This window comes from Panthera pardus, unplaced genomic scaffold (assembly GCF_024362965.1).
Source record: "Panthera pardus isolate Hobbes unplaced genomic scaffold, ASM2436296v1 HiC_scaffold_20, whole genome shotgun sequence".
NCBI classification, from domain to species: Eukaryota; Metazoa; Chordata; class Mammalia; order Carnivora; family Felidae; genus Panthera; species Panthera pardus.
The window spans coordinates 79,377,360-79,501,377 of NW_026526766.1; the positions used below are offsets into that span (position 1 = coordinate 79,377,360).

At 40.9% G+C, this 124,018-nt stretch overlaps 1 protein-coding gene across 1 annotated transcript; it reads right to left on the reverse strand.

Annotated features, from left to right (window-relative positions):
* Positions 1–3,452: 3,452 nt before the first annotated feature.
* MEGF9 (multiple EGF like domains 9) lies at positions 3,453–92,754 on the reverse strand. The gene is made up of 6 exons (XM_019454017.2): positions 92,045–92,754; positions 47,165–47,366; positions 20,377–20,516; positions 10,782–10,925; positions 10,022–10,291; positions 3,453–8,223 (listed from the first exon to the last, which is right to left on the reverse strand). The coding sequence occupies exons 1-6, from the start codon at positions 92,634–92,636 to the stop codon at positions 7,772–7,774; spliced, it is 1,800 nt and encodes a 599-aa protein (XP_019309562.2). The 5' UTR covers positions 92,637–92,754; the 3' UTR covers positions 3,453–7,771.
* Between the last annotated feature and the right edge of the window lie 31,264 nt (positions 92,755–124,018).

Genomic DNA, 124,018 nt, shown 5'->3' on the forward strand with positions numbered 1-124,018 from the left:
CTATGGCTTGCTTTTTTGCTTGACATTATGTTTTGGAGATTCATCCATATTGATATATATAGCTATAACTCATTCATTTTTGACTACTGCATAAAATTCTGTTCAAAGTATTTGGATATACCACAATCCCACTTCACAATCCAAATCCAATCAATTCTTCTACTGCCAGACAATTGGGGTATTTCCAATTATTTTGCGATAACAAATGATGCTGCGGTGAAGAATTTGATGTGTGGGTTGTGGTGCACACACGTAACAGCTTTTCTAAACTGTATATCAGAGGTGGAATTGCACACACATCTGCAAAATACCCTGTTTTTCTTCACTAAACCTTAATTCTGTCTTTAATCATTCTTCCCTTCATTTTAATGATTGTATTTTATCTCCACAAGTGCATGCACTAAGCCATATCTCTACTGTTGAACATCTAGGGTTTGTCCTCATTTTTTTAACTTTATACACAACCCCGGAGAAAAAAAACATTTTTGCACAGAACTCTCTGCTTTTTAGGTCATTTTCTTAGGAGGAATTCCCAGAAGTGGATTTCTTGAATCAAGGCTGTACTGATTTCCATTCAGTGGAAAGGTTTTTACTGCTGAAATACACAAAATAATTGCCATCCATATAGTCGCTAATCCTTTTGGGATCATAGATCCTTTGGAGACTATGATTAAGGGTATGGACCTTTCCTCCAGAAAACACACGCACACACACACACACCCACAAGCACACACATACACACAAATTATTTATATTCACAAAGCAGAATGCAATTTCAAGAGTTTCTCAGGCTCTCTGAAGCCCCTATGCTGATACCTCTATTAAATAAGATATACTGTTGGGGCACGTGGGTGGTTCAGTCCGTTAAGCGTCCGACTTCGGCTCAGGTCATGATCTCACAGTCCGTGAGTTCGAGCCCCGCGTCGGGCTCTGTGCTGACAGCTTAGAGCCTGGAGCCTGCTTCAGATTCTGTGTCTCCCCCTCTCTCTGCCCCTCCTTTGCTCATGCTGTCTCTCTCTGTTTCAAAAATAAATACAAACATTAAAAAAAAAGATATACTGTGTTACCTACTGCATATTTCTAATAATACTTCACCAAATAAGTTCACACACCACATTTCTTATAATACTTCACCAAGTAAGTTCACATATTTCAGTATCTGTCAAGTACCTTTTGTTTTAAACCACAACTTACTGAGCACCCACAATGTGTCAGCGCTTATGCCAGATTCCAGAGATAGGAGAATAAATGCTCCTGACTTCAAGGATTATAGAGTCTAATGGGGAAGACATAAAATAACAAGTATTCAAAAAAAAAAATATGTGCAATAAGAGAGATATTCATTAGGCAAAACAGAGATACAAATTAAGGATTGATCAACTGTCGTTTACCAAGGGGTTGCAAAGAATGAATAAACAGTCTCAAGGATGTTAGAAAACATAGTACCAGCAAAGGGAGAAAGGCATCATATAACCTGGCATCTATAGGAAGTTATATATGAGTCAAATATAGTTGGGTTAGAATGGTTAATGAATGTAAGGAAGGGTTAAGACTCTTCGTTATTTGAGAGCAAGATTAAGAAAACAGTATTAACAGAGGTGCCTGGGTGGCTTGGTTAAGAGTCTGACTTTGGTTCAGGTCATGATCTCACGGTTCATGGGTTCAAGCCCTGTGCCGGGCTCTGTGCTGACAGCATGGAGCCTGGATCCTGCTTCAGATTCTGTCTCCCTCTCTCTCTGCCCCTCCCCCACTCATGCCCTGTCTGTCTCTCAAAAATAAATAAACTTAAAAAAAAAAAAAAACAGTATTGACATATAAGACTGTAGCAGTTGGTCTGACAACAGAAAGGAAACCACAAAAGATTTCCTCCCAAACACTTCCTTTATTACCCCAAACCTGCTCTTACTAAATACAAAGGAAAACATTTTGCCGGTGTTTTGTGCAACTGTCTGAAAGTTCAGTGCTTGACATACAAGGTTTAAAACCTACGTTTTAATACAAATAACACATTTAACGTTGTGTGATGGCTTTCATTTTGTAAGTGGAAGTATTAGAAAGCCTGCACAAGAAGTACTACAATAATCTTTTCATAAAATTGCCTTGAAAGGCTAATTTATATGTAAAGAGGATGTCTTTTTAGCATTCACTTAAAATATCACTTTTAAGCCTGTCAGTTAACACTTCTAATATAATCACCTCCTGAAAAACATTTTGTTTTTTTGAATTTAGCTTAACTTTATAAATGTAACTAAACACAATTGTTACTTGGAAGTTACTGGTTTAACTATAATGGAGCATGTGGAATTTTTGTAAAACATATGCAACTTATACTCCCATGGAAAACGAATACACCCAGTTTTGCTAAACTAGTAAATATCTTTGATGCACTTTCATCCAAGGTATGAATACAGTACTATAAAAGTAATCTTTTTGGCATTGTACACATATTTCTTTTGAAAATTTACTTAGATTTCTGCCATGCTTATTCTGGTCCCTTAAAATAATACCCAAATTGTATACATTATAGAACTACATGTATAGAATCACATATAGAAACATATAAGGTAGGATTAAAGAGCAATACAACTTATTTTCTTGGATGACTAGAAAAGAAAGGAAAAACAGGGTTTTAAAGTTTAAATAGCAACCACCTGAAGGTGAATAAACCAACTGAAGTTTATAAACCTCTCAGCACAGGGGTGCCTGGATGGCTCAGTCCTTTAAGCTTCTAACTCTTGATTTCAGCTCAGGTCATGATCTCTGGGTTTGTGAGTTCAAGCCCTGCATCAGGGATTCTCTGTGGGATCCTCTGTCTCCCTTTTTCCCTCTCTCTCTCAAAAATAAATAAACTTAAAAAAATTGAAAACATAATAAAGCTCTCAGCACAAAGAAAGGCCTGACCTACTTTTTCTTTTTTCAAAGTGCCCCTAGGATCTCTAGATGGCATCCCATTAAATACCATTGAGCTTTGTCAAAATACAGGATCTTCATGGGTTCCTCAAAATCATAAAAAGATGTACTCTCATTGCAGGCTGTCTAATAAACATATAGAACATGGTTCCATTCAGATTTATATGAAGAAAGGAAAAATTTTATATGTATGAAAACAAAATTTAAAAGGAGCACGTTTTTTCTTTAAAATTTTCATGGAAAGCCTAATGAATCTCATAGGGTAGAGGCAAAAGTACAAATAAGAATATCTGTTAATATATGCTTTCCCCCCCCTCAGGTTGTTTTGTTTTGTTCCAAGAGGGGGAATCTCGTGGCATGTTTGTTCCTAAGTGGAAAACATGATTTAAAGGAACTTAAAACAAAAAGCATAGTAAATCAACAAAGGGTTCAAAGATTTTCATGAAGTGGTTTGAAAATAGATGCTCTGTGACATATATTAAAAGACTTCCAACAACACTGACCACACACACAAAAAAGGAAAACAACAAATCTACAATAGGTACAAATTATATACATTTATTTTTTTAATAATTTTAAATAACACTCTTGTATAAATTCTTTCATATATTCAAATCATACACAAATTTAGAAATGCATCATGAAGCCTAGTACAGCATCTGTAGGAGACACGTTTTTAGAATTTGTGTTAGAATTTTAGTGACATACATAGGAGTTTAATGTTTTAGGAACATCCCCTAATAGCCCGGGCTAAGATGTAACCTATGGCAGAGTGCAAGTGCCTAGCATTAAAACTCAGCTGTGAATCACTGGGCTTTGGGCTAAGTTGGCTCAGAAGCCCTGGGCTCATGTGCTCACCACCGTCACAACTCTTGCCTGTGTGTAAGTTACGAGTAACAGGGGTTCCCAACTGCCTTTGAAAAAGCATCATTCAACCACTGCCATTTTAACGATCCATAACCTTCAGTCCATTTGACGTGATCTGATGTCTTCGGATGAATCGGTGTGTTCTTCCTGCTTTTTCCCTCGGCATGGTCACTGGCTCAGGGTTAAAGAGGAAAATTGTGCTAACCTTTCATCACTCCCCCACACACGCCAAACTCATGTTAGTTCCCAAGCCCCATGCCGTCAAGATCATAACGGACCAAAAGTCTTTGTGGATGAGGCCAGAAATGCTTTCCTTGCTCTAACAGGTTACGCTGGGTTGCTCTGTACTTCTCTCAACTTTTTATCAGAGAGCTTTCTTTCCTTGAGATGTGCAGATTCAACTCCTACCCACACACTTCAAAGCATAAGAACCAGGGAATGTTCATTACAAGTGGTGTTATGTTTACCATAAGTCCTACAGAAAATATAGGACCATGGTGAATGATCTGATAACCCCGTCCCGACTGAAGCTCTTAGGAAGACATTCTATTGCTTTAGTTCTCTGCCTCCAAAACAGCACGAGAAGGGCTAAACGTCCGGAAGGCACTCTCTGACCAAAATGAACTAGTGGGGTCATGAGTATTGCTTTAATGATCCATTTTCTGGGGAATGTTAGGGCTAGAGAGTAGCCATATAATTTGACACCTCTACAAATCCTCTCCCCCAAAATCTCTCTCCTCCCACGTCACATCTGCTCTGTTCTCTCTTAAAATGCAGGTTATCCCGAAGAGTGGTAACACATTAAATCCATAGGACCTTAGTATAAATGAGCATTCGTTTCTGTCACCATTTTTCTCTATCACTGGAGAAATTCCATTCATAAGAGATATCTAGGAGCTAGCCAGTGCAGGGAGGGAGGGGACAATAAGGGAGGACAGACATATTTTACAACACTACCTAGGATTTCTGTCAGAAATACGTCGGGCTTATGAACATGAATGAATGAAGACAAAATGATCACTTAATAGCAGTATCTGTCATTTACCAGTAAGGGTCACATTAGTCTTAATCAAAAATAAACACATTTCTAACACTTATTCAAAAGGTCTTCCAATATGATCTTTCTAGAAGACCGACGGGATCCTGGTGTGAAACGTCATAGCTCAGGGAGACCCTGCCTTCAGAGGAACGAACGTGTGCAATGCATTCCATAGTAGTTTCCTAGTCTGATTTTGCCGGTAGATCACTTCATGATTGATTTATATTCTAGAGCAAAATTATTTCCGCCAGCAAAAAGCAGGGGACGCTAAAGAATATTACTTAAAACCAGTTTTAAGACCTCAATTTTTTTTTCCACTCGGAAAAATTGAGAACCTGACGTAGGAGCTGTCAGTAATTCCTTAGCGATTAATGTTCCTTGTAATTCAATGTTTGCAATGCCTTTCAGGCTCTCTTTCAAGCAACCTCTCTATGGCCACAATCTGGACTATTTGGCTTTGGCTCTCAGACCCCGACCAACACTCACGCTTCCTCTACTGGGGTAACTTCTGTGTAACCAGTGCTTATTTCCCACCACGCTCAACCCCTCACCTTGAGGGGTGCAGTCTGGGAGACAGGCCCCCTTCCTTGGAACTGTGCAGTGCTCAGTCTGCCCGTGCGTTAGTGGGGGCTGCTGGGGAAAACACATTTCCCTCCCTGCTCACGAGGGTCAGTTCTCTTTGAGGAAGCACAAAAACCGGTAGTTTTGTTTTCTTGTCGCCAACACTGGCCGCAGGCAGTCATTCTCCAGGGTCCTTTCCACAAAACCCTTCCCAGCTGTATGGCCCTGGACTGTACCTTGTACTCACGAAGTTGGAAACATTCACAGACGGGACGGTCCCTCCCAGCCTCTCTGTCCATGGCTAGCAGTTTCTACATTGGCCTAGATTTGGAAGAATATATATGTGCTTCAGAGTCAGGAGGCCCGATTCCAAGCCTGATAATGACATATTGTGCAGCCTTGAGTGAGACATTTAACCTCATCTGTAAAATGGGGACAACAACTACTTCCTCAAGGGGCTAGGGTGAGGAACGGAGGACATACGTGTGGAAATGGGCTTTGCGAACTGCAAAGGCCTATAGGAATATCCACTGATTTTTAAAATACAATGCAATGTAATGTATCCTCTCCTCTCATGAGCAATGGCCAAATATTCAGAGCACCTCAGGTTACAGAACTGGACTATCTATCTGTCCATCCTCCAGAACGTCATCTCTAAAACCTGAGAAAGCTTAGGGGTCTTCTACAGAGGGATGAACAAATTCCAGGTGTTTCTCCCGGGAAGGCAGGCAAGGTTGTCAACTTGGATGTTCTAGGTCTAATCTAACAAACCTTTGCTTCTTTTCTCGCCACCTGACAGTTTGCGGTTCCTCCTAATAAATATCTATATTTGACTTCTGGCTGCTTTTCCTGGCTTGCTGCACCCACAACCTGTCGATATCATAACAGACGAGGGCGACAGTAGGTGGCCTCGAGGGAACAACCGGGTCCAAAAGCAAGGACTAACTGTACCCACAGAACCACAGAGCTACCTCTAACGGCAAAACTGTAGCCCTGCAGGAAGATAGCAGACACCTCGCGGCCTACGGGTGACAAACTATGTTCAAATGTGGAAGGTATTTTTTCGAGTGGGGAGGAAGAATATAATAAATATTTCACAGGCATGAAAAACAGGGGATCCCAAGTGATATGATGGCTTTTCTTTTGGAACTAAAATATTTCTAATTCCTCTGGAAGACTGTCTTTTACACTTAAAAACATTTTTTTTTTTCATGAGGATGTGTTCTACATTGATCTATGTAAAATATATAGACTGGCTAATGTCTAATCAGGTGAGTACTTTAGAGAGTGCAGCCTGCATCCCAGCTTAACAATCACGGCCTTAAAAATCTATTGCTTGAATGTCTAGTAAGTCAAAGAACATGTAACTCTACTTTGAGACCGAGAAAGGGAAAGAAAGGTTGGAAACATTCAACCTCTTACAAATTTCAACAGTGTCCAAAGAGGGACCAAAAATGACTGACGTTCACCAGAGTCCCAGCTCCAGCAATATTGCCACCTATGTCATATTTTAACCAATCCCCATATGTTCTTTTTACAACGCCATTAACTGCTGTACAAATAGTTTCTAGATGATAAAATATGACATGATTTTTTTTTTTTACAAATAGATACAAATAACAATGTTGACCAGATATGCTACATTCACTATATACACCTTACTTCTCTAGAGGCAGGAGCAGTCCTTATTTTTAGACAATTCATCATCTACACTGAGACCCTAAGGAGGACCATCAGCTTCCTGCTACCAGATGTCACCTTCCTGTTTCCTGTTTCTACCATTAGAAGCTTATCCCGTGCTTGGATCCTATCATTGAGCAAGAATTTGGGAAGGAAAAATCAAGCTTTTCTAAAGATCCTCTTGAGACTTTTCTGCCCCTATTCTGGAAACAATCGGGATTGTTTATTGTGAGACCGCCCAGACATTAAGCTTTTCTGCAGTGATGTCTTTTAGCACAGTTAAAGGAGTATCATCCCTGACCTTCCTTTAAAAAAAGGTGTTTCAGGAATGGAGATGAGGTCTTCCTGGAGTCCTCCCCCTCCACTTCCATCACCGTGTTTCCGCTGGTTTGGTGAGCACTTCCCCAGGAGTCTATTCGGAGGTCAAAGTAGATGTGGGCTGCACTGTGGGGTTCGGCCTTTCTATACTCCCATGTCGTTGGGTACAAAAATATACTTTACTACAAGTCCTTATTGACAGTGACTGCTTCGGAGCTTCATGGGGAAACTAAGAGTAATAGGCCAGTGCATTACACATTTGTACCTGAAACTTCCAGATGCACTATACGCCTCTGCTTTCTCAGCAAACTCTGCCCAGGCCTCATGTGGCCCAGGAGCCGATGCTGTCTTAGTAAGCCCTGTGCTCTACCGATCCAGGGTGACAGTTCTAGCTCCTCAGGCTTTGTAGTTATGTATGGGTGTCGTCAGGGTCAGCTGCCCGTTGGGAGCCACTTCATTGCCATCATCTTCCAACAGTCCTGACACATCTGCATTGGGAATGCTGTCGTGGTAGCTGCTGAAACTGATATTGTCTTCTTTGAGCTCGATGGTCCAAAAGGGGGCATTGAGTTTCCGGTTCTGGTACTCCCGGTACATATAGACGGCCCCCACAAATCCCATCAGCAGCACCACCACAATGATGATGACTGTCAAAATGATGATGTTAAACTGGGTCCATGAAACATCAGCTAAAGCTGACGTGCTGTTTTCAGCAGAGCTTACGGAAAAGATAGTCTGCAGGGTTGTGGGGGTAAATGTACTATTTATAACAGGGGTGGGCACTGATGTGGTCAAAGAGGCATTGGAAACCAAAATGGTAGAACCTTCAGGTGTTGGAACAATAACTTCTGAAAATAAAAACAGAGAATGAAATGTAAAAGACAAAATTATCTAGTTTTGAGAAACAATAAAAGAAATACACATGGGAGTGGAAGTTGATGTGGGATGTGGACATGAGAGTCTGCTTTAAGGTAATGCAAGTTAAAAATAATTTTTAAAGAAATATAGTGAAAAGAATCAAGGTCTAGAAAGCTAGATTATGACACCCATGGCTGTTCTCCAAAATGTATAATATTAAAATCTTGGGGAAAATCCTAATGTTGGAGCTTCCTATCCTTCTTGACTCTTGGATAGATTCATACAAATTCCTGCAAAGGCAGTAAATATCTCACTGCTGAGTCCTAAATCACTTGGTTAAAAGTGACAGGAATAAAAAGACAATCATTTGAACTAAAATAAGTACAACAAATCTGGTGGCATTTCATAAGGGCAAAATTCTCCTCAAAAGAGGCAAAAACAGAGTAAGAAAAATTGTATTTCTGGCTACTTCTGAAAAACACAATTTAAGTGTCCAAAGTTGATGTCAGGCAAGATAAAAAAAAAACAAAAAACAAAAAACAGCCTTCTTTTAATTGTATGTGTAGTAATTCTCCCGTCATGGAGATCGTGGCTATCTTATAATTAAAGTGCTAACGTGGCACAGCTCAGTAGAAATACCGCAGGCTTTGGAATCAAGTAGAACTGTGTGGCTACAGATAAGTAAGTGAATCTTTTTAACACTGAGGCTCCTCATCTGTAAAATGGGAATGATCATATCTACTTTGCGGAGTCCCTGGGGAAGGTTACGTGAGCTAGAGTTACCGCACGTAATGTTCCCAGAGCTTGGCACGTCATAGGCGCTCGGTAAAATGACTGCTATTGTCATTATAATTCGTCGCCACAGCCAGACACATTAATCTACCCCGAGAAGAGGCATGTTTTATATTACCCAGTGAATAATAAGAAAAATCATCACAGTCCTGTCAGCTAAGTATGGACAAAGCATGCCTGCAAATGGGAAGGAGAACCGAGTGACAGGATCTCCAGGCTAGTGACAGGGTTCGGTCTCGGTCTTTGAGCCTTGATCACAACAGAATAAGGATATTAAGAAAATGGCAGAGGTGACGACACTTGCCACAGACCAACTGTCCATCAGCCTAGGATTCAGTATCTGCCAGATTATCAGAGCGTGGTTTCTAGGAGGGTGTGGTCTAGTCACTCTGTGACCCAATGAAGCCAGAATATCCGTAACTCATCCTAAATTTCTAGTCATTAATTTTTATCTAAATCTTTACTGACTTTTCCTGCAAGAAACATTTTTTGCCATACGAACGACTTCTTCTTTTAAAAATCAAAAAGAATATAATTACTATTTCCTCCATCACACATGGGAAAACTCAGGCCCAAAGTTAGGACAGATGCTACCGTGGACTCCGGTTTCTCAGCCAGAACTTCGAACCAGATTACAGGTCCCTGCTTCCAAAGACCTTTGATGGTCACTGGAAGTGATGAGAATATAGAAGCAAAGGATAAAAGACATGAGAGGACTTTTAAATTATCAACATAAAAATGAAAATAGATGAAGAGAAAATGTGGGAACCCTGCAATGCCTTTGTTGCGGGCCTCAGATTTCTGGAGTTGACTTTGGAGCATCAGGAGAGTAGCAGGAATAGAAGGAGATCCCTTTAGGCAAATACCTATCAAAATCTATTTCCAGAAAATTCCTCTCGTGGGATTGGAAGGTTTTTTTAAAGCTAAAGGTAGCTGTCCTGAAATTTTCACTGCTAGGCTTAGACACTACATTTACAACCTTAGGTGAGGTTTTACCTTTCTTGACGCAATTTCCCTCGAGGTCTCTGACATAGCCTTCCAGACAGTTCTCACACCAAAACCCAGTGGTGTTATGGAGGCAGCTGATGCATTCACCACTCTCGGGCTTGCAAACCTTTGGAGTTTTAATTGGGTCCACGTGGCCATGACATTGGCACTTGGTACAGATGCTGTCAGAATTGTAATAGCCGTTTTCACAGGTGTTGCAGTTCCGGCCTGTGTAACCGTCTTTGCACTGGACACACGTAGGCTCCAAGTCATCCAGTTCTGAGAGAGAGAGGGCAGGAACGTAACTTAGTACGGTCTTGAGCTACAGTTACAAATGCAAGACAACTGCTGTCCCCTCCCTACTATCTGCTCTCAAGCGTAAAGAGACTAAAGATCTACACCTTATTTCTTAACCCTTAATTGTCCAGCTTATTGTAAAAACGATGGGGGCCCTCCAGAGAATCTATTCAGGTAGAGGACAAAAGAAAGATGCTTACATAGGAATATGAATAATTGTAATAGCTAGGCGCTCTTACAACTTTCACATTCCTTCTTCTTTAGTCCCGACAGACAAGATAAAATAAGATTTTAACAAAAATTTCCTCCCCTCTCCCTCAAGTCTCATTTCATATTAGGTATTTGGACTTGGTTGCAAAACCCTTCCCCTACAGCACCCTACAGAACTTCATTTATCAGCACACTTCATATCAATTGATAACTGACTGCCTGATTTTTCCTCTCGAGATGAAGATTTAGAGAAAGGCCTTACTTATGATACAGCTGCCTGTAGATGTCACTGCTGAACAAGGGCAGCGAAGACATTCTTTTGTGGCGTCAGGACTCTGATAAAATCCTTCTCTGCATTCTTCACAGTGATCCCCTTTGCTATTTTCCTGGCAGTTTAAACAAGCACCTAAAAGAAGCAAATTATTTGAAGATTTATCCTGAAAGCGCAACAACTTTAAATAAATCACATCTGCAACCAAGAGACCTTAAGACTTAGCCAGAAGAACTTATCCGACAGGAATTAACAGGGTTCGGTTTCCATCCCGTCTTTTCCTACACTGGCCAGGTCTGTAAATTCTGTGTCCCCTGCTTGACTGGAAACTCTAGGGAAAGGCTGGTACATGAGTCGAGTAGCAATAAGGCCATGTTGATTGCTGACTACATACAGAAAGCAGGTCAACTATTTTTTCAAAGAAAAAATAAAATCAATCTAAAGACCTCTTTAAAAAAGAATGACTTTTCATAGTTGGGATACTGTAATTAGAAAAGTGAACTAAAACTATATGTATGAACATGCATGACACCTTAAAAATAATGTTGGTTGAAAAAAGCAATCTGCAGAATGATAGAGAACAGGTGGAGAGTACTTACCTATCTTGTAAAATTTTAAAAACTGTACTAAGCAGTTGGATACATACATAATATTGGTAGTAAAAATTGAACGTGGACTAAGAGAGCACAGTCAAATTTTATGCTCTGTTTGTCTTTATGGAGTGAAGGAGGAAAACGAGTCTAGGGGAAAAAAACCAGAGAGGGCTCCCAACCTTATTTGTAATTTCTATTTCAAATATATAACTATATATATATATTACGCAAAATACCAAAATGTTAATATTTATTAATTTTAGGTGTAGGTACATGGGTATTTGCCATATTATTTTCCATACATTTTTATATTTTAAAAATTCAAGATCAAAGGAAAGACAATGAATTAATAGGGGCATCTGACTGGCTCAGTTGGTAGAGCATGTGATTCTTGATCTTAGGGTCATGAGTTTGAGCCTCATGTTGGGTGTAGAAATCACTATAAATAAATAAATAAGAATGAATGAATGAGTGAATGAATGAATGAATGAATAAATAAATACTTTTAAAAGCTGAGCTGACAGCACAGAGCCCGAGACGAGGCTCAAACCCACAAACCGTGAGATCATGACCTGAGCCAAAGTCAGACGCCTAACCGATTGAGCCACTTAGGTTCCCCATAAATAAATACTTTAAAAAATACACAGTTGGTTAGCAGAAAAAATCAAAAGGAAAGAGGAAAGCCAAGTTACGTGTTTTGTAATACTATTCCTTTGGTACCCTATTAGAGAAGATGTTCTATAGACACTGAAGCAGCATAATGTCCGAAAACAGAAAATGGAAAAGTGTGATGCAATTTACATCTCCTTTTTTTTTTCCAGTTTATTTATTTATTTATTTGGAGAGAAAGAGTGTGAGAGAGTGGGGGAAGGGGAGAGAGAAGGAGGGAGAGAGACTCCCAAGCAGGCTCCACACTGTCCACACAGAGCCCAACGTGAGACTCCAACTCATGCACCATGAGATCATGATGAAACCCAGAGTCAGCCACTTAACCAATGGAGCCACTCAGGCACCCCCACATCCCTTCTTCAGGAGGCCACATATACGCACAGGACCTCTTCGAACTGCTATTACAGGAGTGACAACATGTGACAGAAACCTAGGAAGACAATGAAGTTTTACCTGATAAGCTAAACACAATTAAATGCTCAAGCTATTCATAAACAGTTACATTGATTTCTTTTCGTTACAAGTGAAATATTTATGAAAAAGGGGAGAGAGACTGAGGTTGCGAAATAAAATAATCTGACAACTGGGGCAAGATTTGGAAAACCAAAATAATGACAAAGGTATTAACCCACATGGCACATCTCAATTCTTAAGTGATTATGGGACAATTCCCCCAAACTTCATGAACTGACGGGGAAAGACAGCTTCAAAAATTTATTATCTGAACACTGAACTTTGAACTAAATCAAATTTGCATGGAAATGTCACTTTTAATCATATAATTTTTTTTAATATTTTATTTTTAAGCGATCTACTAACTCATCACAGGGCTTGAACCCACAGCCTCATGGTCAAAAGTCACATGCTCTACCGACTGAGCCAGCCAGATGTCCCTAATCATATAATTTTTTTAAGGCCCATTAGTGTTAATGATGCTTATCACACATATAACAAAGTAGGAGTATATCCTCATACAGTGATAAACATGTTGGGTACTGATTTCTTTCCAGATCTTATATCCTGATCCCTCTTTAGCTATGTATCTTTGTGACAATAAAAATAGCTGAAAAAAATACATATGAAGAAACTGCAGATTTTGGCCCTACAAATAAGATCATCTTAAATGTCAAAGTGTTCTGCAAGTTGGAAAAGTCAAAACCTGCATCATGTGTAATATCTGGCCATATGCTCTCCCCCTATTAAAAATGTGCAATGGAAATACTTTTTAAGAAAGCAAGTTCTGATAAAGTCCTGAACTTTAAAAATGCCTCAAAAAAGTTAATAATTCTGTAACAGAATATGGATGTTTGGGGCAAGATGTGTTCCAATAACATGCCATTTGCACATGACTAATGTGGCAAGAAAAGGTCACAGTGCTATTCTTTTTTCTTTCTTTTTTTTTTTTTTTTTAACATTTATTTATTTTTGAGAGACAGAGTGTGAATGGGGGAGGGGCAGAGAGAGAGGGAGACACAGAATCCAAAGCAGGCTTCAGGCTTTGAGCTGTCAGCACAGAGCCCGACACAGGGCTCAAACCCACGGACCGTGAGATCATGACCTGAGCTGAAGTTGGATGTTTAAATTACTGTGCCACCCAGGTGCCCCCACAGTGCTACTCTTATTAAAAAATGGTAAATATATACACTATTAATACTTTGCTTCTACAATGCTACTGGACCTACATGCTTAGTGTTTTGGGGCCTTTGACCATTTTAGATAAGGTCTCAAGCCTTTGTGTTTATCACAATATAATTGCATTCTCTTACACCCTTTATATTAGAATACAAATTTATTTAATCATACAATTCATAACAATTAAAATTTTTTTCTGGAAAAATTTATTTCTATTTGTTTTATGCCATACCCTGCAATAAGTCAATGAGGAAAAAAATAACCTTATGTGGCAAATATGTTGTCTCAAAAGGAAAGATGAAAATAAGTATAATAACAAGACTCATTACACTGCTTCAAAAATAGCATGTACCTGGAACAGTGCTACAGAGAAAGAAAATTAATAAATTAAGTACAGACAGACATAGACACAACAGAATGCTAACAAGAGCTATGGGGGCAAGGGCAATAGTCCTTTTGGGTCTTTCTCCTTTGATTTTCATGTGTCTCTGGTATGCATGTATCCCTTTTATTTTTACTGTCTTGATGTTTTTCTTTAAAAAAAAAAAAGTTTGTGTATTTATTTTGAGAGAGAGAGAGAGAACACACATGTGCACGAGCCAGGAAGGAGCAGAAAGATAGAGAGGGAGAGAGAGAATCCCAAGCAGGCTCCACGCTATCAGCACAGAGCCGTATGTGAGGCTCAATCCCATGAACCATGAGATCATGACCTGAGCTGAAATCAAGAGTCGGATGCTTAACGGAGCCACCCGGGAGCCCCTTGTCTTTATTTTTTCCTGACTACAAAATTAACACGTTATAAACTATATCACATGTGTATTATAAAAATATTTCAAGAACTCAAGCAAGTTTAAAACATTCCACGAGAAGCTTGGAAGAAATTCTTTTATCATAAATAACCATAAATATCATAACCTTCCAAATCCATATCCAGGAGGTACTGATAGTATGAATTTGCTTTTCTAACAGCTTATAACTCCTCTCTGGGAGGCAACAGAGCATAAGAAAACTGGAGCAGTATTTAGTGTCAGACCTGAGTTCCACTCCCAGCTGAACCTCTTCCCAGTTGTGTAACCCTCCATAAAGAGCTTCTCTGAACATCACTTTTCTAAGCTGTAAAATGGGATAATTCTTGAGCTAATGATTTCATGTAATGTGAATATTACAAAGGGCAAAAAACCATTCCATAAGACAAACGTTTTCTCTTTATGCTTCAGTTTCCTCATCTATAAATTAAGAAAGCTGCACTAGATGAAATCTAAATTCCCTTTAAAATCTAAAAGCTGAGGATCTTTCTTTTAGGATAAATGATATATGAAAAATAAGCTGAAGTTTAACTTTGCTTATTATACTCTGCCTGGAACCTCCCAAAATACAACAATTCTGCCTTAAAATTCACATTCTCTTTGCTGAAAGATGGCCAAAGGAGTGGATTACCATTGAAAAAAAAAGAAAAGAAAAGAAAAAAGAAAAGGGAATGAGAGTTTCCTGAAGATGATCTCATGCTCGCTGGCTAGGCAGCAAACAAATCTGGTAAGGGTAACCAAGAAAACAACCAGTCAAAGAAAAGAATGTGGGGCTCCTTTCCAACGAAATTCAGTGACAATGCTTTGAAAACATAAATCGCCACCTGTAAAAAGCTTTGTCCTTATTTATTTTACCATTTCGTAGTTTATATACAAACGTGTCAGAAGTACGGTAATGTGCTTTGTTGTGGGAAGAAATGCCTGATCCTCTCTATAGACAGAAGGTCCACTTCCAACCTGTCCAGAAGAAAGAAGGCCAAGCCCAAGTGAACAAGGGAGACTGACAGAAGATAAGGTCAGAGAGAAAGGCAGAGGTCCAAAAATGTACAGTCATGTCAGCCCTAGAAAGAAGTTTGAATTTTATTCCAAGAGGGAGGGGAAGCCATTCGAGGATTCAAGCACGGGGATGGCATGGATCTGGTCTTACATTTTAAAAAGATCACTCTGGTTGTTACGTGGTGGGGTGAGATCTGGGGTGAGAGGGCAAGAGAGAAGGCAGAGAGATAAGATGAGATCAGAGAATGTCACGGTAGTTCAGAGAGATGACGGGGCCTTGCACAAGGATGACAATAACAAAGGTCAGAAACAGTTGTCAGGTCCATGGTGTATTCTGAATGCTGGGCTGATAGACCTTGCTGACGGATTTGATGTTTGCTGCAAGGAAAAGAAAGGAACCAAATATGACCCCCGGGCTTTTGGAGTGAGCAACTGGCTGAATGGTGTCAGTCACCAGAATGAAGCACACTAGGGGTAAGGCAGGCTTGGCTTCCAGGGTAGAGGAAAGAGTTGTTTCGGATGTCTTAGGGTTCTGATGCCAATTAAGGCATCCCAGTGAAGATGACGAGTGTACTTTTGGATCTTTGAGTGTGAAGATCGGGGGAGAAATGTAAATCTGGTCTGCTTAAATTAAGTCTAGGGGACTGAATGAGACCAGTCAAGGAGAGTACAAATGGAGGAGGCAAACAAGGCAAGGACTGAGCCCTGAGGCACTCCAGTGCTTTTCCTGAACAAAGGAAGATCCAGCAGAGCTGACTGAGAAAGAAAAGAAAAGAAAAGAAAAGAAAAGAAAAGAAAAGAAAAGAGAAGAGAAGAGAAGAGAAGGGAGAGAAGAGAAGAGAAGAGAAGAGAAGAGAAGAGAAGGAAGAGAAGAGAAGGAAGAGAAGAGAAGAGAAGAGAAAAGAAAAGAAAAGAAAAGAAAAGAAAAGAAAAGAAAAGAAAGGAAAAGAAGGAACCTGTGATACCCTAAAGAGAGGACAGTTATCAAGGAGTGATGGAGTGGTCAACTCAGCCAGGCTGAGGCAAGTTGCTCACGATGAGACACTATGAATCCATGAAAGCGCCTTGAAGTCTTAAAAAGTGCACCACATGGACATAAAGTTCTAATTTAAAAAATAATAGTCCTTCCACCTCCATTTCAATGTAAATATATGCTCAATAAAGAAAATCCAGAAAATACAGGAGAGTACAAAGAAGAAAAAAAGTCATAAGAAATCTGTCATTAAGATTTTGAATACTTTTCCTTAAAATCTTTTTTTATGTATAGGAGTTTAACTTTTGCTCTTTAAATAGTCTAAATATGTGGCTATGTCATTCATGCCCCGCTTTCTTCAGTCTCTCATGTTGTTATACACAGTTCTTTTTCTTTTTTTTTTAATGTCTATTTATTTTTGAAGGGGTGGGGGGAGGGGCAGGGAGAGAGGGAGACACAGAATCTGAAGCAGGCTCCAGACTCCAAGCTGTCAGCACACAGCCCGACGCGGGGCTCGAACCCACAAACTGCAAGATCATGACCCGAGCCGAAGTCGGACCCTTAACCACTGAGCCACCCAGGTGCCCCTGTACCATTCTTTAAAACGTTTTAATGACAACTTCATAGTTGCCTTTTATTGATTGCTTATAATGGGGCAGACACTGTATTAAAGGCTCTATAAATATATTGCACCAAATCACCACAACAACCCATTAGACTGTTACTGTTATTATCCTGCACTTCTAGGAGAAAAAACAGGCTAAGTAATTTGGCCAAGGTAAAGTCAAGATTGCACTTGCTGTGCTCTTAACCACGTATTGCCAAGACAACATAATCTGCTTCATTCCTTGTTGATAGAAATGGGGTTGTCTGATTTTTTTTGGAACATAACTACCACTTTGGTAAGCATCTTTGAACACAACATCTTTTTATTAATTTAGAATTATTTCTTCAGAATAGACTTCTGGAAACAGAATTTCTGGATCAAGGAGGTATTTTTAAGACTCTTAAACACATTGTGAAACTGTTTTCCAAAATGTTTTTCCCCAGTATATTTTATCACAAAAAGGTTACCTTAAAATCTGCTTCATCTAAATCACAAGGTATAGAAAAAGACTACAAAGGGGGAAAGTAAGGACAGTGAAAACATAGTAAGTGGCCACCAGAGGGCAGCCGTATCCCAGCGCTGTTGAAAAAAATCTTTGAGACAAAAGGAAAGACTGTATGTTAAGCTTGCAGTTTTAAACCAAGTATTTGCATCCCTTCACGTTGAATTCCACTTTTATTATATTTATAAACAGAGAAGCCATTTATTTCTCTTATTACTAACTGATTTTGGAAATCGCAATCATGGGAAGGATTTCTTTTGCCTTCAATTATCTCTAGCAAGGACAGGTTGGGATTTACTTGCCATTAAAGACAGGTATCTCATTGCTGCAAAGAAAACCAGACATGAGATCAGCAGTGTAGACTGCTTCCTTACTGTACAAGACCTGAGGAGAAATTTACATCAACTCAGTAGGATGGAGCATTCCTGTCATTAACCAGGACTGAAATGTATCTTTCCTCTGCGTTTTTCCATTCATTTCTTCATTTACCCAACAAACACTTAGTACGTATACGTGCCAAGCTCCATGCTAGAGACTGTGTACAATGATGAACAAAACTAGGGTCGCCCCTACCATCAGAGAACTTACAGTGGAGTAAGTAAGCCATGCATGACTCATAATCACAAATAAACACATAATTATAGACTATAAATACTATGACAAAAAATATGACAAAAAATATGGCATATGACAGTGCATAACTGGGAGCCATCATTCAGCCTGGAGTGTCAGGAACCACTTTCTAATGTGGTAAACTACATGGAAGTTGGAAGGCCTGAAGGAACAATATGGCTTAATAAGGCAAAGGGCTAGCAGTGGGGTAGAGGTGTATTAGAAAGACCATTCTAGGCAGAGGTAAGATCACAAATGAGAACCTTGGAGAAAGGGAACACGGCTTGTTTTAGGAACAGAAGCCGGTATGACTGGATCACAGACAGTAGAGAAAAAGAAAAGCACGAGAGAGAACCAGTATGTAGCCAGGGACCAGATCACGTAACAGAAAAAAAAAAATAATAATAATAATGATAACACTATTTCTGCTAAATCAGTTTGTTTCACCATGGACAGAGGACTAAAATGAAGAATAAACTTTCAAGGCGCCTGGGTGGCTCAGTCAGTTAAGTGTGACCTTCGGCTCAGGTCATGATCTCACGGTCTGTGAGTTCAAGCCCTGTGTCGGACTCTGTGCTGACAGCTCACAGCCTGGAGCTTGCTTCGGATTCTGTGTCTCCCTCTCTCTCTGACCCTCCCCCATTCATGCTCTGCCTCTCTCTGTCTCAAAAATAAATAAACATTAAGAAAAAAAATTTTTTTAAAGAATAAACTTTCAATACAGGTTTTTCCAGAGTACTTTCAATTTCAAATATTCTGCAACCTTACTTTCATAAAAACACTTGTACTTGTCTGGCTGGTTTGTCCTGATTTTTCTGTTGGGGAAAAAAAGGTTTCCAAGGAAGCATTTCTAGTCCTTACATTTAGGAAAACTGACCATCGGAAGAGTTCGTTGTCTTTAGTTTTTAATAGTTTGCCTCAATGTGGTTTTCTTTGCTTTATACCACCTGGGGTTTGCAGAGCTTTCTGAATCTGTGGGCTGATGTCTTGTACCGGTTTGGAAAATTCTTGGCCATTATCTCTTCAAATCTTGCTTCTGCCCCAATCTCTTTCTCCTTTCTTTCTGAATCTCCAACTACATTTATGCCAGTCTTTTTAGCTGTGTCTCACATGTCTTCCTGCTCTGTTCTTTCCATTGTATTTTTTTCCTCTGGGCTTCAGTTGGATATTTTTAGCTGAGCTGTATTCAAGTCTACAAACCTTGTCTTCACCGTGAACAAACGTTTGTTAAACCCATGCTATGAGTTGTTCATTTCAGATGTTGTATTTTTCAGTTCTAGTTCAGTTTTGTTTTTTTTAAATAGATTCCAATTCTCTTAAATTTGCCTCTTTTTACCTATTTTCTGGGTTTCCCCTTATTTTCTTAAAACATTAACTTTAGTTATTTTAAAGGCATTCTCTGCTAACTCTAACATCTGGATTATCTGTGGGTCTGCTTCCATTGTTTATTTTTTCTCTTTATTTTTGGTCACATTTTCCCTCCTCAGCATTGTCAAGTATTTTTTATTATATGCCAGATACAGCATATAGAAGAGCCATAGATGACCTGTTTTCTCTGTGAGGCAGATATAACGAGGGAATCATCTCGACCCAATTAGAAATTGAGATACGTTGAAGATGGGCTGCAATCTCAGTACGAGTCAGTTCACTTATGGTTCATCACTATATCTTGGTCATAGAGTGGGTGGGTCCTCGGTGGGTACAGCCCAGGTCTCACTCCACGCACTTCAGAATCTGCCAGTGTCTTGAGAGACAGAGGTTTGTGTATGGTAATAGGGCCTCTCTTTCTAAAGGGATTTTGTCTCCACAGCACAGTAAGACTTAGAGACTTCTTAATACTTTTTGGGCCAGCCTCTTGTCTCTTGAACAATCAGCTAACGTCCTGGGAGGAAACTGGCCCAGTCTTTAGGGCTCCTCTAGTTTCCAATCCATCACACAAGTCCCAAACAACTGCCAAAAACTCTTCTTCTGTCTCTTTCCTCAAGAAGAATTTCTGCTCCTTCGCCTATGACCAGAATCAGCAAATGTCCCCTGGGAATAAAGTGGCTGGTGATCATCCCCTTACTTAGGACGAGGTCTACCCCTTCTGGAATTGTAGTTCATATTGTCTTCTTTGCTTCCCAACCAACATGATTCATGAAATTTATGAAAAGAACAATGGACTAATTACACAACCAACTTAAGGAAAGCACGTACCTGTGAGGGCATCACAAGTGGCAGACCGATTATTACATTGGCAGGGCAAGCAGCCACTCTTACTAAAGTCATAATATCCATCTTGGCATCGATCACATGTAGAGCCGGTGACGCCCGCTTTGCACTGGCATTTCCCAGAACTGCAAATAAAAGCAAAGACAACGAGCAAAAGTAAAGTAAATCAATTTGAAAGTTTTGTTGCCCAACATCCCAGCATAGATGATCTTAACGTAGAAATATTTCAACTGGATTCTAATTACTAGAATTATTGTTTTCGTCTTTGTTTTGAATTGGAAGTTGAGCGACTTCATGGCTATAGAAATTCAGTTAACATAGTAACACTAGTCATTTGTGACAATTTAATCCTCTGCACTTAGGCAGGTTAGAATAATGATAAAGGAGTCATGGGAACATGCATCCCTAATGCTTAGAAATCTTTGCTTGGCAAGCACTGGGGCATAAAACTGGTACCACAGCTACATCTCATTCCTGGATCATTCCACAGTTCCATCGGCCTCTACCCTACCCAATATGGAGAAGAGAAGAACCACCACCTGGTCTTCATCCAGCCTAGCCTCTGGCTGAAAAACATGGAGACTACAATCTTAATGAAAGCATCAGTCAATATCCATTGAGATGCTAGAAATAATATAATTTTCTACTTTAGGTCTAGGCTATCTTAAAATCATATTTCTGATAACTAAACCGGAATTCACAATTAAGTAAACAGGATTATAATGGGGACCCCCATTGCTTTCTGGATTAAATCCATATAAAAATTCTAGATTGTCAACCCCAAAAAGAAAACTAAAATCTAAAGTAAGAAACATAGGGGTGCCTGGCTGGCTCAATTGGTAGAGCACGTGACTCTTGATCTCGGGTTTGTAGGTTTGAGCCCCACATTGGGTACAGAGGTTACTTAAAAATAAAATCTTTAAAAATAAATACGTAAAGTAAGAAAAATACCTTATTTAACAACGTGACTCTTCTTTATATGCTTATTCTGAACCTGAAACTTTTAGACTTTACGTGAGTATATTTTGGCACCAGTCACAATGGATGGGAGACAATTGAAGATAAAACTGCTTTTCAATATAATATTTTTAGAGATTCAGCTCCCGACAGTGAGCCCCCATGGGGTTATTACTTTTAGTTCAAGAGCCCAGGCTAAAATTGTTAGTACTTACACGGCTCTTACACATATCAGTTGAAGTAATCCCCTGATAATTCCCATATTCCTATTGCTATAATAAAAATAGAACTTCCAAATTTGAGAGTTCCTGGAATTCTCAGCTGAACTTTGCAGAATGGAGCTGAAGCGACTTCCAACCATGTGTATTCTACTTGTAGTATACAAACCTAAGGTTTTGTGTTTTTTTGTTTGTTTGTTTTTGAGATATGCCTCTCTTTTTTGTCAGCATCCCCTGGGCTAAATAATGAGGCTTTCACCCTCCATCCCTAAAAAATTCTCTTGAGCAGCTAGAGTCAAAGTTTACTTCTCTCTCCTACTTACAGTTCTCTGCACTGTCCCAGGCTATGCCAAAAAGGAGTAGAAAAGCAGAAAAACAGTTCTACATGGAATATTTTTAGGGCTTTACTCAAACAAAATCAGTCCAGAAGGGAAAGGAAGCCAGGCTTATGTAAATAATATACATTTTACATATTTCAAAGTCTTGTATCCTGAAAAGTTACCCACTGAACTCTGTATTCCTCTCCCAAAGCTGTCTAGTATATAGGTTATGCAATTGCTTGACTAACAAGTAGTTTTACAAAAAACGTAAAATGGAGGCATCTGAAAGCAGGAGTCATGCTGCTGCTGAAGATGATGATAAAAATAATGAGCCATCATTTGTTGATGGCCTATGTCAATAAACATACATATGTTCTCTAATCCTGAAAATAACCCTACTAGGTAGAAGTCATAATCCTCGTCTTACTACTGAGGGAAATCGGGGTGGGGGAGGGACTGAAGTATTGTCCACACCTAGTAAGTCAGGCTGATTTATACAAAGCTAGACTTTTCTTACTATACCATGCTACCTGCCACTCCCTAAGCCTGAATCTAAATTTGTCCAAGAAATTTGCCTGCCAAATAACTTGATACCTACTTGGGTATCAAGCTTCATTCTGCAGATTCCAGTCACCACAATTTACCATTTATTTAGGTTCTCACCCCAGTGAGCTGTTTCTGCCTTGCCCAGAATAAACTGTGGTCTTTTTCCTTACTTCCAGTAAATTTCAGGTCTTCCTCAACAGAAGCTAAGAGTTCCCACTGCTTGAAGAGAAATGGCAGCCTAGCAAAGTCCAAGGTTCCCAGAGATGCAAGCCCAAATATGTTGATGCTTAAATAAAATTTATACTGTTCATAGTGCAGAAGACCAGGCTTGATTTTAGACAAGCAACAGAAATGTACATTACCAAGCAACGTCTCTTAAGTAACTTCACAAAAAAAGAAAACAAGAGGAAAAACCCCACCGCATACACTTACACAGTCTTACCCAAGAATATCCCAAGGTACTTAAAGATCTAAAAAGTAAATCTGTATTCATCAAATATGAAGTGCAGGAATATCTTATTACTCAACAAGAAGGAACTAGTCGATTTAAGTCTCGCTCGACTGTCAGAAAATTATAAAGGAAATAATGTGCTTTCCAAAGAATTGCTAACAACAATTTATTAGCCAATTTCCAAGGCTTTTAGAAAGTTAATCAAAATATGTTTGTTCCTCATTTCTCTACATGATTAGATTATTCGGCATACGGAAGAATAAACAGTTACTCTTAATGACAGTGCTTGCCGAACTCACCAACCTACAAGAAAATGATATTATGTTGGAATACCTAATCACTTCATGATATCTCATAATCATAACATAGCCAGTGCTCTCAAAGTGGTTGCTATTCCTGTAAGTGGATTTTCCCGTCATAATTCTGCTCTGCGCACTCAAAAGACCGATTTAAGCAGTCATCTTTCTCCCTGGAGACGGTGCTCCTTAGTTGCTGATGTTAAAACAAACAAACAAAAATCCATGAGTGGCTTTATGGATCCTGATAAAGTGGTTGGCTAGTCTAGATACCATGCTTCACTTTTCCTGGGTAGATTTTAAAACAATGGGAAAGGAGCTGCTTTCTCTCTCTCTTTTTAAATATAGAAGGGAGTGGGAAAGTTTGGTTGTGAGACTGCACTAGGTGGTGCTTTCCATGTTACTCATGGCCCATCGCCAATTTCTGCATGTATAAGAATTAAATCACTCAGCAAATATAAAGCTTTCCCTGTGTGTGACTTCTTTTACAGAATAAAGCCTTTACAACACCCCCTTTCATGGTCTCCCTCTGTTAGAGGCTGTTGAATGCTTTTTGAAGCAAAGGTCAATGATATAAATGCAATGAAATCAAAGACAGGGGGAAAAAAAGTCCTGTTAACAGACCACTTATGTGTATCCATAGATTTGAAATGAAAGGACCAAAGACTCATAGCTTCATATCTGGCAAATAAGGACACAGAACTAGATTTCGAACAGAAGTCAGAAATCTATACTTCTGAGATCAACTAACAAAGAATTTAAGATAGAATTTGCTCATCTGGTGTCGCTTTTACAGACATGAGTTAGTTACTAGTTAAGTACTAATAGAGTATGGAGAATTACATCAGAAAGACGAATATAGAATTATTTACAAAGAAAGCACAAGCATTGTGGAACTATGCTGTACAACGTATAACTAAGTATATTCTATACATTTCTTAAATTATCCCAAACAGAATTCTCAGATTTTCTTATGGTTGTTAAGTACTTAGTTATAAAATTTATCACATTCGTAAGTGTGAACAACTATTACAAGGCTTGAACACTGAGAAATGATCTCTTGCGGGGTGCTTGGCTGGCTCAGCCAGAAGAGCACACCATTCTTGATCTTGGGGTCATGACTTCTAGCTCCACGTTGGGTGTAGATTACTTAATTAAGTCAAACTTTAAAAAATTATCTAGATGAGTAAATGGAAAGTCTCCAGGATTTCCATTATTTTATAACACCATTGACTAGCACGGGAAGGGTGGACCATAAGAGGGGAAGTATCCGGGCCTATGGAAAATTCATCGCCTGAGGAGACCGAGAGCTTGGTTCATGTTCTAGCTGTGCTGGTCACTAGCTGGGACCAAGTGCATCTTCTTCCTTAGACGCAGGATTCTCATTTGCAAAATAAAGACGAGTATACCAAACTTTGTAGGGTTACCGTGGGAATGAAAGACAGCATGCCCAGGGCACTCAGCACAGTATCTGGCATATAATCGGTACTCTGGCATGAAAGCACTAGGAAGGTGATGACAGGAATTGTGGGTCTTGATTTTTTCCTGAGAATTCTAAGGAAAATGGGCTGGAGTCTCTAGACAAGGCTAAGTTATTTACTTTTAAAATTCCATTAACACGGGGCGCCTGGGTGGCTCAGTCGGTTGGGCGTCCGACTTCAGCTCAGGTCACGATCTCACGGTCCGTGAGTTCGAGCCCCGCGTAGGGCTCTGGGCTGATGGCTCGGAACCTGGAGCCTGCTTCCGATTCTGTGTCTCCCTCTCTCTCTGCCCCTCCCCTGTTCATGCTCTGTCTCTCTCTGTCTCAAAAATAAATAAATGTTAAAAAAAATTTTTTTAATTCCATTAACAAACCTGGAAAAACTGCAAGAATATAGGGTAATCGTTAGTATGGAGCAAAAAGGTGGCTATAGGAAAAGAGAGCACATTGTGAAAACCTGGGAGAAATGGTTTGGGGAAAGAAAATTTTTTTAATTGAGAAGGGAAAGGATCTGCAAAATCCTACATAAGGTGGGGCCAAAACCAGTGAGACCGGAGGAGTTTTTGTACACACTAGCTAATTGGTTTAATGTTTTTCTAAATTGTTAAATGTCTTGGCACCTTTTGTGCTGTTTATGTTCTTCCTGAGAGTTATAAAATATCAATTATATGTGCGTGGCGTATCTTTAGATAACATGTGATCAATTTGGACTCAAGCAGTCACAAAATAACTAAAAAGATAACAGTTCTAATTGGGGGAAATTAATTTATTTGTGGTTTTCCACAAGCCTCGCTTTTCCTCCTTCCTTCCCCCTCAGCTCTCATGTTGGCACTCTGACATGGAAAGAACGAGAAACAGAAAAAAAATAGATGATCAGAGGTATCAATTTTCCTCTATCTTTTCTTTAATAGCTCAAAACAATTTAGTACACATAGAAGGAGACTGAAACTACTACTTAAAACATAGTATGAAAGGAACAGAAAATTGCTGATTATAAAGTCTCTCAATGTATTAAAGATATTAAAAGGAAGCTGGAGAAAGTTTTACTAACTAGAAAGTCTTTACATGGGAAAACACAGAAAATGAAAAGTTATTAGCAATTCTGAACTTCATGTTTGTGTCATGGTTTTGTAAAGGTAATAAAAAATTAGTTTCTCCTTTTGGTTATGAAAGAAACCCAGTAATTGGGCATTTTGGCAAAAAACCATATGCATTTTGTGTTCCTCTGTCTTTCTACAATCATGGAAAAGACCATTATGCAATGAGCAAAGCTCCTTTGCTGGAGAAAAAAAAAAAGATAGCTTTATTGTTGAAAACATTGGGCCATTATACGAGACATTCCTTGTATTTTTGAGGGCAAATAGTCTAAAATATTCTTAGAGGAAATCCATATTCAGACAGAAATTCTTAACACTCAAAAAGGGTATTGCTTAAGTGCAAAAATATTTTCTGATAGCTGATCTTACCAGAATCAAATTTAAAAGCTTATTTGAAAAGTCAGAAATAAACCTTAATGGCAAAAAAATAGAAAGTGTAATATTTCCAGAGCCATAACTTGGAAGCCTTAACTTAATTCAACTAGTAAAGTTCTTTCTCATTGCCTTCACTTTGTTTAATGGAATAAATACAGCCATAAAATACTCAAGCCCACACAATTACTCCATTATTTGAAAGAGATTTCTGCATTTTAAAAGTCATTTTGAAAAGAGAAAAAGCATGAGGTTTCAGTATCATCTCAGTATCATCTCCTAGAAAAGAAGATGGTTCTCAAATATGTCAACATTGTATTCTTTTGTAACCATTGTAAAAGCTTTGCTCAATGAAAGGGTAATTTTTTTTGAAAAAAATTTTTTTTTGATTTCAATTCATCAGTTAACATACAGTGTAATATTAGTTTCAAGTACACAATATAGTGATTCAACACTTCCATACATCACCCTGTGCTCGTCACAACAAGTGCACTCCTTAAACCCCATCACCTATATAACTCATCTTCCCCACCCACCTCCCCTCTGGTAACCATCTCTATAGTTAAGACTCTGTTTCTTGGTTTACTGCCTCTCTCTCTCTCTCTCTCTCTCTCTCTCTCTCTCTCTCCCCCTCCCTCTCTCCCCCACCCCCTTTGTTGATTTGTTTTGTTTCTTAAATTCCTCATATGAGCAAAATTGTATGGTATTTGTCTTTCTCTGACTGACTTATTTCACTTAGCATGATACTCTCTAGCTCCATCCATGTCATTGCAAATGGCAAGATTTCATTCTTTTTTATGGCTGAGTAATATTCCATGGTGTGCCTACACCACGTCTTCCTTATCCATTAATCAATCAGTGGACACAAGGGCTCTTTCCATAATTTGGCTATTGTAGATAACACTGCTATAAATATCAGGGGGCATGTATCTCTTTGAGTTGGTATTTTTGTATTGTTTGGGTAAATACCTAAGCAATTATTGGATCATTGGGTAGTTCTATTTTTAACTTTTGTAGGGAACTCCGTATTTTTTTCTAGAGTGGCTGCACCAGTTTGCATTCCCACCAACAGTATAAGAGGTTCTCCTTTGTCCTTATCCTTGCCAACACCTACTGTTTCTTGTGTTGTTGATTTCAGCCATTCTGACAGGTGTGAGGTGATAGCTTATTGTAGTTTTGATTTGTGTTTCCCTGATGATGACTGATGTTTGAGCATCTTTTCATGTGTCTGCTGGCCATCTGTATGTCTTTGAAAAAAATGTCTAGCCATGTCTTCTGCCCATTTTTAATTGGATTATTTGTTTTTTGGGTGTTGTGTTTTAGAAGTTCTTTATATACCTTGGATACTAACCTGAAAGGGTAATTATTAATACTTGATTTGTGTACATGCTGTGTTCCAAAAATTAACTTGTAGTGCCTAGAATTTAGAACTCACGGAAATGACAGCATAAGTGGTGGCTTAGTTTCCAGACAAGCAAACAAAAACCTCTTTAACTCAAAAATACTGAGATTGACAGTGCTAAGGACCAAGTCCTTTAAACCCACGTCCTAAACTTTTGAGTTCTAAACCTGTTGGGGATGAGGTAGTCAGAGGAAATATTAACACTTACAATATTAACACACTGTGGGATCATAAATGAAGTGCATAGCACAATACTTACATATGCATTAGTTATTTTAGTTCTTACAATAATTCTATGGCATTCATAAGTCTCAATTTTGCCACTTTCTAGCTACTTGATTATTGAGCAAGTTTTTACGTCTGAAAAATAAGAATAATAATCCCTGTTCCAAAAGATTGTGGAAATTAGTTAAAATTACATATTGAAGTGCCTTCCAAATATGAGTAGCTCTATACATGGCCAAATATTAATACTCAACATCCCTAATCAATAGAGTTTCAATGACATGAACTGACTCAATTTTCAAGGTCACACATCCAGAGGGCAATCAGAATTAGAACCCAGGTCTTCTGCCTTCTAATACCTGGCTTTTTTCTCTCTCCTTTATTTTATAGATTACCTCTGTGTATTTAATGAAAGCAAGACAGAAGGATTTAACGTGCTCATATTAATAGACTTGCAACGCTCCTGGAAAAGGTTTCTTATGTTAATCTTCTCCTGGCTCAACTGTCAGTTGTTTAAATAACTCCTCTGACGAATGGGATTTTAAAGTGATTGCCAAGGAAATGAGACATTGCTTCTGATCTGTGTCAATCCAATTCTCTGACTTGGGAGCACTATTTTCCTACCTGCAGCTGGCACTGTTTTGCAAATGCCCCAATGCTGGCCAGTTTCCTTGCAAAGCTCCTCACCCCTAACAGCTTTATTGATAGAACCTTGCAATGCTTTTTTTTTTTTTTTAATTTTAATTTTTTAAAATTTACATCCAAATTAGCATATAGTGAAACAATGATTTCAGGAGTAGATTCCTTAATGCCCCTTCCCCATTTAGCCCATCCCCCCCTCCCACAACCCCTCCAGGAACCCTCAGTTTTTCTCCATATTTATGAGTCACTTAATGTTTTGTCCCCCTCCCTGTTTTTATACTATTTTTGTTTCTCTTTCCTTATGTTCATCTGTTTTGTCTCTTAAAGTCCTCATATGAGTGAAGTCAAATGATTTTTGTCTTTCTCTGACTGACGAATTTCACTTAGCATAATACCCTCCAGTTCCATCCATGTAGTTGCAAATGGCAAGATTTCATTCTTTTTGATTGCCGAGTAATACTCCATTGTATATATATACCACATCTTCTTTATCCATTCATCCATCGATGGACATTTGGGCGCTTTCCATACTTTGGCTATTGTTGATGGTGCTGTTATAAACATGGGGGTGTGTGTGCCCCTTCGAAACAGCACACCTGTATCCCGTGGAGAAATGCCTAGTAGTGCAGTTGGGGTAGTTCTATTTTTAGTTTTTTGAGGAACCTCCATACTGTTTTCCAGAGTGGCTGCACCAGCTTGCATTGCCACCAACAATGCAAAAGAGATCCTCTTTCTCCGCATCCTTGCCAACATCTGTTGTTTGCAATGCTTTTTTAATCTTTATTTTTTAATTGTGAAATATATCATTCATTCAGAGGCAGATAAGTTTAAAGACAATAGAATGTAAGAAAGAACACCAAACTTAACAATTTCATATCCACTAGACAAGACATTTGAAGCTCCTCCTTCAACTTCATTCCCTTCTCTTGCCCCAGAAGCAGCTAAGTGTTTTAGTCAGTTCAGCTCTGTTAGAGGCTTATCATTTCTATATGTATTATTAAATAATGTATCAAATAGTTTTGCCTGCTCTTAAACCTTATATTAATAAACATCATGTATTCTTTGATTTACTTTGTCCCATACAGTATTATGGTTTATCGATTTATCGATATACATTTGTACAGCTGTAGTCACTCTTTTTTCACTGCTGTATTGTATTTCATCATATGAATATAACCCTATTGTATTCATTCTTATAGACATTTGGGTTGTTTTCATTAGGTAGTATAGATAACACCTGTATATCTTCTGGTACATATGAGCATGCTGTACTCTAGAGTATATACCAAGGAATAAAATTCCTAGGTAGTAGCTTGTACAGCACCAACATACAAGGCAATGCCTGTTTTCCAAAGTGGCGGTCACAATTTGCACCCCTATTAACAATGGAATCATGGTCCCATTGCTCTGTATCCTCACCAACACTTGATATCATCAGCGTTAAAAATTTTGCCAATCTGGCAGCTCGAAATGGTATCATACTGTGGTTTTTAAATACATTCTCCAGATTAATGAGATGGAACATGTTTTCAAGTTTATTGGCCATTTGCGTTTCCTCTTCTATGAAAAGTCTGCCCAAGTATTCTTTTTTTTTTTTTTATAACAGGATAATTGACACATAACATATTAGTTTCGGGTATACAACATAATGATTTGATATTTGTATACATTGAGAAACAATCACCATCATGAGTCTAGCTACCGTCTGTCACCACACAGAGTTACAAATTTTTTCCCACCTATTTCTGACGTTAATTTGTAGATGTTCTTTATATATTCTTGACAAATCTATCCCTTGTCAGTTTAATGTGCTACAATTATCTTCTCTCAGTTTGAGGCTTGTCTAGAAGTTGTATATTTTAACAAAGTAGTTAACATATAAACACTGGAGTTAGACTACCTGGGTTCAAATCCTGGCTTTATCACTTACTAGCCATATGACCGCAAATAAATTACTTAAACTCTTTGTGCTTTAGTTTCCTCACTTGTAAAATGGAGAAAATAATAGTCTCTCTCTCACAGGTTTGTGAAGATTAATTTAGTTAGGACGTGTTGAGCAGGCAGAACAGTGTCTGCCACATAGTAAAAACCATGCAAGTATTGCCACTACACGCCTAGTGTTGTTGAGGTGCATCACTAAACTTCAGTACCTACTCAGCCACATGTGAAATATCTTTATACACATGGGGCGTTTCTGGGCTTTCATTTCTGTTCTGTTTATCTGTTTGTCTCTGAACCAACTTTTCCCCTCAAGTTTTTCATATAAATGTTTTTAAAAACAGACATGTTGGAAGGACTGTATTCTCAGCATCCGCGTATAGATTTTGCTTTTACCTAGCGCTCCCCTAATCCCTTCTCCCATCTTCCAACGCTTCAGCTATGCTCACCTTGCTGTTGTTCAGACGCGTTGTGGATGTTTCTGTATCAGACACCCTGCACCCACTGTCCGTTCTGTTAGCAATAGCCTTCACCCAGGGGACCCATGAGGCATGCTCCCTTACTTCTTTTCATTATTGATTCAAATGTTATATTCTCAACAAGGCCTTGGCCAGCCACAACATCTAAAATTACAAGATCTCTTACTATTTAATATAATACATATTTCATTTCCATTGTTTATTAAATCTCTCCCCATCTAGAATGTCAGCTCTATGAAATCAGGGGGTTTTATCTGGTTTTCTTTTTTCTCCACCGTTATATAGCCAGGGCCTAGCACAGTGCCTGGCACATGATAGACACTCAAAATTTTTCCATTTAATGATCAGGTAATCTGGCTCCAAAATCTATGTATGCTTCCCTCATTAATTCATGATGCCTTCTGAGTACAATATTTGTCTTCAATTTAGTCCATTTAATATTTTCCAAGTACCTAATCTTGATACTTTATGTTCCATTGATTGATTGGTTAATTGATTGACTGAGAGTGCGAGTGGGGGAGAGGGGCAGAAGGAGAGAGAGAGAATCCCAAGCAGGCTCCATGCTAGCACAGAGCCTGGTGTGGAGCTTGACTGCACAACCCTGAGGTCATGACCTGAGCCAAAAATCAAGAGTCAGACTCAAATGACTGAGCCACTCAGGTGCCCCACTTTATGTTACATTTAAGTAAACCTCTAAGAATCCTTGAAATAGGATATTTATTTCAGGTGAGCAAAATGAGACATTTAATGAGTGGTACGTGATGGGCCAGTCAACATTGTAAGACATTGATCCTGATCCCTTGGATTTGTCCTTTGAAGGACAAAAAAGAGCAGAAAGGAAAGAAATAATTTACTAGCCCTCAAAGAAAAGTCTATTTTGCTTAAGCCCAAGCCTCTTTAGCTTGTATGGTCCTCATACAAACAAAGAACAGAGACTGGAATGCCTCAAACAGCCTCCTCGTTATTAGTCCTGGTTTTCTTCTGGGTAGAAGTTGACCTTAGGTTTTTGTGGGCAACATATTGTCCACTAGATCAGTGGTTCTGATTGCTAGGCCCTATCTCAGAATTTCTGATTCAATAGGTCTGGGGTTGGACCCAAGAATTTGCACTTCTAACCAATTCCCGGGTTATGCTGATATTGGCCTGAGGACCATACCTGAAGAAGCACTGCAGTAGATTAACTGGAAAAATGTCATTATACTTGTCTCACTCTACTTTTTACATTCCTAGCCCCTGACTGGTAAAGCTGCTTGATTTCCATCTCTGAGCTTACTGCTTAACTCTTAATTCGGTGTTAGTTCTGACGTAAGAAGAGGGTACTTAAGGCAATCAACCTCAGTGAATTGTCATTAAGTCCCATTCGCTACTGGTTCCTTTGACCTTAGTTCTCTATAGTTTAGATGGCTGAATTATAACTACTGTCCCTAATTTCTCAATGCTTGGCTCCTGGTCCCAGTGGTCCTATCTTCCCACTTCCCACCCCGATGACTAGGTTCACAACACTTACTTCCAGATCTCCCACATGTCAAATGCCTGTCATTTAAGCCATTTAAGCGCCAGCAAGTCAAGTGGACTCAACTTTGATATTTATAATATCCTAATTCCTGACTTTCAAATGATTCTCTATGGATGCTCTCGATACTCATGTTGCCTTCTTCTATACAATATTTAATTTCATTGTAGCCCAGCTCTGATTTACAGATTTATGTCTCTATTGGCCACTCCTTAGGTTGATGAATCACGTTCACCCATACCTACACCTACACTTACACTGAGACTCACAATGCCATATCTAATCTTGCCCATTCCATTTTAGGGTACAGTGGGGAGAGTCTTGGAGTCAGATAGACATGGGCTCAAATCTAAGCTCTACCATTTATTAATTATGCCATATTGCTTAGTAACTCAGTTTCTAAGAGCAAGACATCTAAGTTGTTCTACGAAGTCAGAGAGGTTATATGTGTAAAGCATCAAAAACAGAGGTTTAACAGATTTATCAAATGTTAGTTTCCTTCTGTTCCTCCTGCTGCCTCTCCTGGATTATGCAGCTTCCTTGGGTGAACAGTTTAGTTGAAAAAACTAATATATTTTTCTGTAAAAACTTTTCTTTCAAATATCTATAATATCTTTTACTGGGCATTTTATTCAATCATAGAACTCTTTTAAAAAACCAATTCAGGATCAGCAAATTTAATTTTTTTTTAAATTTTTTGTGTGTTTATTCATTTTTGAAAGACAGAGAGAGACAGACCACAAGCAGGGGTGGGGCAGAGAGAGAGGGGGACACAGAATCCAAAGCAGGCTCCAGGCTCCAAGCTGTCAGTGCAGAGCCCAACACGGGGCTCGAACTCACGAACGGTGAGATCATGACCTGAGCCAAAGTCGGACGCTCAACCGACTCAGCCACCCAGGCGCCCCAGGATCAGCAAATTTAAAACTTAATTAAGGAAATGGTCATAGTGTATGTGTTAGGAATTGGCAGATGAGGAGGAAGTGATTCTGTTATTGACAATATAAGCCATATTTTCATTACTGCTTCTGGCAGTGTGAGAAGAATGTCTATGTCCTTCCTGATAGTATTTAGGATAAAGCTTCTTAAACTTGATGGCATCTCAGATCTCTTTGAGAATCTATTAAATCTTATAGACCTTTTCCACAGAAAAACGTACATATCCACCATTACGTTTCATGTGCTTTTCTCCTTGTAGGTTAAGAACTTGTGACCTTGAGCATAGGGGCATATACTAGCCCAGAACTGCATGCCATGGGAGTTTAAGGTAACAGAAAGAACATGGGATAGGTGTCAGAAGATCTGGAGTTAACTGCTCTTGCTCTGGAATTTAATAGACTCCAAGCTTGGGCTTATCATGTAACCTTTCGATTATTACTTCTCATCTGTAATTTGGTAGGAAATCATCCTTAACTACTTCAACCTCACCTTACCTACAGGGTTGTTGTTAGAATCAAATGATTAAATGTACAGGCTAAGAAAATACTATTAATTGTAACTGACTTTACAGACGTTAGTTATTAACATTACCTGGAAACCTACTGAATTTATAACCACAGGAGCAAGCCCGAAATACCCAAATTGTTGAAACACACTGAATATATCATACCAGAGAATTCATCTAATATATAAAGGATGATAATAATGGAATTGATAATTTTCTAAACTAGTCCTATACACTTCAAATATTAAAATAATCACAGCTAAAGTACTTGTGTCCCTTTTCATAGGAACTTTGGAGAAACTTCAAATCAAGATCTCTCTCTGGGATTGACAAATTTAGATATTTTGAGTGGAGATCAAATCCAAGGAGAAAAAAGATGAACAGTCCCGTATTTCCCTCTACCCTCTAGGAAACATATTTCTTGCTATAAAAAAAAAACCATCTGAGATGGAACAAGTCATGCTGATTTAATTTTCTTTCAGGGGACACAGGGGAAGACAAAGCCTTCTGTGTGGGAACAAGAGTCCTATTGTAGCCTAAGTCTACTAATACAAGGTTTAGACGCTCTTTTAAAACTTTAGAGAAAAAAGAGATATTAAAACCAGTAAAGTAGGCTATGAATTTGATTGTATATTCTAACCACAATGTCATACATCTAAAGTGGCAGCTCTTCATGCCAGCAAAGTTAATTTCCTTATCCTGATTCCTCTTCCAGACCCAAGGCTGAGAATTATCAGTAGAACCAACTACACTGTCATCAGAAAACACTAATACCATCCATATTCCCTTGACTGACTGCCCTAACAATCATGTTAATTTTTTATTTCTAAATAATATTGGATTTAAAGAAAAGTGTAAAGATAGTACAGACAGTTCTTGTATATTCGTCGCCCAAATTCCCCTAAGGTTAACTTCTTATACAACTACGGTATATTCATCAAAATTGACAATTAACGTTGCTATAGTACTATTAAATATAGACCTTATCATATTTCCCTAATTTTTACACTAATGTCCTTTTTCTGTTCCAGGATCCAATCCACGATAACACCTTACGTTTACTGGTCATGACTCTTTGGCCTCCTCCAATCTGACAGTTTCTTGGTCTTTCCTTGCCTTTTAGAACCTTGAAGCTTTTGAAGAGTACTAGTTATTTTAAAAAATGTTCCTCAATTTGGGTTTGTCTGGTGTCTTGTCATAATTAGACCGAGAGTATGGGTTTTAGTGAAGACAATCGCAGAGGTAACATGACGTTCTCATTGCCTCATATTAGGGGGTACATGATACTACCACATGACTTATTACTGATGATGTTATCTTGATCACTCAAATGATGAGTTTTCATGCTGGGGATCTGTCTGTATGGTAGCTTAACTTAGGATGGTTATTAGGTTTATTTAGAAAATAAGCAGAGGTTCAGCCACTCAATTAAGAAACACTGGGGCCTACTAAAGGCAGGATAGTCAGACAGGTATTAGTTTGAGCCTGTTTCTGGCACTGACTGTTTTGGAGCAAATCACTCAAGTCTCAGTTTCCCCACCTGTGAAATGAGACAAATACCACTTCAGTCAGTTGTTGTTTTATCCTTACAAGTTAGTACATATAAAGCATTTAGCCTGGCACATGGCAAACATTCAATAAATGTTAATGTTGTTCCTTCTGGGGTTGATGGTGAGAGTAATAATCTAATGTTATTCGCCAGCTTGTGTGGTGTTTTCATCTGAGAGAGAAGTCAAACTTCATGTCAGAGAACCACTATATGTTTATAAGATTTTTAACCTTTTTAAGTGTAGTAAAATGTCCTATCCAAGAGATGCTTAACTAGAGATTAAATCTGTGGTTTCTTTCTTCTTTAGCAAGAGAAGTTTACAAACGCTTTGCCATTTGGGCAGGCACCGAAAGTAGTTGCGAAGCAAATTCTCTTGACCGGGTGAAGAATCACTTGTTCCAGTTTCTCTTAGCTGTGTGGTACAGAGCGAGTAGGCACCGCTGTCCTGGGGGAAAGGTTTGGCAAGACCTGTTTTATCTGGGAGGGAGGGAGATTTGGGGTTGTTAGGTGAAAGATTCTACAAAATGTCCTCCACTGGTACTCTTGGAGCTGGCTTGCGCGCTGGAATAGGGCTGCATGGATAGACTGAAGGGGCTGATTGTTGAGATCTATGACTCTGGAGCCCTAGTTTAGAGCGTCCTGAAAGAACTTGGCACTGACGTGTGGGCTCATCCTCCTCAAAGACTTGTTGCTGCCTCTGCAAGGATCTGGGCCAGTAAAAGCATCACTACAGTAGTGAGCAAGCACAATCTGTCAGGCTGTTCAGGGCCAGGCTTCAACCCAGCCTTTCTACATAGGAGTGAAAAACAGTAATGTCAGTGACCTGTTTAGAATCGCATTCCCTTGATACTCAACATCAGAGGAGGGCTGAACCCTAGAGATATTGGAAAATGAGTAATTAATTGTTGGAGAACGGGTTGCCTCAAAAGGAAATTGGGCTGCTACTGAGGCAATATGAGTGTCAGAGTAATTAATTGGCAAAATAACAGAGGTATGACTATATTTGCACCTTGTTTGTGGAAAAGTTTGTCAATTATATAACCACTCAACTTACCCATATCTTTTATATTCGCTACCCCTACAAACCTCTCTACAACGATTAATCATTTTTTAGAACTCTCGAAAGGTAAAGGGCCCTTGGATTTATTTTTAGCAACACAGAAAGAACATGCATGTGGGGACCCTGCTGACACTCAGCAGCAAGGCTGCATTGGGAATAAAAATCCCCTGGGACACAGTGGGCGGCCGCAACGGCTGAAGCATATAGGAAAGCAGATTCGATCCCTGCGGCCATCTACAAAGGAAGAATAGGAACTCGGGGAGAGAGTATGGGCCTGAGAAGGAAACCTGAGACTGAGCAATTCCTTAAATTCAACTTAGAAATACAAACTAACTTTAGATTTGTGTGTATGTAGTAATGCAAGAATCACAAACTTGACAGAGTATTAGGCACAGAACTCTTGCTATCATGGGGCATATCGCCATTTTTGCTATTGTCCACAATTTATTCTGTTTGATTTATTCTCTCTGATTTATTTATTCTCTCTGTTCTTACTATTATTATCCTAATTTGGGCCCTCACTAGTTTTCATTCTGCCTCTAATCTCCTCTTACTTATATCCATCCATCCTACTACTGCAAGGACACAGTGCTGATCTTTCTTCCGCTTAAAGACTACTTCATGAATAAAATCCAAATCATTTGTCTGGCCCTTGAGGCCCTCCATGACCTGACCCCAGCAGGACTTGACAGATTTATCTCCTCTGCCCCCACTTCCCTTCCACCTTACATCCTATATAGGCACATCTCTGAGTCATTAATCTTGATCTTTCCTGTTCTATAATAACATCCTTTTCCACCTTGTCCACTTCTATATGCCTAATCCTTTCCTATCTTCAAAACTGAAGTCAAAAGCTATCTCTTCAATGAAATCATCTCTGATTTTTTTCAGCTATAAGTGAGATCTCCCAGATTCTTAATCCCCTTAACATTTTATCTTTTTAGTTTATGATGTCAATTTTTACTTTGTATTATAATTATTTATATACATTTTTTCTTTTTTTGGTGTCCTTACTAAGCTGGAAGCTCCTTTGGAGTAAGACCCACTGTCTTATTAATCTTTTATTTCCCACAGGATCTATTAAAGTATCTTGCACATAATTTGTTAAATAAATAAACACCTTGATGCCAAATACTGCATTTGTACAAACTTGATTATTTGTAGTGTTAGCACATATACATTTACATATTTGTGGAAGTCTTTCAGAAGAAGCAAAATAAATTACCATTTAATATTATCAATAACAAAACTTTAACTTTAAAATATTTCTTTAAAAAAATCCCAGGGGTACCTGGATGGCTCAGTTGGTTAAGCGTCCGACTTCAGCTCACGTCACAATCTCACAGTTCATGGGTTTGAGCCCTATGTCGGGCTCTGTGCTGACAGCTCAGAGCCAGGATCCTGCTTCGGATTCTGTGTCCCCCTCTCTCTTTGCCCCTCCCCCGCTCACACTCTGTCTCTCTTTCCTTCAAAAATCAATAAACATTAAAAAAAAATTTTTTTTTAATCCCATACTGGCCTAAAAGTAGGCTAATAAAATAAACAAGTAGAAGAGTCTGCAGCAGGGGTTAGGAAAGTACCATGTTTGGTCAGCAGCAACTATATCAATTCACTGTGACATGTTATGTTAATGTTCTCAAAGGTCATCAGTAGCTGGAAGAAAGATGTGTTGGGTTTTTTTTTAATTATTTGACTACAGCTGTTCTTCTAGTTAATAATTAGAAGACCAGGAGGGCAGAGCATGCACTGTACTGAATGGAGGACGTAAGCTAGAAGTGTGCTGAAAAACATACAGAGCTATCTAAACCGTAACAGACACACATTATTTACACTTAAACTCAATGCACTCGGTGCCTTTTTCCGAATAAGCCTCTGTCTGGCCATTTATTAACATTCAAATTTTAGTCTAATTTGTTTTACCATGAACTTACCATGATACTTGGTGTAATATGCTTAAAATATCTTCTAAGACATAAACCATTGGCACTGTGCAAACATCTACTGGAACAAATTAATTACAATAGGAAACAGGCTGAGGTCAGTTACCTGCTTTTGACTAAGATGGCTGCCTTTTAAAATTCTACCTTCAAGGAAAAAATACAGAAGTGAATTTTAAAAAGATAATTTAAACTAGAGATTGGTACAATTGCAAGAAGAATAATTAGGGTATAAAATAAAATTATTTTTAAATAAAATTAAAGCTATGAGGCATTGTTCTGTTTTCCTAAGGAATAGCATAAGAATATGCTATAAGATTTCTTGAGTTTGGTACACAATATATATGCAAGTCTCTACCAGACATCTCTATCTGAATATACCACCATCACTTCAAAATGAACATGTTTAAAACCTAACATCATCATCTCCGTCTATCTTGCTTATATACCTGTATTCTTTATCTAATTAATGGAATATCTCTTCACTCATGCACCCAACCCAGAAAGAAACATGGGAGATTCATCTCTCTCTTTCCCTTTACTCTGTACATATGAACAACCACCTAGCCCTGTATATTTTACTGTCCAAATACCTCTTACATGGGTTCCCACCTCTCCAGCACCATTGCCAATGCCAGTGCCAATGTCTTACATCAGGTCTTTAGCTCTCTTGCTTGGATTGTTACAATATTCTCCTTACTGGTCTCCTTGCCCCAGCTCACTCTCTCTATCCACCAGACTTCTGATAGAGTGATTTTTCTTTTTTTTCTCTTTGAAAGTTAATTGTTGTTAAAAAAAAAAAAAAAAACACATACTTTTTACATTTTACACTCACCTCTCAGAACACTTAATGGTACCAGCTAATGACGATATATAAAAAGCCCACCAGTTGCTTGAAATGGCTGCAAATTTTTACCATGTTCTGGTGTTAAAGTGGTTTGAACTCTTTGGAAAAATTGGGGTAACATTAAGTACCAAGATTTCAAATTCCCAGATTAGAAACAAGATTTTTAAGTCAGGAGGAAATTTAGTAAAAATTCAAGGCTAAAAGGAAATGTTAATAGAAAAACAAAAACAAAAATATTGTAAAAAAAAAAAAAAAAAAAAGGATGTTCCCACTCCCCCAATGGCAGAGTGATTTTTCTTAAAAGCAAATCCAATATCCCCCCTTACGGTATTCTTCAATGGATAAAGTTTGCATATTAGGCCTTTTATGGTCTGGCCCTGTTTATTTTATTCTTCATTCATTCATTCTATTCATTCATCAGCATTTACGAATCTACCTTGTGCCAGGCACTGTTCTAGGTGTTAGAGATACAACAGTAAACAGACAGACAAAAGTCTCGTCTCTTATCATTTCCTACTCTCCTGCAACCCTTCCTCTCCACTGCTAACAAGTGTTCTTGCCTTCAAGAAATAGTAAGCCACCTGCACTCTACTAAAGATCCCTTGTTCTTTCATACAAATTGCTACTCATTTTTCAAGTCGCAACCTAAACACAGCTTCGTCTCTTAAGACTTCCCTGAATCTCCTGTGCACTTTATGAATACTCATAGCTTGTTTGCATTTCTATCTTTCCACTGAGAGTAAGCTCTGTGAGCACAGGGATAATGTCTTTGGACACGTAATTGCCAGACGCAATGCCTTTATTAAATGAAGTGAGTGAAGAAAATGATACAGCTTTCCTCAATTGTTAATTTTTTCTACTAATAAATCACTTTTTCTTGATCTCCCAGAACTATAGGCAAAGTAATAAAGAGTTTACACAAGTAGCTGTTACTCCCAATTATTACACAAGAGATGATTTTCAGAGCCCCATGTGAATATGAGCCTCTGAGGTTTGCCATCTTTTTTTTTTTTTTTAATTTTTCTTAATGTTTATTTATTTCTGAGACAGAGAGAGACAGCGTGAGCAGGGGAGGGACACAGAGAGAAGGAGACACAGAATCCAAAGCAGGCTCCAGGCTCTGAGCTGTCAGCACAGAGCCGACACAGGGCTTGAACCCACGGACTGTGAGGTCATGACCTGAGCCAAAGTCGGACGCTCAACCGACTGAGCCACCCAGGCGCCCCTGAGGCTCGTCATCTTTTTATTTGACATTTATCTCAGCATAAGTCTACTTCATGAATAAAATTCTGCCTTCTGTCCCGGGGCATATTCCCATGATTAAAATTCAAAATAGTAAACATTTCAAAATATACTCACTGTACAGAAGCAACCACAGATTTTACGTAAAAGGATATTACACCACTACAGAACTTCTCTGTTGTCTTACAGAGACAGTCTAAAATCATGCACCTTGTATACTCGCCCGCTATGAATGCATTAAAAAAAATCTCAAATAAGTATATAACTGTCTACATATAAAGCCAGCCCTAACAATATTTTAAGGGCCATATTAAGAGACCCAGGCTCTCACTAGGCAAGAGGCGTGAGACAAAAATGCTATCTGATTTCTCCATTCACTTATTAGACATAGGTCCAAATATAAATCAGGAAAACATTAGAAATGCATTGCAAAAGCAAAAATGGAAAGTTGAGATATTGTAGACCAACTCCTTCCCAATTAAACAGGTTGGAACACCAATGGTGCTGTGAGGGGGCGGCCATCTGTCAGTATATAAAGGACTCTGTGTTTGCACATAAAGACGTTGCTCAACCCACATCTGGCTCCTGTGGCCAAGTTCTACCCTCACTGGGGCAACTCCCGCTGAAAGTACAGGGGCATAAGGCACAGGGAGATGAATTTTTTGAAAGCCAGCCGTTTGTTCCATGGGCGTTAGATGTATGAGAGAATCAGGATGGAAATTGTGTCCACTTTTCTACTTCTATTTATTTTTAAAAAGAGAACAGGGAGGTGGAAACAGATAAGAATTTAAGTAGGTGTTAGGAGATCAGATTTCTCATTCCATTGTATAATCTCAGGAAATTCACTTAAATTTGCACAGGTGTTTTTTTTTTTTTTTCTCTCCTGATAGGTCTCCTTTTTTTTTTTATTTTTTAATTTTTTATTTTTACCATTTATTCATTTATGAGAGACAGCACAAGCAGGGTAGGGGCAGAGAGAGAGGGAGACACAGAATCCGAAGCAGGCTCCAGGCTCTGAGCCGTCAGCACAGAGCCCAACGCGGGACTTGAACTCACAAGCTGTGAGATCATGACCTGAGCTGAAGTTGGACGCTTAACCAAGTGAGCCACCCAGGCGCCCCTGACAGGTCTCCTTCTCAGTCCTCTGCCTTCCCAAATCATAACTTGGAAGCATATCTCAGTTCCCACCTCCTCTGGAAAGCCTGTGTCCTTATTACTTCAGTTTATACCTTTCCTACTGTATTCTACTTAGAAATTCAGCATATATTTATAAGCTGTTTTATACTGGATTCTAGTTTTGTACACTTCAGTCTAGCATAGATTATAGGCTTCTAGACAAGAGCAAAAGCAATAGTTTTACTCCAAAATTTTTGCCCCTCTTTGTGAGTCACCAATTCTATAATCTAATATACAATTTTTGTAATTATATAATATATCCCAAACTCCAGATCCAAGTTGCAAATATTTCAACCCCAACACTTTTACTTATTGGCTATTACCTAGTAAGTTAGGCAAAGTACCTAACTTCTGATTGTTTTTTTCCTGTGCAAGTGAGAATTATAATAATAGTGCCTGCTGTGGCAATTAAATCAACTGTTACATGCAAAGGGCTTCGGACAGTGCCTAGCATGTGTTCAATTAACTTTAACTATTATTATTGTTCTAGAATATAGATTGTCCGATTTTAAGAGGCTTAATATGTTTATGAAAATGGGAGAAAATAATTTAAACTTTTTTTCTGTTAGAATGAACAATTGCTTCCTTAGCCTACCAACAAAAACAAATATTCCAACACAGGTTGGATCCTCCTCTTTTGTGACTCACCAATTCTATTCCTCATGTTTCAAAAAGAAAAAATAGATTCAATTCCTGGGAGTTACTGAGCTGAATCTATGTGCCAGTCACAATGTAAGTGGACAAACACACACACAAGTTAAGTTTCACAAAAATCCTCATGTCACATACACTAATCCTATTTTACAGATGGAAACATTGAGGCTCAGAGAGATCAGATATCTTCATCAAGGTCATACAGTAAGAGGCTAAACCAAGAATAGAATCAAAGTCACAATTTTCAGATTCCACTTCCTTTTCACTACACACACACACACATACTACTTGCCTACAATTTGCTATTTCCTTAACTCATATATAATTTATAACAGAGCAGAATACAGAGGTTTTTCCTCATAGTTCACCCATATGCTCTTGCCAAAGTACACAGTCTTGTGACTTCCCATTTCTGTTCCTCTGGTCTTATGTCAATTTAACTTCCTTTCTGGTAGTAAGAAATGTCATGTATGGCTGGATTTAGAGCCCCTGGGCCTTCCTTCTAAAGACTTCCTCTAAGTACAGGTTTTTGAATGACTTTAGTGATACACCGCTTGTTCTGACAAGTTGCCTGAAATAACACTGTTAAAAATTTTTTAAATTAAATATTGCTCTGCAGTAACCCATAGAAAAGGATTACAGATTTACCACAAAAAAACGTAATACATCTATCATTGGGGCCATGGGCAATCAAGAGATAGGGCAAGTAAAACAAATAAAGATCGGTGGGAGCACAGAGGAAGGCTTGTTGGAAAAGAGGTCAAGAAGCTGAAAGGCCAAAGCATTGTTGGGATCATCTATAGATACTGAAATCGTCCAGAATTTTGACAGATGGAGCGATAGAGACAACAGTGGGCCATGTATGAGAAATAAGGGGTAGGACCTGGTAGAGGGAACTGCAACAAGGAGGTAGAACAGCATGCCATGTTGCTATGAGCTTCGGAGGTGGGGTTTTTAGGGAAAAGAAAGGACAAAAGGAGAGCATAAGGAAGAAAGGAGAGGACTCTGGAAGTGGCAAAGGGAAGCAAGGAAGATATCTATTCGAACTCCGGGTCCAGAGATAATAGTGAGAGAGAGAAACACATCACATTTAAGGGCTATGGGGGAAGCAAGGTCCTTCCAGATGCCAATTAGAAGATGACAGTAAAGGATATGAGAAATCAGCATACTTTGTATGCAGATAATATAAAATCGCACATTACTCATTAAAAAAAAGACCTACTAAGGATAATAGAACCCATTGGTTATATATGGAAAATAGTCCATGCAGATCAAGTAATAATAATAATAAAATACGGATATCTTCCACCTCCTGTTTAGCATCAATCATCCATCACCGAAAATCATATATTCTACATGAAATGCTAACAAAGAACCTATTTTCCAATATTTCAAATGAAAATAATTATAATTCGTTACATATCAACCCCAAAACTACTAACAAACTTCCTAAAGTGTAACTAAAACACAGTAAAGCACCTACATATAAGTAACAGACTCCCTTGTTAGGATGTAAAATGCTCAAAACATCACTTCCTGACCAAAAGGAACTGGTTGCTAACAGTTGTCTTATACACAGTAACATACTGCGCGTCTCTTTGTTGACCTGAGATGCACTTTACAAACCATCTACATGTGATACTGACATTCTAGCAATTATGCTTGGAATTTTTTTTTTCTTTAATTTTTATTTATTTTTGAGAGACAGAGCACAAGTGGGGGAGGGGCAGAGAGCGAGAGACACACAGAAGCCAAAGCAGGCTCCAGGCTCTGCGCTGTCAGCACGGAGCCTGACACGGGTCTCGAAACCACTAGCTGTGAGATCATGACCTGAGCCGAACTCAGACGCTTAACCGACCGAGCCACCCAGGCACCCCTATGCTTGGAATTTAACACAAGACTTGCCACGTGTCACTTTGTTTAAAATGCTGTATATGGCATTATTGAGTTTCTGGGATACAAATACAAATTTTTCTTCTATAACCAGCAGCCAAAACACATTGAATCAAGAGAAAAGAACATGCTAGGATATTTGAGTGTTAAATACCAAGACGTTTTCTACTAAGAAAAACAATTGTGTAATTGTGGAGTCATTCTGCCTCACAGAATAAGCACTTGCTTATTACATTTGTTCAACTGGATTGAATGGTAGCTGTCGTATACAAACTTACGCAAGTTAACAATCCCCCTAAACATCAAAATTTTCATATTCAAAGTGGGAGAATAATAGTGCTCTCCTCAAGGGAGTTTTTTGAAAATTAAATGAGATAATGCACATAAAGCAGGTAGCACAGTGCCCTAGCTCACAGTACATGCTCAATAAATGGCTTCTAGTACTATTTTTATTGTCTGTCCAGAATGTGTAGATTGTAAAAATTTACACATGCATTTTCTTGTTTGATCCTTAAGACAAAACAACTATATTCAGGAGAGAAATAGGACATAGATTATTACCACTGCTTCACAAATGAAAAGACAAATGCTTTTAAAAAAGTAGTGATTTTCCCAAAGCTCCATGGTTACCCAGAAATATCTACGAGGATTGGAACCCTAAACCAGGGCTTGGCAAACTTTTTCTTAAAGAGCCAGACAGTAAATATTTTAGGCTTGTAGCCCACATGGTCTCTTTTGTAACTAGTCACTGGAGCACAAAAGCAGTCGTGGATAATGTGTAGACAAATGAAGGCACCTGTGTTCCAATGACACTTTATTTACGAAAACAGGCAGCCGACTGGATTTGGTTCATGGCTGCAGTTTACAGACCCCCTGCCCTGGATCCTGGAGTTACCAGGCCAAAGCATTTTTCCACTACTCTCTAGTTACGACCTATTTTCAGAATAGCGTTTAGCCGATGTAAGCTAATGACCTGAACTGTCAGGGGAAAATAAAACAGAAAAAATTTATAAAAGATCAATGAAAAGAGTAAGATATTACATGAATTTTAGAATTTAGAATTTTAGAATTTTCCCCTCCTCTCCAGCTTTTAAAACTCTCTCTCAATCCTCCCCTTACTTCTTTCTCCTCTAAGACAGCAGTTTGGCCTAGAAGTAAACACGGTTTTCTCTCTCCAAAGTACTCAAGAAAAAATGTATTTGCAGAATCTTATTCTAAAGGAAGCAGCAGACATGCCATTGGATATCAGAATGAACTAACTTCTCCAAATCTCATCTTTTAAAATGGTAAGAAAGGTGAGCCTTCTGAATGTGATGCGCAGGCATGCTTTTAGCGGACCGAAGGGAACAATGATAAGCGACTGCTGTATTCTCAGCTTCAAATAACAGAATGATTACCAGCTTTCTCATTATGGAAGCAGTATGGCATGGTGATAAGAACACTCACTGGGTTTGGAATCCTAACTGGGAATGCGTCCTCTGCCACTTAGTATCCTTATGATTTAATAACCTATGTAAAGAGTTGTGAAGATTAAAACAAACAACTATTTTAAAATACTAATGGTCATAAGCATCGATTATTGTTGCATTTGAAGTTATAAACTTCTTAATCAAGTTCACGTATTTTTTTAAAAATATTTTTTATGTTTGCGTATTTTTGACAGAGTGTGTGAGGGGGAAGGAGCAGGGAGGGAGACACAGAATCCGAAGCAGGCCCCAGGCTCTGAGCTGGCAGCACAGAGCCCGACGCGGGGCTCGAACCCACAGACCGCAAGATCATGACCTGAGCCGAAGTCGGACACTCAACCAAGTGAGCCACCCAGGCGCCCCCCCCCCCTTTTTTTTTTTAAGTAGGCTCCATGCCACGTGTGGAGCCCAACATGGAGCCTGAACTCACAACCCTGAGATCAAGACCTGAGCTAAGGTCAAGAGTCAGACACCTAACCAACTGAGCCACCGAGGTGCCCCACATCTATATTTTTAGTAGAAGTACACTATGATACAATATTGCATAATAGTACAATATGATTTATAAAGCAAGATAGCTACTCCTAGTATAAAGAAACTTTTCTGCCAAGGAGATAAAAGTTCTATAAAAATACTCTCTCATTTAAGCCAACAATATTCCCTTGAAATTAAAACAAAACAGAATGCATTGTGTGATGTGTGCTAGGCATTTTACATACATCTATTTATTTAACCTTCACAACAACCCTGAAAAGAAACTGAGGCTCAGAGAAATGAAATAACTTGCTGAAAGCACAAAGCTCCTAAGTGGCAACAGATCCTGGATCTACACCCAAGTCAGATTGATTTTAAAGATTGTGTTCTTTTCATTACATAACACTGTCTCTTCAGTGTTCTGACTTGGGGTCCACAAAAAGCTAGGTGCCTCATACTAGGTCAAAGAATAATTACATTCAGTGTCAGAGAAGGCAAATCCTCAGATTATGGGACACTGTTCTACTGTATTAAGTCACTTCCAAATAACATACTATTTTAAAGGCAATTTCCAGACAATTCTTGTTTAATCAAGTTTCATCCCCAAAACGTGCGGGCGAAACCAGTCTTTTCCCCACTAGTTAGAGAAATTCGGATATGACCGACAGTAAGCCTTAGACGTGCAGAGAAACAGCTCCAGAATTTTGATAAGAGAAAAAATAAAGAGTAAGTTTCCTGAAACTCCAATGGCATGTGAATTAACATAACAAGAATATTTCCACTGGAAATGCCAGGAAGTTATCACTTCCAGAAAGGAGACTGCTTTCTCAATGATTTTTTTCTCCCCATGAAATTTAGAGAAATTATCACAAAGCAAAATTGGTGACCCAGGGGCTTTTGAAGAACTCTATCAGTGAATTAGAGGTTTCTTAATTCTGCTATTAAATATCATTTCCAAAGTGAGGAGATAAAAGTTTATTAAATGTTTTCTAAACCTATGCCCCCCTCCCTCTTTATTTAAACCAGTCTGGTCCTGGAGAGCCAGCGCCTTTTCCTTCTCTTGATGAAATAACTTCACCTCCCCCCTCTGCTGCTTACCTGCTGCAGAGTATGCTGAGGGCTCCGTGTGGACTACAGTCACACGGCAGGCAGAGCCCAGACGTGCGATTCAGGTGAAAGCCCTCCCTGCAGATGTCGCAGTGAAGCCCTTGATAATGTGGCTGGCACTCACACTGCCCTGTGGTCTGGCTGCAGCGATTCACATCCAGACTTCCCACCACAGAGCAGTTACATACATATTCTGTAAGGACAGAAGGAAAGAGACATTATTAACTAAGATGTAACGCTTTCTTAATAAAATGAACTCTAGTTTATTCTTCCGGATAAATGTTCACGACGGTTGTGTTAGGGTGGCTAAAATCGATTCTAGTTCAAATTCACTTTCTATCCCGTTTAGTCTGTTTCAAATGGGAAATAAGTAAAGTAGGTAAAACTATACACCATTCCTAATTATAAAGCTAACATTCTCAGTGTCCTTGCCGGTACTCTTCATCTTCTAGCCCTTTACCTTTTACCTTTTCACCTTTTACAGTGTGTGTATTGGATTGGGGGTGGTTCCTGTATACCACTAAGTTTTTCTGGACTGGAAACCTCCAAAGGCAGGGCCTATGCTTACCTCCATGGCACAGACAGCACATGCTGGAAATGACAACATGTTGAATAATAAATAGCCCCATTGTACAGCCGCAAAAGCCTAAGGCTCAAATGGTTAACTGTGGTAACTTACACAGGTCAGACAAAATCGTGCTACAGCTGGAATCATAAACTAATGTGTTCTTTCGAGGAAGGAATTAATAGAGAATTGAAACTTTAAGGTAAGGAAGAGGACGAACAATAAATCCTAGACAAGGAAGTTTACACAGTCGTCCTGATCAGTGGGCTAAAACCAATCACAGTTTAAATCTCTTTCCTAAGTTACAAGATTTGGAAAATAAACTTTCCTTTAGCTACATTTCAAAGAGTTCTTTGGATGAAAATATTTAGAGGTCCTTGGCTTTAGCCTTTCAATGTAGATATAGTTAAAGGTCGGCTCAAATTTGGTTTTTGCTATTGTTTACACTCATTTAATCAAGAAAGTATTTTCAACATGGCTTGACACAGTATCAACACAGGACTTTGTAAGCATGTCAAAAACAAGTAAAGTCAACTGCAGATAAAATAAAACCTTGTACACAGTTTAGGAATAGCCCCGACTCCAAAACAGCTATAAATCTAGGTTTAACGGCCCCCCCAAAAAATCTATGGTACAAATTACACTTCTGAGTAGGTAAGGCACTGTATGAAATGGCATTATATGGACAAAAATTTAGCTTGGAAAAAATATTTAATGTCATTTGCGACAATTTTTTATTTTATTTTTTTTTTAACCTTTATTTATTTTTGAGACAGAAAGAGACAGAGCATGAACGGGGAAGGGGCAGAGAGAGAGGCAGACACAGAATCCGAAGCAGGCTCCAGGCTCTGAGCCATCAGCCCAGAGCCCGACGCGGGGCTCGAACTCACGGACCGCGAGATCGTGACCTGAGCCGAAGTCGGCTGCTTAACCGACTGAGCCACCCAGGCGCCCCACAACAATTTTTTTTAAATGTTTATTTTTTTGAGAGAGAGTATGCACACAAGCAGGGGAGAGGCAGAGGGAGAGGGAGAGAGAGAATCCCAAGCAGGCTGTTGGCACAGTGACCAATGCGGGCTCACAAACTGAGGTCACAACCTGAGCCAATTTTTGATGGTTTTTTTTTAAAGGTTTATTCAGTTTTGAGAAAGAGAGAGAGACAGAGTATGAGCGGGGGAGGGGCAGAGAGAGAGAGAGAGGGAGACACAGAATCCAAAGCAGGCTCCAGGTCCCACACTGTCAGCACAGAGCCTGACATGGGGCTCAAACTCACAAACCATGAGATCATGATCTGAGCTGAAGTCAGACACTTAACCAACTGAGCAACCCAGGCGCCCCTGATGGTTTTTAAAAAGTTACTGAATAATTGCAAATCCAGGGTCTTAAACAGAATGTTATAAAGGAGTTTGCTCCTCTAGTCTCGAAGAGGAAATTAAAATTCTCCTTTTTTTTTTTTAAGAGAGAAAGAGAAAGAAAGTGCATGTGGGGGGGGGGGGGGGTGCAGAGAGAGGGGGACAGAGAGAATCTTAAGTAGGCTCTACACTTAGCGGAGCCCGATACAGGGCTTAATCCCACAACCTGAGATTGTGACCTGAGCTGAAATCAAGTGTCAGATGCTTAACCAACAAGGCCATCCAGGAGTCTCGGAAATTAAAATTCTTAATGTCATCACAAGCAGCTTATCCACACGAGTCAAAGCAAAGGATTCCACAGAGAAACTCCCACTTGGCCACATCCATACCAACTCTATACCTCCCACACTTCTTCAGTTCCTAACTTTTGGGGTCACCCAACCTCCCTGCTCTTTCCATCTCTTCTAATTTGTAAATAGGTCAAATGAATCAATATACATATATTGGTAAGTGATTTACCTTACGCATAATTCAAGGGTAGTAAATTAGTTACAAATCCCAGAGAGGAATTCAAGATTTCTTTAGCCCCAAACTTAGGAAAGGTATCAGCTTCCCATCTCAGTCAACTTTCTTATTTTTACTAGGCTACACTAGAATGACAATTCTTTGCCAGACTTACTTGTTTTCACATTATTTCTAGTTTCTGGTGTGTGTGTGTGTGTGTGTGTGTGTGTGTGTGTGTGTGTGTGATTTTTGTAAATAAGGAAGCCATGTCTAGTGGTCTGAAAACCTGCCAACGACAACTTCATGGTAAGACCTTCACTCCACCAAAAATGACCAGAACGCTTAAAATAACATTTTTCTTCCAAATGTGGCACAATTTCAATATACATCTAATTCCTCCTGCTGGACCAGTTTCATCACAAGTAAAACTAACCAAATTGTGCTGGCGTGGGCAGACCTAGCTCAAGAAAAATGAACAGGTTAAGTAAAAACTCTAAGACTGAGAGTTTTATTCTACTATTTCCTTGCTAATGTACTTCCATCTGAAACCCAAATCAGTGTTCCCATTCAGTGGGGTAAGGTGAGTCGTATATTTTTATAGGAATGTAATAAATCTAAAACCTTTGGGGAAAAAACTGGTTGTTTGTTTGTTTTTCATTAAAGTTGTAATGGGTAAACTTCAGTACTAACCGAGTTCACTGGGTAGTTAATACTTATATGGAACCAAGTCAATGTCTTCAATATCCTCTGAACATATTCTTCTTAGTTTCATCTTTGGACCTTTGTTCATTCTGTCCCCGTTGAAATGCTCTCTCCTCTCCACATACTCAAACCTCTCCCCTCTTTCAAGAATCAGCTGAAACTTACTCCTCCATAAACTCTAATTCTATTACCCCAGTGTGAATCTGTAACAACAGCTACTACCTATAGTATGCCAGTAATTTGAAGAGGCAGTAAAGTGTAGCAGTTATGAGCACAGACGTAGAGGCAGACAGCTACAGGCTTCCATTTACAGCTCTCTCACTTACTAACCTTATGACCTTAGACAAGTTAACTAACCCCTTATGCCTCCCTTTTCTTATCTGTAAACAGGGCATAATATAGTGCCTATAACACTTAGTCCCAACACCTAAGCTGGAGGTAGTTTGGAGGGCTGCAGTAAGTAATACAATAGCGAGAAGAAAGAGACAGCAGATAAAGTAACCTAGGGAGAATTCAGATGTCAGATTCCTAGGCCACAGCTCTGTTTGTTATACCCTGTGGACAAGAAAGCCTAGAATCGGGTTTATTTCTATGGCGGTTTTTGACAATGTTTAAGAAATAGAATTAGTGTCCTGACATTCAGAACTCCAAGTTGTGGGTTATCTAGGAAGAAAATAAGATGGCATCCTATGTATTCTGGGCTTCATTACCAATACGGGTGCCTACAAATACAGTGACGAAAACGGAAGTGTTGAGGCTATGGTTTCAAAGAGGAAGAAAAAGAGCATTTACTGGTTCTACGCCTCTTGTATTAATCACCCTAACAGTAGCGGCATACAAGGCAAATATCTCAGCGAGAGAGACTGCATTCATGCCAGGAATGGGGTTGACTTATGAAGACAAAATGCACTGTCATGTTAACTTTCCTCCCCAAAGTAACCAAAGTAAAGGAAGTGAAGAGAAGCATACCGAGTGCCAGGAAGCGTGTACATCTTTCCTGTCTGGAGCTCAGAATCTGAGGCCTTATCCCAGGGATGGACCTCAGATGAAAGGACCCAAGTTAAATGACTAGCATGAGCAATAGCAATAAAGGCAAAGCACTATGAATATCCAATAAACTGCATCAGGATAACCTGTTAGCCTGTAAGTAGAGGAAAATCTCAGACCCTTCACAGTTCCTGGCATTTATGTGGAACCAGACAGGAGTTAATGCAGAAATAATGCAATTTAGTAGAAGGCAGGCAGTATAAAAAAGAAGAAAGGAATGTCAATTGAGAGAAGCAGTGGGAAGAACTTACAGCCAAAAACAAGAGATGAAGTGGTGACTTTTTAATGAGGTAGCATCTTGGGACAGCAGAGCAGCACAAAGGAGCCGGTGACGTGACTGATGTTAAGTCACCAGTATGAATGGTAATGGCAACAAAACAGTATGAAGATGACACAAAAGCTAATCACAGACAAGTCTGGACGAAATGCCAAAATCTCATTTGGTTGCCTAAGAGTAAACATGAAGTAAATTCTCCATCATTTGAGCTGTGGGTTTCCTTTCAATGCCCTGTGGTTCTCGGGAAAGCTCTATAGAGAAATAATTAGGAAAAAAGTAACATAAATGTTAGCAGAGAGATGGCAGTCTTTGGCAATATCTTTTTCTTTTTGTTTGGCTTCTGAAGAGCAATGAAATACTTTGAAGAACAATGATCTGAACCCTAAAGAAGAATAAGGAGCTAAAATCTGGTCCACACTACTTGGAACTATAAATAAAGGCCAAAGGAAGAGACAGTAAGTAGCTTGGCATTTTTCTCTGAGAACTTGAACTCACAGGATGATTTTTTAGTAAAAGTATCCAAAGTAATCATTGCATTTAAATCAAACACTGCCCTTTTTCAAACATTCCTTACCAAGGGCCAAGAGATGGACATTTTCAGCAATGGAAAATAAATATAGAGTAGCTTTGTTTAGAAGTCCCATAAACTCTCCCATCCCCTCTGTGCAAACACCTGTCCTGGTAAGAGATCATCTCCCTAAACCTACTAAAGATCTTTTCTTCTTTTTTTTTTTTTAATATGAAACTTAGTGTCAAACTGGTTTCCATACAACACTCAGTGCTCCTCCCAACAGGTGCCCTCCTCAGTGCCTATCACCCACCCTCCCCACCCTCCCCCCCAACAAACCCTCAGTTTGTTCTCAGTTTTTAAGAGTCCTAAAGATCTTTTCTTACACACCTCATAGGCTTCTTTCTGCATCCAGCTTTTAACCACCTCATGTCGCTGCTCAGTAAAAAGCCCCTCATATCTTCTAGAGAATTTTAATTGTGTTTTGGTATCTGCAACTCCTTTGATGGTAGATTTTAGAAAAAATATTAATTGTGATACTATGTCGCAATTAGTGTGTCCTCTCTCTGTCTCTTTTTGAAGTCCTTTCTGAGTGTCGTAATTAACTACGATGTCTGGAGACTCAAGCAATTTGGTACAATAGTGTGTTAGCCTTTTTCAGATAAAAAAGAACTATAAAAGCAGTAAATGAAAGATTTGGGTAAGAAAATGAAAAAACTGTGTCCCCAGTCAATTCATGATGTAAATGTCATAGAATAAATAAATGTTAATTGGTAACAGCACTGCTGCTGAACTAAACTGATTACAAAACAAGTATTGCATTTATGCATAGATACTGGAAAATACTTGTAAATATAACTAACACAGTACTCACAGGAATCTGGTTCAGGAATATAGCCTGAAATTCTATCTATAGCCTCTTGCAAAATTGTGGGAAGACCTTTGCAAAACTCAGTTCCTGGAACCTTTTCATTCTTTCAACAATTATTTCACTCTTGCTTTCAATACCTTAGATATTGAAAGAATTAAAAAATTATCTATTAAGAATATGAAAAACTGCTCTAGGCTATTCCAAAACTTTCCATTCTTCCCCATAGTCCAAAGACATATAAAATGTACTATAATATTCATTTGCTGCATTTTCTGTTCACAGTTAAAGTAGCAAAAGCTAGAAGACATGTATTTAAAATGTATCAAGGCTCAGTGCTTAATCTTAGTACCAAAATTTAAAACATTAATAGAACTGAATATCATGAGTAAATTTTATTGGATGTATATTTTAAAATAAACAAAAACTTCTTTTAAAAGCAATGAGGTTTTACTAGACTACATTGTTAAATTTTTTTTAAATTTTTTTTTAACGTTTATTTATTTTTGAGACAGGGAGAGACAGCATGAACGGGGGAGGGTCAGAGAGAGAGGGAGACACAGAATCAGAAACAGGCTCCAGGCTCTGAGCTGTCAGCACAGAGCCTGATGCGGGGCTCGAACTCACAGACCGCGAGATCATGACCTGAGCCGAAGTCGGATGCTTAACCGACTGAGCCACCCAGGCGCCCCTACATTGTTAAGTTTTGCAAGAAGAAACTGTGCCACAAGTAACTGATTTAGCTGGACTGTGGCACTAACATCACACGAGACCCAACTGATACTTCAAGTCTTTTTCAAAGTTAATGTTACAATTAAGATAGCAAGAATTAACTAATGCTTCAGTTGATTACTGCACAAAATGCTATGGAACATTTTCGGATTTAAAACATTATAAGGGGTGCCTGGGTGGCTCAGGTGGCTAAAGCATCCGACTCTTGATCTCGACTCAGGTGCTGATCTCACAGTTCGTGAGGTCGAGCCCCATGACCAGCTCTGTGCTGACAGCGCGGAGCCTGCTTGGGATTCTCCGTCTCCCCCTCTCTCTCTGCCCCTCCCCTGCTAGAGCACGTGTTTTCTCTCTCTCTCTTTCTCTCAAAATAAATAAATAAACTTTAAAATCATATTTAACTAAAAGAAGTAGAATCTTTTTTTTTCCCTTTGGCTCCAACTTAAGTCTTTGGTTATAATTGCTCCTGTGTACAATGAAGCAGAAGAAGGAAAAAATAAAATACAAAGATATATAGGATTCTCATCCCTTTTTCATATACAATTATTTCTTTTCCTTTGAGACTCATCGTTAAAAACCTACTCTATTTAAACAAACACCAGGGAAATACATGCAAGTGTAACAGCTTTGAATCTACCCAGTCTATCCAACATAAAACTTCACTCTTTTCCACAAACCTAGGATAGTATCTACAAAAATAACATCTCTCCTGATTTTCAAATTGAAAAAAAAAAATGGAAAAGTAATTGTCAGAATCAAGCAGGAAGACCTAATTCAAACCTCTGCTCATACATCAAAAGAATACAAAATGACAATAATATTGTCTGGACTACAGGCCTGACTTCCTAAGGGTCTGGTGTATTTCTTTCAAAATGTACTTTTTATTCGGCTCATATTCCATCTTTGTAGGTTTAGAGTAAAGGAATCTTGGAAAGGCCTCATTCTAGAGAAGAGGAATTATCAACACAGAATTTTTATTTTTATAAAAGGTCTTACCCTAGCATAACACTGATACTCAAATTACATTTCACATTTATGTTATGCCAGGGTAGGGTCACAAATCTTTGCAAAACTGGGAAATTCAATATTAAAGTTGATGAGTTTCTTGCATTAAACCAGACTTCGCACAAACGTGGAAAGTTTTAAAGCCACTACTTTTAAAGAAAAGCTTTAAGCTTTACCTTTTAAAATAAAAATATACCCATTAAAATTCCCAGTCACAATTCACTGTCACAAAACATTTCTTCTACTTTATGGAAGACACATGAAAAAACATTGGGGGATGCGCCTGGGTGGCTCAGTAGGTTGGGCGTCTGACTTCGGCTCAGGTCGTGATTTCACGGTTTATGGGTTCAAACCCCACATCGGGCTCTGTGCTGACAGCTCAGAGCCTGGAGCCTGCTTCCGATTCTATCTCTTCCTCTCTCTGCCCCTCCCCTGCTCCTGCTCGCACTCGCTCTCTCTCTCTCTCTCACACACACACAAATAAATAAACATTAAAAAATATTTTTTAAAAAATTGGGTAACAACGACAGAGGTTTTGTAGAAAATTTTCTGTCTCACACTTAAGGACCATGTCGTTAGTGCTTTTCCCTGGCTCACTGCCAGTTTTCCACAATTCAAAGACAATTCATCTAATTAATGAGACAAAATGACAAGTTCTGGGAAAGGATGTAACGACCAGCTTTTACTACTAATTATAACCAAGCTGATATGACCAAGCTGATATGCAAGTTGAGCATGCATTGCATGTACATCCAATATGACACTAAAAACTTCACATGCTCACATCCTTTATCATCCCACAATCCTGTGTGGTAGGTGCCCTGAAGGAGGAGTGTGAGTCTTTACAGAAATGAATCACACAACTAACCAGTGCTGGAAAACAGATTGTAACCCAGACTGAATAACTCCAAAATTCAAGTCTTTTCGCTACAAGAAACTATTGACTATATAAACAAGTAAAAAGGAGCATCTGGCTGGCTCAGTCAGTTAAGCATCCGACTCAATTTTGGCTCAAGTCTTGATCTCACAGTTGGTGAGATTGAGCCCCACATTGGGCTCTGTGCTGTCAGCTTGGGATTCTCTCTCTCCCTCTCTCTCTGCCCCTCCCCTGCACTCTATCTCTCTCTCAAAATACACTTTTAAAAATAATAATAAAAAAAAATAAAAACAAGAAAAAAAAAACACTTAGAAAGACCCAGGGTATCTTAAGACCAGAATTTGCTGCTAATTAGCCAGCTCTGTGAATTTCAGTAAGTCTGGAGTTTCAGTGCCTCAATTTATAAGATGTAGATAATTCTTGCCATCTGCCTATATGAAATACTTAGGGATAAAGCTAACATAATACATGCATGATATTTATGCTAAAAACTATAAGACACTAAAGGAAAAAAAAAAAAGGCAAAAAGACCTAAATAAATAGACAGACATAGCATAACAATTAGATCTATAGATTCAGTGAACCCCAGTCAAAATCCCAGCAGGATTTTTTGGTAGGTATTCACGAGCTCACTCTAAAATAAATATTAAAAAGCAAAGAAACAAATAGCCAAAGAATAAAGTTGAAAGACTTTCAGTAACTGATTTCAAGACTTACTTTAAAGCTATAGTAATCAAGACAATGGGTTATTGGTGAAAGAACAGACACAAAGGTCAGTGGAACAATTAGCTCAGTAATAGAGCCTCATAAATATCCTCAACCAATTTTTGACAAAGTGTAAAGAAACTCAATGGGGAAAGGATAATTTTTTCAATAAATGGTGTTGGAACAGAAGTGCGTCCATAAACAAAAAACTGAACTTTGATCTAAACTCACACCTTGTTCAAAAATTGACTCAAAACAGATCGCAGCCCCAAAAGTAAAATGTAAAACTATAAGACCTCTAGAAGAAAACATAGCACAAAATGTGATTGATTTTGAGCAGGCAAAGAACTTTTAGAATCAACACCAAAAGCAAGATCCATAAGAGGAAAATTTATAAATTGCACTTCATTAAAATTTAAAACTTTTGCTTTTTATAAAACTACTAAGAGAATGAAAACACGGCCACCAACTGGGAGAATATTTGCAAACCACATTTCCGTCAAAGGACTTGTATCAAGATATATAGGGGCACCTGGCTGGCTTAGTCAGTACAGCATACAAGTCCTGATCTCAGAGTTGTAGGTTCGAGTCCCATGTTGGACATAGAGATTACTTAAAAACAACATCTTTAGGGGCACCTGGGTGGCTCAGTTGGTTGAGTGTCTGACTCTTGGTTTCGGTTCAGGTCATGATCTCATGGTTCATCAGTTCGAGCCCCACACCAGGCTCTGCACTGACAGTGCAAGGCCTACTTGGGATTCTCTCTCCCTCTCTCTCTGCCACTCCCCTACTCATGCTGTCTCTGTCTCTCTTAAATAAATAAACTTAAAAAAATAAAATAGGGGCACCTGAGTGGCTCAGTTCGTTAAAGGTCCACTTCAGCTCAGGTCATGATCTCACGGTTCATGAGTTTGAGCCCCGTGTTGGGCTCTGTGCTGACTCAGAGCCTTGGAGCCTGCTTCAGATTCTGTGTCTCCCTCTCTCTCTGCCCTTCCCCTGCTCACGTTCTCGTTCTCTCTCTCCCTCTCTCTCTCCCTGTCTCTCTCTCTGTCTCAAAAATAAATAAACATTGAAAATAATAATGTAGTAAAATAAAATATTTAAATAAAAAAAGAATATACAAAGAACTCTCAAAATTTAACAGTAAGAAAATGACCCAATTTAAAAACTGTCTGAAAAGACACTTCAACAAAGAAGTTGTATGTATCACGAATAAGAAATTGAAAAGATGCTCCACATCTCTTATTGGGAAAGTGCAAGTTGAAACCATAATGACATGCTACTACACACTGAATAGAAGGGCTAAATTTACAAAAACTGGCAGTGCCCTGTGCTGCGAGTGGTGCTGAGCCACTAGAACTCTTACGTGTTACTAATAGGAATGCTTAGAAAACAATCTGGCAGTTTCTTATAAACTTAAGTTTATACTTACCATATGAGCCGGCAGTTCTACTCCTAGATATTTATCCAAGAGGAATGAAAACTTATGTTCCCAGGTAAGTGTAAGTGAATGTTTACAGCAGGTTTCTTCATAATAACTAAAAACTGAAATTAACCTAAATGTATGGAGTTTCCTCAAAAAGTTAAAAATAGAACTACCCTATGATCCAGCAATCACACTACTAGGTATTTACCCAAAGGATACAAAAATACTAATTTGAAGGGATACAGGCACCCCAATGTTTATAGCAGCATTATCAACAACAGCCTAAGTATTCACTGACTGATAAATGGATAAAGAAGATGTGTGTGTGGGTGTGTGTGTGTGTGTGTGCGTGTGCGTGTGCGTGTGCGTGTGCGTGTGTGTGATGGAATATTACTGAGTCATAAAAAAGAATGAAATCTTGCCATTTGCAATGCCATGGATAGAAGCAAATTAAGTCAGTCAGAGAAAGACAAACGCTTTCACTCATGTGCAATTTAAGAAACAAAACAAATGATCATAGGAGGAGAAAAGAAGAGAGGGGTAAACCAAGAAACAAACTCTTAACTACAGAGAACAAACTGATGTTTACCAGAGGGGAGGTGGATGGGGGGATGGTTTAAATGAGTGACAGGCATGAAGGAGGGCACTTGTGATGAGCACTGGATGTTGCATGTAAGTGTTGAATCACTAAATTCTACACCTGAAACTAAGAAAGAATGAAAGAACAAAAGAAAGAAAGTAAAGAACCTAAACAGTGAATGGTTAAATAAACTGTGGTCCTTTTTATGTGATAGACTAATACATTTTTGACATCAGAATCTGATTCTGATCTATTAACTTGATCTGTCTATTCTTGTATGAGTACAGTAAAAAAAAAAATAAAAGTTTTAACAACTGCAGCTTTATAACGTGTTTTACTCCTTTGTCCTCTACCTTTTCTTTCAGTTGATAGCCATTCACATTTCTGTTTGAACTCTACTGTCACATTTCCTCCAAAAAAGATCCTATTGTGGTTTTCCCATTAATTCCATTTATTCTAAAAGTTACCATATCAAAAATTCCTTACAATATCCAATTTTTCTACTGTCAGCACAGGTAAGCCTCTCCACTTATTCAGTCTTCCTCTACATCTCTCAGCCAAATTTCATAATTTAAAATATGTGTATATGAGTTTCATACATATCTTGGTGAGATTATCCTAAACTTCTTATCACGAAGGGTAGTGGCAGCAGTAGTGGTTAGTGTGATTTTTCCCCCCACTATCTCTTCTAATTATTATTAACTAGAAATATTTATTAAGTTCATTTTCTGGAGATGTCCACATAGTCATTTTAATGAACTCATGATTTCTAATGGTTTTTCCCTTGGTTCTTTTGAGTAAGACTTCTCTTTTTAAGTTAAATGGAGTGAGGTCTCCCACTGAAGGTCACATCTTACCTGGCTATCGGTAGATATAATTCTGAGTTTCCTCAACCACAACAGTTTGTTGTTAAAACAGAGCAAAGCATTTCACACAAGGCTTATCTTAATCGCCAGGTCAGCCTTATTATTAATCATAATAAAAGTAATTACTACTTACTATTACCTACAACGTCTCAGCCTTTGTCAGTCACACATTTTCCTTAAATGAGCACTCAGCTTCACAACAACCTTGCAAGAACAGGGATGAATCGGGAATAGGGAATATGAAGAGGGAGACTAGAACTTAAAGAAACCAAAGAGCTGCCCAAAACCACAGAGTTACTGTAAGCGGTGAGACAGCACTCAAACCCAGGTTCCTTTTACTCCGGTGCTCTTCCTCATTCGACTTCACCACCGAGCTGTCTTCCTTTTAAAAAGGGAAGGAGAGAAGGGGAAAAAGAACAAAAATACAAATTCCACCTACGACTGTTAAATGCCACTGGGCTTAGTGTGGCTTTTTTCCCCAGTCTGTTTTCTTTGTAAGCAGGTGACATCAAGTCAAATGATTACCAAACAGTAGGGTGGGGGAAACAGCTGCTGGAGACACAAAAATAATTCTCAGCAGGAGACTTAGAACACCTTGCCTTTGCTTTTGGTCACTGAGTCTTAATTTATTGTTCAGAGCCAAAAACACACGCATGATTTAATATTCAGGACCTCTTTATTTTATTTAAATGCATTCTCATAGCTAAAATAAAATGGCTAGGGATACCTGGGTGGCTCAGTTGGTTAAGCACCCAACTCCTGATGTGGGCTCAGGACATGATCTCACGGTTTGTGGGATCGAGCCCCAGGTTAGGCTCTGAGCTGACATCACTGAGCATGCTTGGATTCTCTCTCTCCCTCTCTCTCTGCCCCTCTCCCTCCAAAATAAATAAATATTTTTAAAATAATAATTTTTAAATAAAATAATACTGCTAATTAGTATTTCCATTATCTCTCTAAATTCTGGATGCAGACGGTACTGAACTACAAAACAGCTACCTGAACACAGGCACAAAAATTTCTTTTCGTGCCACCATTTTCCTATTTGTTTGCATTTTTCAAGGCTTTTTTTTTTTTTAATGTTTATTTATTTTTGAGACAGAGAGAGACAGAGCATGAACAGGGGAGGGTCAGAGAGACAGAGGGAGACACAGAATCTGAAACAGGCTCCAGGCTCTGAGCTGCCAGCACAGAGCTCGACGCAGGGCTCGAACTCACGGACCGTGAGATCATGACCTGAGCCGAAGTCGGACGCTTAACCGACTGAGCCACCCAGGCGCCCCTTCAAGGCTTTTTAAAAAAAACTAATTTGGGGCACGCCTGGGTGGCTGAGTCAGTTAAGCGTCCAGCTCTTGGTTTCAGCTCAGGTCATGATTTCACAGTTCCTGGGATGGAGCCCCACGTTGGGCTCCGTGCCGACTGCACAGAGCCTGCTTGAGATTCTCTCTCCCTCTCTCTCTTTCCCTCTCCCATTCACTCTCTCTCTCTCAAAATAAATAAATAAATATTAAAAAAATAATTTTGCTATTTAGTAAAAGTTATTACTTACCTTTTTGAAGGACATTTTATTCTTTCTGGCTATTATCAAATTTAGAATGTATTGAAAGACATGACCAAATACAGCCTACATGGCTTGAAAGAATAATGATCAAACTTTGAATTTATATGAACCTTTTTATTTACAAAACGTTCACAATATCCTTCAGTTTGAGGGGAGGTGAAGAGGAGGGGGGAACAAATACAGCAAATGAATTTGAGCAATGTAAAATATGGCTCCAGGCTAGAGCAGAAAGAGAGCAGTCTATGAGGTCAAGGGACCTGTGTTCAAATACTGAAACCATTGTTTATGATCTTAAATCTCATGCCCTTAGGGAGCCTGGGTGGCTCAGTCAGTTAAGAGTCTGACTCTTGATATCTGCCCAGGTCAGGATCTCAAGATTCCTGAGTTTGAGCCCCACATCCAGTTCTGTGCTAACAGCAGGGAGCCTGCTTGGGATTCTCTCTCTCCTGCTCTCTCTACTCCTCCCGAGCTCAAGCTCACACTCGTGCTCTCTCTCTCAAAATAAATAAATAAACTTAAAAAAAAATTTTAATCTATGCCCTCTCTGTAAATATTTTTAAACATTTAATGTTTTTATTGTATTTTACTTTCTAAAGATATTTTTTTGAGGGGGGAGGGGCAGAGGGAGAGGGAGAGAGAGGATCTTAAGCAGACTCGCCACCCAGCACAGAGCCTGATGCATGGCTCAGCCTCATGAAGCATAAGATCATGACCTGAGCAAAAATCAAGAGCCAGATGCTTAAGCAACTAAGCCACCCAGGCTCCCCTATAAAGATTTTTTATAAAATTGGGATAATGATACCTAATTTATGAGGATTTTCTAAGAATTACAGGAGACAAGGAAAAGAAAACACCCAGGACAGGGCTTTCTCTTTCCCTACATTTTAATTATAAGCCATTTTTTAGCAAAGTACCATCCTTCGATGGTCCTACAGATTGCAAGAATTGTGAACTAATAGCGACCATCAGATATCTCTGAATGCACTCAAATTACCCTAAACAATGTCCTTAATGCCTTAATTTTGTAGCAATAGAACAGAAAGGCTAAGAAAAAGAGGAGAGCTTCATTTTCAAGTGTTGCCGATTGCTTATGAGGTTGATATTAGATTTGCCTTAGTGTGTCTATTTACAGAGCACAGGTGAGCAACTTAAAGGCTAGAACTATTTGCTCACTGTAATACCTGGAAAATTAGTTTGGAGAAAAGGAGCGTAAAGAGAGCAAGAGAAAAGGTCAACTTGAACATACTATCCTAAGGCACCCAGTGACTTAACCCAGGAATGGTTCCTAATTTTCTTTTTCTTTTAAGTTTGTTTATTTTGAGAACAAGAGAGTGGGAGCATGGGTGTACGTGTGCACGCAAGATCAGGGGAGAGGCAGAGAGTGGGGTAGAGACAGAATCCCGAGCAGGCTCCATGCTGTCAGCGCAGAGCCCGACATGAGGTTTGAACTCACAAACTGGGAGATCATGACCTGGGCCAAAATCATGACCTGGGCCAAAACCAACTAAGCCACTCAGGCACCCCATTGTTTCTAATTTTCTTTTTCTTTTTTTTTTTAATTTTTTAACATTTTTTTTTAATTTTTTTTTAACGTTTATTTATTTTTGAGACAGAGAGAGACACAGCATGAACGGGGGAGGGGCAGAGAGAGAGGGAGACACAGAATCGGAAGCAAACTCCAGGCTCTGAGCCATCAGCCCAGAGCCCGACACGGGGCTCGAACTCGCGGACCGCGAGATTGTGACCTGAGCCGAAGTCGGATGCTCAACCGACTGAGCCACCCAGGCGCCCCAACATTTATTTATTTTTGAGACAGAGAGAGACAGAGCATGAATGGGGGAGGGTCAGAGAGAGAGGGAGACACAGAATCCGAAGAAGGCTCCAGGCCATGAGCTGTCAGCACAGAGCCCGACGCGGAGCTTGAACCCACGGACCGCGAGATCATGACCTGAGCCGAAGTCGGACGCTCAACCGACTGAGCCACCCAGGCGCCCCTCTAATTTTCAATAAAAGAAGGTTGGTCCCATATATTATAGCTTAACATTCATCCCAGCCAATATATAAGCATATTATTAAATGGATGGCTTATAGATTATTAGGAATAAATATGTATTTGATTACAAAATTATGCCATACCATCTTGGGAAAATACATGAGGTACATAGGGATGTGTAAGTAGAGGGAAAATCTACTTACTATGGTTGCAACAAAGGCTGACGGGGAGGAATAGGAGGAGAAAATACATACTAGAAAGGTATACTTGAGGACTTTATCCTATGTGGAACAATTCTCCAAACCAGTACCACCTGCTTTCAGAATCACCTGGGGAGCATAGTGAAACACTAATTTCTGGGTCCCATCCTACACCCACTGAAATCTCTGGTGGGGGTCTCAGGAATATGCATTTTTAACAAGCTTTGAAAGTGATTCTGATGTACTTAAAAAGTTTGCTATAAGCAAAAGGGAAACATGGAAAATTCTTGAGCAGAGTACTGATGTGGCCAGAGACAGGCTTCAGAAGTAAAAGCGACAAAAACACAAATAACAACAACAACAGGAATGATCTCTACTACTTATTGTTTACTTTTTTATCTACTTATTACATGCCAGGCACTGTTTTATATACTTTACACACCTGAACATTTAAAACTTTCAAGGCACCTGTCTCTAAGGTAGGTCAGGTGATACAGGGGACAAAATAAGGAAATGGAGGAACAGAGAACGGAAGGAATTTCCCCAAAGTCAGATGTCCATAGATGTCCGGCTGAGATTAGCTTACCTTTAGTAGCAATGAGAAGGGAGGACCAGAGGGGAGGAGACCAGAGGTGACAGATTTACAGATAAACAACTGTAGCGGTCTAACAGGAGAATCTAAATTTGGGCAAGGTCACTGGTAAAGATTGCTTCTGCGAACATACAGAGACCTGTCCGTATATCATACAGAGAAATTAAATCTGTTTACTTTTTAAATAAATAAATAAATACGGCGAGGCATAAAATCTACCTGTCTGCAGTGCTAAAAGTTTAACAGAGTTGGAGTTAAGAGCCAAGTGAAATAGCTGAGCCTTGAGTTACTGCAAAGGACACTTAAAAGAAGTGCTTTTTTCTTTTGGAACTGGAAGTGGGCTATCTTACTTTGTGTGCCCTCTCTAATCCTCTTACTCCTCAAAACATGTTGACAAATTCTTCCCACTCTCCTGCCACTCTTCACTATTATCAAACACTTATACAGCATAAACATTGTTCTACACTGCAAGCTGGGAAGTTCTTTGCTTTATCATCATGACTAAGCATTCGGGTAACACTTCAAATTCAAAAATAAGGGCAGGAGAGAGGAGAAACCCCTTTTCCAACTCCACTGCTCAGTCCTGCTCTTGTACAAGCTGTTAGAATCTAATCACACCCCTCTTTACACACACACACACACACACACACACACACACACACACTCTCTCTCTCTCTCTCATAGGATGCTCAAGTAGAAATGGTTAGAAGTCACACTAAAATAGATTAGGAGGCCTCTTTTTTTTTTTTTTTTTTTTTAATGAGAATCTGGGAACACCAACATGTTAATTTTGCAAACAAAACAAAACACAACTCTCAAACTTCCCCTAATTGCCAAGACACTAATGGAAGTTAAGAATCTCAGAAGTTCTCAGGTACCAGTGGTTAATAATAAATCAAAAAAGAAATAATTTGGGTCCCTCCTCCACTCCTAAAGTAATAGTCTTGGAGAAGCAAAAGATATTAGCTAAAATATCTCAGGAAAATAGAGGCTAAGTGAAATTTACCTCCACTGTAGTGGAATTTACCTCTTCTTCCTCCTTCGCATCTGATTTCAAGTGTCCCATTCACTACCTTCTGTACCTTTAAAAGCCATCACCACACTGCTGACAGGATTGTAAATCGGTGCAATCACTGTGGGAAACAGCATAGTTTCCTGTAGAAATGAAGCTACTAGACCATCCAGCAACCCCACTTCTGGATATATATCCAAAAGGACTGAAAGCAGGGCCTTGAAGAGACATTTACACACCCTTGTTTAAAGCATTATTGGTAATAGTCAAGATGTGGAAGCAACCCTAAGGCCCATTGATGGATGAATGGATTTAAAAAAATGTGGGATATGCATACAATGGAATATTATTAAGCCTTAAAAAAAGCAAGGGCATCCTGTCAAGAGCTACAACATGGATGAACCTCCAAGTCATTATGTTAAATGAAATCAGCCGGTCACAAAAAGACAAATACTACATGATTCCATTTATATGAGGCGTCTAAAGTAGTCAAAACCAGAAAAAAACAGAAAGTAGAATGGTGCCTACCAGGGATTAGGAAGTAGAAAGGAGAGAAGAGGGAGTTCTTTTTAATCGATAGAGTTTCAAATTTGCAAAAGGAAAAAGTTCTGGAGATCTGTTTCACAACAATGTAAATATACTCTACACTACAGAAATGTACACTTAAAGATGGTTACAATGGTAAATTTTATGTGTTCTTTAATCATAATCTAAAAAATAGGTGGGGTAGAAGCTAAAAGAGCTGGGACTTAGGAATCTGATTGTCTGGTCTACTCTCTTCGTACAGGTAACTGGGGCTAAGAGAAGTAAACTTAATTTCCCATATAAACTCTGAAATCAGACAGACCAGACTACAAACACTGGTTCTACCACTTAGCTGTGAGCAAGTACAAACGTTGGGATTATATGAAACAATGTAGCACAGGGCCTGACATGCAGTTCTTCCCTTTCAGCAATTGGGGATAGATAGTTCATTCTAAAGTCAGAGCCCCATCTGGGTTGACAATGATAAATGGAGTGACTGTTTGAAAAGAGATAGGTGAATTTTTATAAAATATTTTTTATTAAAAAATATATATGTAATTTAGATCAATTCCTAAGAAATGTTGAAATTAAGCTATCTACTGAAGTCAATTTGCTTTATTTTTTAATGTTTTCCTTCCCCCAAATCAATCTAAATTTAAGGAGAGGGTGATTACAGATTAAAGCTAAAAGAGGCTACTCCTGGAACAACCAAATCTCTCATACACTCCTGATGGAAATATAAACTTATATAAGGTCTTCACAGAGCAATGTGACAATACCCAGAAAGATGACGATGTGCTACAACCTAGCAGAGCCTGGCAACTCTGTGTGTGTCCGTGAATCTGCATCACCTGGGAACTTGTGAGAAACACAGATTCTCAGGCCCACCTCAGACTGAGTCAGAATTTACATTTTAACAAGATACTCAGGTGATTCCTACTCACATTGAGGAGCCTTGCCCTAGGGAAATCCTCCCATGTGGGAAGAAAGAGACATGTGCAAGGTTGTCCATTGTAACACTATTTGAAGTAGGAAAGAAATACATTATTTGAAGTAACTACCAATAAGAAAATGAATATATTGCAGTATATTTATATAGTGGAAAACTATACAGCAACTCAGATGATCTAGAGTTATGTGAACCAACAAAGATAAATCTCAAAAAAACGCTGAGTGAAAAAAGCATAAGATGCCATTATGCGGGGCGCCTGCGTGGCTCAGTCGGTTGAGCATCAGACTTCGGCTCAGGTCATGATCTCACAGTTCGTGAGTTCGAGCCCCGCGTTGGGCTCTGTGCTGACAGCTCATGGCCTGGAGCCTTCTTCGGATTCTGTGTCTCCCTCTCTCTCTGCTCCTCCCCTGCTCACACTCTGTCTCTCTCTCAAAAATAAATAAAGATTTAAAAAAATTTTTAAAAGATGCCATTATGCAAAATTTAAAACACTGAAACAACACGATATTTGTGTGTGTGTGTGTGTGTGTGTGTGTGTGTGTGTTGTGTATAAATGTTCTTAAATGCACAGGACCTCATTCAGAATATGGTTATGTCTGAGTAAGGAAGGAAGAAAATGGGATAAAGGAGGAACACTTGAGGCTTTAATCATATCTAGTATTGTATTTCAAAATGAAAAAAAAATCCAAGGTGAGTATGGGAAAAAACTCAAATATTATAAAGCTGAGAGGTAGGTATTCAGGGGATGTTCACTATATTACTTTCTATACTTTTCTGGAAGCTTAATATATTTCATAATTTTTTATGAGACATGTTTTCTTCCCCTTAATTAACATTTCTCATTAATAAATATTATCTTACTCAACCTTGTAGTATAATTATATATCTATTTGTCCTATCTAGGTTCTAGAAGAACAGGTTTTACACCTGACTTATCCCTTAATGCATCCTCACCCTTCCCCAACACACACGCATGTGCACTCACACACACACACACACACACACACACACACACACACACACACACATGGCTCTTGGGTTTCAGAATCCAGGTTAGGAGATGTAGAGGTCAGATGTAAGTGGGGTGATGGTTACCTAAGGCAATAAAATCAATAAATAGAATCTTTGTCTGGGGTAGCCAAAATTATGGTCTCAAAACAGGACTAAATGTAAAGTCCAAGAAATGAAACAGAGAAAACAAGTAGCATAGTACTGTAAGCAAGGCTGCATCAGGTGCATTGAAAGGGTAAAAAGGAAAAGAAATGTACATCCAAGGGCATGAATTTATTCATTCACTCAGCAAATATATATTGGCTTACTATGTGCCAGACAGGATATTAGGTGCTGGGGATACAGCAGCAGATAAAATAGACCAAAATTCATGCCCTCATCAACCTTATATCTTAGCAGTGGGGAGACATACAAACAAGTTAAACATCTAGTATGTCAAAAAGTAATTAAATTGGGTGGCTCAGGGTGACTGGGTGGCTCAGTCAGTTAAGGGTCCACTTCAGCTCAGGTCATGATCTCGTGGGTTCGAGCCCCGCATCGGGCTCTGTGCTGACAGCTCGGAGCCTGCTTTGGATTCTGTGTCTCCCTCTCTCTCTCTGCCCCTCCCCAACTCCTGCTCTCTCTCTCTCTCTCTCCCTCTCTCTCTCTCAAAATTAAATAAACATTTTAAAAAAATGTTTAGAAGGTAGTTAAATGGTAAAGCAAAAATGCGATGTGGGGAAGGGAAACATGGCAGAGGTTGGGGAGAGGAGGAAGAACTGGAGGTATGTGTGTTGGGGAAATGCAATTTTAGGTAGAATGGACAAAGGAAGCATATGATAAATATATGCACTGGTTTTCCTTTCACATGTTCTTTACACATGCTTCTGGGAAAAGTTAGGAGGTTTAAAAGGGTCAAAGTAATGTTCTGTAAGTAACTGAATGAAAAAATGAATGAATGAATGAATGAATGAACAGGACTAAGAGATGGTAAGAAACATAAAGAACATGAAAACAGAGAACCCTAATTCTTCCCTGAGGTTGCTGGAGAGAAGATTCTTGGCAGGGCACAGGATGATTAATTCAATCATTCAACAAATTAGTATTGTACCAGAAATGAGGAACAGAATTTCTAGATGCCAGAGATACAACAAAGTAGAAGAAAGCTATGGTCCCTGACCTCATACAGCTTACAGACTTACAGCAGAGAGAAAAACAAAGGAGCAATATAGTCTGATAAGCACTAAACTGGAAATATGCACACAATGTTATGGGAAAACATGGTATATATGTTTGCACAGCGAAAAACACCTAATTAAGACTTTCCAGAGGAAGAAATCTAGACAGAGCATACTACCACAGAGACCTGAGAAAAATTCACTGTGGCATGGGTATAGAATAAGAGGCAGGAGTGGTGACAGGTGACAGGTGACAGGCTTTCACAAGGGCATGTGGGTAGCCATGGATGAATTTTACACAAGATAGAATGACATAATTAGATCTACATTTTAGAAACGTAACTTGGGCTGCAGTGTAAGGAATGGATTAGAAAAGAATAAAGGCAAACAGACCTTTTAGTAGCTGCGAAAATAATCCAGTTAGTTGATAAAGATAGCCAGAAAAACAAATGCCAAGAGCATGTGCATGTTGTTATGACCACAGGAAATTTATCATTACCTGGGCCCAAAGGTATGCTCATGTCCTAAAAACCTAGTTTTCTCCTGTAGCAAAAACAAATCATACTTGCCAATGAATTATCAATGTCTCTTACCCAGAAGGGAAGTCACAGAAAATCAAAGACCCTATTAAAACAGGCCCATAAAAATGTTATCAGGGTTGTACTTTATAACCACCTAAAATCATTATGTTCTTCCCTAAGACAGCACCTTCATTGCCCATTATGTCAATATCTGATAACAATTTTCATTCTTTCCCTTCCCCAAACAATTTTTCTACCCATTTTAAAAGTGTCTGAGACCTTGAGGTTCATGCCTGGCTGTGTAAGAGACAAGTACAGCTTTTCAGCTGAGTAAACAAAGACAGACAATGAGGGCAATGTGGCCAATGAGTCTGCCCACTCAGATATTTTCCAAAGTAGGAGTTCATGTGGGGCTCCCTCAGTTGGAAAGCCCAGGGGAATAAACATTCCAGATACATAATTGAACCAATATCAAAGCCCTGTTTCATCAGCACTATCATTTCTGCCAATTGTTGAGCGGACCTTATACAAAACTTTGGGGGGAAATTATGAGGCCCAAGGACTTAAAAATTAAAGAAGGGGAATAAAAAAGGTAGGTACACTGGGCTATTTTGTTGACACCACCAGATTTGACACATTAACACAATTTTACTCACCTACAGAGACCAGGAAAGGAAAGAGCTTTCATCAATGCCCATTTTATTTTTTTTTAATTTTTTTTTTTAACATTTATTTATTTTTGAGACAGAGAGAGAGAGAGAGCACAAACAGGGGAGGGTCAGAGAAAGAGGGAGACACAGGATCTGAAACAGGCTCCAGGCTCTGAGCTGTGAGCACAGAGCCTGATGCGGGGCTTGAACCCACGGACCGCGAGATCATGACCTGAGCCGAAGTCGGATGCTCAACCGACTGAGGCACCCAGGCTCCCCCATCAATGCCCATTTTAATGTATATTAAAAGATTTGTGGCTGTAGTCAAAGATGGCACCACTCAAAATGAAAATTATTTGTATGTCAGGGCATATTCTAAAAGACTATGCTTTGTATCAGCTATATATCACATGTAGAACGTTTGACTTAGGTGATGCAATGTTGGACGCAGCTTCTCTATCCTTTTTTCTCATTCAAAATGAGGAGTACATTCCTAACCAGGTCTGCTCAGACACCCAGGGTGCGAGTGAATGGTAGTACAGACTCTTCAGTGACCAAGCAACCAATATCCTGGAATTTGAAAAGAACTTTTTATAATGAAAAGTTCTGCTATCAATAGACCGTTTGCCTGAGCTGTTTTCATAGTTGCAACCGACCCCCTGCTGGAGACCAAATTTCCCCTCCATTTCCCCGGAAGTCACTCCCCCAGCTGAGAACTAGGGTACAACAGGGGAGGGAGGAAGTACTTTAAAATCCGAAGACAACAAAGGAGAGAAGAAATTAGGTAATCAAAGAGAAGAATGTCCTTGCTATAAAAATAATGTGGGTCATGGGCATTTATAAAGAAATATAAATAGCAAGTTTTTTGAACTCAATAAATATTTATGGAATAAGCATGGTTCAAATGACAGATTTCAGCACAAGGTGTTTGCAGTTTATATGACCACTGACACATCATTTCTTTGAGTCGGTTCACTCACGTGTAAAAACTGGACAATAATCTGTCCCCAGTTCTACCCAAACAATTCAAGGAGTCCTCGTACTGTCAGTTTTCATCCTCAGTTGGGCTGTATGAATTATTTAGTGACGTCAGAAACAACAACCAAAAAAGCTACCAATTTTCATTACTTCTCCCCAAAAAATGATCAAGTCTCTACACTTAGCTGGAAAAAAAAAAAAACAAAGATCTCCCTTCGATCATAAAGAAAGCCAACTATATTTGATGATATTAGGAAATTGTTCCGTTTCTTGCTGTTTAGGTATGATAACAGCATTGTGACTATTTAAGAAAGATAAGAGAACCCTTGTATTTTAGAAATACAAGCTGAAATATTCATGAATGAAATGATAAGATGTCTGGATTTTATTTTAAAATAATACAGGAGCAAAGTAAGTGGATGCAGGCATGGAGTCGACAGGACTGGCCCAGATGGTTGTCTGGGTGGGTGACAGGTACGAGAGAGGTCATTTCACTATTCTGTTAACTTTTGTATATTTTCAAATTTTTCCATAATAAAAAAAAGTTTTAAAGTGTCTTGATGCTACTTTTACAGGCATATTTTCTTACGTTTCTGTTTATGACAGCAAGGCCACTCATTGATCCCCTGAACAGGAGGTCAGATTTCAAGTATGCATGCCAGGCAAAATTTCTTCACTCAGATTAATCTGAATAAGGTAGGTTGATTTAAATGCATTTTAATAAAATTTCCCAAATGTTGGGAAAATAGATGAGTTGCTATTCCAAAGACGATTTTTTTTAATTTTTTTAATGTTTATTTATTTCTGAGACAGAGAGAGAGCATGAGTGGGGGGAGGGGCAGAGAGAGAAGGACACAGAATCTGAAGCAGGCTCCAGGCCCTGAGCTGTCAGCACAGAGCCCGACATGCGGCTCGAACTCACAAACCACGAGATCATGACCTGAGCCGAAGCCGGACTCTCAACCAACTGAGCCACCCAGGCGCCCCTCCAAAGACGATTTTAACAACTACCAGAAGTCTTTATTCAAGTCCTTCCCTGTGCTTTCACTGCTTTAAGTGCTTTAGCAACCTTATCTCCTATAAGTACTCACGGCTCTATGAAGTGAGCTTCTATTAATTAATGTTGGGCTGGGATTTAAACCCAGACATTAAGACTTTAAAGCCTGCACTTTTAACCAACAGCAACTGGATCCTTCAAGGCTTGGCAATATTGGTTTTGGTATATTGGTAGCACTGGAAAGAATTAACAGAAGGGAAGAAAACAACTTCAGGCTCAAAAATATATATATGTTGCCTTGTCAGGAAGCAGTATATATGATGGGGAGAAAATGGAACAAATTTGGGAGTTAGGTAGATTGAACATTGAATTGTAACTATTACTGTTCATTATTGCATGACCTCGACTAAGTTAAACACTTCTCTTAGTAGAACTTTAATATTCTCACCATAACACCACCACCCAAATGGTACTTATGTGAGGTGAAGGATGTGTCAACTAACCTTACTGTGGTAAACATTTTGCAATATTTGTGTATCAGATCATAACATTGTACACCTTAAACTCACCCAATGTTATAGGTCAATTATAGCTCGACAAAGTTGGGGAAAAAATACCTCTCTTACCCTCATCCACACTTTGAAGGTATGAGGTAAGATGGGAAGTGAAAATGTATGTAAAGAAGGCTAATACATAAGTGCCCTAAAGCCTTTGCATGCAAGCCTGTCCCTCCACCAGACTGCAGATACCGATGTCACTCACCAGCCCACCCTCAGCTCCTAGCACAGTGCCTGGCATACAGGAGTCACTTGGGTTTGTCCTCCCTAACACCCTCTCCCTTAAGACGCCCGGCACCAATTGTTGACTTTAATTTTAGTCCCTAATTTTAGTCATCTAAGTCTATGTGTTATGCCAACAAGCAGAATGTTTTCTTAATAAGAGAGGACAGAAAAACTAATTTGTGTCCCCTTCCTATTATTACATTATCTTATCATGTAAACCCTTTAATCCAAAACTAATGCTGGAAAAGATTTAGAGAGACAGTTGGTGGCCTCTAATGATCTATGCTGGAGATCACTTAGTCTTTTAGGAGGACACTGCAGTTTCCAGGCTGATCCAAAACACAAAAACACAAACCTTACCATGTCACCTCTTGGCTTATACTTCTTCGTTGCCTTTAGAATTAATTTCTGAGCATAACACATAAAAAACTTGTTTATTTGACGGCTGCCAACCATTCCAGCCTCGACCCTCACCGATGTCTCCTCCACCTTCACATACCCTGGCCTCCCCTAATAGAGCCACTCAGGACTGTGGTCTCTCGAATAGGCCATGCGTGTGCTTTCTTACTTACCCCTGTGCTTTTTCACACGCTGCTCCCTCTTCTGAGAGGGTCCTCCTCCTCCACCTTACTAATTCCTATTTCAGCTCAGAGAAAACTTCCTCCAGAAAGGCTTCTCTGACGATATCCTCTGCCCCCACCCCATCAAAAGTCTGGGTGAAGAGTTCCTCTTTGCTCCTGTAGTATTCGTATACCACTGTGGATGGGAGTTATCACTCTGCGCTCTGATTTTCTGTATCCTCCACCAGGGTCTCAAGGACAGGAACCAGGTGTTATGTCTCTCTAGCATCTATCTAGCCCAGCACTAGGGGCCCAGCAGGTGATTAACAATGATCTGATAAATGACTAAAAGAATCTTACTTTGTTAACATGAAAAACCCAATGTAAACTTAATTGACAAGAGCAAACTCTCTTCCCTATTACTTAAGTAAAAATGAACGCAAAGTCTTAGGCTGAGGCATCCTAGTGAAACACAGTTGAAGGCCAGTTGAGCATCCTGAGACAAGAAAAAAAAACTCAGGTGAAAAGAGGATCTGAAATCCTTTCTAGTTAACAAAGGGGGGGGGGCGGGCAGAGAGAAGGCGAGAAAAGGAGGAGGGAGAAGGAGAGAAGGAAAAACAAGAGGAAGGTACCACTGCAGATTGGTTAAGCAACAAGGAAATAGAAAGCAAAAGCTTCCTGACACTTGTGGCTTTAGTCCCTGATGAGTACTTAATCACTGATTTTAAATGTATTTCTAAATAAGGGACCTATTACATGAGATTATCAACTAAAATAAGCTTAGCAAGAGAAATCCTTCCAATAAACTGTTAAAAGGCTTGAGTGGTTTTTTTAAAGTTTATTTATTTATTTTGAGGGGGGGGGCACATGAGTGAGGGGAGGGGCAGAGAGAGATAGAAAGAGAGAGAATCCCAAGCAGGCTCCACACTGTCACCCCGACGAAGGGTTCCAATTCACGAACCGTGAGATCATGATCTGAGCCAAAAACAAGAGTCGAACGTTGAACAGAATGAGCCATCCAGGTACCCCAAAAGGCTTCTTATTAACAAAAAAGATCATATACTAAGCAAAATAACTCTCTAAAACAGACGAAGTAAACATACTTTTTCCCCCCAAACGTGTGGAGACCATTTGGAATTTTTCAACATAAGTTTTAGGCACAAGTTAAACAATGATTAATAGACATAAAAGTAACTTACTAAGTGGCAAACTTTTGTAGCAACTCAGTATCATTTGATATTGTCTCTACATCTGAAAAACTTTCACACTGTCTGAAATGGCCCTTAGTTTTTGGATGCATGCCATTTGCCCTTAAATGATATCCTAGCTAATGTATAAAATTACATACCTGACTCATAATAGATATCTAACTTTTCTCTTCTGGAAACCAATCCACTGAGCAGATCAATTAGGCTAACAAAAAATAAGTAAATTAATAAATAAAAGTGAAATTTAAATGGACAGTCAGTATGTAAGGCTATGCTTTGGTCTTCTAGGTACAGTGCACAATTTTCTGCTAAAAATCCAAAGAATCAAGTGGAAAACCAATGAGGGTGGCAAACATATATGATATGGAGAGAAAAACAATGACTACAAACCAGAAGAGAGTGAAGGTGGCAGGGGGAAAAAGGTGAGTTAAAGCTAAAACAGTGGTTGGAAGAACACAATAGAGCACATTAAACTCAATCTCCTTTTAGATTCTTACTTTGTCCTAATAGAAAGAGCTTGAAAAATAAGACAGATTTGGGTTTAAATCCCAACTAACAAGTACTTCCCAGCTATGTGAATACCGGGCAAGCAACCTCATTTCAGACACAGGTTCTCTGTTAAACAGGGTAATACTACTAATTCAGAATGGAAAGGATTAGAGGCAGTGAAGAATTAAACTGATTGAAAGTAGTGAAAGCAGGTATTCAATAATAATAATTTATTAATAATAATATATAATAATAAATCATACATATAATATAATAAATTACTATTATTCTTCTTAATTTAGCTTGAACACAAGTTCTCTTTCAGCTTGACTTAATTGTCCTTTTGTTCCCTCCAAAAAGCTAATGTCTAAAAGCCACAGAACTCTGGTCTGGAGTACCTCTCTGCTACTCCACTGCCCTTGTCCAAATCATTTCACAATTCCAAGCCTTCATCCCCTCGTTTCTTCCGAGTGAAATGCTACCTGCCCTAGGTTATTATGCTTTTTAATACAAGATACAAGACAGTATGCCCAACAGCCCTTTCTTCCCAGAATAGATGCAATCTCAGAATATAACTGGTTATACAAAGGGGGATAAAAAAAGGCTTCATGTCAAGTAGGCATGGTACTTTAGGCCCTTTTTGTGGCTAGTGACTATTGTGGTAGGTCTGGGAAAGAATCCCAAATTGCCCTTTTCAGGTTATACTTCTTTTTTTTTTTTTTTTTTTTTAACGTTTATTTATTTTTGAGACAGAGAAAGACAGAGCATGAACGGGGGAGGGGCAGAGAGAGAGGGAGACACAGAATCGGAAGCAGGCTCCAGGCTCTGAGCCATCAGCCCAGAGCCCGACGCAGGGCTCGAACTCACGGACCGCGAGATCGTGACCCGGGCTGAAGTCGGACACTTAACTGACTGAACCACCCAGGCGCCCCTCAGGTTATACTTCTAAATAGGATGAAGAGGTAACCAGAGATGAACAAGACAGTTTCTGGCTTAACATTGTATGTGGTCTAACTGGAAATTATGACAGAGTGCTTTGAGTCTGCCATTTACATTCACTGATCTTTCTGACAGTGTCATTCCCAGAAATAAATGATTTACTATTTGGGAGTACTTGTTTATTGTATAAATATTTGCTGAGGGCCTACCACATGCTAGGAATCAATCTAGGTTCAGGGGATACAGTGGTGAAAAAGAAAAGAAAGAGAGAGAGACAAAGACAAAAATCCCTGCGCTTATGCAACCTACATCATTGTGGTGGTGGACAGGAGGGCTTCTACTTCAATTCAGTTCAGATTATTTATGGAGCACCTACTATGTGCTAAACACTATCCTAGATAGATGTTAGAGACTACAGACATCAATGAGACAGCCTCTAAGCTACTTGAGGACGAGGTGTAACGGAGTCATTTACATAAACAAGTATTTAAGTATGAAGTATTTAAGTATTATTTAAAACTTAGAGCAAGCATGTTTAAAAAGTAACTGAAAGTTATGATATTTATAGTAACATTAGAATGTATAAGGTGCAACAGCATAGCAGGCCGCACGGATGATATTTTTCAAGGACAAGTAAATTTCTCAGGTGAAAGAAAGGGATGCGACAGACAGCATCACGTTTTTGGCAGCCTAGTATCATTGTAGAATTCCCCCACTGTTTTAGAATCTCTTCCTGTTTGGGGAAAGAAGCCTGGCTATCCCACCACAAAGGTTCCTAGTGCCAGATGATTCTCTTCCCTGCCCCCAACCCCTACTTGCCTGAGCAAGTGTCTGAGGCTCCAACAATCACACCCACCCCTGGCTTGGAATTACCAACTAAAGACTCAAGGGAATGAGCATGAGGTCCTCTCTCTGGCAGTAGATAAGACAGTTACAGCATGACAAGTGGCAGCAGCACTTGCTCTTGCCACACACCCAGTGCCGAGTGCTAGTGGTGCGAAGGACAGCACCCAACTCGGTGGCCGTGGCCGTGGCATATCCAGTGGACCGCTCTGTGGCACAATTGAGCATTAGCTCTAGTCCCACGTCCTGAATTGGGTTCCCCAGGGAGTCTGTGACATCTTCAATATCCTTTCAAGAAATTCCACTTCTGGGGGCGCCTGGGTGGCTCGGTCGGTTAAGCGTCCGACTTTGGCTCAGGTCATGATCTCACAGTCCGTGGGTTCGAGCCCCGCGTCGGGCTCTGTGCTGACAGCTCAGAGCCTGGAGCCTGTTTCGGATTCTGTGTCTCCCTCTCTCTGTGACCCTCCCCCGTTCATGCTCTCTCTCTGTCTCAAAAATAAATAAACGTTAAAAAAAAAAAATTAAGAAATTCCACTTCTGATTAACTCAGCAAACATTGTTTTTTTGTTGCTTATAATTAAGGCCTTTATTAAAACTGAACAGAAGGGGATTCCAGGCAGAAGGAAAAGTATACGCAAAATAACAAGAGTCAGTTAGTTAGCTTACTGATGAAGAGAGGAGGCTCTCGGGGCGCCTGGGTGGCTCAATTGGTTAAGTGTATGACTCTGGCTTCAGGTCGTGACCTCACGGTTCATGAGTTCAAGCCCCACATTGGGCTCTGCCCTGACAGTGCAGAGCCTACTTGGGTTTCTCTCTCCCCTACTCTCTGCCCCTCCCCTGCTCTCGCTCTCTCTCTCTCTCTCTCTCTCTCTCAAAATAAATAAGAGAGAGAGAGAGGAGGCTCTGAGGCTAGATAAATCTGAATCAATGTTTTACATTTTACTAGCTATGACACCTTGCTCAGTGTATTGAAACTCTCAAAGCCTCAATTCCTGCTTAGTAAAGTGTGGATAATAGTGCATATTTCTTATTAGGTTCTTTTGAGAATTAAACAAGGCCGTGATAATTCACTTAAAGCTCTTAGTATCTGACACAGAATAAGACTTCCACAGATGATTGCTTTATTAATAATAATGATGATGATGATAAGCATGGTATTTGGGAGGAAATACAAGCAATTTGATTCTGCTGGAGTTTAAACACAAGGAGGGGGTGGTAGGAAACGAGGACAAAGACAGATTATGGAGAAGTTATAAGTCCCATTAAGAAACTTGGGCTATGGGCTGGGATCACTTATGGTGACTAAATAGGAGAAGTATACTGGAGTATAAATATCATATGAAATTAACTCGGAGAATGATATAACCAGGTTTTGCATTGTGTATGTATCTTCCACAGCGACTTGTATAGCTCAGTCTGGCCACTGTACTCACACACTGCAGGACATAATAATATACATTGCTACTATTGAGTCTTGATGTCCTACAAACGGAAGCTATTTCTTTCTAATAAATACAAACTGTCGGAAACTGTGCATATCATTTGTTAATATGCCTTGCAACCAGATCAGAAGGGGCTGGGTCGATACTTGAAATAAGAGCTTCTCCTGTGTCTGATCCAAGAGACAACTAACCTTTGGATGAGGAGGGAAGTTTCTAAAATGAAGAGGAGGAACACATCCTCAGGTGACTGGCAGAACTATGAACCATATTTGCAAGTCTGAGATTCTTCTCTGACTTTTATATAATCAAGTATCACCTGCTACTTTTTACAACACATTGTTTTGCACCAGCATCTTGATCTGGAGTCCATATTAACTTAAAGATGAAAGGCTTTATTGTCAGGTCAAGAACAATCAATACTACCATTTTGCAGTGTGTGGTATTTCTTGCCAAATGCTAATAAGCATTACATTGTCTCTGTTAGCACTAATCCTTCTGGTGCTGATTAGACAGTCTCACAGCTAAGTTACTGTTCGGTTCTGCTTTACATTTATCATGGTTGCCGACCCGCTTAGTTTCATCTAATTTCCACCATTATTTCCTGTCCCCGCCCTTACTCCACACCCATATCTACCTCAGAGAAACACTATTTGATCTAATTTTGATTTTTACAGTAACTACTGAAATCAAACCTGAGTCACTGTGTAACTCAGAACGAGTGCTGAGAAGGACAATGTATGGGCTTGCTGGGTGATGCTAGGGAAAGCGACAAAAACAGAACTCAAAATGTGTTCTGTATCCACTGAATGCTTTATTTCATTTCTGCTACTCCCATCTGCTTTGGCAATGCTGCATAGTTTAGTCAAAAGAAAAAAGAGCACAGACTTTTAAGTCAGACAGAGCTGGGTTTAAATTCTAGGTCATCACTCAAGAACCCTATTAGGTTGGCACTGTTATACTCATGTTACAGACAAAGATACAGAAGCCCAGGGAGATTATGTGACTTGCACTGTGGATGTGCATGTTGCATTTGGCATGCTCTCAAATACATTTCAACGTGCAACCAATGTAAAATTGAGTGGTCATGTCTTCCGATAGGACCCCGTCTTATTTCACTTTACTGGGTCATTTGTGGCTAGGGCTCAATACCTACAAAAGATCCCAGAGGATCATACATCTGCCAGAACGGGACAATGGTTGTTTCAGGGATTCCCTAGAGTCCCATCGTTGCATTTGCTTTTTGAAAATAGCTTCCATTCAGCCCAGTTCCGAGCAGTACCATTACTGTTGTATCTGGCAACAGAGCACAGGATAATTCTGGCTTGACATAGGCCACTCTGACCTAGGACAGGAAGTAGCCTTTTGTTTCAGCATATTGGTCCTACCTGTGCCTTAGAACCACCCGTTAGGAAAGCTTGGTCTGTGACAATGTGCAAGTCTTCCTGATTACCAATAGGTTGCCTGCCACTCTACAGACTGTGTCAGGGAAACTGGTAAATCTATTAGTCTAGAAGTGACAAAATTCTCTCTGCTGTTTTTTAAACATTGCGAATAGGGAATAAAAACAGTATTAATAATAATGATAGCTAACTTTGTTTACTACGTGCTGATTATTAAGCACTGCTAAATCAAGTTTTTTACACGCATTAGTTTAATCCTCTCTTAAGAATGCTGTATAGGGGGCGCCTGGGTGGCGCAGTCGGTTAAGCGTCCGACTTCAGCCAGGTCACGATCTCGCGGTCCGTGAGTTCGAGCCCCGCGTCAGGCTCTGGGCTGATGGCTCGGAGCCTGGAGCCTGTTTCCGATTCTGTGTCTCCCTCTCTCTCTGCCCCTCCCCCGTTCATGCTCTGTCTCTCTCTGTCCCAAAAATAAATAAAAAACGTTGAAAAAAAAAATTTTTAAAAAGAATGCTGTATAGTTCACTAATGCTTTGACTTAAAAGTTACAGCCTTTTCTTCACAAAATTCAGAGACTAGAGATCAATTTCCTGGATGCCAGAGCCTTTTTTTTTTTTTTTTTTTTTCTGGCATATTCTTTAGCACAGCACCTAAGCCATTTTTGGCAATATCTGACCAGGCAGATGGGCACTTTGACTTCCTTCATCAGTGAATTGAAAATATCAAATGCCTGGCTTGGTTCCAGACTACTTTGGGCTTTCGGGGACCACTTGAACCCAAGAAAAATCACGCTTGTACTGGAAAAAAACACATGAAAAAGAGTCGCCAGTTTGGTTTTGACAAGGAGTACCAAGTATCAAGCATCATATGGAATGTGAGATCTCTATTCAAAATAGATTCACATTCTTTTTGGTGCTATGACAAATAATTTAAATATGATGAATTATTTCTCATTTTGAATTATTTGTCGTATACTTGACTTCAGAAGAGTACTAAACCCAACTTACGCATCTGTTTTCATAACCAATAAGTGATCTCATTTGTGAGAAATGGGGCAATGCATGCAGAAATAAAATATTAAATTCAGCCAATGACATAAAGCTTTATGGTTTAGTTATTTTTTTCTGTAACTATTAGGAAGCATCTACTACAGTAACTTAGCACACAGATGGAGGTGACTTGTCTGCATATGCCAAAGGGGGGATAAACCTTTTGTGATTAACAGGATCTTCCTTTACAATTTTTAAATGTCTTTTATGAGTTTATAATAAAATATTCAAATTAAAAGAATTAAAACTCATCATTTAGATTATAAATATCATCAACACTACTACTTTCAATTTCATTTGAAAGATGTCTCACTTTAAAATGTTAAAATATTTGAAATATATTATTAATAGTTTAAGAATAGTATCAAAGCAATATATTCATATAGAATTATCCCAATGGCAGAGAGGGCGATAAAGTAAATATAGGTATAAAAAATTCTGTAGCTATCACTAAAATGTTAACTGTTATCTCTGGGTTCATTTTTTGTTTTACCCTTCTTTACATTTTGTAAAATGAACATATATATTTTTATAATCATAAAAAATATTAAATGAATCCCTTCTAAACAGCTCAATCAAAAGTAATATTAAGATCTACAAAAGAACAGCTTATTTATTTTATAAGTTTAATATGAGAGAGAGATTATTATATTTTCTCAAGCCTGTATGGGAAGAAAAATAATACTGAAGCATCCCAAGCTTTGGAAAATACCACTACAGTCCATTAATTACACAAATATGTTAACTACAAAATAGTATAAAAATATATTTTGTGTAAAGAAGCCACATGTAAATACATCTGTTATTTTCTTTATTGTGTTTAGTCAAAAGCTACCTTGTTCACATTACATTATAAGCTAATATGAACCATGTAATCAGGAGAGAATACCAGAAAACAGTTTGAATTTGTAAAGTCACTGCATTTATGAAAAGCCCACAAGAATCTGCATGTGTGACTTCTCAAAAACCTTGGAAGACTGAAAGTAAGAAACAGGCTTCATTTTATAGTTAGAGAAACTAAGTCACAGAGCCATTTTTAAAAATGTGCTCAGGAACCTACAAAGTGAATAGAAAGATGACTGGAATTTAGTTCTTCTGAACTGCTATTCTCCTGATTAGCTAAACCATTCAGCCCTGCCTTTGTGGACAAGTCAAAGCAACAAACTAACTTAAAAACTAAAACCAGTTCAACAGGATAGGTTTGCAGGCAATACACCAACGATTCAGTATAATAATACCTAACAGCTAGATTGCTTTGTGTTTTTGGTATACTTTATAACTATTCATTAACCCACACAACATCAATGGATCATGGGGCTATATTGTTAATGTGATTCATATAGAATGAATAAGTGAAAACATACTGTAGGATTATAAGGACTATAATCTACAGCAGAAAAAAAGTCTAATACCTTCCTCTAATCAAACTTCCATCTACAAATAAATCAGGATAAACTCATTGAAATACCAAACATCCCTTCTTTTCCTTATTATTTCCATTAATGCTTCCCAAACTATTATTACATCACTATAAATGATAGATGGGACAAAGAGAACCTAAAAGCTACTCAGTTCATCCACTTTCCTTCAGAGACAACATCTAAACTTTCCCTAGAATATTTTTTAAGGATCACACCTTTAAAAACCATTTCCAAAATTAAAAGGAACTAGAGAATATGATGCTCTCCTTACAATTAACAGTGCTACTCTTAATCTCCTGTTTGTGCTCACATACCTCAAGTAAAAGCACTCCATTTTTAAAAATAAATAATAAAAATCTAATAAGATTCCTGGTAATATGCCAGTTTCTAGGAAGTGTCTAAGACTGAAACAAAAGTTACGAAAATCAGTTATCTAAAGAGTCCAAAATTTACTAAGTAACATTTTCCAGCCAGGTTAAAAACACTCATACTTCTTATCATTCTTCCTATGACTAGGCAGAACACAATCCTTTTCCAATTGAATAAATTTTCCCTTCCCTCAGAGCTTAGCTGTCTCCCTGGCAAGGATATCCTATAGAACAGCTGTTATATTACCAGTATAAAAGCAATCCCATCTGATCTAATTGCAAAACATATGGACAGACCGAAACCAAATTTTGGGGGCTCTGTATCTTTAAAGGAAGAAATAATCAAAGCTCTTCTATTGGTAAAAGCTGTGAGCAATACCATGATTCAAATTCTGCACAATTTAAACAAGATATATTTCACTAAACTACTTTAATTAATTTTAAGTGCATGTTTTAAAGCCCCCAAACAGAATGATATGGATAAAGAACCAGTTCCGTTTTCAGCCTCTGCTAAGATCTCAGCTAAACCTCCCCTGGAGGTCCCAAATCTTAGATAGGTCAATCCTACCCTATGATTAAGATTCATCAGACCTCAAGAATAGTTTCCTTTCTTGGGGATTGTCTTCTGTATTCTATTTTCTTCAGAACCACGACTCACTGAGACTAAGCAAATATCTCTGCTACACATCAAAACTGCTGAGTCAATGTCAGGAATTAAAAATTAAAGTAGCCCTGGTAATATCACCTGACTTGATCTCACATAAGTAAAAGCTTACCAAGCTTATCACGGCTTTTTACACACTTTCACATTTTATTCATTTTTTATAACTATAAAATTAGAAGTGGATATAGTGATTGACAAAAAGACTTGGAAAATTCAGAAAAACACAGAGGGATTCAAATGACCCATAATCCCATTACTTAGCTTTAGCCACTTCACATTTTGTATATTGCTCTCTTCCTACGTGTATTGCTATGAAACGTAACGTAAGCATTTTAATGGCCATATAATAATAGCTCAGAGATTACCACAATTTCTTTATCATAAAAGTTTAGACTAGAAGAATGCCTGTTTCAAAAATCTTTACTGAAAGAACAAACCCAGTATATAAACCAAATGAGAGCAGAGCTGACTGCGGAGTGGGTGGTGATGTAGGGTGAGAGGACTGGCAGGAGGGCCCAGAAGTAGACCCACTTGGTCTCCTCAGTCCCTATCCTGGCTCCCAAACACATCTGAGGGACCGCAGGTTCCCGAACAATACAGTTTAAAAACCACAAATCTAGTCTACCTCTCTCATTTTACCGATGAAATTCCTTGCCCAAGATCACAGAACTGGTGAGGGAACTGAGAAAGAACGCAGGGTACGTTGTCTTACAGACAAATGCTCAGCTTTCCCAACGTGGCTATTCTTTCTACAAAAGTTATCAGATGTTCATTTGCCTACTGTTGTTTTTCCTTTATTAAGATAAATAGAAGGAACAAAGTTAGGAAACAAAAACTCAGTAATTGATGTAATTTGCTAGATCTCAAAGAACTCCGCTTGTCCTAAGTAAGTTCTCATGCTATCCCTGTGAGTGAAGAATGGTAAAAGAAGGAAAAAAATTCATTTCTTTTTTTTAAGTTTATTTATTTATTTTGAGAGAGAGAGAGAGAGAGAGCAGGGGAGGACAGAGAGAGTGAGAGAGGATCCCAAGCGGGCTCCACATTGTCAGTGCAGAGCCTGATGCAGAGTTCAATCTCACAAAATGTGAGATCATGAACTAAGCCAAAATCAAGAGTCGGACGTTTAAGCAACCGAGCCACCCAGGTGCCCCAAGAATTAATTTCTTTTTTTTTTTTTAATTTGTTTAATGTTTATTTTTGAGAGAGAGAGAAAAAGACAGAGCACAAGTGGGAGAAGGGCACAGAGTGAGGGAGACACAGAATCCAAAACAGGCTCCAGGCTCTGAGCTGTCAGCACAGAGCCTGAGGCAGGGCTTGAACTTGGGAACAGCAAGATCATGACCTGAGCTGAAGTCAGACGCTTAATCAACTGAGCCACCCAGGTTCCCCCCAAAAAATCAATTTCTAAACTAAGAGAAAAGGCCATGAGATAACATTATTTTCCTCAAGAATATACTGCAAGTATAGTGTAGCTAGCAACAACTTCTTCATTCATTCAATCATTCAATATTTATTGGGGATCTATTTTGGGCTGGACACTGTGGTCATAATTGTGAACAAGACAAACAGAAGTCCCTGACCTCATGGTCTTTATTAGCTGGATGTGGTCAAACAAGCTACTTTACCTTTCTGGATCTCAGTATTGGCCATCCGTTAAGTAAGGATAATAATATTTAACAACAATTACATTGTTGAAGAATTAAATGACATGATGTATGTAAAAGAAAAAAAAATCCTGAGAAGTAACTAGGCATACAATAATATGTCAGTTAATATTCTGTTCCAGCCAAAGTGTAAAATATTAGACTGGAAATGAGAAGTGAGGGTATTAAGTCTCTTTGCTACTAATACACTGATTTGAGGCAATATGCCTGAAATAGTATATTAAGATATTTCCAAACAGATTTCGACACTAGAAAAAAAGTGAATAATATATCAATCTGAAAAAAATTGAAATTTACATGAGCCTTCCCAATCAAGTTCTATAGTTCACTTGTGAACTACATTGTGAGGTCATCTCCATCACATTTACTTTTAGTGACTAGTGGGCTCTTTCTTTAACTGCCCCACGGGATGCCTAGCAAAGAAAATATAAAGCAAGCATTCGTCTTCTTCAAATGCCATTTTCCATTCTGTAATTAAGGGTAGTAAAAGATTTACATTCAACAAAGTCAACCCAAAAGACAACAGTTTGAAATACAAAATATCAAATGTGAAACCATCCAAAAACCTGTAAAAGTTTGGTCAATATTCACCAATAAAAGTACCAACAGAGGAAAGAAGTTAAGGCTTTATTCACTCATATAATACCCAGAAGCCAACAAAATATGAATGCCAAAGTCTTGGAGACTCTAAAAGTACCTTGTAACTGTGACGTACTGCATACTTGTTAATTATTAGAAGCACTCTGTTCACTATTAACTCTAATTAGATTTCTAGAGGAAATTCTGTCATTCAAAAGATCAAACACTTGTTTCTCAACCAAACTAAACCTTTTACATTGGTATGTGGCCCAAATCCACCTACCCAACAAACACAACTCATATTATTTATAATAGAAAAATAAATTTGCTACTTGTTCAAAGTACCTGATTTTTTTTTTGAGGCAGATAACTTCTGTTATGACAATTTTTTCTGTATTGTTCCCCACAAAAAGAATGGGAGAAAAATCTGAGCAATAAAAAAGAGGCCGGAGTGAAAACAAACAAACTTTTCTCTCATTTTTTTCATAAAGAATTAATACCATGAAACCATGTCCTGAATATTGTATAAATTATGACACTTTCTTCTCAAATGGGCTTAATAACCTAAATTAAATAGACTAAAAACAAATCTTTATGAAAAAAGTCAAAGTCACAGAGAAAGACAGTCAAGTTTTGTTCAGAGTGCAAAGTGTTCAACCCTGTGTACCCTGTTACCAGGACATCTTCAAGGACATCTTTTGTTCCTCCAGAAAGACTTCTTGGAAGAATTGGGCTTTGAGGAGGCACTGAAGGAGGACAAAGTGGTAAATTGTTAAATAGAGAGGATAATTTGATTCCTTAAAGAACATGAAAGAATGGATGGGGCTAAGAATAAAAGACAAGAGTGAGAGGGACATATAGAGGAATTCAAAATGAAAAATAAGCAAGGAGAAAAGAGGAAAGGTTTTTTTTTTTCATAATGAATAAAAAGTAATAGGAAAGATTTCTTTTGACAAGAATACTTATCTGTGAAACAGTAGCATTACCAGAAGGATTATTTTGACACAAATTTATCAGGTGTGCTTAAAAGAGATATCTACAAGGATAATTATTTTGAATAAACGTTTACTGTGATCCAAACACGTAGGTGTCCAAGTATCTTTTTATCACAATTTTTAAAAATCTCCCTTCAAAGTTACTAGTGTAGTTTGGGTAGCTGTTTCCAGTGAAAAACAGATAAACCAAAATGCATACTTGAAAAGAGACTAAGTGACCACAGTTGCCTGTAACCTAACCTCAACATTGGTCATAAATATTTTTATATCACATCTACAGTAAATAAATAAAAATCAAGATCAAGGCAAAAAGCATGAATTAAAGCTATTTATAACTAAAAATATCATCTAACACTGTCTTTCAGCTAAACAAGATCTTATATTTCTATTCTCTTCTGATCTATTAAGTGCCCTAGAGCAGTAATCTCTCTACCCATAATTTACCCATCAGTAAAAACAGTACTGTGATACTTTTCTTCCATTCTTTTTATAAGGGTGCCAGGATGTCTGGAAGTTAATATATACATGTTTAGAAATGCTGAGATGAAAAGTAAAACACACTTTAAGCTTATGGGTCTTTTTTCAAAAATCAAGATAAAAAGACCTAGTTAGATTATTTCAATGTGTAAATTTTCAACTAGCCAAAAGGCTTCCTGGGGTCATAATAAAGAAGGTTTGAAACTAATGTTTTAGAGTTTAACTATGCTATTCCAGAAATGAATCTGACTGAGGAATTTCTACAGAGAGCTAGGCACTTAAACCAGGAATAAGATACAGTAAATTTGAGAAGTCCCTGGGCCTGGGCCTGGCCCTAAAAAGACTACAGATAAATTTCTCTATCACAAACCATATTAAAATATAATCAAAGAAAGAATAAGAACTACATTTTAAAACCACAGTTGTAAACAGTTGTAAAACAGAAAATTCAAAGAGGTGAACAGCATACAATGGAGTGAAGGGAGTAGATGCCAGTAGAATAGTAGAAATTTTTTCAGATTAGTATCCAAGACCAATAATTCTTAGCAAAATGGCTTCCTTCTCTTCTATGTAAACATCTCTTTAAAGGCCAATAATATGGATTCTGGAACCAGAATGACTGAGTTTGAATCTAGGTTCTGCCACAGCTGGGCCTCTGTGAGCCCCAGTTTCCTTACCTATAAGACGAGGATAATAATAGTATCTAGCCCAATTGTACCTAACTGTTGTGAAGGTGAAGTAAGTTAATGTATGTAAGGCACTCAGAACACTGTCTGGAATATAGTGTGGACTGTATATGTTTGCAATTACTGTTACAGTGGCCCGTAAGTCCTCAAACCTGATCCCAAATCCTAGAAGATCGAAAAACCAAAATTTTTTCTGTAACTTATTTGGCAGCAATGCCTGGCCCGAACAAATGCAAGGCTTTTTACGATCTTTATTTATCCCACTCACTGTAAATATACACGCACTTTGCAGCAAATATCTTCATGTTTGATTATAGGAGGCTGCCCTAGACTTCACTGGGGTATATTTATTGACGTCCTAAAATTCAGAAAAAAAAAGAAAAAAAAAAAAATCTAAATTCTGAAACACATCCAGCACCACGAGTTTTGGATAAAAGATAGTGAACCTACATTACCTTTGGAGCGTGAACAATTTGTATGTCCCTAAAATGAATGGTATCTTCTTAAATAACCACAAGCAAATAATGCTGTTAACCTAGCAGCAGAGCATCTTAAGTTGAAGAAACCATTTCCCTGTACAGTTAGGAGGGCCCTGCATTCCCAAAATGTTCCTTTCAAACAAAATCCATTCATGATCCTTTATTTACATGTCATACTGGTCAGAATTTTCAAGCTCTAAATTCTAAGGCTTGCTTAAATAAAGCTTATTCTCTTAACTTAGAGCATAAATAAATTATTAAGCAAGCCTCTTTGGGGGCCATTGATGTGCCCTGAATCACATATCCCAAATCATCACAGAACTTTAGAGCTAGAAGAGACCCTTGAGAACTAAATCATTACTCCTTCCCTTCCAAACTATTTTATCATCCATAAATTCACTCTCCCCTATGAGGTAAGAATCAGCCTGCTCTAACTTGTCCTTAGACTCTGTCTATTGGAACACCCTGTAGGTGAATGTGAATAAACTGGGTGGGGCGCACTGACAGACTTGGGATCTAAAAGGATGGCTTGAATCTAACACAATAAATCTACATGTTTGCCAAATGTCTCAGTTCCTACCTTAGAAAATAATAAGAATTTCCAAGTCCAGAATGAAGAGACACTCAACTAGTATTTGTGTGTGGTTTTTTGTTTTTTGTTTTTTTTTTTTTTTTGAAGGCTCAGCTATCTTAATGGACTCAATGAGTCAACAACATAATGTGGCTGCCAAAAAAGCTACTGTGATTAGGAACTAACTACATCAACAGTAGCATAGCATCCAGAAGTAAAGAAGTAACCGCCCTCTCTACTGCAAGCTAGTTAGAGCACATCTGAAGTATTATGTTCGGCTCTGGGCTCCACACTTTGGGAGAGACGCAGAAAGACTGGAAAAGTCCAGGAGAGGGGTGACCAAGATGGTGAGGGAATCCGAAACCAAGTCACACAAAGAACAGTTGAGGGAGCTGAAGTTACTTAGTCCAGACCCAGAGACAATGTGATCACTGTCCCCAAATCCCTGAAGAACTATCATGGCACCGAGAGAGCAAACTTGTCCCGCACGGCCCCACAGGGCAGAACCAGAACCAGCCGGTGTTAACCACAGAGACCAATGTTTCAGCTAACTCTTAAAAGTATTTCTTGAGATGTACTCAGGCAGTTGAGCCTCCAACTCTTGGTTTTGGCTCAGGTCGCGATCCCACGGTTGCGGGACGGAGCTCTGCATCAGCTCTGTGCTGAGCACGGAGCCTGCTCGAGATTCTCTCTCTCCACACCTCTGCGCTCTTCCTCACTCGCACATACTGTCTCTCTAAAATAATAAAAATAAAAATAAAAGTTTTTAAAATGAAGAGCCATGTTAGGCGGCAGTGGCTTCTAAACTCCTATCTAGCCCTAAAGGTCCATAATTTTAAAAATCAAACGTCTGTCACCACCTCCGTCTCTTAGTGCTGATAACTACCATCCTCCGGCATCACAGCCTCTCCCTTAACCCTTCTCAGAATGTCCTACCCAGCCAACCAATCAGCCAAATGTTTTGCCAAGTCTGTGGGAGGAAAATGCCTGTTTGCTGGGCAATTAGTTTCAGTTTGCAGATCAGTGTCCTTATAAACAAAAGAGGGCCCTAATTGAGGGGCAGGCAAGAGCTCTCAGCCAGACCCCTATGAAAGAAATTCTTATTAAATCAAACAGCAGCTAGAAGACCCATCTAATCACATAATATATTATCAATAGCATTCAGTCCTCACAGGAACGTTAAAATAAAATACCCAGTACAACCAACCGTCTTCCCGAATGCCAGAGAATCCAACTTTGCAAGCCAAACTAGGTCTCTCAAGATCAGTGAGAACTTTTCTCTCTGTCAAAGAGACGTGTGCCCTGTTTGAAGTAGACTAGAACCCATGCTCAGATAAAAAGGCCATACTTGATTGTAAAGCCAAAAACTACCTATCGGTAGGCCTGCAAAGCTCAGTTCAGCTGCTGAGAACAAGACACAAACAATGTAAAAAGTATGAACAATGTTAAATTTAAAACACAGAAGGAAAAAAAAAAAACACTGAAAAAAAAAAAAAACAAAAACCCAGAAGAGCTACTGAAGTTGGACATCCTTCTAAAACTTTTGTCACCCAAAGACCACTAGAGACGTAGGTATACGTAAGTCCATGGAAGTTGCTCAAGCCTTGAACAGTGCACATGGCACATATTCATCAATCCGGCTTTACTTCCTTTGAAATTGGATTCTTTGAAACCACAGCCGAAGTGTTGGAGAATAATGCACGTGATGGACTTAACAAGGAAGGACACGTTCTTGTCTGTGCTTTTTAAAGTGAATCCCAGACAACCTAAGTGAACATAAGTAGATTAGTTTAAAAAATTATATTATTCTTATGCCAAAAAATGTAACTGTTAAGAATAAGGTAGACTTTAACTATGGACATGGGGGAAAAAAAAGTCCATGATACATAGTTAAGTGAATATAGCAAGTTGCAAAACAATATGTGTAGAATTATTTTGAGTTTTTGAAAACTATTTTTAAAAACCCTCTGTGTATGGGGAAAAAAAAAAAAACCCTTCTGTATATGTATGCTCCAAAATGCCCAGAAAAATGTCTGAAAAGAGATCAAACTGTTAACAGTAGTAACCTCTAGGGACTGACTGGAAATAGGAAACAGTAAAGGAGTGACTGTCACTTTTTTCCTTTGCAGACTTCTGGTGATTTGGATTGTTTGGAACTAAAGGTTAACTTTGTGATTTAAAAATAACAATATGAAAATAATAAAGGTAAAATAACATCGATTGCACAGACTTATTTAACATATACTCACCATTCAAAATAAGTGATCTTGCAACTACCTAAATGCTACCTAAATGGGTGCTTCAAACTCTGGAACATCTAATTCATCCTTTTTCTATAATATTTTACTACAACAACAACAACAACAACAACAACAACAACAAATCACCACATTACTATTAGGTCTCAACTGCTTTCTATCACACACACACACACACACACACACACACACACACACAAATTGTAATCATAAGGCTAACTAACACACATGGTGCTTACTCTGCACCAGGAACTGTTCTAAGCACCATAAATGTATTAACTTAGTTAATCGTCACAGCAATCCTATGAAGTAGGTACGATTATTATCTTCACTTCCCAGTTGAAGAGAGGTTAAATGACCTGCCCAAGATTACACGGCTAATAAGGGGCAGAGCGAGGATTCAAACCTGCGAATGGACTCCAGAGTCCACACTGTCAACCACTATGCTTCCTGTCTCTCAGCAATATGTCAATCTCTCTATACCAAAGCCAAAAAAGGGTACAGTCAAAATCCAGCCAGTTCATATACTCCTTCAAGCTAGAAGAGATGCAAACTTAGCTTTTTATGGTTGAATAATCTGCATTCCTACGGATGTCAATGCCAAGCTCCAACCCAAAATTCAAGACTGTATTAAGACTCGTAATCGTGTGGGAAAATTCTCTACAAATTCGTTTATAGTCCAAAGTCCATACCTGACTCTACAGTAAATCGCTGAGCCTAAGAATTAGGTCAGAGATCCATTAATGTAAGTACAGCTTGGCAAATAGTTTGGACAAATCCCCACCCTGACTCAGGCAAAGGAATTCAGAAGCTCTTGTCTAATGTCTTGACAAGGCAGGTCTTATTTGTTTAGTCCCAGCCCACTTCAGATTCAAAGGAGACAAGAATAGGAGTTGTCTCTAACTTTGCTTGGAGACTTCAACCAGCAGGAAGAAGAGCCTATTTTCTCTGTGGACTCAAACAGATACTGGCTTTTATCAGCATCCTCCAAACTGAACATTCTAACTTCAGGCGGGGGGTGGGGAGGGGGGTGGGTGGGGGGAGAGGCAATGGGCATCTCTGTTCAAATCGTGTATTTGTGCAAACATATTGACCTTGTAATTGAGGAAGAAAAAATGGTGCAAGGAAGGGATTTAACCTAATTTATGGGCATGCTCAACCTAGATGCACACCTGTCCCAAATGACCTACTGAATCCAGTCATTTGCAGGGAACACATGGATTACACTGCCTTTTTTCTTCTTCTTCTTCTTCTTTTTTGGCCTCGAGTGGTCTGTCCTACTGTTGTAAACAAAATCCTTAGTATCTCTTCCACCTGCCACATGCACATCATACATATATATACACACACACACACACAAGGAGAAATGAGCAAGGAAACGGAAGCTCTGGAAGGAATCCCTTACACTCAGTTTTCGACCCGTTGGTTGAAGGAGGTACCGTGCTGGCTTTCAAACTTCCCGAAATAACCCCGGCGGAGAGGCAGGGCGAGCGAACCGAACCCAAAAGTTTGCGCCCATTCGGGGGTCTCCGACAGAGGCCAGGAAGCCCCGTTTGGAAGGGAGATGCGATGCCTTCCGCACCGCAGCCGCCCCCCTCCCTGGGAAGCACAGCCCAGGGGGGGACAAAAGACTTTCCAGATTGGGGAGGGGGGCGGGGGGGGGCGGGCGAGCTGGAGCTCGGACCTCCCCCCCCCCCTCCGGGAGTCGAGATCTGGGGAAACTTTGGGGCGAGGGACGGTCAATCGCGGGCACCCAGCCCAACCCTGGAGGCCCCGGGGCTGGGGGCCGGGTGGGCAGCCGCGGGGCTGGGTGCAGCCGGCGAGGGGCGCGGGGACTCACCTGGGGGAGGGGGAGAGGGCGCCTCGGTGGCAGGTGGGGTGGGCGGGACGCCGCTGCCGCCGGGGAGCACGGGGGTCGGGGTGAGCGGAGTGGTGGGCGCCGGAATGGTGGTCGCTACAGGGGTGGTCGGCGCCGCGCCAGTGCTCGTCGAGAGGGTGGTCGGCGCGGGTCCGGTGGTCGCGCGAGGGGCGGTCGGCGTACGGTCCACCGCCGGGGGGGCGGTGGGCGAGGGGCTGAGCGGCGCCTGGAAGGTGGTCGCGGCGGGTCCGGCCGTCGCCCGAGGAGGGGTGGTCTCCGGGGACTGGGCTGAGGAGGACGCAGCCAGGGGCCGGTGGACAGTAGTGCGCGGCGCTCCGGTCCGCGGGGCCTGGGCCGTGGGAGGCGTCGCCTTAGAGAAAGGGCGACTGGGCTCGCCCCCTAGCCCCGGGCCCGGCGACGCGTCCACCTGCCCCGCGGCCCCGCCGCCACCGGTGACATTCCCCGCCGGGGTTGTCGAGGCGGCGGCGGCGGCGGCGGCGGCGGCGCAGCACAACAGGGCGACGGCGCCCAGGCTCGGCAGGCTCCTCATGGCGCGCTCGGCTCCTCCATTCATTCATTCAGTCATTCAGTCGGTCGGTCAGTCATCTTCTCCTCCCTGCGCTCGGACCAGGGAAGCCGCCGCAGCCGCCACCGCCACCGGGCGCACCATCGCCACCTCCCTCTGACAGGCGGCCGGCCCCGCGGGCGGGCCCCAGCGCGGAGGGAGCGACCGGGCCGAGCGCGGACAGCCCGCCCTCTCCGATTGGCAGCCTCGCCCGGCCAATGGGCGGTCACGCTGGCCCACGTGACACACCCGCTTCCCGGCCTCTTTGTAGCCCCGCGGGCCAATCAGATGGCGTCGAGGGGAGGGGGCGGAGTTAAGGCGGGAGGAGGGTGGTACGAGCCCCGCTCCAGCCCTTCGGGCTCGCGGCAGCCCCGGCTTTGTCTGCCCAAGGAGCGGGGCGCGGGCCGCGGGCATCGGGCGCCGCGGAGCAGACAAAGGACGCGCCCCGCGCGGCAGACGCCGGGCCAAGTCGTCTGCTCCACTGGGCGGCGAGAGCGACCCGGGGCGGGGAATCCGCTCTCGGGAGCTTCCCCGCCCTCTTGAACAATGGGGCGCCGGCGACGCACCCGGGCTCGGGTGGAGACAGGGCTGGAACCCCCGCCGTGGGCGAGGGCGACAGCAGCGACGATGTAGAGCTCAGCATTGCTTGCGCTGCCCGAGATAAGCCTGGTCTCGACCCCGCGAGGTCTGCGGTGCCATTCCCATTTCAGGGATGGGGAAACTGAGGCCCATGCTGAGAGTTCCACTGAACCAAGACCCACGCCCCGATCAGACACCTGCTGCGGGCCGGACGCTGTGCCAGGCAGGACGGGGTGGGGTGGGGTACTAGAGACTCATCCGGAGCCGAAGGTGCAAGCTTCCTGCGTAGGGGAGACAGACTCACGTGCACACTTTAACCTAACCCCACCCCTCCCACCCCCGGAGAGAATGGGCTCCGACCCGACTGAACCTCAGCGTCCTGTTTCCTGCTGAGTGGTTTTGCGGCCTGAGCGCAGTTTTTCTCACCTCTAAAATGGGCATGATAGACACGTAACACCCCCACACCACCTGTCACGGAGACGAGAATTAAGTAACGTACTGAAAAGGGCTTAACCTAGTCCCCGGCCCGCAGTAAACCCTCATTAATGCTAACTAATCTCCGCGTGCTGTGTTCGGACAAGCCCCACGCCACAGCCCTGATGTGTCCCCTAGCCGCCTGCCTACTGCAGGGATTGGGGTGCGGCTGCTAGCCGAGCTTGGCCCTGGGTGACACCGAACCCCCTATAAAGCTGGAACTCCGACGCGCAGCCTCGCACCATCTGCCCAGGATCCAGAGCTTGCTCAGGCGATGCAGCTTCTGGGGAGAGCCAGGCGGGGCGGGTTTGTCATCTGACAGGACTTAATCCCAGCCCCGACGCCAACCCATTCCTGGCCTCTCCTACGTGATGCTTGCCTTTGTGCATGCTTTCCCATTAGTCATTGGCCTCCAACCAGAAAGGCGGGATGAGATTTGTATGTGAACTTGGGTATATGTTAATTTAAAAATGCATTTATTCACCTGCATGAGTAGTAGGTGGGGAGAGGATATGTATGTGCTTGTGGATGAGAGCGTAAACATCTTTGTGAGTCTTTGTGTACAAGGATTTCATGGATTTGTGTGAGCGTATGGGGGCTAGTGTCTATTTCTGTGTATTATGTATTTTAAGTATCTGCACATGTGCTGATGTATGTGTTATGTATGTTTTCTATAGGGTTTGTTTCTTTTTATGTGTATATGGGTGTGTGTTGGTAGGTCTGCCTATGTAAGTAAGAGTGGGGGCAAAATGAGAGGGGGGTGCGTAGGTGTTCTGGTTTCAGACCAGTATTTAGCAAGTGCAATTCAGGATTCTGTTTTTACTTCTCTTGCGGAAGGAGGTAGACAGGTCAGCCCCTTCCCCATATTCTCTTGCTGATTCTTTCTGCTTTTCAAACCCCAATCAAAACACCATATCCTCTAAGAGATTTCCTTGGATCTCTGAGGAGGAATTAAACTCCCCCTTCCCATTTGCCAACTGCCCTTTGTTTATTCATTGGTTATAGTCCTAATCTATCAATCTAAACTCCCCCCTGCCTCCTCCTAAAGGGATTAAGGATGGCTTTCAGAAATATATACAACAGGGTAAATTGAACTGCCCACCTGGCTTTTTTACTTCTCACAGGCATGCATCAGCCATAATACTAGAACTTAGAATTTATGTGTCTGTCTCTCCCATTAGGCTGTTCTCTGTGTTCTTAGTGCCTAGCAGGGGTAATATGTGTAAGCACTAATCCATGCTGATAGAATTGTATTAAATTGAAAAGAGATCCTGTGGTGCCATGGAAAGAGCTTGTATCTTGAGAGTCAGACAGATCTGGCTCATGACTGCCAGCTCTGTGACCTTGGAAGAAACCTTTTACCTCTCTGGGCCTCAGTGTTCTCATCTATAGTGTGGGATCAATAAATTCTGTCTCACTTAGAGGAGCTAAGGATTGAAGAGAATGTTTCCCCTGAGCCTGGTATACAGAAGGCACTCGATCTGTGTAGTTCATTTTTCATTTACACCTGAGCTAACTTTGAGCCTTGTTGGCTGAAGAACCACAAAAAAAAAAAAAAAAAAAAAAAAACCCTCTGTGTCATAACTTCCCCATTAGGTGACATGGCCTGACAGTTGCCTTACCAGCTATCTGCAAGATATAGCTGGAAAATGCTGGTTGGCCCTAAGATGTGCTAGATCAGAGATTCTCTGGCAGTAGGGGAGAAAAGCTGATACAGCTTCTTTGCCTGGAGAATCACAACGACAAGAAATCCTTACCAATGTGCTCTAGGCCAGCACTTGGCCTCATACAAGGATATGCCCAGGCTTCTAAGATGGGCTAATTACCCTGTAACGTGTATAGAAAATGTTGAACTATTTTGAAAGGTAATTTAAGTGTATTCATTTTGGTTCGTTCAATATTTAATTCTTTAAATTTTTTGCTCTGCCTTTATCTCTAAACGACAAGATAACTTTTTTTTTTTATTTCTTAGGAATAATATTTTATGTTTAAAAACCAGAAACACCTTAAGAATCCAATGTGAGACAGAAGCGTTATTATGAACGTTCCGTTTAATCATATAAAGTCATTGTCAGGGTTGCTATGAAGAAAGCATAGTAAATATTAATAATAGATCATTGAGCTCTTACCGTGTGCTAGATATTACACTAAAGGCTATGCATGAAATATTTTGTTTAATCTTAAAAAAAAAAAGGAAGTAGGCACTATTATTATTCTTATTTTATAGATAAGGAAACTAGGGCACAGAGAGGTTAAGTAACTTGCCCAAGGTCACTAAGTAAGTGATAGAGCCAGAAATCAAACTGAGGTTGGCTGGCTCTAGTAGTTCCCTTAACAACTATGCTGTAAAGGGAAAATGCTTATGATACAGTGTTAAAAAGAAACTGGGAAAAATTATAGCTGTGACTCTGTGTGCAACAATGTTGACTGGCACTTTTCCTGTTGCTCCAGGACTGTGGCTAAGACCCAGGGCTGTCAACCCACCCCTGACATGTAGGGCCACTAGACTTAATGAGGGGGGCCACAGAACAGCAGGGGTCAGAGAGGACCTTGTCAGAGCAGATGAGCAGCCCGAACTTTCTCCTGTAGGCAGGAGATTCCTCTTTGTATGCTCAGTACCTAGCATGACGTCATATACACAGAAGTAGCTCAAGAATTGTTTGTTGAGCCAAATGGAGTCTTACAAGTGACAGACACTGTTCTAGGAGTTTGGCATTCATAACATATTTATTCCCCAAAGGTAGGGCTGTCCCGGTACTTGAAAGAACAGGAAATTGAGACTCTGAGTCGTTAAGGGATTTGCCCAAGGTCTGCTCAGCTCCAAAGCCCTGGCTCTTCTTGAGACCCCAAAATCCATTAATGTGGCCACTATGTGTTGCACACAGTAGGGAGTCAATGAACACATACTGAAAAAAAAAAAAAAAAGAAAAGGAGACACACACACCAAATCTTATTCTCCTGCGAGAGAGAATTTAAGAAAAGAGAAGCTTTGGGAGTACGAATAGAAGAGAAAGCATAATAATATAATAGATGTGGCTCAGCAAAATAACCTCATCTCCCAGATTCCAATAAAACAGGAAAACTTTCCCCTTTCTGGTTTCATTGAAACAGTAATGCTGACATGGACGATTTCTAATCCTGCTGGAGCCTGGCCTCCTATCAGATGTGGCTTAAATGCAAGATTTGGCATCATCTGCAGGCAACTTTAGGATTATTGGGGCCACTATCAACAAGCCTGCCCAGCAAAGGACAGTTAACAGAGAGCTCACAGAGAGGGAAGTACAAATGGCTAAAAAACATGAAACGCTATATATTCAACTTAAGAATCAAAGATTTGCCCATTGAAACAATGAGTTACCTTTTTTTTTTTTTATACCTGATTTGGCAAGAATGTTTAAAAACTGGTGATACTTGCTGATGAGGCAGTGCCTCGATCTGTTGATAGGAATGTAAAGTGATAGAACTTTTCCAGGAAATCCTAAAAACGTCTGCCCTCTTTGGCTAATTATTTCCACGTTTAAGAATATATTCAAGGGATATAAACATCCAGATGTAACTAAAGATTTACGTACCTGAATGTTCATCAAAATGTTATCAATAATAGTGAAAATTAGAAAAATCTAAACAGGTTACAGTTAGCGATAGGTTAAGTACTTTGTGCTGTATGACCTCCCTGTGTTGGGCCACTATACATCTATAAAAATGATGTTCATGAAGGCAATTCTTACAATATAAAGCAGTGGAAAAAATAGGTTGCCAGTACACATCTCGTAGAATGGCCAAAATCTGGACACTGACAACACCAAATGCTGGTGAGGGTGTGGGGCAACAGGAACTCTCACTCACTGTTGGTGGGAATGCAAAATGGCCCGGCCACTTTGGAAGACAGTTTGGTGGTTTCTTACAAAACTAAAAATATTCTTACGTACGATCCAACAATTGTGCTCCTTGGTATTTACCCAAAGGAACTGAGAGCATATGTCCAGACAAAAACCTGCCCACAGATCTTTATAGCAGCTTTGTTCATAATCGCCAAAACTTGGGAGCAGCCACAATATCCTCCAGTCGGTGAATGTACATCCAGACAACAGAATAGTATTCGGCGCTAGAAAAACAATGAGTTATCCAGCCATGAACAGATATGCAGGAAACTGAAATGCATATTACTGAGTGAAAGAAACAAATCTGAGAGGAAGACATACGGTATGATCCCAGCTATATGACATTCTGGAAAAGGCACAGTTGTGGAGACAATTATATATTATAATGAAGGATACGTGTTCATTACACATTTGTCCCAACCCATAAAATGTTAATACCAGAATGAACCACAATGTAAACTATGGGCTTAGGGTGACTATGATGTGTCAGTGTAGGTTTGTTAATTGTAACAAACGTACCGCTCCGGTGGGGGATGTTGACAATAGGGGAGGCTGTGCATATGTTGGGGCAGAGGGTATATGGGAAACTTCTGTATCTTTCTCTCAATTTTGCTGCGAACCTAAAACTGCTCTAAAAATACAGTCTTATTGGGCGCCTGGGTGGCGCAGTCGGTTAAGCGTCCGACTTCAGCCAGGTCACGATCTCGCGGTCCGTGAGTTCGAGCCCCGCGTCAGGCTCTGGGCTGATGGCTCGGAGCCTGGAGCCTGTTTCCGATTCTGTGTCTCCCTCTCTCTCTGCCCCTCCCCCGTTCATGCTCTGTCTCTCTCTGTCCCAAAAATAAATAAAAAACGTTGAAAAAAAAATTAAAAAAAAAAATACAGTCTTATTTAAAAAAAAAAAAGGTGACTATACTAGGATCCCAATTACATAAAAGAATATATGCATAAAATAAATGACCAAAAGGAAATACACCAATATAGAAATAATCTTTGTCTCTGAATGATTGCTTTGCTACTGTCTAAAGCTTTTCTCCTCATGCTTTTTTGCATTGTCCACATTTTTTATTTACAACGAGCACATGTTACTTCAATCAGGAATAGCCAGCAATAGAATTCATTTGGATCTGGGGATATACCCACCAAGCACATCATTGATCTGCCTCCATGGTATCCCTTAGGATAGTAAGAGGGAGAAAGTCCTAAGTCATAAACTCACAGTAACTGCAAAGCACCTTCTCCAAACAATGAATTTAAATTTTGAAATCCTACTTCAAAGCCCTTCCAGAAGATGCTAAAAATAAGCTCAGAAAAGCATTTGCTGCAGTTCTTGGAGATCTATTGAAGGACGTCATTCAGAGTGGGCACCAAGTCAAACCCTCGCTCGTCATCAGTGTTGGCTGTAGAGCAAAGAATGTGAACCATTTCGGGGAGGAATGGGGCCAAAGCTTCATAAATAACTCCTTCCCTTAGATTGCTATAATTGTAATAAAGGGGATTATTGACAGGTGCCCAGAGCTTTTGCAATCATTGTCTTACTGGAGCTTTGCAAACACTCTGGAGGGAAGATGGTGGTAATAACAGTGTGATGACAATAATAATGACTAACATTTACCGAGCACCTTCTTATAAGCATCAGTGTTAACCACTTCGTGTACATCACCCCCTTTTTTAGTCTTATACTGTAACGTAGAAGAAGTGATCATCTCCAATTTATAGGTCAGTATATTGTCACTTAAAGAAGTCAAGTGGCGGGGCACCTGGGTGGCTCAGTCGGTTAAGCATTCGACTTCGGCTCAGGTCATGATCTCGTGGTTTGTTAAGTTTGGACCCCACACCGGGCTCTCTGCTGTCAGCATGGAGCCCGCTTTGGATCCACTGTCCCCCTCTTTCTGCCCCTCCCCCCTCAAATAAATCAACATTAAAAAAAAAAAAAAAAAGTCAAATGTCTTGTCCAAGGTCACCAAACCAATAAACGGAAGAACTGGGATTTAGAGCCATTTAGTCAATCCTCAAGTCCAGAGTGATTCCCAATGCTTTACTGAACTTCCTCAACTTTGATTGCTTTTATTGCTATTATTAGGAGAGAAATTAGTATAGCAGTAGAGTGCTGAGTTCAATGCCAGTCTTACGAGCTGTGTAACCTTGGACAAGTCACTTTAGCTCTGTGTCTCAACTTCCTCCTCTGTAGAATGAAGATCATCATATCCATCTTATAGGGCTCAAGGTCAAACAATGTATAGGAAAGTGTTGAGCCAAAGCCTGCCCCAGAGTAAACACTCAACACTGGAACATATTTGATTTTCCTAAACCTTGTCTTCTCACATAGTGGGTCAAGTGCAGGAGAGTACAATGTCCTTGGGGTTCAGTGTTCAGAACTTCTAAACTCTCAGAGGAATCATACTCCCTGATCTACCTCTATGACCTCACCCTTCTTGAAGACCCCTCCTTCGTTAGAGTGGGCACCTGTACTGGAGGCGTACCTAGCATCTAGGACTGGCAGAGGGGCAGGAGTGGGCAGTTGACTCCTCAGGCACCCCTGACAAATCCAGGCAACCCTGACAAATCCTTGTTGAACTGTTCTGAAGTAGCTGTGTCAATTTCATGCTGGTTTCTGAAGGCTGTTTGATAAGGAAACCCAGTCCTGGAGGAGCAAATGTTTCCCTGAAAAAGCCACAGAAAGAGCAAATATCAGAGTGGGAGGGGCTTATGAATCAGGCCCTCTAAACCTGTCCCTGTACAGAAAATAAACCAAGATCCAGAGAAAGAAAGGGCTTTGAGAGGTCCTTCACTGCACATGAGTAACCAAGCTGGGGTCAGATCCACACCCTCTGACCCTCAGGCCACCATCAGAACCACATCATTCCTTACAGAGGGGCAGCTAAGGGCCAGCAAGGGACCTAGAGTTCTCTGGCTGCAAAGTCCATGGCCTTCCCACCCACAGCACTGCCCTTCTGGCTTCTGGTCCAGGGTTCTTTGTGTCACCAGGGTCTCTCTCCAGGCACTTTCCTCCTGGAATCACAGAAATGGTGCCCTGCTGCCAGCTTTATATCAATGCTCAAGACAGTACGTTAAGCGATGACAATAATCGGGGTCTGCTCTCAGGCAGCAGTCAGGAACGGCAAAATCTTCCAAATTAGGCCACATTGTTGTAAGGGAGCTAGAAACAACATCTTTGCCATTCCATCAGGCCTAAATTAGAACAGCACTGAAGAGGGTCCTGGGACATCCAGCCTGCTGCCGGGCCTGTGGCTCTGATTTCCTTTCTCAAACAATCACTGCACTTTTCTTACAATCGTTCGGTGTTTACTGGGTGTGCGTGATGCCTGAAGTGCAGCCCAGAATTTGGAATTGGATGTAATCCTTAGCCACATGCTGGCAGTGCTACTTGTTTAGAAATAGGAACCTTGGAATCTCTGCCATCCAGTCCCATGTTAAGAGAATTAGTCTATGAATCAGCCCAGCTGGGTTCCCAGGGCAGAGTCTATCTCCCTACACTGAGAAATGATCTAGCGGGAAAAGTCCATGACCTAGAGGACCTGGCCACACTACTTCCAGCCTATGTTACCTAGGGCACACATCAACCTGTCTACACTTTGGTTTTGCCATTGTCAAGTGAGCATATAATGCATGGCACGGTCTACCCATTGTGTTGCTAGAAGGATTCCGTCATTCATTCAGCAGATTCAGCAGAAATATACTGAACACTGATCTAGAGATACCTTAGTGAACAAGCCAAACACACACACACACACACACACACACACACACACACACACACACACACAGTACCCTGCACCGTGATGCATACCGTATCGCGAGTCAGAGAGTCAGTTAACAAATAAATGAATAATAGCAAGATATTCACAGATAAATAATAGGCAGTCCAAAGGAGAACAACAGGGTGCTGGGACACAGAATGACTGGGAGACATCCCCTCAGCTTGGTCAGGGGAAGTCTCTCTGAGATGTGACATTCAACCTGAAATCTAAAGAAGTGACTCTGCAGAAAGCAGAAGTAACAGCAAGTGCAGGTCTATGAGGTGGGGAAGGATCTGGAAGGAGACCAGAACAGTGAAGCCTACAGAGTGAAGGGGAAGGGACGGGGTAGGAGGTGACTATGCAGAGCTCTATAGCCATGCCAGTGCATGGGATTTTCCTCTAAGAGCAACGGGAAGTCCAGGGAGAGTGTGAAGGAGGGGGGGTGAAGGCAGATCGCAGGGCGGCAAGGGCAGGAGCCCTGGAAGCAGTGAGAAGGCTGAGTCGCCCAGGGGTGAGAAGACGGTGGCCTGGGACTGGCCTAGAGGCACATGCAGGATCGATTTTGGATGCGGACTTGTCAAGACTTGCTATTGGATTGGGTGTGGCGTGAGGGAAAGAAAGAAATCAAGAATGATTTCTAGATCACGGAATCAATGGGTCACTCATACGTTCACCAAACATCCAGCAAGCAGATAGATTCTCCTGCCCCCCGGGCTTGGTGTTGCAGCTAAAAGGCCATGAAGATCTCAGCTTAGGGAGATGGACCAGAAAATGGGAAGTGTACGCATTTAAATAAGTGCAGTACATGTTAGACAACCCCTAACTCTGCTGAGGGAAAAGGATCAAAGAAGTCCTCCAAAGGGAGGGAAATTTGAGCTGAGTCTGGGAGGAGAACTGGAATGAGGAGGAAAAGGGTTTTGGGGTCACAGATCACAATAACAGTAGTCGTGGTAGGTGCTAATATTTGTGAAATCCTAACAACGTGCTGGGTACTGTTACAAGCACAAATTACCTCCCTTACTCCTCACATAAGAACTCTATGAGTAGAGGGGCACCTGGGTGGCTCGTCGGGTGAGCATCTGCCTTCAGCTCAGGTCATGATCTTGCAGTTCATGTGTTCAAGCCCAGCATCAGGCTCTCTGCTGTCAGTGCAGAGCCCACGTTGGATCCTCTGTTCCCCATTCTCTCTCTTCCCCTTCTCCTCCCCCACTCTCTCTCTCTCTCTCTCTCAAATAAAAAAGAACTCTATGAGTAGATACCCTCGTCATCATCTCTGCTTTATGGAGGAGGCAACCGAGGCACGGTTAACCGCTGCTGTAGAACTCACCGCCCCACAAACCGCCTCTCTGGGAGGGAACCGTGCGTTAAGGTTTGACAAGCGCAGAAAGTAGAGGGCGTAGGAAGGCAAAAGTCAAGGGAAGGTGAGATCAATGACACAGAAGTATTTTGCAAACTATAAAGCACTGCCCCCAAGCAGATTACCATGACTGTTATTAAATAACGGGCCTCCCCTCCGACAGAAACAAAGATTTCTCAGCAGTGCCTCTGGAGTATCGGAAGACAGTGGCTGCTTGGAGGGCCTGTCCAAACAGAAGGAATCTCAGGGGATGGGGGGATGTGGCCCTGACCGTGAGTTGGGAAGCGGCAGGTGCGGGCTCCAGTCCTAATGCTGCCCCTAGCTTACTACGCGGCTTTGGATGAGTCACTTCTCCAGCCTCGTCTTCCCCATCTGGAGGATGGACGGAAGGAGGGAGGAGTGGGGGGATTCTAAGGGCTTTTCCAGCCTTTGCATTTTGAACAATCGTTCCTGCTATTGGTGTTCTGCTTCTCATACGGACAACAGAGGAACTTCTGCGTCCGCGAGAGGCCCTTTACCAAAGCAAAATGCCATGTAGGACGGGAGGGGCACCTTCCAGAAACCAGGACCCACGCTGCAAGGGAAGCCTATGGCTTATGTCCCCTGAGTCCACAGATGTCCAAGTCAAACACACCTGGATCCTCCTGGAAGGAGGACACTGGTTTCCAGGCCCCGTAAGTCCCGCCCATTCCCATCCCTTTAAATCCTTCAGGGGAGTCTAAGCAGCACAGACAGTATTTCAGACACCACTTCTGAGGATACCAGAAGATGCTGATTACATCCAGTGGGGTCCTGTTTGGGGTTTTCTGTGAATCAAAGCCCTCAGGGCTTTCTCACACGTGCCGCTACAGGCTCAATCTTGTGCCACTGGTTTTGGATCCATTGCCCTGGAATAAAAAGTGTGCACTTGGGATGCAGCAATTGAATCCTTCTCCTCGTAGTGATCTTTCTCCATAGTGAGAAAAGACTCAGAGGCCTGCAAGAGACCCTTTTCCATCCAAGTAATGCAATCCGAACCCTTCTTGCTGACACAGAACTTTGCAAACTGTAACGCACTTTCATGCATTATTAATTCACATATTATTCCTTTTGTACCTCAAACAATTCCTGAACTGGTTTGCACGGGGTAGGCTTGCCAGATAAAGTACAAGATGCCAGTTACGTTTGAATTTCAGATAAACGATGAATAATTTTGTAGGTTAAGTATGTCCCAAATATTGCATGGGATGTACTCAGGCTAAAATGTTATTCACTATTTATCAGAAATTCACATTTCACGAGGTATCCGTTCATTTACTAAATCTAGCAACCTTGGACAGGGATCATTCGCCCCATTTTGCAGAACTGGGGCTCGGAGGAGTAAAAGGGTCTATCTAAACTCCTTGGGAGAAGGGACTGTGTCTGATTCGTTTTTTTAATTTTAGTATTTGTTTATTTTTTAAACATGAAAAATATATTCCCCTAAGCCAGTGTATCAGTCCCTTTGGTGATGATCTAAAAGATTTATGCCTCGTGAAAACCCTACTCCTCTGGGAATCTACGTGTAGATAAGTATGTTTGTGGTTGTATAGATAAGTATGTTGCATAGAGCATTAAGAAGTTAATGATTCATTTTTAATCCCTAGATCCCAACCTGCAGTTAGCTCAGAGAAGATTGCTAGGGAAATGCTTACTCAGCTTTTGGGCTTTCTGAGCCTCTCATTCCTTCAGGAACCCCCCATGGGGTAAAAGAAAGGGCTGGCTCAGGACAGAGAATAGTCGCAGGAACTCAGAGTTAGGCTTCCCTGTTCTTCCTAGGGGGTTGTACTGACGATTAATTCAGATGTATTTCAGGAAAGCAGAGTGAAACTATAGAACATCATGCATTTAGCATAGGGCATCATGAAAATGCTCTTTTGCAGAATACTCATCTCCCAATCCTGTTTTAGGATCGAAGGGAGGGCTGCCCGGGGCTGCCACAGCCAGGGCGGTCATGGCATAAAAGCTACCAAAGGCGCTACCAAAGACAGAGCACAAAGTCCCTCTCCTGCCCTCTGGATGAGCAGACCAGTCAGTGGCGCGACAGGCGGGGTGCGGGGGGGGGGCGGGGGCTGGCAGCCTCCAGGGTGACTTTGGACTAGCTTCAGCTCATCTGTCTCATGATGGACACCTCAGGCCCTGCCCACTGACGGAGCACATACTGATGGCATCTGCCCAGCCAGAGCTGTGAATAAACACAGACACTCTGCGAAGGTTTGAGCAGCTGATGCTGGAGGTCAGGGGTCTTGGCTCCTTGCCAGGCCGTCAACTAAAACACGTGAACTGCTGAAGAGTCGGAGCCTGGGTGAGCCTGTTTTTCACATCCGAGGCTCAGTGGCAAAGTCCCAGGGTTAGGAGAGCAAATGTTAGGGTTAGGAGAGAGGGCGTTAGAAGCATCTAGGTCGAATCCAAACATTCTCACTTTTTCCAGAAAGAAACACCAAGGCTCAGAGAAGAAAAGGACCCAGTTGAGCTCACCTGACAGCAGAACCGGGTCTGAGACTCCTGTTTCTTCTAGATGCTGCATCCCTGATTTAGATGATCAGCCTTCGGTGCAGAGCAAGCAGCAGGTGGGATGGACGTGAGCAGTGAGCAGTGTGCTGGTGCTGTGGGTTGCCGACCTTTAGCGGCACACCATCAGCGTCTTAACTCAGCCTGTCACCTTCTCCCTCCTGAAGACCCGTGGCTTAGAAATAACAGCTCTCAGGGGCGCCTGGGTGGCTCAGTCGGTTGAGCATCCGGCTTCGGCTCAGGTCACAATTTCACGGTTGCTGAGTTCAAGCCCCACATCGGGCTCTGTGCTGACAGCTTGGAGCCTGCTTCGGATTCTGTGCCTCCCTCTCTCTCTCTGCCCCTTCCCCACTCGCGCTCTTTTTCTCTCTCTTAAAAATAACGAAAAACATCAAAAAAATTTTTTTACAAAGAAACTGAATGGGACTGAGTGAGGAAAAGCAAGGGAAGCTCTGTTGGAGATTCTTGCACGGATCCCCTCACGTGTGGGCACACGGTTCTCTGCCCCGAGCAGAGAGCACAACAGCCTTTGCTGCTGCCTTCTCAGAGCTTATTTTCTGGGTAGGGGGTCAGCGATCGGCGCATCAGGTGATTTTAGGAAACGGCATTGCTAAGGAGAAAACACACTAGTAGTGGGATAGAAAGTGACCCAGGGGCAGCCTGACCTCTTGGAAAAGGTGCCCATCGAGCTGAGGCCCGAATGAGGACGAGAAGGCAAGCGTGGGAAGATCCAAGGAGGGAGAATGGCCCATGCAAAGCCGTCTCTGGGACAGGAACAAGCTTGCCGTTTGAGGAAGAGAAAAGCCAGCAGGGTTAGAGCATAGTCAGTGAGGGGAAGAGGGAAGGAGATAAGATCTGAGAGGAGGCTGTGTGGTCTGCACCTGAAGCTACCGCACTGTGTTTGGCTGAAGAATAGGTCACGGCATGATTCCACTTCCCAAGGAGCAGAGCCACAACAAAGCAGAAATCACAGCATCGTTGTGATGATCGAGGGCCAGGCGCTCACAGGCACGTGGCTGGGATGGGGTCACTGGGGCAGCTCCCTGGAACCTGCTACTGAGTTCTCAAATTCAACAGGAGACATTCATCCGGGGTCCCTGCCTACGCCAGACAACCTCAGGAAGGCTTGTCCGCCGCTCCCCCAGAGAACTTGCACTCCCGGGGGAGCTGCACAGGTAAGAGGCAGCTAAAGAACCCTGTGGTAACTTTTTTTCAATGTTTTATTTATTTATTTTTGAGAGAGAGAGAGAGAGCGAGCAGGTGCAAGCAGGGGAGGGGGAGAAAGAGAGGGAGACAGAGAATCCCAAGCAGGCTCCAGGCTCTGAGCTGTCAGTACAGAGCCCTATGCCAGGCTCAAACCCACAAACCGAGAGATCATGACCCGAGCCGAGGTCAGACATTTAACCCCAGGCGTCCCAAGAACCCCATTTTAAAAGTTTTTGTGAAAGGCAAGACTGAGCGCTCCTTCCCTGGCTTTCAGAGTCTTCTCGGGGATTCTTCTCCAGCCTGACCTGTTCTCAGAGTCAGCGATGACAGAAGAGTTCACTGCCAGGTGTAAATGGCACTGCACCTTCTCCCAGGAGTCCTGTATTTCATCGAAAGTCAAAGTCCTGGGGCGCCTGGGTGGCTCAGTCGGTTGAGCATTCGACTTCGGCTCAGGTCATGATCTCACAGTCTGTGGGTTCGAGCCCCGCATCGGGCTCTGTGTTGACAGCTCAGGGCCTGGAGCCTGCTTCCGATTCTGAGTCTCCCTCTCTCTCTGCCCCTCCCCTGCTCATGCTCTGTCTCTCTCTGTCGCAAAAATAAATAAAAACATTAAAAAAAAATTAAAAAAAAAAAAAGAAAGTCAAAGTCCTGAGTCAGAGGGATATATGAAAACTTGTGTCATTTCAGTAATCTGCCATCCAGGTGGGTGTGGGAGGGAGCGTGTACGGCAGGGCCCTGTCTGCAGCTGGCTCTTCTAGTGCCAGGGTCCCGCCAGTGCTCACATCACCAGGCTCCGTTGCCTTGTTTATGTAAAACATGTATTCCATCCACCACGGGCATTTGACCCTTGGGAATTCACAGGAGATTTGCAGAGCCCCTGGCTCTTCACTACCGGCCAGTGTACATTTCCTGTGGAGGTAGTTGAGGAAGCGTGGGGATGGCCCCGAATCAGCAGGCAGTCAGAGGAGTGGCATAGCAGTTGAGGATATTCTCATGGAAAAGCCCAGCACCTTCCAGAAAATTCTGCATGGCTCAGCAAATTGTCTTGTCATCTTGTTGGCACTGCTTCTGTATTTCTTCCCCGTTTCAGACCAGGAGAGAACACATGGGCAATCTCTAGGGTTTGGTGTTATCTTCTCTCAGGAATGATCTAACCTTCAGTAAACAAGGCCAAGGAAACCTCTTCCCGCCCTTTGGCCCCTCAGTCTGCTTCTAGGAATTTGTCCTAAGGAAATACTTCCCAAAGATTGTTTTTAAAAGCTTGTCTTAATAAAGGTTGATAGTATTATATATAATAGCAGAAGGTTGGAACTACCCCAGCTCCAAATGGCAGCCAGAAGGGCAAACTCTGGCCCATCCAGTTGAAGGAATATTATGACAAGTTTACCAGGGACAAATATAAATCTCACCAAGACATAGAAAAGCTGTCCACTGAAAATGTTAGAAATCAACACTGCACAGGCCTATTCATTCCTTCCCTGGAGGCCTGTACCTGAAAACAGGAAGCGCTCGAGGAAACCTTAAACATAATTTAAATAAAGCACATCTTTTCTGTGGGCATTTGTGTGCTTGGATATGCAAATAAAATCATCCTTGTGAAAATGGATTGCTAACTTTGAAATATTATTATTCATATTCTTTAAAACATAGCCCATGATTCTAATAGCTGCTAATTGCTCAATCCCGAGGTAGGTGGTTGGGACAGAAAAAAGATGGCTGCCTGGGAATCACAAGAATGGGGATCGAGTCTCGACTGGGCCTCTCCCTTCTCAGGTTACTCCAGGAGGTGGGATCCAGGAAGAACCACACATGCTCAGCCCAACGGACGGGAACATCACTTTCTCCGTCACCTCTTGTCCTGGACCAGGGGAAACCACCCATCTGGCTCCAGTGGCCTGTCCTTCTAGAAAACTGCTCTGCTCCCCTACTAATAACATTAACTAGATCAGACAGGATTCTTAGCTGCAAACAACAAAAGTCTATTATGGATTTTTCCGTAATAACAATTCTTTTTATTATTATTACCATCATTAGCATCCCGGCCTTGGTGTGAAGGCACTGTATCTGGCTTGGCGGGAAGCGTTTTGTATGCATTATCTCTTTTTATCCGTAACTTTAAAAAGGAGGCAATTACTTCCTGGTAAAGACAAGTAATTGAGGTTTAGAAAGGTTAAGAAACGTGCTCCAAGGCCACCGATTTGGTAAGCAGTGGAGATAGATGGTTTTCAGAGCCAGACTAACTGCGAAGCTGGAGGTCCCAACCCCCAGGTCCTGCTGTCTCCACAATGAAGCCTCTTTGGGGCTTTAGCAAAACTCCAGCAAGCTGGGGATGGGGCCTCTGTCCTCGATGGGCCCCTGCTGGCCTTAATATTTCAGCTCGATGTCCCAAGGGCTGCTAGAATTGTTAACATTCACACTAACAGAGCCATGAAGCTGGCTTTTCTAGAAGCTCATGTGGACTGGCAAGAAACAGAAATGGCTCTCACAGCTTCAGGAAACATCTGCAAGTCCTCAAGGAGGCAAGACCTGCCCCTTTATCGCCTTTCCAGGAGAGATAGCAAGGCTGTCCCACCGCAGGGATAGGACAGACAGACTACGTTTACTTTCCAGGCTGGGTCCCTGCCACTGTCAGGATCAGCCACTAGGGAGCAGACCCCATAATGGGTCACAGTCCTGAAATCAGAGTCACCACTTGCCTTCTAGGCCTCCCAGGGCAATGGTGAAAACAGGAACAAACAGCATTTGCAATTCAAGGTGACCAGGATAGGGAAGAGGATGTGGGGTTAGGGGAAGGTATGAACTTTGGAGCTGGAAAGATCTGTTTCTTCACATCCTGGTTGTGTGATTCTGGGCAAATTTCCTAACCTTGCTGGGTTGTTTCTTCATCTGAAAGAGAGGTAAATAATTATAGTCCTATTGCATAATTCCCATAAGAATTAAAGGGAACACGCATGTCGATAGTTAAAACTGCCCAGCACATAGTGGGGCTCTCTAAATGAGAACTACTATGAATATTACTGGTATTATTATAAAGATGCTAGTAAGGGCATCTATAAATGTTGTTGATAAGAAGAAAACAGAAGGGACATACGAGCTGGGTTTTGACAGGTAAGGAGGAGTTTGTTGAGTGGCTAATGGGCAGGATGGGTTTTCTAGTTAGAAACAACAGCACGGGCAGCTTTGTGAAGGAGCATGGAATGTTTCGGCAGCATGAGCGGACCAGTTGGGAACTCCTGAAACATTCCCATCAAGCAATAATGGACCAGCCTGGGGCAAGATAAGCCTCTGCAATCCCCTTCCCACAGCCCTCAAATAAAGGAGAATAAATGACCTCTCTGGGTAAATACAGAAACCAACATTCTTGTAAGCTATGTTCTCTGAAGCGAAGCAGCCTCCACACCCCTGGCTGGCCAGTCCACAGGGAACAAATAAACCAGCTCCCAGCACCCAAGCCTCTGATTCACCTCCTCTGGAGTTATATAGACTTGGGTTTGGTTCCTGCTGGAGCCACATCCCTTGCTGCATAACCTTGTAAAGCCTTTTGTCTCTCTTGCTGCTCAGGTCTGTTATCTGGAATAATGGGAATAATTATGTATCACATGGAGGTTATTGTACACTGTCTCAGCTCCTAGCACACAATGGGTGTGCTCTATGGCCCAGAGAAAGAGGCTGTTCTCATGCCTGAGCTCATGGCAGAGAGGGCAGGACTGACACTTCCTGGGGAAGCCTCACATTCTCAGACACCAAAGATAGAAAACAAGACTTCCACTGGGGCACCTCGGTGGCTTAGTCGGTTAAGCGTCCCACTTCGGTTCAGGTCACGATCTCACGGTTGTGGGTTCAAGCCCCGCATCAGGATCTGTGCTGACAGTGCAGAGCCTGGAGCCTGCTTCAGATTCTGTGTCTCCCTCTCTCTCTCTGTCCCTCTCCTGCTCACACTCTGTCTCTGTCTCTCTGTCTCTCTCAAAAATGAATAAACACACACACACACAAAGAAAACAAATGCTATGCTTTAGATGTTGCTCTGCACTTTGCTGTTTTCAATGAATAATAGATCACATCAATACACATCTTCCTCATTCTTTTTTCTATTGAGATATAACTCACATACCATAAAGTTCACTCTTTTATTTTGTTTAATGTTTATTTATTTTTGAGAGAGACGGGGTGGCAGAGCATGAGCGGGGGAAGGGCAGAAAGCGAGGGAGACAAAGAATCCGAAGCAGGCTCCAGGCTCTGAGCTGTCAGCACAGAGCCCGACGCGGGGCTCAGACTCCTGAGCCGTGAAATCATGACCTGAGCCAAAGTCAGATGCTTAACTGATTGAGCCACCCAGGCACCCCAAGTTCATTCTTTTAAAGTGCACAATTCAGTGGGTTTTGTATATTCACAAGGGTGTGTACCCATCACTGCTATCTATTCCAGAATAATTTCATCATCCCCCAAAGAAACCTCATACCTGTTAGCAATCATTTCCCATTCCCTCCCCAACCCCTGGTAACTACTTATCTTTTTTTCTGTCTCCATGGATTTACCTATTCTAGACATTTCCTATAAACGGAATCATATTCTACGAGGCCCCCTGTGTCTGACTTCTTTCACTCGGCATAATGTTTCCAAGGTTCATCCATGTGATAGCGTGTCTCAGAACTTCATTGCTTTTATGGCCGAATCATATCCCATTGTAGCATAACCTACCACATTTTGCTTATTCGCTAGTTGAAGGACATTTTAGATGGTTTCTACTTTTTGGCGATAGTGAATAACCCTTGTTCTTTGCAATGGTTGCACAGCATCTTATTGAACAGTTGGCTCACAGTTTAAGCACTTCCTACTGAAGGTGAGTTCTGATCTTTCCCATTTTTGGCCGATGCAAAATGCTAGTGCAGAAAATGTTGCCACAACCTCATTCTAGTCTTCCATAAGAGGCGGTCAAAATTACCTCGCTTCCTGAGGAAATGATCCAACCGAAGCAAAAAGTTATGTTGACAAAGATGTTAATTGCGGCAATTTTCACAATAGCATAAAATTGGAACTACTTAAAGAGTCCACATAGAGGAGATGTTTAGATAAATTCTGTTATTCAACAAAATAATGTATAGTCAGTAAAAATGATAATTATGAAGGCAATGTAGCAACAAGTGAGTTGCTAATGATGATCTGCAATGAAAACCAACAACAAAATACAAAATGACATCACCTGCATAGGCTGGTTCCCACAATTAGATGTACAGAATCCCAGGGGCGCCTGGGTGGCTCAGTCGGTTAAGCGTCCAACCGACTCTTGGTTTCAGCCCAGGTCATGATCTCAGTTAGTGGGTTCAAGCCCTGCATCGGGCTCTGTGCTGACAGCACGGAGCCTACTTGGGTTCTCTTTCTCCCTCTTTCTCTACCCCGCCCCCCCCCCACTCTCTCTCCCTCTCTCGAAATAAATAAACTCAAAAAAAATTAGATGTACAGAATCCTAACGCATCACAACAGAACTGTCCTTGGCAACAACTTCCTCATGTCCCAAATGGGGAAACTGAAACTCAGAGAGGGTGTGTGATTTGACCAAAGTAGGACTGGTCAGATCTGGGATTTGAACCAAGCCCTCCTTCAAGGCTTGTATTCTTTTCATGGCGCCACAATCAAAAAAACGCTTCTGAAAACAACTTGACCCCTGGCAGCTTAGTCAGTATTGACGTGTACACAAAGCAAACCGTGTCTGGAAGTCCTTAAATGACATAAAATAACTACACACACGCATACACATGCATGCGCACGCACACACACACACACACACACACACACACACCCCTGGGACAACCAGTGAACACATTCGCACTGGTAGAGATAGGATATGAGAACTTCATTCATTCATTGAAAAGCTATTTGTTGATTTCACTCAGATGTGGAATTTAAGAAACAAAACAGATGAACATATGGGAAGGGGAAAAAACAGAGAGAGGGAGGGAAACAAACCATAAGAGACTCTTAAATACAGAGAACAAACTGAGGGTTGCTGGATGGGAGCTGAGTAGGGGGATGGGCCAAATGGGTGATGGGCCTTAGGGAGGACACTTGTTGGGATGAGCAGTGGGTATTATATATAAGTAGAATCACTAAATTCTACTACTGAAACCACTATGACACTACATGTTGACTAAGTAGAATTTGAATAAAAATTTTGAAAAAGAAAAAAAATTATAAAAAGGAAAAACTACTTGTTAAACACCTGCTGTAAGATATTTTTGATGCCCTGGAATCTGGCAATCAACAGTGATTAAAAAAGATATGATTCTTGCTCTTCTAGTCTTATGGTATTTAAATTTGGCTAATGGTTGCTGAACATCTATTATACACTGTATGTCCGTAGTATTAAGCCTGCTCATTGAGTCAGAGCATGTTATGCACCATAACGAGGCACTATTTCTAAATTTTTTTTAAATATTTTTTAAAATATTTATGTATTTATTTTTGAGAGACAGAGAGAGACAGCGTGAGCAGGGGAGGGGCAGAGAGAGAGGGAGACACAGAACCCGAAGCAGGCTCCAGGCTCCGAGCTGTCAGCACAGAGCCCGACGCGGGGCTCGAACCCACAAACCGTGAGATCATGACCTGAGCCAAAGTCGGACGCTTAACCGACTGAGCCACCCAGGTGCCCCAATGAGGCACTGTTTCTAATCTCATAACAAGCCTCTAAGATGGCTGTCAACCCCATTTTACAGATGAGAAAACTGAGAATCTGAGAGTGAGTGGATCTCCTGGGATGACCGAGAGAGGAGCAGCGCTGTTTTCACGTCTCCTTGCTCTTAAACCTAGGGCCCTGTTCCCTCCAGGGCAGCATCACCCCCAACACCCACTCATCACAAAGCCCTCATAAAAGCCTAGGACTCAGTGAATTTGGGCCTATCCAAGAAGCTTCTGCTTTTTTGTTTTTGTTTTGAATCAGTTGTCAGACTGTCAGATTTATTTTGAAAATGGATGTCAGGGGTGCCTGGGTGGCTCAGTCGGTTAAGCATCCGACTTTGGCTCAGGTCATGATCTCACGGTCTGTGAGTTCGAGCCCCGCGTCAGGCTCTGTGCTGACAGCTCAGAGCCTGGAGCCCATTTCAGATTCTGTGTCTCCCTCTCTCTCTGACCCTCCCCTGTTCATGCTCTGTCTCTCCCTGTCTCAAAAATAAATAAACATTAAAAAAAAAAATTTTTTTTTTAAAGAAAATGGATGTCAGAATCTTCTGGTTGTTGTTGTTATTGTTGTTGTTGTTGTTGTTGTTTTGATGGTGGGGGGCATGAGCTGGGGAGGGGCAGAGGAAAAGAGACAGAGAATCCTAAGCAGGTTTCATGCTCAGCACGGAGCCCAACGTGGGACTTGACCCCAACGATCCTGGGATCAGGAGCTGAGCCAAAATCGAGAGTCCGACACTTAACCAACTGGGCCACGCTGGTGTCCCAGAATCTTCTGTTCTTAATAAGATCTCTATACGTTTCATACCTATGCTAAAGTTTAGAAACCCCTGTCCTAACCTGTAAACTGGAATCTTACAGTTCAATCTTCCAAGAAAGGAATTACCCTGGCCTCAATCCTCAAATTCCACTCGGGGGCAATATCGGCCAATGTGTCCCAAGAAGCAGTCCATTTTTGAAGGGAACGGAACCAGCCATGACATTCTTTCATTCACTGGACCAACAGTGAGGGCTTCCCAGGTGCCAGGCACTAAGCTGGCCAACGGTGGACAATTCCGATTATTCTTCCTCTGTTTACAAACTTTGGAGCAATGTGGCAGAAGGAAAGGCAGGATCATACTGTTTTGCAGCCTTTCCCATCAAGGGGTGGAGTCTCTTTCTTCACACCTTGAATTCCAGGCGGGCCTCATGACTTGCTTTAACCAGAAGAACATGGTGGAAGTGACTTGTGGGGTTCCAGATCCCAGATCTCAAGGCCTCGATGCTTCTACCTTTGCCCTTTGGAAAGCTTCTGCATCGGGAACAGAAGCCCTGGGTGAGAAACCATGTAGAGAGGCCCAGCTGCCCCAGCTAAGGCCTAGATGTGTGGGTGAGGCATCCCCACACCGGCCACCAGGGGAGCCCAGAAGGCCCAGTCCACCCACTGGATGGTAAGAAATAACAAATCGCCATTGTTTTAGGCCACTAAGTTTCAAAGCAGAATATCACATAGCTACAGATAGAAATAGCAATTTCTTTAGCAATTATTTACGAGGGCCTCCTCTGCACCAACTTTTATCTTATCCTAGGTGTCGGGGATCTGGCCCTTGTTGAACAAGACAGGAGAAGCCCCAGCCTCATCTGGGAGAAGATAGGCAATAAATAAATAAACGGGTAGACACTGTTTGACAAAACACTGTCTACACGCTCTTTACTCTTCTGGCCATGGAATCAGCAAACTATTTCCCACTTTTCTGTAGTTCTTACTATTTTTTTCAGTGTTCTCTTACCATGTTCAGAATCGGATTTTCAGACCTAGACCACGTCTTCAAAGAATATTAAAGGTTTTAAAGCAGACAAAATCAGTTATAGGGTGCGTATTAAGATAGCAAACTAACGCTCGGTTCTCTCCCTTGAGCAAGGGCGGAGGACAGGGTTGAGGAGCTTGCAAAACAATATAGAAGAAGAGGCCCCTGGGGAGTCAGAAGTCTGCCTGGAACTGGTGTTTGCACCTGGGACCCGGGGGGGCTGGGGGGGCAGCCAGCAGCCCTGGGGGAAAGATGGAGGGCACCGAAAGAGGACAGGCCGGAAGAAAGGCCTTTAAGGCTGGCTACTGCCTTGTCCTGGGACACCCACTGCCCGCCTTTTCCCATGAGCGACCAGCAGCACAGGCAGGCCACACGGGTCAGCCTGTGAGGAAAGCAAAATGCTCCAATGAGAAGAAAAATAAAATGGAGCTAGAGATTACACCCCAGAGAGACCGCCTCCTCCCACTGCTGCTGCTGCTTCCCGTGAAGTGAAAGACAAATCCCCGACCAGGGGATTCATCCCACCTAGAGCGGTGGGGTTAAACCAGAGAGATCAAGAGTGATGCTGGAGGGTCCTGAGGTTCTGCGACCTGGGGCTTGACGCCTCCTCATACCTTAACCCCAGTGGGAGGGGCAGACACTAGAACCTGGTCCTCTGCCCTTCCCCCAAAACATCCCAGAGCAGGGATATGTCAAGGGAACGTGCCCTCGCAGACCAAACTAATTAGCCGCCTGTGAAGCACAACCACAGTAAAAGGGGAACAAATGTCTCCCAGGACAAACACCCACCGTCTGAAGCCAAATGACTGGAAGAGACTGGCCAAGAATATGCACGGTAAACACATTTAGGAGAAATAAGGCGTTTAAAAATATAAAGCAAGAACAGGAAATCCGATCTTACAACTTTCATGATGTATGATGAACATACAATTCACCGCACATATTTGAAATAATCAACTGGATGAGGTTTTTTAAATTTTTTTTAGTTTATTTATTTTTATTATTATTATTCTTTTTTTTTTTTTTTTTTTTTTTTTTTTTTGAGAGAGAGAGAGAGAGAGACAGCAGGGGAGGGGCAGAGAGAGAGAGAAAATCCCAGGCAGGCTCTGCACTGTCCGTGCAGATCCCAGTGCAGGGCTTGAACCCACGGACCATGAGCTCATGGCCTGAGTCAAAACCAAGAGTCGGACGCTCAACGGACAGAGCCACCCAGGCTCCCCTGGATGAATTTTGACCTAAGTATCCGTCTGTGAAACCACCGCCATAATCAAGATCATGAAGATCTCCTCCCCACCTCGAAGGTTCCTCCTGCCCCTGGCAACCCACCCTTAACTCTTGTCTCCATCCCCCGACAACCAGGGATCTGCTTTCTGCCACCAGAGGTCAGTTTCATACAGAAAATTTTGTGTAAATAGAATTACATAGTTTTCATTCTCTTGTATACAGCTGACTTCAGCTAGGCGTGATTGTTGTGAAGTGCATCTACGTCATTGTATGTGCTGAGAGTGTTTCCTTTTTATTGCTGAGTAGCATTCAGATACTCCTAAAACTTTTGCACACTCAGAGCCCAGTTCTCCTCAATCGCTTTTCAAGTCAACATTGTCAGTGTCCGTGATTTGTCACATAATATCTTTCGTCTATGCTTTCAAAAGCACTGATCACGCAACCATTTATTTAAAAAAAAAAAAATGTATAAAAGAATTGAATGCCTGGAGCGCCTGGGTGGCTCAGTCGGTTGGGCGTCCGACTTCAGCTCAGGTCATGATCTCATGGTTTGTGAGTTCGAGCCCCGCGTCGGGCTCTGTGCTGATGGCTCAGAGCCTGGAGCCTGCTTCGGATTCTGGGTCTCCCTCTCGCTCTGCCCCTCCCCCACTCGCGCTCTTTTTCTCTCTCTCTCTCTCTCAAAAATAAATGAACGTTAAAAAGAATAGTTTGAAAGAGATGCTTCCCCTCACCAGCCAAATAATATATAGAATATACATCTATATTCTCAGGTACTGAGTATACTTTCAATATGTGGTTTCAACCTGTTTAAACGGGATGTTTTCTTGAATTACAGTTGTGAGTGTTGGCCTTGCTTTGGTTTTCTTCATCAGGGACTCCTGTTACCTGTGTGTCTGTTCTCCTTTGCATGCCTTGGATACGTGTCACTTTCTCTTGTCTTGTTTCTCCCATTCTTCATTTTCTTTTTATTTGCACGTCTTTTTCTTCTTCACCATCTGTTAAGGTATTATCTGCTGGGTTTAGTCCCTTACGCCACTTGGGGTTCAGCCTTCATTTCTTAAACAAATTTCGAATTCCTTTCTGAATTCTTCATTCCAGTTTTGAGTTCTTCTAATTCCAATTTATGCAGTTCTCTCCGGTCTTGTTTCAGGTGCTTAGTATATTGTCATTTTTGAATATGTTATGGTTTGGGTCTCTTTTTAACCACGTCTCCCTGGTGTGCTTCCATTGTCTATAGGGGTGTTATTCTGCTTCCCTTTGGTCCCTTTGCTGTTCATAATTGTGTGTGGAATTTGGCCCTGGTACTTTTCTATTGTTGGTGTCATTGTGAAATGATCCTCCCTGACTTTTTGGATTAAGGTTATGTTCAGGAAAGATTTTCACCATAGAGCTCCCTCTCCTGCTGCTTGTATGTGTTTAAAAATAAAGTAGCTTGCTTTCTGGGATTTCCTGCCTCTGTCCTTATCCTTTCTTGGGTCTGGGCCATCTCTTTCTTTCCTTGTCTTCAAATTCTGGTAGTGTCTCACATGTTCCTACATTGCCTACAAAGCCTCTCAAGAGTAATACAATCTCTCTCATCTCTGTCTTGCTCAATTCTGATTTTAGTCCTGAGTGTTTTCCCCAGGGTGGGATCTTGTCCTAGAAGAAGGCAGACAGTCTCATGAGCTTATAAGGGCTGCCCTGCTCCAGCCCTTTCAGGTGCTCTTCCAGTTGGTCCTCACATGAACCCACTGTTGGGAGAGGCCAAAACTTCTCCCACCTTCAGCCAACATTTTTAGATTGGCTGCCCCTCTTCTGTGACCACCTGTGCCTGTCTTGGGTTCTCCTGTTCTCACATCCACCACGTACAACCCCTGCGCCTTCCTTTTCCTCCTATACAAATGCTGCTCTCGTGGCAGTTTTTGGTTTGCCTCACCTGCTTGTGTTTGGGGGCTCCTGGGGTTACCTTGTGACCTACTTTTGTTTTAAGTATTGTCTGGGTTTTCGGTTTTGCTATTTGGGTGTTGTTTTTATGTGGAGATTTGGAGACTGAAAAACTATGGCTGTACCACCAACAGCCTGCTCTTTTTGTGTTGAATTTCAATTGCTTAACAATCTTGTCTCCAAATTCTAGCACTGTCTGATGTGCTCCTGTGTTGACTACAGAGACCCTCAGGAGTAATACAATCCAGCCCACCACACATATCCTAGAGCCCACTAACAAAGGCTGGTAACTTACAGGGCATCTGGATCTAGAATCCTTAGCTTGGGAATTTTTGTTGTTGCTGTTTATTTATTTCTGAGAGGAAGAGAGGGTGAGCAGGGGAGGTGCAGAGAGAGAGGGGGACAGAGGATCTGAAGCAGGCTCTGCGCTGACAGCAGAGAGCCCGATGTGGGGCTCGAACTCATGAACCGTGAGATCACGACCTGAGCCACAGTCAGACGCTCAACCAACTGAGCCACCCAGGCGTCCCTTAGCTTGGGAACTTTATGGAGAGCTACTTCCTCTGGGAAATCTTGGTTATCACCCCTAAGTAGAGCCTTTCTCCCTTCTGTGTGCTTCCTTCATTACACCCCTTGGGTTTTATGTGCATATGACCCCAGAGCTCCAGGAAGAGGGGCTACGCACATGTCCTCTGTTTCCCCAGGCCCTCGCACAATGCCTGGTATGAGGACTTCATACATATTTCCTGCAAGAAGGAATTTGGGCTAAATGATGCTTGCAGCTGTATTACATAACTGAAAAAAATATTTTAATTATTCTTAAAAATAATTCATACTCATCACAGAAACTTGGAAAATACCCCCCCCCCAAAAAAAAGCATATAGAAAATATTTACCTATAATCGCATCCCCAAGAGAGAACCACGATTGCCCTTTTGGTATATTTCATTTTGTTTTTATGCGTATTTAAACCATTTAGTTTGAATAATGTTGTATGCCATTTTAACCCTGTTTTTCCATGCACATTTTTGCATTTCCCCATGTATTATTCTTCCTAGCATTATTTAATAGCTGTGCATTATTCTAGTGTGTGATAAAAGCAATTTCAGTACAAATTTAAAGGCACTTCTAAAACAACAAAGACAAGTTTAAACACACTGCCTGCTGATATCTTGAAATGACATGCCCTATGATGACTGGAAATGAGGAGAAGGCAATTCCAGTTTTAGAACACGTTCAGGGTGGCCGTGTAAGTGCAAAATAGTTCTTAATATAATTAATGTACTCCACTCGTTGCCAAATGCTATTCCCACACATTCCACTAGGTGGCAGAATAGGTTAGATAATAGTGGTTCTCAACCTTCATGGGCATCACCATCATCTGCCCAGGCTCCAGCCTGAGTTTCTGAGGCGTTAGCCTTGGGGTGGGGCCCAATAATTTGCATTTCTAACCAGTCCCAGGTAATTCTGAAATGCTGGGAGAAAACACACTTTGAGAACTTTAAACTACAAGAAGTCGATGTAGATAAACTCAAAGCACATTCACCCACACATCCCCATGTTTAGTGTATTTTGTACCAGTTTTATGGGCACAGAGAAGAATAAGAGATTCCCCGTTCTCCATGCAGTGCCTGGGCGGCTCAGCTGGTTAAGCGTCCGACTCTTGATTTCAGCTCAGGTCTTGATCTCATGGTTTGTGGGTTCGAGCCATGCATAGGGCTCTGCCCTGGCAGTGTGGAGCCTGCTTGGGATTCTCTCTCTCCCCCACCTCTCTCTCTAATAAAGAAACTTTAAAAAAAGAGATTTCCTGTGATCCAGACATAATCTTATAGGGGAGTAGTGGCGGGGGGGGGAGGGGGGGCGGGAATGAGTAACACTCGGTTTATTACTCCTACCTCTCCATTTTTTCTTCCTGACATGCAGCCTTCGAGTGGTTTTGTTTTTCTGATCCTGTCTCAAATAAATTTCAAGCTTTGTGCCCTTAAAGCTTGAATGATCAACTAGCTCAAGAGTTGCATTACTTGGCTAAATCTGCTGAACCACCAAACTCAGGAATGTCTGCTCTCCTAAAACTCTCAGATTAAAAATCTCTGAACCCACCGAGGCTTGACATACAAAAGTACACCTGTCACCCCTCTCTGACTCTGCAGGAGTAAAAATAAAACACTAGGATGACTATGTTCTTGGCATCTGCACTTGGTTGCCTTCTGGATTAATTATTCATTTTAAATTTCGAGCATAGTTCATTTTGGGAGAAAAACTTGATTCATGATTGCCCATATTTTCCTTTAAATACTACTGATCACCTGTGGTATATCTGCATTAGGAAAATATCAAATTGAAAATAGGGTTCCATTACATATCCAGTATTGTTGGTGAGCTCTCTTCTGCATTTCCGGGTCTTACTAGACCTACTTAAGAGACCAGGCACATTTGCAACTACGTGGATGGAACTGGAGGGTATTATGCGAAGTGAAATTAGTCACTCAGAGAAAGACAAATATCATATGACTTCACTCATATGAGGGCTTTAAGAAACAAAACAGATGAGGGGCGCCTGGGTGGCTCAGTCGGTTAAGCGTCCGACTTCGGCTCAGGTCATGATCTCGCGGTCCGTGAGTTCGAGCCCCGCGTCAGGCTCTGTGCTGACTGCTCAGAGCCTGGAGCCTGTTTCGGATTCTGTGTCTCCCTCTCTCTCTGACCCTCCCCCATTCATGCTCTGTCTCTCTCTGTCTCAAAAATAAATAAATGTTAAAAAAAAAAAAATTAAAAAAAAAAAAAACAAAACAGATGAGCATAAGGGAAGGGAAACAAAAATAATACAAAAACAGGGAGGGGGACAAAACAGAAGAGACTCACAAATGTGGAGAACAAAGTGAGGGTTGCTGGAGGGGTTGTGGGAGGGGGCATGGGCTAAATGGGTAAGGGGCACTAAGGAATCTACTCCTGAAATCATTGTTGCACTATATGCTAATTTGGATGTAAATTTAAAAAAATAAAAAATAAAACAAGTTAAAATTAAAAAAAAAAAAAAGAGGGGCACCTGGATGGCTCAGTCGATTAAGTGTCTGACTTCAGCTCAGGTCATGATCTCCCAGTTCATGGGTTCGAGTCCCACATCTGGCTCTGTGCTGACAGCTCAGAGCCTGGAGCCTGCTTCGGATTCTGTGTCTCCCTCTCTCTCTGCCCCTCTCCCATTCACACACTCTCTCTCTCAAAAATAAACATAAAAAAATCAAAAAATGTATTTAAAAAAAAAAAGAGAGAGAGACCAGGCATATTCGTGACGTATCACATTAATTACTGGGATGTAAATAGTGACTGTTGATAGGTTTGCTTTCAACACATGCCTTGGGCTTAATTATTATTTCTAAATCAGTGATGCCTAGATTGCTGAAATTTTATTTGTGGCCTTAATTCATCTCAAACAATGTTTCTCAAGTACTTGAAAATGTTAATAAAAGCAAACGGATAAAAGATGCAGACAGAATTCAAATGAAATACAAATAATCATACATTAAAAAATCTGCCATGGAAACCAATTTGACAATAAACTTCATATATTGAAAAAAATAAAATAAAAAATTAAAAAAATAAAAAAAAATCTGTTTTCTGTCTTCACATAAAGACAAGAAATGCCAATTAAAGCAAGCTTGAGATGCCCTCTTTATATTTACTAAATTGGCAAACATATTTAAAATAGTCACTCAAAGCATCTGTGCCTTAAACTACCTGCCACAATAATGAACGACTTTATAAAATTCTGCAAGCTATGTAGGCTACATCAATATAAAAGAAAATTATGGCAATACATCTGTGATGTTTTCCAGTTAACACAGGAATTACCAGTTTAAATACTGTTAAACTCTTGTCCAATAACAAGAGTTGATTCATATGGGCAGTATGATTTTATTGGTTATTTTTTTAAATGAATACCTCCTCAGTAATTTATAATGGCTTTGTGGTAATGTGTTTCAAATAAAAAGCACTGGAAAATGGATTCATCTCTAGGATAATATGCATGTTTCAAGTGGTATTGAGCACCACACTGATGGATATGTAATAACAAACGTATGTTATTAATAAAAAAAAATAATAACCACTCAAAACTGATGATGTTGTGGCGAAACATGTATTTAATCCAGCAAGGTGACACCATAAATCTTTTTAACCCACTTGGAAAGCCATGTGATAAATATGATGCAAAAGCCATGAAGTGTTCCTTCCTGGACACAGAGGGTTTCTGGGGAGCCAGGAACGACCTTTCTTGACTTTGACAGTCCTTAAACAGGTGTTCACTTTATAACTATATACTATATGGAAGGTGTATGTGCCCTTCCATGTTTGTGACCAAAAAAATGTTAAGAAAGAATTCTCCTTTGCTTTTACCGACGAGTCTTATACTGGGAAACTGTCCTAAAAAAAATATGCACAAAGAAGTTCTCCGTAGCATTATCTGAAAAGCAAAACTGGAAGCTACCTAATTATTCATCAAAACAAGAATGGTTTTGCAAACTATGGTAATAAAAGAATATTACAAAGGATTCTGCTAATTGAAAAGACTTCAAGCACATTTCTGACAGCACAATAAAAAATGATTTGCAATCATGTAAGTCCATACTTATGTGCATAAGGATTAGAAGAGAATATTACAAATTGTTATGATACAGGAGTTCTGGGTAATTTTCTCTATAAATTTGTATTATTGTTGGATTATCTTTACCACAAATTGAGAACATGTGGTTCAAGTGCAAAGGACAGGAACATCTCACTGGAAAGGACTGCCTGTGTCTAATCACGCAATGATCATCAAACATTCTGCCCAAATGTTCTCAGAACAGTGTAGATGTTCATAGGACACAGCAGAACAGGAAAGTCTAAGAGGAAGAGCTGTGTCATTGGTCTTTCATTTTGCTTCAGTGTTCTTATCCTCTCAAAAGTTATTTTTCTACCAGTTAACATATCCCCTAAGATGATCCGTGGAACTTATTAAAATATCTTCCCAAGAACTTACTGAGCATCAGATAATAACAACCTTACACTGTTGTTGGGGAGATAAGGCATTCACCTGGCTTTGGAAAAAGTTATGGATCAAGGGTGAAAGTCAATGGTTTGCCAGTTGCAAAAGGTACAATGTGATGAACTGCCAACAGATTGCACAACTAACTACCCTAGGCAAAAATGTTGAGTCAGGCTGAGTTGAGGGATGCTGGTTAGCTGAGGCTTTAAAGATCTTGGAAGGTCAGTGGGATCCTAAAGGCTGCCCCTAGGGCTGGTAGAAAGGAACAATGGGGGTTTTTCCATGAGGCTGGGAAAAGACCCAAAGTGCAAAGCCAGGAAAAGAAATCAAAAACTGAAGAGATGAGTTGAGACTCAATTATGGGTAGGTTAATACATCTAGACTAGACCCTCTTCCCCCCACCCCCCACCCCCCACCCCTGTTGGTAATAGTGACTCACTGAGGTGGTTTGAACAGAGGAGCCATGTGCTTGAAGGAGCGGTTGGCGAGACTCCCCGGAAGCATTCCAGAGTGTGAACGGGTGGAAAGGCACACGCAAGTGATGAAGGGGGAAGGGAACAGTCCAGGTTTGGATCCAAGAGACTTGAAGTAGGGAGAGAATGGGAAGGGAAACAAGGAAAGGTGGGGAAAATCTAAGGTCTGGGTCTGTGGAGGCTAAAACTCTGGGCCCCAACCCCCTCATCACCGCTCACTACTCCTCCAAGCAATTAGCCACTTTTCAGGCCTCAATTTTCTCTGTATAACAGGACAGCCTGCCCTATGATGGTGTCGTTGGGGATCAAAGGTACAGGATGATGTTTGGTGAACAACAAGGGGCCTTACAAACTGAAATGAAGAAGAATGACCCAACTAGGAGATGGGCTGAATAGTGGAGGAAGGGAGAATCCCAAGCTCTGCAACCTGCATTCATGGTACTTCCCCCTGTCTGTATCTACTCATGGAGGTCGCCAAAATTCTTTCCTTGCATTTGACTTTTCAACGTAT

What these genes read in the sequence shown, in the direction of transcription:
- MEGF9 (XM_019454017.2), bottom strand. Translation starts at nt 92,636, where the DNA reads ATGAATGGAGGAGCCGAGCGCGCCATGAGGAGCCTGCCGAGCCTGGGC. An exon ending in CTCAGCATACTCTGCAGCAG is followed by an intron (nt 20,517 to 47,164) that starts GTAAGCAGCAGA and finishes TTTTATTTGCAG; the next exon opens with TTCTGGGAAATGCCAGTGCA. An exon ending in GGGAAATTGCGTCAAGAAAG is followed by an intron (nt 8,224 to 10,021) that starts GTAAAACCTCAC and finishes TTTTATTTTCAG; the next exon opens with AAGTTATTGTTCCAACACCT.